Here is a 110610-nt window from a genome sequence, read left to right on the forward strand (position 1 = left end):
TTTCCCCCCTCCCCCTTCCTCTTCAGCTCTCAGTTCATTTTGAGCATTCAGTAGTCTCTCAAGTTTTGTGTCCCTCTCTCTCCCCAACTCTCTTTCCCTCTTCCCCTCCCCCTGGTCCTCCATTAGGTTTCTCCTGTTTTCCTGTTAGACCTATGAGTGCAAACATACTGAAAACGAACTGAGAGTTGAAGGGGAAGGGGGAGGGAGGAAAAGAGGTGGTGGTGATGGAGGAGGGCACTTATGGGGAAGAGCACAGGGTTTATATGGAAACCAATTTGACAATAAACTATTAAAAAAATAATAAAATGAAATTTATTTTTCTGTTGTTGCTGATATATGAAAATGCAATAGATTTTTGTGTATTGACCTTGTAATCTGTAATCTTGCTAGTTAATTCTAATAATTTTTCTGCATTCTTTTGGATTTTTTATGTATACTCTCTTATCATCTGTAAATGAGGTTTCTTCCTTTCTAATCCTTATACCTTTTATGTCTTTCCTTTATTACAATGTTGAATAAAAGTAGTAGAGGTAGGGTTTTTTCCCCTTATATTTGCTTTACTTTTTTGCTTATTCTAATTCTTCTAAATCCAGATATATAAAGGAAAACTCTTATTTACTATTTCACCATTGAGAATGAGATTTGCTGGGGACGCTGGACTGGCTCACTCTGTAGAGCATGCAACTCTTAATCTCAGTGTTGTGAGTTCAAGTACCATGCTGGGCATGGAGTTTACTTTTTAAAAAATGATATTTGATATAGTTTTATGTAGTTATTTATTGCCATATTAAGAAAATTCCCTTCTGTTCCTTTGTTGCTAAGAGGTTTTTTCCCCCCTTAATCATGAATGGATGTTGAATTTTATTTTTTTTAGCATCTATTAAAGTGGTAATATAATTTTTCTCCCTTATTTTTTTTTTAATGTTTATTTATTTTGAGAGAAAGAGAAGGGCGCAGGCAAGCAGGGAAGGACAGAGGGAGGAAGAGAGAGCATCCCACGCAGACTCTGTGCTGCCAGTGCAGAGCCCAACATGGGGCTTCATCTGTGAGAGCATGACCTGAGCCCAAATCAAGGATCAGACGCTCAACCAACTGAGCCACCCAGATGCCCCTCCCTTATTCTTTTAATGGAAGTGAATTGCTTGGATTGATTTTCAAATATTAAACCAATCTTGCATTCCCTTCGATAATAATCATTATCTATTAACCTTTTTATGTACTGCGAGATTTAGTTGATTAATCTGCTGTTTAGGATTTTTACGCTTATATTCATAAATGAGATTGGCAGGTAATTTTCCTTCTCATAATATCCTCATTGGGTTTTCATATCTCTGAAAGAGTTTTCCTTTTCATTTCACTCTTATATAAGTCTGTTCAAAGAAAAATATTTTGGTTTTGGTTCTATTGTACTTTATTTCCATTTCATTAATTTCTGATAAAATTTTTAAAATTTCCTTCTAGGGGCACCTGGGTGGCTCAGTCGGTTGAGCAACCGGCTTCGGCTCAGGTCATGATCTCACAGTTTGTGGGTTCGAGCCCCTCGTCGGGCTCTGTGCTGACAGCTGGCTCGGAGCCTGGAGCCTGCTTCACATTCTGTGTCTCCCTCTCTCTCTGACCCTCCCCTGCTCACGCTGTCTCTCTCTGTCTCTCAAAAATAAATAAAAGACATAAAAAAATATTTAAAATTTCCTTCTACTTTATTTGGGTATAATTTGCTTCTCTTCTCATGCTTTGAGATTAAAGCTTAGCTTTTGATATATACTTAAATATATTCATTTAAAGTTATAAATTTCCCTCTATTAACTGTATTTTACAATTTTATGTGTCATGTTTCTTACTATCTAGTTTCTACTTTCAAATTTTTTTCTAGGGGTGCCTAGGTGGCTCAGTTGGTTGACCTGACCTTCGGATCAGGTCATGATCTCATGGTTCATGGGTTCGAGCCCCACATCGGGCTCTGTGCTGACAGGTAGCTCAGAGCCTGGAGCCTGCTTCAGATTCTGTGTCTCCCTCTCTCTCTCTGACCTTCCCCTGCTTGTGCTGTCTCTCTCTGTCTCTCAAAAATAAATAAAAACATTAAAAAAATAAAATAAAATAAATTTAAATTTTTTTTTCTAATTCCAATAGACTTTTTTTCTCTCATCTAATGGTGACAGAGAAATATACTTTTTAGGGGTACCAATCTGGCTCAATCGGTTGAGTGTCCAACTCTTGAATTCATCTCAGGTCATGATCCCAGGATTGTGGGATTGAGCCCTGTGTCAAGTTTCATGCTGAGCATGGAGCCTACTTGAGATTCCCTCTTTCTCCCTCTGTCCCGCTCATGCCGTCTCTCTAAAAAAAAAAAGGAAAGAAAGAAAGAAGAAGAAACAAAACAAAAAAAACTAAAAAAGAAAAAAAGACCCAACAAAATAAAACCCCACACCAAAAACAACTAAGCCCTAAAAAAAAAAAGAGAAAAGAAAAGAAATGTACTTTTTAAATGTCCTATCATATGTAGAAATATGGTCATGTGACTGCCAGCTGACCCACAAGTTGGACCTCTAGAGCAATCAGAGGCTCCTCACCCTCCCCGTATCCTTGGAATATACACTTTGGCCTACTGTTGCAACAGTGAGAGCTGTTGCCAGGACACAGCCTTCAGAGATTAAGGTGTTGCTCAGATAATCTGGACAGTATATATGATTGAAACTAGATAACGTCTCTACATAAACTTTTTTTTTAATGTTTTAGTTATTTTTGAGAGACAGAGACAGACCACGAGTGCAGGAAGGACAGAGAGAGAGGGAGACAGAATCAGAAGCAGGTTCCAGGCTCTGAACTGTCAGCACAGAGCCTGATGCAGGGCCCGAACCCATGATCAGCTCTCTACATAAACTTTAAAGATTTGGCAGATGGGTGCAGAAATCTACTCATTTTGCCCTGGCCTAAGACAAGTCTCATAAATAAATCTCCTTGCTTATTAAAACTGCCACTTACCAATCTGGAGTGGTCTGCCTTTTTCTTCTGTCTCTCCCGGCTCTCTGTGTAGACACACCCAGGAAACTCCTAATTTTTTAAATCAATACATGGGTTTTCAAATTATTGTGACAGTTTGTTTGTTATGGCTTTCTAGCTCAATTTCATTGTAAACAGAAAGCATCCTCAGTATGATCTTGACCCTTTGAAATTTATTGAGACTTGCTTTGTGGCCCAGAATATGGTCAACTTTTGCAAATGTTTTTCTGTGCATAAAAAGACAATGTAGTCAGAATTTTGGAGAACAACATTCTGTGTATGCCCATTAGGTCAAATTTGCTAACTACATAGTTCAGATATTACATAGCCTTAATGAATGTTAGGTATCGGATATTCTGTACCCTTTACTTGTTAAAAAGATTCCACTATGATTGTGCATTTTTCTGGTTACTCTTGTAGTTGTATTGATTCTTACCTTTCATGTTTTGAGGCTATATTATTAGAGGCTTCCAAATTTAGAATTATTATATCTTCTTGGTTTACAGATTATGCCTTGAAGTCAACTTTATCTAGGCATTAGATAGTGGTGATAGTTGTGTGTCTTGTGAATATGCTAAAAATAAATCATTAAGTTGTACACTTTAAAAGGTCTAAGCAAATCTCCTTTCACTGATACTGATATAGCCACATCAGATTTCTTTTGGTTAGAATCTTCTTATTCTATAGATTTCCATCCTTTAGATTTTTCTGTATCTTTATGTCTTACTTGTGTCCCTTATAAATAGCATATAGTCGTTTTTTAAATCCAGTCTAACAATCTTTGTATCTTAACTGGAGAATTTCTTCCATTTATATTTAAAGTAATTATTGATATATTTGAGTCTAAATCTATCACTCCTTTTCTCTTGTTTTTGAGAGAGAGAGACAGAGAGAGGGAGAGAGCATAAGCGTGAGCTAGGGAGAGGCAGAGGGAGAGGGGAGAGAAAATCTGAAGCAGGCACCATACCCAGGGCAGAGCTGGATGCAGTGCTTGATCTTATGATCACAAGATCATGACTTGAGCTGAAATCATGAGTGGGTTGTTCGTCCACTTGAGCCACCCAGGTGCCCCTAAATATATCACTTTATGAAGTGTTTTCTGTTTGTGTCACATGACTATATTCCTTTTTTTCTCCTTCCTTGACCTATTTTTTAATTGATTATATATTTTTAACTTTTCTGTGTTTCCCCTCTGTTGGTTTAGAAATTATGCATTCTCTTACTATTTTTTTAGTAGTTAGGGAGATTACCAAATCAATCCTTGATTCATTAAGGTCTAATAGGACTTTAAGAACTTTACCTTTTTCCAGAACAACGCAAGAACCTTGGAACACTTTAACTCCTTTTATGCCTTTTTGACTTCTTTGCTGTTGTTGTCATGCATTTTAATTTCACTATAATTTAAAAACCTCACAAGAGGGGTATCTGGGTGGCTCAGTAGGTTAAGTGTCCGACTTTGGCTTAGGTCATGTTCTCACTGTTTGTGAGTTAGAGCCCCATCTTGGGCTCTGTGTTGAAAGTTCAGAGCCTGGAGGCTGCTTCAGAGTCTATGTCTCCCTCTCTCTCTGCCCCTCTTCCACTCATGCTTTGTCTCTCTCAAAAATAAACATTAAAAAAATTTTTTAAACCTCACAACAGATTACTATTGTTATTGTTTGACAGTCACTATCAATCTGAGTTTATCCACATATTTACCATTTTCATTGTCTTACATTCTTTTCTGCATTTTCAAGCTTCCATCTGGAATCATTTTCCTTTTGCTTGAACAACATATTCAGTGTGGTTCAACTGGTAACAGATTTTCTCATTTTTTATTCCTCTGAAAATGTCTTTATTTCACCTTCATTCTTTCTAGATAAAATTTTTAGAATGCAAAGTTCCAAACAAGTGCAAAAATAGGGAGGTCAATATAATGAACTGCTGTACCCATAATTAAACTTCAACAATTACCCGCAGGCACTCCATTTGTCTCACTCCACCCATCCCCACCAGTCTCATATTATTTCAAAGCAAATATCTGACATCCTGATGTTTCATCTGTAAATATTTCATCTGTAAATATTTACTATCACTTAAAGGTAATACTCTTTTTTAAATGTTTTTTATGCATTTTTGAGAGACAGAGAGAGAGTCAGTGTGAGCAGGAGAGGGTCAGAGAGAGAGGGACACACAGAATCCAAAGCAGGCTCCAGGCTCTGAGCTAGCTGTCAGCACAGAGCCTGATGCGGGGCTTGAACCCATGAACCATGAAATCATGACCTGAGCCAAAGCCTGATGCTCAGCTGACTGAGCCCCCCAGGCGCCCCGATAATACTCTTTTTAAATACCCAAATAATTAGAAATAACAATTCCTTAGTATCAAGTATTAAGTCAGTGTTCAAATTCTTCCAATTGTTTCATATATTTTTATTTATAATTTTTCTGAATCAGAATCTCACTTTTATTCTTGAAGGATATTTTCACTGGATATAGAATTGAATTTGTCAATTATATTTCTTCAGTGCCTTTAAAATATAATTCCACTGTCTACTGGTTTCATTGTTTCTTATGAGAAGATTTTTTTTTCTTTTTTAAAGTTATGTATCTTTTTATCCTCTGGATACTTTCAAGATTTTCTCTTTGTCTCTGGTTTTGATTAGCTTTTCTATGATGTGGCTAGGCATGGGTTTTCTTTTTATTTAACCTATTTTGGTTTCCAGGACTTCTTGTATTCCTGGCTTGATGCCTCCTTCCTTTTTGGAAAATGTTCAGCCATTAACCTTTCAAGTTTTGCTGTCTGTTTCTTCTTTCTTCTTCTTAAAAAAAAAAATTTTTTTTTTTGGTAATATTTACTTAGTTTTGAGAGAGACTGAGCACCAGCCAGGGAGGGGCAGAGAAAGAGGGAGACATAGACTCTGAAGCAGGTTCCAGGCTCTGAGTGGTCAGCCCTATGCAGAGAGATCACAAATGGAGAGATCACAACCTGAGCCTAAGTCGGACACTTAACCAACTGAGCCACTCAGACACCCCTGTCTCTTTTTTCTTGAATTTGAATTATTCATTGTTAGGTCTTTTCATTACTCTCTTAATGAATTATTCTCTCTTTTTTGTATTTTCAAAATTTTTATTTTTCTGTACTTATTTCTGACTAATTTTTAAGGACTTATTTTCCACTTCGCGAATTTTCTCTTTAGCTTGTCAAATGAATTGATAAATCTATCCATGATTTCTTATTATTATTAGATCTTTAGTTCTGAAATTCCCATTTATTTCCTTTTTGCTGTTCTCAGCCCTCCACTGAAACTCTCAATTTTGCCTTTGAACATGGTAAACATGGTAAATATAGTTACTTTAAAGTTTGTCATAATTCCAATATTTGGAGACCCTGTGGAGTTGTTTCCATTGCCTCTTGCTTTTGTTGATTTTCACTTATGCTCTAGTGCCTGTATATGGGCCATTTAATTTGCAAAACACAATGCAAAAAATAGTTTATAGCAATAATTTGAGGACTAAGTTGTCTTCTTCCAGAAAGGATTACCATAACTTGCTTCTGCCAGGCTCTTGGATACTAACATTCTAGAATTATTTTTTTTCCAAATTTAAGGGTTGAGATTATTTGAAACTGAGCCCTGTGAGGAGGGCCTTTCTACTTCTAATTCAGCCTTATTTTTAAGGTTCAGCCTTTCAGTGTATTAATCCAAGGGAGGTTCATCAGGGCTTTCCACTTTGGCCACTCCTGACCTCTAATCCCTGTCTTTTATTTAAAAAAGCCATCTGTGTCTTGGTCATCCACTTTGGCATAGACAAATAACCCTCAAGGGAAAAGTGGACCCAAATTCTATTTTATTATCTCTTCTATGCCTTCTGGCAGATTTGTTTTATATTTTCCAGTTGTCCTTAGTAGGTGGTATGGGCCGAATTCAAGAAGTGAAACTCTACTTAACCTTCTGAACCTTAATTCTCAAGATTAGGACCTAAATGTGCTTGTTGGATTTAGCAACATGGAAGTCACCAGTGACCTTGACATGAGCACATTTTGTGAAATGGTAGAAGTGAAAGTCAGATTGGAATAAGTTAGGAGTGAATGGAGTGAGGAAGTAGAAACAGTGTTTGGGGACAATCTTTCTAGAAACGTGGCTATGAAGGCAAGAAGGAAAATGAGGAAGAGATGAAGAAGAACGATGTTGGTCAAAAAAGAATTTTAAGAGTGAGAGATACTAGAGCATGTTTGTAAGCTGCTGGGAATGCCTATGATGACACATATATATTTGCTAGCCTCATGATAGGTATATTTCATAGCCGTCTGACAGTGAAATTAACAAGTTGGCTTTCTATGTCTGCCTCATAGTGGTGTTTTAATTAGCATGAGTCAAAGCCCATGAGCCCTGCCAGGCCCATTGTAGCAGGATTCTCACACAGAGAGTCGTGACACTGAGGCTTTTCTTTCCAGGAAGCAACATTATTCCTGCCAGCACCGCTCAGTTGGGTTTGTACCCAAAGAACTGAGCCCTGAACACCACATGGCATAGCTTTTTAGTTATATATATATTTTAAACTTCTTTGTCTCCCATTTATGGTAAAACACCAATATGTGGTCTGATTAAGTGATCTCATGTTACAAGGTCATGAGGGATGTCATCACATATGTGTATAGCCAGGTTGCCTTGAGGGGTTTTTTTTTCTTTCCTTAGGGAGGGGACCCACCACACCACGTTCCAGCTCTAGCTAGCCTTTCTTTTAAAAAAATTTTTTAAATGTTTCTTATTTTATTTTTGAGAGACAGAGAGAGAGACAGCAGGAGAGGGTCAGAGAGAGAGACACACAGAATCCAAAATAGTCTCTAGGCTCTGAGCTATCTGTCAGCACAGAGCCCAATGCACGACTCAAACCCACAAACTATGAGATCATGACCTGAACCAAAGCCAGACGCTCAACGGACTGAGCCACCTAGGGGCCCCTCTAGCTAGCCTTTCTTATCACATCCCTAGTCACTTGGATTTTTTTTCTTTTACTCACTCCAGTACCATGCTTGGCCTTAGATTAAGCCTTCTTTCAATTTTACCTGATCTGATTCTATTGATTGAGGTCCCTACCATTAAGGTCCCCAGTTCCCAACCCTCCTACAGGAAGTCACCAGGGCCATTCATATATATTATGTGCCAATTAATGTAAGTGTTGGGAGCTCTAAGTTACAAATGTAAACATGCCAGTCTCTCACTTAGTAATAATATTCCTTGGCTCCCCATTTTTCTCTGGCTGAAGCCTTAATTCCTACCTGTCTCTTCAGCCTCACCCCTCTTCACCCTTGATGCTTTTTCTCAGCAGGCCACTGTGAGGGATCAAGCTGGCCTGGTTGAGAAAGAGATGCTTGGGTCGGGGAAGGCAGGGGCTCTGGGTGTCAGAGCTTGTCTGCCCAGCCTGAGCCAATTGTCCCAGGGCCACTCTGTGCCTGAGGAGGCTCTGTTGCCCTTGGCTGGGAGTCTCTGGGGCAGGATTTGAGCCAGAACTCCAGTTCCAGGGAGACAAAGGTAGGGGCAGACATCCTGGTTAGAGAGCCAGGGCCGAGCTGTGTCAAGGCCTTTGTTTCTAACTTGGGTGAGGCTTCAGGTTTCTGTCTTTTTTCTAAGAACGGGGGCTATGCCACGTGGGTGCCACAGTGGCCAAATTCAACAGGAAAAACAATTCCCGGGGGAAAAACCTACTCCCTTAGGTCATAGTGCCATGGTGTGTGTATGTGTCAAAGTTTCTGTGTTTGTCACATGATTATATCTGACTCTGTATGTGCATTTCGTGTGTGTGTGTGTGTGTGTGTGCGTGTGTGTGTCCCTGAGTTCCTGGGTGTATGCATGTCTGTGTGGTGTGCTGAGAGGGGGAGAGGGGAGGGTCTGTATTGTGTCCTCTATCTGTGAATTAGTGTGTGCCTGCCTGCGCTGTGTGCCCGTGTATGTCTGCATGTATATTTATATCATGCTTCTGGGTGTATCTGATATACATTTGTATGTGTTCTAAGCCTATATGTTTATATATATTTAGCCCCCAAATTCCATGACTTCTTCCCTTTGAATTTTTCTCCTCGGCTCTACTTTAGCCATTCCCTCTTGTGGTCTTGTCCTGAATCTGTCATCAGTGAGAAGGGCTCCACCTAAGAATTCTGTCTCAAGATCCAATATTTCAGGTTCTGACATGCCCTCTGTCCAGTTCTCCCATGCTCTGACCCTCAGCCCATGTGTCTTCTACATTCTTGGGACCTCCAGCCTTTCATGGCTCTCAGTCCCCTTCAGCCTCGGCCTCCAGGCCTATCACTTCCATTACTCCTCCCTCAGTACCTCAGGGTAGTGGCCTAACCTCCCACTTTTACCCCACCCAGCTAATCCTCAGCAATGTACTTGAGTCTTACTAGAGAAAAATCATAGACAGTTGGGTGGATGAGTCTACCTAAATGAAGTTTGTCACCTGTAACCACAGCTGGGGATTCCTCCACCTGATACAAATGGCCTCTCTTCTACTTACAGCGATCCTTTCTCCAGTTGAAATCTTTGCCCCACTGCAAGTGCTTCAGTTGATCTTCTCATAGGAAAAAAAACACCCCACAAAAACCCCTGAGATTAAGCTTCCCCCTTTTCCTGCTTCCCCTGCACCCAAACTTGTCTGCAGCTCCAACCATTCTCATCTCCATTTTCTTTTTTTTTAATTTATTTTTTTTATATATATAGAGAGAGACAGAGCATGAGAGGGGGAGGGGCAGAGAGAGAAGGAGACACAGAACCGGAAGCAGGCTCCAGGCTCTGAGCTGTCAGCACAGAGCCTGATGTGGGGCTTGAACCTACGAACATGAGATCTGACCTGAGCCGAAGTCGGAGGCTTAACCAACTGAGCCACCCAGGCACCCCTCATCTCCATTTTCTGTACCTTGGGTATCTTTCCTCACATCCAAGGCTAGATCCACCCAAAAGAATCTCTCAGTTAAAGATATTTCAGAGAATCAAGAATCCACCTCTATTCTCTTTTGTCAGTACTCTTTTTCGTCAAGTGGGACAGAATCCCAACTCAATCAGCCTGAGGAGGCAAAAAGGGATCCTTTTCCAGCTCACACAACTAGGATGCCCCACTTTGTATTCTTTTTAGGAACACCTAGATCCAGGAGCTCATGTCCTAACACCTGGATAATGTGATGATTCTGTGCCTCGATTCCCTCATCTGTAAAATGGGATATTAATAGTCCTCACCACAGAGAGTTTTGTGAGGAAAAAAAGCCGTTAGAAACCCAGAGAGCACTCTTGGTGGCTCTCATCTTTTTGTCTATGCAGCTGGTTTCAGTTTTTCTCTGCAGCCTGACTTTCTTTGCTTCCCACTCATGTAGGAGAAAGGGGCCACCCACAACTCCTCAGCATATCAGTCAGTTGGAACCAGAATATTTTGGTCAACTCTTAATACTTGGGAGAGGAAATCCTATCAGCTTAGCTTGGGCCAGTGTCCACACTGGGCCACTTAGGCATGGTAGGAAGAGAGATACCTTGTAAAATGTGACTGCAGCAGGTCCACTGCTGAGGGTCCCTGGAGCGCCTCAGAAAGAAAGAAGTGTGAGTTGGCCAGATGTCCCCAAAGGTGTCCATTGCATTTGGAGAATAGTGGGGAATCCTGCTTTATTAGCAGGAATAAATAATATGGGGAATGGAGCTAGAACCTTCCCCTTGATGTAAAGAAAGGCCAAGCATTCCAGGTATACAGTGCCCAGGAGTCCCTGGAGGTTGAAGGAAAGTAGTCTGGGCAAGATCAGAAATGCTACTTACAAAAAAGGACAACAGTGGGAAGTCCCCATGGGGAAGTACATGAAGCTGCTGGGGCTCATCCTGGCCTGGCCCTGTTGATTCTGTTTGCACAGATACTAGATCAAAGACACGATAAGGGAAGCCCCTGGAAACCACGAGTGCTAACAAGTCTTTGGTGCAGAGAACTGGGCTCTCCAACCCTGGCCTCCCATCCAAACCCCCAGGCTTGTAGGAAGAACCCTTTCTTTGTAAAGAAAGGAGGTGCTGGCCACACACCCTCTTGTGGCATTGTTTCACAGAAGCTGACTTGGCCAGCAGTGATACAGACAGGGATTCCAAACATCAAGACAAAGTGGAAAGGTCCCCTGGGTGGCCAAACTCTTGGTTTTGGCTCAGGTCATGATCTCACAGTTCATGGGTTCAGGGCCTGTGTTGGTCCTTCGTGGGACCCCATTTTGGGCTCTGCGCTGGCAGGGCTGAGTATGCCTCGGATTCTGTCTCTCTCTCTCTCTCTCTCTCTCTCTCTCTCTCTCTCTCTCCCTTTTTCCTCTGCATGTACGCACACTCTCTCTCTAAATAAATAGATTTTAGGGGTGCCAGGGTGGCTGAGTCGGTTGGGCATCCAACTTTAGCTCAGGTCATGATCTCAGGGTTCAGGAGTTAAGGAATTCCAGCCCCACATCAGATTCTGTGCTGACAGCTCAGAGCCTGGAGCCTGCTTTGGATTCTGTGTCTCCCTTGCTCTCTGCCCCTACCCACCCCCCAACTGGTATGCTCTCTCTCTCTCCCCAAAATAAATAAACATTTAAAAAATGAATAAACTTTTAAAAAATTTATTTAAAAGACAGGGTGGAAGATTATGGGGAACCAGCCATCCATCACCTGGTGGCACATGAGCAGGTACAAACCCATCTGTGAGGGCAGCATCTCATCAAAGAGGGAAGGAGCCCCTCCCTCTAAAATAACCTGTTTAAAAAATTATTTTATTAATTTATTAATTTTTAAGGATGTATTTTTAAATTTTTATTATTATTTTTTTTTACTTTAGAGAGAGGGGGAGGGGAAGTGGGCTGCAGGCTCTTCATCCAATGTGGAGCCTGATCGGGGGCTCTAGGTGGGGCTCCATCCCATGACCCACGGATCATGATCGGAGCTGGAATCAAGAGCTGGAAGTTCAACTGACTGAGCCATTCAGGCACCGCAACTAGTTTTAGACCTCATTTTGACTTTCAGTATTACTTTTCTTATTGCATTAAGAAACACAAAGAAAGACTTTTACTTTATAATATATAATAATAATAATAGCAAACTCTTATTCAGTGTTTAGTATATGCCAGGCAATGCTCTAAGTGTTTCATAAATATCAACTTATTTCAATCTCATAACCTCTTTTTAAAATGTTATTTATTTTCGAGAGACAGAGCATGAGTGGGGGAGGGGCAGAGAGAGAGGGAGACACAGAAGCAGGTTTTAGGCTCTGAGCTGTCAGCACAGAGCCCAATGTGGGGCTTGAACTCATGAACCACGAGATCATGACCTGAGCCGAAGTCAGACACTTAACCGACTGAGCCACACAGGCACCCCTAATTCTCACAACCTTTGAGGTAGGTACTATCTTTATCCATATTTTACAGATGAAGAGACAAGGCACAGAGAAGCTAAGTAACTTGCCTAAAGTCACAGAGCTGGTAAATGGCAGAGCTGGGATTCCAGCCCAGGCAGCCCGGGCTCTTAACCACTCTCAACACTGCTGCTGTCACTCTAATGGTGGGTGTTGCTTAAGCTCTTTGCAAGCAAGAAGCTCTGACAAGCTACCTCAAAGAAAGGAGGGGTTATTCAAGGATAGAAGTAGGCTAAAAGAAAGGGATGGAAGCTTGGAAATCTAAATATAGGCACTATGGGGCAGGCCTTTAGGAATCTGGAAATGGAGGTTCCCTAGGGCTCAGAAGTCACTCCAGCATCCTCAGCAGCGAGGTGGGGTTCAAGGCTCACTGCTCCAGAGCGCCTTCATTAACACCGCTCCACATATTTCAAGTGTCTGCTCCATGCTCGCCTTATAGACTCCTTCCCTCAGCTAACTATCTTTTTTCTCTCTCAGCTAAAGCTGCCTCAGACTTCTTTCTTTCTCACTCATCTCATGGCTCCTCCTCCCTTAGAACCTTTCAGCTGATCTCTTGACATTTTCAAGGTCGAGACCTTGTTTTCTGAGACAGAGAGAAAAACTGACTGGCTCAACTCATCTTTTTGAGCCAGTTGAAGTCATAAGATGCTAGTCAGGCTATGAATAATCTGCTCTTGGGTATGGTATCTACCTCTAGTCCAATGATTTCAGACGGAGGTGGAGATTGGAATCACCTGCTAAAATATCTGGTTGCCTATAGTTGGCCTTTTAGGTGGTGGGGAGGGGCAGAGAGAGAGAGGGAGACATAGAAACAGGCTCCAGGCTCTGAGCTGTCAGCACAGAGCCTGATGTGGAACTTGAACTCACAAACCATAAGATCATGACCTGAGCCGAAGTCAAATACTTAACTGACTGAGCCACACAGGCACCCCTAATTCTCACAATCTTATCCTTATTTTACAGATGAAGAGACAAGGCACAGAGAAGTTAAGTATTTCCTTAGAATGTGCCTCCATGATAGGCATGTGTAGGTCCTGTCCAAGCATCATGTCATCAAGCTAGAACTATTCTATTCGCCCCAAGTCAGTCCTATTTCCTTGCCCTCCTCGAAGGGCATTTTTCCCTTATGCTTCTCTCTAGTCCTGGAAGCCTGGACTTGGCTGGTCCACTGAGGACAGCATCTGCAGCCACTGATTTGGACATTGATTCGAGAAGGGAGGGAAGGGGCAGAAATCAGCATACATGAGTTTTTACAAGCTGGGACTAACTCACTGTGAGATCTGGACAGATCCCTTCTGTTCCTCCTCTCCACTTCCTTGTCTGTATGATGGGACTCTTCAGTGGCCCTTAGCAGCCTCAGACCCTGCAGCCCAGACCACCCTGCAGACATGGTTGGCTGTCCACCCAACAGTCATTCTACTAGCTCCATCTCTTCTTTTTTGCTGGATGATCTGTGATTGTATTTGGATGCTCAGGGAATGCTCAGTTTGACAATGGACATATATTGCCACCTTGGCCAGTGTGTCAGCTGAAGGGGGAAGGGTTGTTGTTTCTTCTTCTTCTTCTTCTTTTTCTTCAGGAGAAGGGCTTCTGGAAAAGATTTTTGTCCCTGATAAAAATTAATCCATGCAGACAAACTGCCCTTTTATTTTTTATTTGAGAGAGAGAGAGAGAATGTAGAGCAGGGGAGAGGGACAGAGAGAAAAAGAGAGAAAGAGAGAGAGAGAGAGTGAGAGAGAAAGAGAGAGAGAGAGAGAGAGAGAGAGAGAGAATCTTAAGCAGGATCCATGCTCAATGCAGAGCACAATGCAGAGCTTGATCCTATTACCCTGGGATCATGACCTGAGCTAAAATCAAGAGCCAGAGGCTCAACCAACTGAACCACCCAGGCGCCCGTGAGAAACTGCCCTTTTGAATCTAGGGCCAGGGCCACATTGCAGTCTCTGAAGGGAACGGTCTTGCTCTATGGGAGTTACAAGAAAGCACATTTTGTTCCAAGTTGGAACAGGTGGCTTTCAGTCAAGTAGGTATACAAAAAAAAAAAAAAAAAAAAAAAAAAAAAAAAAAAAAAAAAAAAAAAAAAAAAAAAAAAAAAAAAAAAGAAGGTCCTTCATTAAGGATGATGCAGCGATTCCTGCTCTGGAAGAGGTGAGAATTAAAAAGGAGAAGGTTGTGTTAGAAGACTTGTAAGTCATGTCCTGCCTCAAACAGTTAGAATTGTATGATAATTTTTCTCTAGACTTTCCCTTATTACCATGTCAGATCAAATTGATCTAGTTTAATAGGAAGAACAAATCCTTTGCCCCATTTTGGCACTCAAATATTGACCCGGCCTTCTACTTCATTTGCCCATTGGAATGAAGATCTCTCTTCCCTATACCTCTCCTCCCTAACAAGTTAAACACCTCGGGATTAGTTACAATGGCAGCTTTTCTGTGGTCAGCCTGCCCTCTGCTGGATTAAGGGGACTGACTCCGGAGACATGCACTTTTGGGAAGAGCTAGCTTCCTGGAAAGGGGACATGATCCATAGACTGGATTTCCCTTGAGGGTCACTGTAGGTCATATGCTCACCAGAAGTCATATGTTCACCAGAAATCAGGTCTAGGAGGCTGTAACCTAGTCCCTGAGTGGAAGAGGGGAAGCTCTCTGATGAATACAACTGCCTGGTTTAGAGGTTGGAAGTTGTCTGTGTTGTGTGTGCCTGTTTGAGTTTCTTTATCCGTATACAGATAAAGAGATATGAGAGACCTCCTTTGTTTAGTGTTAAAAACAAAATTTCCGGGGCGCCTGGGTGACTCAGTCGGTTAAGCGTCTGGCTTTGGCTCAGGTCATGATCTCACGGTTCGTGGGGCTTTGTGCTGACAGCTAGCTCAGAGTCTGAAGCCTGCTTCACATTCTGTGTCTCCTTCTCTCTCTGACCCTCCCCTATTCCCACTGTCTCTCTCTGTCTCTCAAAAAAAAAAAAATAAAGAAAGAACATTAAAAAAATTTAAAAAATATAAAAACAAAATTTCCTCGACAGATTGATCTTTAGTAACTGTTAAAGTTTATCATTTTGCTAATAAGGGATCAGCAAGATGACAAAATCTTATGCTTTGGGTATGAAAGGAATATGGAAATTGATGGGTTATATAGTTGGGTTACAGAAGACTTATGTAAGCAGCTAGTGTGGGAGGAAAAGCCTTCCTAGCTGGTACAGATTACAGTTTTATGACACACTAATGAAAATGTCTTATTCAAATCCATTATTACAGAGGAAACACGGATGAAAAGAATGCGTGATGTGAAGGATATTGGCTGTTAATCAGAAATTAAAAATCCAACACCTCTTAGAAGTAAAGGATGAGGCTGTTAACTGTAATAAAATTTCATTTCTCAAGAAATGTGTCGGATGATCTGATTGTTGCGGATGCATAAACCACACACACCCACAAAAAGGTTCTGACTTGAAACCGGCTGCTTGACATCAGGGATTTAAGCAGTAAGTGGTACAGAAAGAATACAGTTTACATGCCCCCTCTCATCCTTCACTGCCTCACACACCTCTTTTTACTTTAGTTTAGAAGCAATTTTTTAAAAAAAATTTAATGTTTTTATTTATTTTTGAGAGACAGAGAGAGACAGCAGGAGCAGGGGAGGGGCAGAGAGAGAGGGAGACACAGAATCTGAAGCAGGCTCCAGGCTCTGAGCTGTCAGCACAGAGCCGGACACGGGGCTCGAACCCATGAACCATGAGATCATGACCTGAGCCGAAGCCGGACGCTCAACAGGCTGAGCCACCCAGGCGCCCCTAGAAGCAATTTTTATTTCTCTGAAATTAGAATTATCAGAGGTTGAATTTTTCCATATAAGTTAATTTTTCAGACAACTGATATTTGCATTTTTAAGTACTGTAACTTTTCTTCTTGAAATTCAAAAAAATATTTTACATGTTTATGAAAAATTTTAACGGTGCAGAAAAATGAAGAGAATAAAATATTAGTCCAAATCCCATTACCCAGATGATGGATGATGTTATCTGATTATCACTTCAAAGAGCCGTTACATATATATACACTAGGAGATTAGATAGATACATAGAACAGGTTCAAAACACTTTTTCTGAAAATAGTGAGGCTAGACATGTTTTGGAATTTAGAATTTTTTATATTTTGTAAAGATAATATGGTTTATATGCTGTATATCTTATAATATCTCCCAGCAGGATCTAGGCAGGACTCCATAATTAAATATGTTAACATTTCTGCATATGAATATTCACACTAAGAGAAGTTTAAAGAAATGCAAACAGCCTTATTTAAATTCAGGACGGATTGTGCTGCCAAGTGACTTATAAAACACCTTTAATTTCATAACTTTTTGATTTCAGAATTTTAGGAAAGAGTTGTGGACCTATGTTGTCATAAAAATGGGATCATAAAATACATGCTATTTTTCTAAAGAAAAAAGAACTAACTTAATTGTACCTGTAATTGACTGAATAAAAAGAAACAGAAGTGAAACCAAAGGAATTGCCTCACTTTACATAAATGTTTCTTTTTCACAATAAGTATTATTTCCCAAAGTATGTTTCTAAGATTAAAAAAAGTGAGTAAGAAAAACAGTAAGAGATCAGAGTCATGTTGGAATTATTTGTGATATAGATTTTCCCTGTATCTTCTTAAGTACTGTTAGGCTCAAGGCCCTCCAAATATTTGATAGCATTCCCTTTGATACCCTGAAATTCATAGATAATATAATCTACTCATACAGATAATTAAAAAATATACTGCCTAATACACAGGAAAATTTTGTTATAAAATATAGTGGTACATATTTCAATCTTTAAATTGTTGGCCATTACTAACTACTGAAGACATAATGAAGCAGTGAGATGCTTGCATGTGTATTTAATGAACAAGTTTGGATTTAATAGGAGTCACAAGAAGAGAAGCCATACGATTTAAAATGAAAGCAGATGTGTGGTGGACACTTGAATAAAACATGTGGTTAAATAATTATAGAAACGATTTACTTGTATAAGTGATAGAGGGAAGTAACCTTAGTTGAATTAAAAATGACATGACAAGTATTACGTGGAGAAAATGAGTATTTTATTGTTGAAAATGAGCTGGCTCTTTCCAAAGAAGATTTTGTAATCGTCTTCTATGTTGTGTCATGGGATGGGATAGTGAAAGAACCTCAGAAATCACACACACCTCTCTAGCTATCTCACCCCATGCTCGGGCAAATATTTAGATTCTAAGAACTTTGGTGTCTTGGAGATCAGGTCATGGAAGAGTTGATGGGAAACAGAGAAAGATCTGAAAAAAACCCGTATTTTAGAGGCTAAACTGTGTGCAGACCTTTGGGGAAGGTTTAAGACTGAAAGCCAACAGGAAATCTCCGAATAAATCATTTTAATATGTAATTTTCACAACATAGACTTATCATTTTGCTGCAAATTTTTAAAATTTATATAAATGGCAACAAATTATTTTAAAAACCAGCCTTTATGAAATTCACTGATATCCTTACATCTCATTTGCTTCTATGAATTTAATAATGTATACCGTCTTGAGAAGAGTCTCAAATCTCCGTGAACAATTTGCATTTGGTTTGTTTTTCCAGTAACCTCCCACTGCAGTGAAACTCTCTTCAAGTAAATACTTAGTTGGAAATACTGTAAATAATTTAGCTCTTCCCAAGAAGTGGGTATACAAATCCCAACAGTGTCCCAAACTTTTCCTAATTAGACTGATTAAACTGTTTTAGCTGCAAAGTCTTATTATTATTCTTTTAAATCTATCTTTGTTTATTTCTTCTCTATTAACTCTTGCTGCAAATGTGGGCTAGGGTTCCACTGGTTTCGAACGTATTCCAAACATCTCCCAGTCAGATACTGCAAATTCTATCTTTAAACCTAGTCAACTAATTGACTCAAAAGAAAGAAAATTTCCAAACCAGCGCTTTTAGGTAGCTTGCCCCCAGGGAGGAGAGGGGAATATCCTTTCTCCTAGTAGGCGCGCAGACACGCCCCTCTAACCTCCGCTTGGAGCTCCGCCCCTCACGCCCTCCACGCCTCCCTGTCGCGCATGCCATCCCCGGAGCGGACGTCAGACGCCGAGCGGAAGTGGTGTAAGGCGGCCGCCGGACGTGTCGTTGGTGTGTTGCGCGACTGGGCCTAAGAGTGGACTGGCCTGTGTGCCCGTGAAGATAACGCAATGTCGATCGAAATTGAGTCCTCGGAGTGAGTCCTGTGGTGGCGGAAGTTCTCGAAGTGGCGGGGGCGGGGAGGTGAAGGGTGTGGGGTGTAAGATGCTCAGGGAGAGGCATCTGAGAGCCTAGGGAGTGGAGGGACGTTTCCTGGCCCACAAAGAAGCTACTTGGATCTGGCTACCTCGGAGGCGGGCCCACAAGAAAGTGGAGGACGAGAAGCCTAAAGCCCCATGGGAGACTGCATGGGGCTAGGGGGAAGGATAGGCCTTGAAGATCTGAGTTCTAGCCTTCGCCGACTCCTGGCGCGCGCTGTGACTGATCAGATTGCCCATCCGTTCTGGACTGCAGTCTAATTACTTGCACAAGAGAGCTTGGATTCTAAGCCTTCCTTCTCTCCCCGCAGCCCTTTAAGCAGTGTGATTCGTTTCCTCGGTGCTTACATGTCCCCTGAGCTTTGCTCTGCCCAGCACTTACCCAGTATTGTCACTGTTACTCTTTCCACCCTGCTAACCTGTGTAGCGCCTAGGAGTTCCTTTTCCTTTTAGTCCCACAGCGTAACACACCTTACAGGCTCAGTTACTGCCTTTGGAATAAATGAACTATTAGCTGTTTTATCAGGCGCTGAATTTTGGTTAGTCGGCGAGTTCTCTGTAGCTGCAAAGAGACAGAAACTGAAGGCTGGGCCAGATGAATGATCGACTTGGAGGCGAGGGAGGCTAATGAGTGACTGAAAAAGGTCTTCAGTGAACTTCTTCAGGACTCCACGCTCCACCTTGCCCTTGCCAGCACTTACTAATTAAACCAGCAGACCTAACATTTGCGTCCTTAGTGTAAGAAAGGGAGAGGGCTTGTCCAGAAGATCTGCCACGGAGGAGGGGAGGTTTATTTATTCAACAAATACTGAAGTCTACTATGTACTATTCTAGACCCTGGGGTACAGTACTGAACAAAACACAAATATCCTTGCCTTTAAAGAATGTACATAGTCTGAGACTTAACAGATGGTAATAAGTGTTGTGGAGAAAAATATAGCAAAGAAGAGCGATAGTGCTGGCAACTAAGACGACTAAGTCAGGGCAGGAGTTGGAAAGGATTCCCTGCTTTGGGGTCTAAATAAATAGTGTACACCGACCATTCTCCTATCCTTGGGTTGCTGCATGGTTATTTTTGTTGTTATTTTTTTAAAGTAAAAAAAATTGTTTATTTTTAATTGAGAGGGAGTGGGAGGGGCAGAGAGAGAGGGAGACAGAATCTGAATCAGGCTCTAGGCTCTGAGCTTTCAGCACAGAGCTGGATGTGGGGCTCGAACCCATGAACCAAAAGATCATGACCTGAGCCGAAGTTAATGCTTAACCAATTGAGCCACTCAGGTGCCCCCCCCCTTTTTTTTAAGATTTTTTTTTTTAGGTACTCTCTATACCCAGTGTGAGGCTGGAACCCACAACCCCCGGATCAAGAGTCACACACTCTACTGACTGAGGCAGCCAGATGCCCCTACATGCTTTTATTATCAGTAATAGTTACTATTTAGTGAGTATTTTCTATGCTAGTCATGCTGTAAACAGTAGAGTCAACCCTTTCATTACCCTACAGGGTACGTATTTTTATTAACAGCTGAGGAAACAGGCACAGAGATGTTAACTGACTTGCTCAAGGTCACAGTAAGTGACACACAACTCTGACTCAAATCCCAGTCTGTCTCCAAAGCTTTTAGGTCTTTATGTATTACAGTTGACCCTTAAATAACATGGGTTTGAACTGTGCAGGTCTACTTATGTGAGGATTTTATATAGTACAGTACTGTAAGTGTATTTTCTCTACCTTATGATTTTCTTGGTAACATTTTCTATCAATAAGGCTGGTCAACAGCAGGCTATTAACAGTTAAGTTTTGGGGGAATTGAAAGTTAAACATGGATTTTTGACCATACAGAGAGTCAGTGCCCCTAACCCCATGTTGTCCAAGACTCCATTGTATGTTGTGTTTGAAGAAAGTAAATTTGATTTGAGATATGTCACACAGGAGATCTTTACAGGGAGGGTGTCTTATTTGGGAGTACAAATGGGAGTGTGCCAAGGAGGATGGTACTAGAATAGCTGGGATCAAAATTTGAATGTCTCTTAAAGGGGCCATGAGAGAAAAGGCTACTGCAAGTAGCAGTAATCAGTTTCCTTCTGCAGGAATTCTTAAGAGGGTGTTTGCTTTCTGGTCAGGGATGTGTGCTCAGGAGCTGCACTGTCAGTTTGAACCTTCATTTTTCCACTTATCTCTACTTGGTCAATTCCTCCTCTGTAAAATGGGTATAATGGTAATTAATACCTTTGTCATAGGCTTGTTTTGAGGAGTAAATGAATCCGTGTCTAAAATGCTTAGAATGGTGCCTGCTATATAATAAATACATAGTAAACATTGGTCATTGTTTTATGCTTACTGTTTCTACCTGAGAGGGGGAATTGACTCAATTCCAATCTGAAATCCCTTCCACCCGGGACAGTCTGACCTTCCGTACTCTCGCTGTCTAGTAGCAATACAGTGTGAGCCATGTACGCACTTTTTTAAAGAAAGAAGGAAAACAGTGTATTACAACATTGTACAGTGAAGTTTTATGGTCTATGTGAACAGATCTTTCTCCAGATTCCTTATCATTAAACCAACGAGCAAGAAGTTTTAACTATAAATAACTATATTTAACTATAAATGACTTCTGAGTTTTCAGTCACATATTGAAAGTGGTTGCTTATTCTCTCGATATTTGGAAATTGCCTGGCTCCTCTTTTCCTTGGGAAAGTGAATCCACAATGTTTTTATTATACATCTCTTGAGAATTTGGTAATAAAGGCGGTGGGAAGGTGTTACATTGTTTTGCTTTTACATACAGTATAGTTCTACTCATTTGTGTCCAACAAATCCATAGTAAGAAAATCTCCAATTTATATTTTTTGGTTGTCATTTAAAAAAAATAGACCAAATCATCCTACAGGCATTTAGAGTATGTTGTGTCAATGACTGGACTGGGTTTAAATATTTCATAAAAGTGTACAACAGTATAATCATACTTATTAACAAGACACTTGGCATAATAAAAAGGTCTTGGGTCTTGGATGTAAGCATCACCTTGGTACCAGCTCTGTTTCTAGCTGACTCTGAGACCCTGGGCAAATTATTTCCCCTTTCCGGACCCTAGTTCTTGGATTTCTGAGGTGAAGGTGGGACTGGATGATCCGCAAGGTCTCTTGTGACTTAGATTCTGTGGTTTTGGGGAAATTTTACTTGCGTGATAAAGAAATGGGAAGTAACTAGCGAAGGAGGATGGTCGAATAGAAGAGATAAGCTGGGGTGGGTTTTACTGTGTGGCCTCTTTGGCGACTGAGGATTCCTGAGCTAGGTGGCTTGCTCTCTTTTTTCAGTGTGATCCGTCTTATCATGCAGTACCTGAAGGAGAACAGTTTACATCGGGCGTTAGCCACATTGCAGGAAGAGACTACCGTGTCTCTGAATACCGTGGACAGCATTGAGAGTTTTGTGGCTGACATTAATAGTGGCCATTGGGATACTGTTTTACAGGCTATACAGTCTCTGAAATTGCCAGACAAAACTCTCATTGACCTCTATGAACAGGTAAGAGTGGAGGTGATGCCAGTCTCCTTGAATTGGTTTATTGTGGGCCCCCTCACTGGGAAGCATCATAAAGCACTGTGGGACTGTAACAGCCCTTAAAATGTACACTGTCAATGCTTGAGTGCTACTTTGTATTTTTTTGCCTCTTTTTTTTTGAAAAGCCAAGATTATATTAAATTAAAAAAAATTTTTTTTTATGTTTACTAATTTATTTTGAGAGAGAGATAGACCAGGCATGTATGTGTGTACCTGTGTGAGCGGGGGAAGAGCAGAGGGAGAGAGAATCCCAAGGAAGCTCCATACTGTCAGTGCAAAGCTGGATGCAGGGCTTAATCTCAGGAACCACGAGATGATGACCTGAGCTGAGATCAAGAGTCAGACACTTAACTTACTGAGGTGTCCCTAAATTTATTTTTTAAGTGATCATTAAATGAACTTTTGACACCAACTAGTGTACAATTACAATTCAGTCTGGCACTAACCACCCAGAGTTAGCACAAACCCTGCAAGTTAAAGGCTTAGTCCTCTGCAAGACTGCCCTTGTTTGGGATCTCAGGCCACCCACACTTCTAATCAGCTGGCTGCATATCTGGGGGTCCTCATGACCCCTTCAGAATTAGTAATTCACTAGAATGAATCCCACAACTCAGGAAAGTGCTATATTTATGATTATAGTTTTATTATCAAGGATACAGAACAGGACCAGCCAAATGAAGACACAATAAAAGTGAGGTCAGGAAGGGTCTTGAATGCAGAACTTCTAATGCTTTCTCCCTGTGGAATCAGAGCATCTCTCTCACCTGGCTTATTAATGTATTCACCAACCAGGAAGCTCCACTGGGGTTTTATTGGGGTTTCTTTCAACCTCTAGCTCCCCAGCATTCCTTGGAGTGTGGGCTGGCTCAAAGCCTCAACCTTATGATTACCTGGTTGGTCTTTTTGGCAACCTGCCCTTTCCATGTGCTGTTTTCTTAGCACAGACTCAGGAGTGATGCAAGGAGCTCATTCATAATGAAGATATTCCTATCACTGAGGGAAATTCCAAGGTTTATAGAAACTCTGTGCCAGAAAATCAGGACAAAGATCACACAAATTAGTTACTATACATTTGTATGATTACAGAATGGGCTTTCTGGAAATAGACTATAGTGTTGTTTGAAATAAAAATAGGATAGTTGGTTTGTTAATTTACAGTCCTCAGGAGTTCAGTAATTACTCAAAGAACATTTAGCACTGGAGAAAGGTTTCTCTGAAGCCTATGGAGATATTCTTATCTTTAGCTTTCTTCAGCTTCTGCATTCTGAACAAGAAGCCTGAGAGTACAGGAAATGGGTGGATAAAAATGATGGATGGAAGTTGAAAGATTGAAGTCACTATGTATGTATGTATGTTTGTTTGTTTGTTAAATTTTTTGTCAAGTAGAGAGAGAGAGGGAGACACAGAATCTGAAGCAGGCTCCAGGCTCTGAGGTGTCAGCACACAGCCCAACACGGGGCTTGAACTGATGAACCGTAAGTCGGAGGCTTAACTTTGCAACCCAGGTGCCCTGAAGTGACTATTTATAATTGCTTCACTTGTCCATCTGAAAATGCTAGTGAAAAGAGGAAGGGACATTTCTTAATACTGGAAATCATGTTAGGAGGCCATCTCTGAATCAGAAATTGTGCTGAAAAAGAAACAGTACCAAGAGAATCCATTGAAACAGTCATTTTCTTTCAATTTTGTTCAGGTTGTTTTGGAATTGATAGAGCTGCGTGAATTGGGGGCTGCCAGGTCACTCCTGAGACAGACCGATCCCATGATCATGTTAAAACAAACACAGCCAGAGCGGTATATTCATTTGGAGAACCTCTTGGCCAGGTCTTATTTTGATCCTCGTGAGGTATGACAAGAAACTTGATAACTCTAGAAGCAATGCAGTCTGTTTTTTACCATTTTATTGGATACTATTTGTGATTTTGATTCAGTTTTTGAAGATGATACTTTTCTGTTTATATATGTTGGTTAAAAAGAATAATCTTGTTCTTTTTTCTGAGTATTTGAAAGTCTTCTCTCTCCTACATGCCCCATTTTAGAGGGTTGTATGTCAGTAAGTAAAGAGACAGAAAATGTATTCTGATATAATTTCCACATTAGCCGGAGTACTTATTTGACCCTGAAGTGCTGCCTGACTGCTAGTATATTCACTGTGCATTTGTGTCCTTTGGCCCAACAAGTGCAATTTTCTCTCAACTCTTTTAGTTCTTAGAAAGCTCGTGCTTTTGTCTTAGCCAGTTATGCATATTTGTAAAGCATGGTGACTCATATTCTTATCTTCTTCCCAAGCTTTATTGTATGTAGAGTTTCATTATTTCTCACCCAGCCTTAAACTAGCCTCAGTAGGAGGAAGGAAAATTTAATAGGTACTGGATAATGGGGAGTTAGGGTAAATGCACAGAAACCATGAGGATAAAGGAAAGAAGTTTAGATTACCATCACAGGATTCCGTTTAGAGGTAGTGAAGGATTTCTGGGCTGGGAGTCATAAAATTACGACTGCGTAAAATTACGTAGAATTACTAAAAGAATCCTCAGCTCTGCAGATTTTTCAAAAAAGTGGAAAAGCAGCCCTGGCTTTGATATGGTTTACTTGGATTCTTCTCAGAAATAATAGTGTGGATTGGCTGACCTCAATTCTCTCCCAGCTCATACTTTTGAAGTACAAATGGGGAGAACTGGGAAGTCGTCTTAACTAATTAATATAATTAATCCCTCTTTAAACCAGTTTGTTCTTTTTAGCTTCTTTTTTTTTTTTATGTTTCTGCTTGATTATTACTGTTGTCTTTAAGTAGGCACACTCATATCCTGTGGTCGCTTCTTAGAAATAATACTACCCCTTCTCCCTTTTCAGGCATACCCGGATGGAAGTAGCAAGGAGAAGAGAAGAGCAGCCATTGCCCAGGCCTTAGCTGGGGAAGTCAGTGTGGTGCCTCCCTCTCGTCTCATGGCATTGCTGGGACAGGTAATTCACAGTCTGTGGAGCTGAAATCACCCTGAACCCCAGTGCTGTTTCCTTCATATAAAGCATACGTACGAGCTAAAGAAGTGAGACGTCCTCAGAATTGGGGACTAGCTGTAGAGCTGCCTGTACCAACAGTTGTGCCATTGCGCCAGCCTCCTCTTTTCTGGGAGAAGAAGTAGAGATTAGTTTGGAGCATAAGCTCTAGAGTCAGTTAGAATGAGGGTGACCGTGGAATTTATCATTCCATTTGGGGCAGCTTGAGAGGACCATTGATCATTGTGCTAGGATCCTGTCAAAGGCAAATTGGAACAAGTGCTTACTCTGGTGAGAATCCAGCTAATGTGGTTTTTGGCACATTACCTAACTTTTCTGGGCTTTGTCTTTTTTTCTTTCTTTCTTATCTTTTTTTTTAAAGTAATCTCTACCTTCAACGTGGGGCTCAGACACACAATCTTGAGATCAAGAATTGCATATTCCACTGACTGAGCCAGCCACACGCCTTCCTAACTTTTCTGATTCCATTTTGGTGTTGTAGAAAGGATTAAATGAGATGCTGCATTTAAAGCATTTGTTGTATTGCCCAGCACCTTGTCAACTTTCTTTTTTTAAGTTTATCAATTTTGAGAGAGAAAGAGGGAGAGAGAGCATGCATGCAGAAGGGGCAGAGACAGAGGGAGAGAGAATCCCAAGCAGGCTCTACACCATCAGTGCAGAGCCTGATGCGGGGCCTGAACTCACAAACTGTGAGATCATGACTGACCTGAGCTGAAGTTGGACACTTAACTGAACTCAGCCACAAAGGTGCTTCTGCCTAGCACCTTGTAAACACTTAATAAATGGGAGCTGCTGCTGGTGATTTCTTTTTTTAGTAGTAGTATTACTATCATTGTTGTTATTGAAAGCTACCTAGAGTAAGAGATTTTTATAAATAGCACAAGATACAAGTGATTAATAGTGATATAAATAGCCTCTTTGCAGTAAAACTGGGGCACTTTTGACTGAGGGGAAAAGGTCAGATCAGATTCTTCTCCTATTTTATATAGGATAATTTCAGACAGATTGAAAGTTATATCAGAAAATAGAAAAATCAGAAAATAATGTATCAAACTTTTTAATAGGAAAAGACTTCCTATAATTAGGAAGTAGGCACCAAGGGGAAGATCAACAAATTTAATCACTTAAGAGTTTAACTTAAGATAAAAAGAAACCTATAAAGCTATAATCAAAACTAGATTGGGAGAACATTCTTTGTGGCAGTCATAAATACCTGGATCACACCAAAAGCTCACACATTGATAGGAAAAATAGTATAAATATAATAGGTAAGTAGATAGAGAACATGAACAAACAGTACATACAGGAGGAAATAAATTGGGAGTCAGAGTAAGAGTTGGCAAATGGTATAGCCTAGGACTGGTAGTCTCCAAAATCCATGATTTTCCCATTTCCAGTGTTTATTCAGTCATAAACACTGTTGAAGTTGCAACTTTTTGGGAAAACACTTTGTCGATGTATATCAAGAGACTTAACAGTTCATATTCTTTTTTTGATTCAGTAATTCCTCTTTGGAGAATCTATTCTGAGTGAGTATTATCCCCCAAATAGTAAAGTCCTTATTGTTTGAATGTGTTGTAGCATTATTATTATTCTTTTTTTAAGTTTACTTATTTTGAGAGAGAGAGAGAGAATATCCCAAGCAGGTTTCTCACGGTTAGCACAGAGCCCAATGTGGGGCTCAGACTTATGAACTGTGAGATCATGACCTCAGCTAAAGTCAGACACCTGACTGACTGACCCACCCAGATGCCCCTGTTGCAGCATTATTTTTAGCTGTGTGAAAAATTGGTAGCAGTGTGACTGTCCATTAATATATTAATTAAACTGTTAAACCTTCACCAGAAAAAGGGTATATTTGACAGCTGTAAATGATAGATGTGTCACTGCATGATCTGTTAGGTGAAAACAGGAGAAAATAATATTTTAAACACATATAAAGTGGAAAACACTAGAAAGTATACATAAAATGCTAACTAATGGTGGTAGTATTTGGATGTTGGAGCTGTGGGAGATTTTTATTTTCTAAAATTTTTTTTTTAATTTTAGTTTTTAATTTTTTTCCCTAGAAACTTTTAGTTAATTAATTTTTTTATTTACATCCAAGTTAGCATTTAGTGCAGCAGTGACTTCAGGAGTAGATTCCTTAATGCCCCTTACCTATTTAGCCCATCCTCCCTCCCCCAACCCCTCCAGTAAGCCTCTGTTCTCCATATTTAAGAGTCTCTTTGTTTTGTCCCCCTCCCTTTTATTATATTATTTTTGCTTTCCTTCCCTTATGTTCATCTATTTTGTATCTTAAAGTCCTCATGTGAGTGAAGTCATGTATTTGTCTTTCTCTGACTAATTTCGCTTAACATAATGCCCTCTAGTTCCATCCACGTAGTTGCAAACGGCAAGATTTCGTTCTTTTTGATTGCTGAGTAATACTCCATTGTGTGTATATGTGTGTGTGTGTGTGTGTGTGTGTGTGTGTGTGTATACATACACACATACATACATGTACACACATACACACACACCACATCTTCTTTATCCATTCATGGATATTTGGGCTCTTTCCATACTTTGGCTATTGTTGATAGTGCTGCTATAAACATTGGGATGCATGTGTCCCTTTGAAACAACATACCTGTATCCCTTGGATAAATACCTACTAGTGCAATTGCTGGGTTATAAGGTAGTTCTATTTTTAATTTTTGGAGGAACCTCCAAACTGTTTTCCATAGTGGCTGCAAAAGAGATCCTCTTTCTCCGCATCCTCACCAACATCTGTTGTTGCCTGAGTTGTTAGTTAGCCATTCTGACAAGTGTGAGGTGGTATCTGTCTGTGCTTTTCATTTGTATTTCCCTGATGATAAGTGATGTTGAGAATTTTTTCATGTGTCTCTTGGCCATATGGATGTGTTCTTTGGAGAAGTGTCTTCATGTCTTTTGCCCATTTCTTCACTAGATTATTTGTGTGTTGAATGTTGAGTTTGATAAGTTCTTTATAGATTTTGAATACTAACCCTTTATGTGATATATCATTTGCACAGATGTTCTCCCATTCCGTCGGTTGCCTTTCAGTTTTGCTGATTGTTTCCTTTGCTGTGCAGAAGCTTCTTATTTTGATGAGGTCCCAGTAGTTAATTTTTGTTTTGGTTTCCCTTGCCTCTGAGGACATGTTGAGTAAGAAGTTGCTGTGGCCAAGGTCAAAGAGGTTTTTGCCTTCTTTCTCCTCTAGGATTTTGATGGCTTCCTGTTTTAATTTCCAGTTTTCCCAGCACCACTTACTGAAGAGACAGTCTTTATTCCACTGGATATTCTTTCCTGCTTTGTCAAAAATTAGTTGGCCACATGTTTGTGGTTCTATTTCTGGGTTCTCTATTCTGTTCCATTGGTCTGAGTGTCTGTTTTTGTTCTACCAAATTTTGTTTATATTAAGATGCCCGGGGGGAAGCATCTAACCAGCTCAGGTCATGATCTCATGATTTTTGAGTTCAAGCTCCATGTCGGGCTCTGGGCTGACAGTTCAGAGCCCAGAACCTGCTTCAGATTCTGTGGTTTCTGTCTCTCTTTGTCCTTCTCCTGTTCATGCTCTGTTTCTCTCTCTCTCTCTCAAAATAAATAAAACATAAAAAAAAAAAAGTTCAGGTGCCTGGTGGCTCAGTTGGTTAAGCCATCCAACTCTTGGTTCTGGCTCAGGTCATGATCTCGTGGTTTGTGGTTCAAGCCCCACATTGAGCTCCTAGCTGATGGCCTGCTTGGGATTCTCCCTCTCCCTCTCTGCCCTCCTCCTGCGCTTGCTTGCTCTCTCTCTTTTTCTCTCTCTCTCAAAATAAATAAGCTTAAAAGTTTATAATAAAAGAACAAAACCTATGAGAAAATAGCTATGGAAATATGGACCTGTTGGCTCTCAGAGTTCCCTTCCCCACTGAGATTAGCCTATCTTCCTGGGACACACAGAATCACATAGCTTATGTAATGTTTGAATGGCCAAAGGTGTTTGGGTCTGGAAGTTAACCTGATCCTTTCAGGCTTGGCTTTGAGCAATCAGGACCAGATCTTAAAATACCTGTATGTTATATTACTGTACTTTTTTTTTTTTCTGATAGGCACTGAAATGGCAGCAGCACCAGGGGTTACTTCCTCCTGGCATGACAATAGATTTGTTCCGAGGCAAAGCAGCTGTCAAAGATGTGGAAGAAGAAAAGTTTCCTACACAACTGAGCAGGCATATTAAGGTAGGATCCTTAGATACTCGGCCATTTGGTAATCATTTGTTGGGGACTCTGTATGTGTTTGCTCATCCAGGCCCTATGCCAGGAGCATGGGTTTGGGAACAGAACTCATTCTCCAGCTCTGACTACATTCAGGATTGCTGCTGGTGACAGCTGGGGTCCCCGTGGGGTCTGGCAGTGACATACCTCAGATGTATATCCAAAGGGACATGAATGTGGCAGCTGGCCCATCATCCGCCCTTGCACTTCCTCCCAGGAAGCCTTCACTTGGAAGAATGATTAGCTCTTTGGTTAAGCCTGGAACTAATTATGATCTTTTTGTGCATTTGTCCTGATCAACATTGGTGTTTTTGCCTGATATGCGTCAGGCAAAGTACCAGGCATGGATTGTAAAGTAGGCTTGTGTGGGGTTTGAGGAAAATAATTTTACCATCTCATGGCTGGTTCTTGTTTTTTTGTTTTGTTTTTTTTAATTTTTTAAATCTGAGACTTTTCTAGGAAAACGCACAATCAAGTAATTGCTGCAGTTCCCAGAATTACAAGTGTATTTGCTATTTTAGCATCTCCTTTATATTACAGTTTCTCTCGGTTTGTGCTCTTACTGAATTCCTGGATTTGAAAATATTTTGTATTCCTCAAATCTAGGACTTTGGCTTAGTGCTTTGAATTTATCTTTCCTGGATTATATGTTCTGATTCACATGTAAAGATGTTTTTGAGCAGCACCATTATTTACCTGACTAAAGCCTTGAGACATGTAGAAATCCATTGTAATTATGGTGCTGGGCTAAGATTTTCTTTGATATACATTTTCCTTTTCTACCATTTAAAATGAAATTCGTAATAGAGCTTTTCTCTATTGTCATCTTATGTTCTGTAGTTTTCATCTGTTGGGAGCATCATTGCTGTAAATGCTCAGGATACATCTCCTAGGCAAATATTGTTTACCTTACGCCTTAATTCTAGAGTTAGCCACACATTATCACTTAATTAAATGAAGTTCATAAAAAGAACTAGGATGGAAAATTTATTTACAAAAGAGTATAGGAAAACACATTTATTTTGAAAAAATTGTTTTTTCCCCCCATAAATGTTCATTATCTGATATTAAGTTGAGTGTGAAAGTCATGCTAATAGTAGCTGCTTCAGGTAAAAGCTTACTAAGTTAACAGGATTATTTGTTCTAAGTCTGTGCTAAAATATAGTTATTTTACACTGATTTGGAAATACCAACTTCACATTAAAAAAACTAGTTTCAACTGAGAACTCAGACCTAAAACTGGTCAGAAAAAATACATCCATTCTTTCTCTGTGTCCAGATACAGAAATGCGCCTTTGATAACTCTAACATAGTCCAGCCATGACTTTGTGCTAGGGCAGGATTTCGCAAAAGGTTAAAATGGAAATTGTTTTAAGGTCACTAGATAAAAATGCATCTGTTTCATTGTTTCATTTGAAACAGTTTGGTCAGAAATCACATGTGGAGTGTGCTCGATTTTCTCCAGATGGTCAGTATTTGGTCACTGGGTCTGTTGATGGATTCATTGAAGTCTGGAACTTTACGACTGGAAAAATCAGAAAGGTAAAGTATTTAAAATATATTAACTTTTCTAGTGGGAGAATTATCTAGTTTTGTTTTTTAATTCTGTTATTTTTACAGTATAAATTTATTTTTAAATGATAATATGTACATCAGATCCAACATTTTATAAAATAGTAAAGTTATTCAGTAAAGAGTTTTGCTCCAACGCTTGTGTCTCAGCTGATCAATTCCCTTCCTCGGACCAGCCAGGGTTATCAGTTTCTTATGTAACCTTCCTGGAATTTCTAGGTAGATGTAAGCAATTACTCATTATTCCCGGTCTAATTAATTGTGGTACTAATTGGGTGTTCTGTTACTATGAATGAAGTTGAACATCTTTTTATATGTGAAAAGCCACCAATATTTCCTCTTCTGTGAAGTCTTCACATCCTTTGCCCATTTTTCTTTTAGGAACTTTTTATAGTTTGAGGAAATCAGTCTCTGTAATGTGTATTGCAGTTTTTTTTCAATTTTGACTTTCTGTCTTTTGACTTTGCCCATCATTTCATTTTATAAACTTGAAATTTTTTTTGGTATCATCATGTTTACCATCTTTTTCTTCAACTTATAGTGCTTTTCATGTTTCATACTTTATATTTAATTTTTTGATCTATCTGGAATTTGTTTAGGGGGATGAAGTTGGTGTAGATCCAACTTAATTTTTTCCTAAATAGGTATTTATTGACTATTTGCTGGTTTAAAATGTAATCTTTACCATAGAGTACTAATTTCTACTCCATGGGTAGTGAATTTATGAGTGATTTTCACTTTCTACTTTATATGTTTCCTTATAGTGCTTTTTTTTTTTTTAACCATGTCACAGCCTTACTTTTTAATTAAGAAAAAATAAAGATACTTTATTTTGAACAATAATGAATGATAAGGGAAACATCACAAATAAGTAGATTAATCAGTATATGGTTTTAGGAAAAGTAGCTGACAATTTGGGAAAGACATTGGTTTTTTTACATCATACCTCAAATAAATTCAGATATATTAAAAATGTACACTCTGGGGGCACCTGGATGGCTTTTAAGCATCCAACTTTAGCTTGGGTCATGATCTCACAGTTCATGAGTTCAAGCCCCACATCAACCTGTGTGGACAGTACGGAGCCTGCTTGGGATTCTCTCTCTCTCCCTCTCTCCCCTCCCCAAATAGATAAATAAACTGAAAAAAATGTATACTATGAAATTGTAGGGGGATTTTGCACAGAAAAAGATCAGTAAGCACAAGATGTAGGGTATTATGTTGGAATTTTTTTACAATACTACTTTGGGTTGTGTAAAATTATTCCCAGCACTATCAGTTCATTAGAAACATGTGTGCGTGGCACTAGTATTTGCTTTGGGAATTTAGAGTAGGCACAATCCATTACTCTGCTTTTAGAAAGTTTGTAGAGCTCTGGAGTGACTGGGGGTTTTGTGTTGCTATGGTAACTGCTTATCTTTGTTTCCTTTAGGATCTTAAGTACCAGGCCCAGGATAACTTTATGATGATGGATGATGCTGTCCTCTGCATGTGTTTCAGCAGAGATACAGAAATGTTAGCAACTGGGGCCCAAGATGGAAAAATCAAGGTATTTATTAGTGGCCCAAACTCTCATATATGGACATTTTGAGACCTCTGCAATGAGGTAGTGTTCTACAGGTGATAGCTTAACAACAGCTGTTGTTTGTTGAACATGAAATTTATGCTAATTACTTTTTCCCTTGTTTAATCCTAATAAAAACTTTGCCTGGGGAGGTCCACTAATCAGTTTCAGGTCACACATTTGGTAAGTGGTAGATTGGGACTTCAGTCCAGATCTACTTGTGATATCACACCTTTTCTGCTGTATCACTCTCACTCACCTTATATGATGTATTGTCCTTTCGGTTTTTTTAGGGAATGGGATGCTCTGTATTTGATTAGTTGTAGTTTGTATTTAATTGCTGGTGAAACACCCAGGGCTAGATAAAATACAGAAATGGTCTCTGCTTAAGTGAACTTTGAGTCTAAATTTTTGTTTTAATAATTTACGAGGAAAGAGGTTTACATTTCAGAGGATTTGCTTATTGCACATTGTGAAGCAGACATATTCAGTTATTAGCATGCATTTTTAATGCTTTTCTAGTACATTATTGAGCATTGCATCTTGCTTGACTCTGCAAGCTAGAGTAGGACACTCTATTTACAAGTTTTTACTATTTTTTTTATGAAGGTATGGAAGATTCAAAGTGGACAGTGTTTAAGGAGATTCGAAAGGGCACACAGTAAAGGTGTCACCTGTCTAAGCTTTTCTAAGGATAGCAGTCAGATCCTTAGTGCCTCTTTTGACCAAACAATTAGGTAAGTAAAAGTCCCCAAACTGCCCTTACTTGAGTTTGCAATGATGGAGTGCTGGAGGGAGGTACTGGCGATTCCTTACTCTTTCACCAACATGGTGTTACATGGAGAGTGAGGGTATGGGAGACCTCATTATTATTTTCTCCATTTGAGGCTACCCAGAAGAGAGATTAGAAAGGGATGATAGCAGTGTTTCATGTTTCTCAGAGGGTGATTTTTGGGCTTACCTGCATCAGAATCACCACAGAGGGCATATTACATATAGCCTAATCTGTCCCTGAACAGAAGCCTATGGTATTATTGGCGTGTTTTCTTGCAGTCTCTGTGCCAAGCTTTTGTTTTGGTTTTGTTTGACATAATGAAAATTATTGCATACCTGACTGCGTAGGTCTCTTTCTCCTCCAATATTATAACTTGAACTTCTATAATGCAACATTCAGTCCCAGTTGTAATCTATAAAATATTAATTGTTCTTTTCATTTCCTTTTGTTTGTGATAGAATTCATGGTTTAAAATCTGGGAAAACCCTGAAGGAATTTCGTGGCCATTCCTCCTTTGTTAATGAAGCAACTTTTACACAAGATGGGCATTATATTATTAGTGCATCCTCTGATGGCACTGTAAAGGTTAAGTATTTGCTGCTGGTTTATTTTGGGGTTTCTACTTTTGTCCTTTGAAGAGTTTTTCACTGGTGATATTGGTGAGGATTGTGATGGAGTAAACTTCTTTACTAGCAGTTTTAACCATAAATGAGGTGAGTCTGAGACAGTGCTAATATTCTCTGGGGAATCCCTATTGAAGGACCCTGAGTTTCAAACCTACATAATCAAAACATTTATCATACATAGGAAAAGAAGAAGGGTGTGGAGGCCTAGGTGTAGGTCATCCCCCACTTTTGGTGGTTAACTTCTATCTTGTTATAGGTACAGTTCATCCACAACAGTCAAGTTTACAAATCTATTTTTGGTGCACAGCCTCACCACCCCTACCTGCCCCCCCGCATTTAGGGGCCTCCCTGAGAGCACTTATAGAGGGGCAGGAGAGGCGTAGAGTGGAACTAAGCCCTCCCTCAAATACTTACTGTCCTCAGCGCTCAGCTGAAAGGGATGGATCTTGAGTACCTTAAGAGATTTAGTTATTTTAAAACTTTTTTTTTTTAATGTTTTTATTTATTTTTTTGATACAGAGAGAGACAGAGCATGAGAGGGGGAGGGGCAGAGAGAGAAGGAGACACAGAACCGGAAGCAGGCTCCAGGCTCTGAGCTGGCTGTCAGCACAGAGACTGACGCGGGGCTCGAACCCATGAATGTGGGATCTGACCTGAGCCGAAGCTGGAGGCTTAACCAACTGAGCCACCCAGGCGCCCCGAGATTTAGTTATTTTAATAGCAGGCCTCATTTCTTAGATGAGAAATCCAAATAGAAAATTGCTGGAGATCTTTGAGACACTCCATTTACATTCTGGACCTGGTTTTAAATTGCCTTATGTAAGTGTGTAGTTTGTGGCAGAAGACTGAAACATTTTAACACAAATACCTAAAAGAACACCCTCTGAAATTGCTAGTTCTGGCTTGGGAATTGAACCAGAAACCTGAGGGTTGGAGAAGTCTTCCTCAGGATGGCTGGGGAGATACGCAGAACTCTTAATACTTTAGTCATGGGATTTGTCCTCTTTGTGCCTTGAAAATGGGCCTTACAATTTGTAAAATGCCAGTGGGAGGTGGCCTATCCAGCTTTGTTTTGTGGTCTTTTCCTTTAGTTCTTCGGTGAGTTGGGTAAAGCATCTCAGTGACTTTTTAGACTGAAAACACTGGAAGCCTTAGAACTCTTATCACTGAAATGTTCATTTCTCTGCTAGGCAACTTGGCTTTGGAGAGGAGATTGGGGCAGATGATAACAGTGTTTCTTACAAAAGTAAACACTGTGGCAATTAGTGGGGCAGTAGTTTCCTCCTGTTGATAGGTATTCAACATCCATTTTATGCTAAACTGTGTTGAAAGCACCAAGGAAACAACATGGTCTGTGCCTTTGAGACTTCATATATATGCACATACATACACACACACACCCCATTAAGTGAGTGGTATCCAGGCAGTGCAATATTTGGTCCATTCCTTCTCTGAGCACATTTCAGATTTCAGTAACTGTGATGTCTGATGTAACAGCCCAGAAGAAGGGCAAGGTGAAAGGCATTAGGGTGGGGAACTATTATTACCAGAAGAGATGCTGGGCTGAGAGAGGTAACACACATGGCCGAGAGTGGCTTCCACTTCCTGGATGCTTGTGTGTATGTTTCAGCATTGTGGCTTTGATCAGCAGTTCCAGCTGTACATTGGAATCATTTGTGAAGCTTTTTAAAAATGGACATGGCTGTGCCTCACCCTAGAGCTATCAAATCAGAGTCTCAGGTTAGGGTCCCAAGCATCTAATTCTAAAAGCCCACATCTGATTTTGATGTCCAGAGGAGGCTAGCTTTCTGGTTGTCAGTAGCAGTGTTGACACATAGCCAATTTTAAAGATACTTAGTTCATTAGGAGAATTTCGTAAGAAAAGATAGGTTTTAAAAGGTTTTATTATATAGCTTTGTGACTTTTGTTGATACCCATTAATCAGCAAACAGATGGTAAGAGCTTACTATATATAGGGCAAAGCTAGGTATTTGATAGGATTAAAAATCAAGAAGCTTTTTTTGAGTCAGTTTTGTTTTTAGTAATCAAATTTTTATTTTCTTTTAAACTCGAAAACTTTAGAGATTCTTATACCCCAAAAATGTTTATGCCTTAAATTTTTGCGTCATAGATCTGGAATATGAAGACCACAGAATGTTCAAATACCTTTAAATCTCTGGGCAGCACCGCAGGGACAGATATCACTGTCAACAGTGTGATCCTGCTTCCTAAAAATCCAGAGCACTTCGTGGTATGCAACAGATCAAATACAGTGGTCATCATGAACATGCAGGGGCAGGTGAGTCTCCGAAAGCGCCTTTGCACAGATCTTGTGGGCCATTTCCAGGTTTGTTGTGTCTTGTTCGTGGCCGTTCCAGTACCAAAATAGGGGCTCATCACTCCAAAAACTTTATACAGTTGATCTTTGAACAACACAGGGGTTAGAGCACCAACCCCCTGTGCAGTAATCCACATATTACTTTTGACTCCCCAAAAAACTTTACTACTAATAGCCTACTGTTGACTGGAAGCTGTACCGATAACATCTGACTACCACGTATTTTGCATGTTTTAATATTATATACTGTATTCTTAAAATTCTTACAATAAAGTAAGGGTAGGGAAAAGATGTTATTGAGAAAATCATAAGACAAAATACATTTATAGTACGATACTGTATTTAATTATTTTTAAATCCATGGGGTACCTGTTGGCTCAGTCAAAAGAGCATGTGACTCTTGATTTTGGGTTGAGTTTGAGCTTCACATTGGGTGTAGAGATTACTAAAAAAAATACTAAATCAGGAAAATCTGGGGTGCCTGGGTGGCTCAGTGCGCTGACAGCTCAGAGCCTGGAACCTGCTTCGGATTCTGTGTCTCCCTCTCTCTCTGTGCCCCTTCTCCGCTTGTGCATGTCTTCTCTGTCTCTCTCAAATAAACATTAAAAAAAGTTTTTTTTTTAATTTAAAAAATCTGTGTATAAGTGGACCCGCCCAGTTCAAACCTTTTTTGTGGATAACAATCCCTGTCTGAGTGAGAGAGATACAGTATATGGGTTACTAACTTGGTATATCTCCGAGTTACTACATGATCTAAGGTGGAACTCCCATAGGACAAGGGCAAAAGTGTCTTTATGATAAGTATTTGTAATCAGGGCACCTGCAGGTTTCCCGAGGAACCTCACTTTTGCAGTGCCAGGGACATTAGGAGTGTCAAGATTGAGGTTTCAGGCCCTAGGAATTTGTTGTGGTGCTACTGAAATGTTGTCTTGGGCCCTTGAGGATCCTACTGAGCATGAAGAAGAACCAGGGGCTGGTGTCTAGAATTCTTTCTTCATTCCATTAGTCCGTGTCACTGATAGATTTGTAGTTTAGACACCATGGTTGAGGGGCACCTGGCTGGCTCAGTCAGAAGAGCCTATAACCCTTGATCTTGGGGTCATGAATTCAAGCCCCATGTTGGGTGAAGAGATTAAATAATAGATTGAGTTAACTAACTAACTAACTAACTAACTAACTAACAAAAAGAGCTCATGCTTGAGATGGCTGGTCTGCCGTATCTACTGGGCCTCCACATCACCACAGTCGGGATACAGAACTGTTTCTCCACTCCCAAAGGAACTTCTGCATGCTATACCTTTACAGTGAACCCTCCCCCCGCAACCCTAGCCCAGGCAACCATTGATCTGCTTTCCATTATTATGATGTTGTCATTTTGAGAATGGTATAAAAATGGAATCATATGGTATGTAACCTTCTAACTTTTTTTTAATGTTTATATCTGGGAGAGAATGTGACAGTGTGAGCGGGAGAGGGGCAGAGAGGGAGGGAAACACACAGTCTCAAACAAGCTCTAGCTGTCATCACAGAGCCTGACTTGGGGCTCAAACTCCTGAACTGTGAGATCATAACCTGAGCCGAAGTCAGACCCTTAACTGACTCAGCCACCCAGGTGCTCAACCTTCTAAGCTTTTGAGATTGGTTTTTTTCAGCTTGATTTATGGTGATGTGTGTAAAATAGAGCAAGCAAGGTCTTGGAGAGAGTCGCATCTTGCATGAGGAGAGCACCTCATTCTTTTCGATAGAAGAGAGTATAAGTCCATAGAGCATTGAGAATCTGTGGTATAGATTTAGAAATTGGGTGGCAATGAATTTGCTTCAGGGAAAAATGACTCCATACACTAAAGAGCAGGGATTGGTAACTTGGGACATTAATTTGAGATTAACTTGAGATAGTTTATCCATGGAATGTTTCTCAGGCCAGAGGATTTAGCACACAATGTGTGGTATTGGTGATCTAATTATCAATGACAGTAAAACCAGAATGCAAAATAACAATGTAAGGGTGTCAGTTAAAACTGCTGCTTTGGAACTGCTAATCCAGATGTTTTGTTTTTGTCTTGGGGTATGTATGGTATGATCTAGATCGTCAGAAGCTTCAGCTCTGGTAAGAGAGAAGGTGGTGATTTTGTTTGCTGTGCCCTGTCTCCCCGTGGTGAATGGATCTACTGCGTAGGGGAGGACTTTGTGCTCTACTGTTTCAGCACAGTTACTGGCAAGCTGGAGAGAACTTTGACAGTGAGTATTACTGACTTAAGGCTATCTAAAATTTCATTAATACTTGTGTCTTTTGGAACTCTGAAGTAAACCTTTTCCAGACTGCTCTAAGTGTGAACTTTGGTGTAAAAAGTGTAAAAAAATTCTATCACTAAATAAAGTAAAGGGCCCATAAGTAATGGTATGGAATTATCTCCTCTCAGAAGTCATTCTTTTACTGAGCCCTCAGCAAGTGGATAGGGTGGGTATACATAAAGCAGAGAATAAGGAAGGGCTAGTTAATAGTAGTCCTGTCTTCCCCAGGGGAACCAGAGAGCGACAGGTATAGCTACTTCTCTCCATGTCCTTTCAAAGGCAAATTACTTTTACTTACACTATCCTATCAAATTGATTTATGTTGTATTTAGCAGCTCTGTGTTGTACAAGTCACAATGCCAGTTGCTGTAACAAACAATCCCATTTTAGTAGCTTAACACAATGTGAGTTTATTTCTTGTTATGTTACAATGTGATAGTTGGATAGTTTTCCTCCCTTGTTTAGCAGTGTCATTGGAATATGTGGACTCTACGGTCTTAGGAGGAGAAAAACTAGCTGGAGGGCTAAGCCAGATATTTTTACGACTCCTATCTGGAAGTGGCTTATATTACTTTGTTCCTCATTCTTTTTTTGGTTAGATTCACTCACATGGCCACAACCCAAATGCAAGGGGGACAGGGAAAATGTACTTTTCTGTGGTCCTGGAAGTGTGATAATGTGAACATACTAAAAAGTATATACATACCCATATTAGAATTTAGTCTCTTGTGTCACATGATTCTTGACACACTGCCCCGTGAGGCCTCCAGTACAGATCTCAGACGTGAACAAAATAATAGGAGGTGGAGAGTGTTCTCCAGCTGAGGGGTCTGGAAAGTACAAGTTCACAGAGTTGAAGGAATCATTTGCTCTTAGTTACTGTCTTTGCTTAGAATAGGGATCGGTAGTAGATCAGCTGTCGTGCAAAAGTGATTTGGGACAAAGCATTATTCACACGTTATGAAAAACAGTACAAAAAGTTGTGAGCCAGCAGCGCGGTAGCCTCATTTGAGTTCTTGGTGTGTGTGTTTTAGCCCTCCTCGAGGCCCTTAGGTTGGATTGCTTTGGTAAGAAGTGGAAGCTTCACTCTTTGTCCTTCCCATTCAGCTCTGGAAGCCTCTTCAGAGTGACTTTTTTATAGACCTATATCCCCTAAATCCGTGCTTTACTTTCCCCAGGTTCACGAGAAGGATGTGATCGGTATCGCACATCACCCTCATCAGAACCTGATTGCCACCTACAGTGAAGATGGGCTTCTAAAGCTCTGGAAACCCTAATCCCACTTTGCTTTTACAACTCGCTTGAGAGCATGTACTTAAGTGAAGACATATTCATGTATTGCTTTTTTTCTTTCTAGGCGACCTTTTCTAAGCAATTGTCTTAATTAGGCACAAGAATAACTTTGTGAAAATTCATGTCCAAGTAGCAGTTACCCTTTTTATATTTTTTTAAAGATATTTGTTCATCTGTTTCTAATTGGGGCAGACATTAATATTTTCAGTAGTCTACATGGAGAGTGAAGTACCGCTGTTTCTAGAAGAGAATTCTCCTCCTTTGATTATTTGAAATGGTGATTAAAAGTATTTCCTGCAGTAAAATTGTAAATAAGTAACTATGCCATATCCAGTAGCTCTTTGCTGATCCATTCTTTTTAGATGTTAATAAACTTTACACCTTTTTGGAGGCTTTGTTTTTAAATGTAAGTAAGTGCTCATCTAGTTAACATATTTACTTAGAATCCAGTACAGAGGGTGGGACATACCATTATTATTCTAGTCCAGCAGGAAGTCAGTTCCTGTTTAGAAGGATGGACTGAATGTAAAAGGCCAGGTATTGATAGGATCTCATTTCTTTGCCCTCATTTTGTACTCACTCTTCTTAGCTGCGCCTTCTCATGCGTTCTGGCCGACTCCAGAGAACATCATCTTCGTCTTCTGGATAGAACTTAGTTGTAGGATCCACGATGAGAACTCTGCTTTGGCATCTCTGAGGATTTGGCATTGAAAATTTGCTATGTTCTGAAGAAAATTAGAAAAGGACCTGAGATTTATAGAAGTCTTTTTTGAGCTATGTGCATCCTTGCCAGTCAAGGAGAAAGTTAAAGGCCAGCAAAACTCTTGAAAATACTTTGCAAATGGGGTGTTTTTTAATGTTTGAACCAAAGATGTATCGAGTGTGCTAATGTTGATGTTGGAGGGGCTATGCCAACATCAACATCATTTCTCATTTCAAGAAAGTAAGACCTTATTTGTATAGACTTTTTATGTCTCCTTTTTTAAGTTTAGCACTCAATAGGTACAAATGAGTGGGGGAAGTTTTCTGAATGATTTATAGTGTTGGGGTGCCTGGTGACTCGGTTGGTTAAGTGTCTGACTCTTGGTTTCAGCTCAGATCATGATCTTGTTGGTTCGTAAGTGAGAGCCCCACGTTTGGGCTCTGTGCTAGCAGCACGGAGCCAATTTGGGATCCTCTCTTTCCCTATCTTCCCTTCCCCTGCTTGGTCTCTCAAAATAAATGAAAAAAAAAGCTCTACAGTGTTATAATTTACCTTTGAGTGAAATATAGCCTGATCCTATGCCTTGCACAATAATGCTCATTATTGGCTGAATTAATCCTTGGCAGCACTAAGAAATACCTCTTCCTCAATCATATTCCCAAAACTTTTTTTTTCCTTTTGCCATTAAACCACTGCAGCTTTTTGACAGTGATGTCATTTGCTGCCATTTTGAGTTAAACATAGCCATGAATCAATGAATTCAAGTGAATGTAGTTTCACAGCCCAGTGAGAAGTTTTCATGTAATAAGTTTAAGGTGGAAAGAGGAAACAGCTTATGCTAAAAATCCTTTAGAAAAATCTTTAAGAAATTGGAATCTTGTATTTAGCCCATGACCTCGTGAACGGTTGAGCAGTACTGTTAAGAAACAACAGGCCTAAAGTGGAGTTACTTGTGCTACGCTCCACACCAGCCAACATTTAATACCTCTCCAAACTGCAGTTGTGGCCTGTCCTAGGACTGTAATCATTAACTAGTGAATCTGGAATTACCTGGTTCAGTATTTATAAGTAATCTACCTGATAGATCCCCTCTGGTCCCCATAGGAAGGTGACCTTGCCTGAAACAATCTACTCTTTTGTTAGAGATCTCCTTTTCCCACCCCTTTCTATCAAAACCTTTGGTTTTGTGCAGCTCTTCAGAGCTCCTGTTAGATAGAATGCTGCTGGATTCATTGACTGCTGAGTTAAGACAATTGGATCTTAAAATTTACTGGTTTTTTTTTTTTTTTAATCAGTGTTTGTGTTCATGAAGAACAGGAATCTAGTCAGCACATGTTCACTTACTCCTTGGAATTTTATCAAACATCTGTTCTTGTACCTAGTGCTGCAGATGGTTTAGTAAGACAGTTCCTGTCACAGAATAGGGAAGAAGTGGCAGTTAAAAGGTGTCATTGAAATGGGGGAATAGGAAAAGGGCACCTAATAAGCCCAGCTGAGTTGGGAAAGGCTTCTTGAAGTTGACCATAAAAGGACCAGCAGGAGCTGTGGGTAAAAGGGTTTGGTGGTCAAAGTTAGGTGAAGGAGCCTTCCAGGCACTGCAGTGTGGGGTGGTTGCAAGGCATGCAGTGTCTTGGGAGACCAGGTGAAGAGAAGCCTGGACTGGGAGTCATTCATTTCTTAAATGAATTGGTTTAACAAAGGTAAAAAACATTAAGTCTTCTGCCTTTCCCAGAAAACCCTTGTGCATCTGTCTATAATTTCCTTTTGTATAAACCCAAAAAGTGTGTGTACTTACTCTGCACATAGTTTTTCTTGCAGGAGGAGCCCCCAGGACTGAGGCCAAGGTGAGAGAAGGGGTACCCTGGCTCCTGGACTCCCACACCAGCCCATACTCCTGTCCAGCTCTCCGTGAGCTGCTTGAGGGCCTTAGACCTTCCAAGCACACACAGTGGGGTCCCTGTGCCCTTGCTCCAGGTCTGGGTGAAGCAGAGCAGTGCTGGAACCTGGCCTGCATCCTGGGCTAGGGAGTCTGATGAGCTGTGGGTGCTGTGCACTAGCTGGAGCCAACTGTCAGAGGCTGAAGGTGTCTGATGGTACCACCATGGTACCACTCTTTACCAAGGGATGGCAGAGATCATGTTATTGGCCTCTTAACCAGTATCAGTGGGAGAGGATAAGCAAATGGGAGCTTGATGGCAGTAACCAATGGCATATAGCAGTCCCTCATCTGTGGTTTCAGTTACATGCAGGCAATTGCGGCCCAGAAGCAGATGATCCTCCTCCTGACGTAGCATCCGAAAATCAAACCGAGCCTAACACCATGTCATAATGCTTTAATCATTCACCTCACTTCATCTCCTTTGGGCATTTTTATTTCACATCATCACAACGGCGAATACAGAAAGCTATTTTGAGACCACATTCACATTTTATTACAGTATGTTCTTGCAATTCTGTTTTGTTTTTACTGTTAATCTTACTGTGCCAAATTTGTAAACATTATAGGTAGGTAGGTATGTATAGGAAGAAACATAGTACATAGTGCTCAGGACTATTCTAGGTTGTGGGCCTCCACTGGAGGTCTTAGAACATATCCGAACTGTGGTGGGGTGGGGGCAGAGATGGACACCTGCACTCTTCTGAAACAGCATGTTGTCAGGTAGCTAGGGAAGTAGGTATCGGCTGCATTCTACTAAGGTACAACTGGTCTCTCTCTCTGGCACTTACAACTTAAAATATAGGGCAGTAGAGTTTACTCCATGAAGGTAAGGATATTTGTCCTATTTCCCATTCAATTGTTAAATTTGTGACTCTGGGGGCACCTGGGTGACTCAGTTGGTCAAACATCCCACCCTTGATTTCTGCTCAGGTCATGAGGTGAATTTTGTGAGTTTGAGCCCCATTTCAGGCTCTGTGCTGGTAGCACGGAGCCTGTTTAGGATTCTCTCCCTCCCTCTCTGCCCTTCCCCCACTTATTTGTGACTCTGGAAACATTGAACTGAGGATGGGATTTCAAGGCAACCTTTCTTTAAATCTCAGGTAAAATTACCTTCTTCACCAGTTACTTTTCAATTTGTAGTAGTATGACTAAGAGCCCTTGCTATGTAAGCAGCCTTTTTTCTATGAAGCACAGCGTTATCATGGCTCCCATAATACATATGAAGAAAGGGACTTCCAGAGGTTCCCATACCTTTGCTCACGGAGCACACACCAAAAGCCAGGAGCAATTCCAAAGCTCAATCTTTTCATCCTTTGAATCTGGCTATCAGCAGCCTCTCTTTAGGTGTGGGAACAGGCAAAGAATGCATGAATGGTTTCTCCACAATCCGTTACCATATACTTACCTAAACTGGCCACAGGAATTGAACTGAGTAAAAGAGCACTGAATGACAACTGGAACTGCACTTGGGCCAGAGCAGTGGTGCTGTCACTCAGTAGATCAAAGGTAGATTCTCAGGTCCTGTCCCTGACCTCTGGAATCAGTAATTGTGGCACTGGGGCTCATCAGCCTTCCTGTTTTGAGATCCACAACACTAGAGGGCAGTTTCTCCACCCCTAAGGTGGATGTTTTGATTCTTCTTCTGCCTCATAAGGTTGCAGAGATAACCAAATTAAGTGATAAAGGTTGAGGACTTGAGAAACCCTTGAAAGAGCATCTTTATTTTGCTGTAGCTTGTTAGCAGTTTCATTCACTGCATTTTTAGACCATATGCATTTTCTCACATTTCAAGAGAAATTGTAATGAAGTGTACTTCTAAGCTGTGAAGCTCCCTTGGTCTGAGCCTCAAACTTAAAAAAAAAATTAATATTTATGTACTTTTGAGAGAGCAAGAGAGGGAAGGGGCAGAGAGAGGGAGACAGAATCTGAAAGAAGGCTCCAGGCTCTGAGCCATCAGCACAGAACCCGACATGGGTCTCAAGCCCACAAACCATGAGATCATGACCTGAGCCAAAGCGGGACAATCATCCAAGCCACCCAGGCACCCCTGAACCTCAAGCTTCTAACTGCAGTATCAAGGGCTGCCATCATTGGACTTTCTCTTAGTAATGCATTATCCTAGATGGTTATTAGGACTATGTCCCTATGTTGGTACTGCTGAACCTTGGCTGTTCATAAACCTCCTGGGGCTTAAAGCTACACCCAGCTCATCTATATTAAAATCCCAGGGGTGGAGGGGAAGGGCTCAAATGTCTTAGTTTCCAGAGTAACTAGTGTGGCCAAGGTTGAGAAAAGTACCGTTTGCATGCAGAAAAGACCGGATGCTAATTTCACGTACAGGAAGATCTGCCACTATTAGCACCCTCCTGGCACATTCTTGTTCCCTACAAGTATGAATGCGTGGGGAAGGCATCAGAGCATTAGTGCTGGGCCGGGAACTCCATTTGTGTGCCTGCACATTCATTCCTATGGCAGACGTGGTCAGAGCTCTGAGAAGACTTTAGTCCAAATTCTCAGGGGCAGTTTTTAGACTATAATCGGTTTCTGCCTCTTTATTGTGGTAGAACATGTGAAATATGTTTAGCCATTTTTAACTGTGTAAGTCAGTAGCATTAATATTCACAGCCTTTGTGCAACTATGAGTATTTTTTAAAACTGTCACAACCAAGTAAGCACCAACCATTCCTCTTCCCCTTAGCCCTTGGTAACTGGTCTCAATTTGCCTAGATAGGTCATTTTTACATACACGTACATTTGTATGCACACATACCATCACATTCTGTCCATTAGTTGGGTATGGGTTTGCTCCCCCTTTGGCTACTGTGAATTTTATAAACACTGGAAGCATATCTCTGACTTAGCCAAGGAGTATATTACTAGTCATAGGCTTCTTGAGAAACTGTTCAACTTTTCTTCAACAGATGCACCATTTTACATTCCTACCAATGAGGTACAGGGCTCTAATTTCTCCATGTTCTCACATGTAGGTGTGAAGTAGCACCTCACTGTGGTTTTAATTTATAGTTGCCCTCATGACTGATGTTGATTTTTAAGATGTTACAACATAGGGCTCTTTGTAGATTTATCATACGGTTATGCTTTCCTGAGTACCTGGCATCATATCCAAACAGAAGGGTAGCTGTGTGGTACAAACTAAAACCAACAATCTAAGAATATTAATTACAAAAGTCACTTATGACAGACACTGAAAAGTGTGGAAACTACTCTTAAGTTTTAGTTTCTCCTTCAATGTTCTCTAGGAGGGGAACTTAGATGTGGGCCACTGCTGGGGAAATGTTTAACCTTCCTGATTACAGGAGATGCAGCAGAACCAGGATAAATGGGTAAAAACTTTCACATTCTAATACCAGTGTTTGTAAAGTTTTTAAAACCTCTTCTGGCTCATTACTTACCCTCACCCACTTTCACTCCCCACCCTTAACATTGAACTGTAGTTAAGTACCATTTTCAATTGCCCATAACTAAGTTAAATGACAAATTACCTATCTTACTTAGTGAAAAGCCAATGCTTTTAATCTAGGGGAAAAAAAAGCCTGTAGTGACACACTGGAAATGCTTTGTAATCAGTATATTAAGGAGACATTCATACATTTCAAGAATTGCTTAATTCTGATATCCAGATTTAAGCTTGTGAACATGACTTTTTAAACATACAATTAAAGCTATTCATAATTTGCTATTCTACCAACATTAAATTACAGTTACTTCGGAGCATAAGTTAAATGGTTTAAGTAAACCTGTAACATACCTAACAAAACACCTTCCTAGCTCATACATGCAAATTCACTTCTCCATGTAAATGTCTTTTCACTCTAAGTTACCCTGCTCCTGAAGCCACTACTCTGAAGCTTATCATGGTCCAAAGAGAAGGAAAAAAAAAAGGGTCATCAGGACTGATAATATATATATTAAAAAAAAAGATGGCACAGCAGAAGGGAAGGCAATTCCACAAGTGCAAGCCCTCAAACAGCAGATAAACCCCTTTAGAAAGGTGCCCTTTCCATCACTGAAACCATATCATTGAAACCATAGGCCAAATTACACAGCATGCCATCTTCAAATAACAGTCGAGGCAAAAGAATAATTGCAGAAGCATCACAATGAATCCCACCTAATAGAACTACAGACCAATACTTCTCTACAAATTAAGTTTTTGATTGCCAATTAAACACAAGTTTTTAACTTCATAGCTTAACAATTAAGGGTTATACACTGGAGTCAATACATATACCTAGCATTTCACTGGAAACTACTTCATGTACATAGAGCTGAAATCAGTTACAAGGTAGGGCCTAACAAATGCTAGGGGAGATTTTTTTTAAAAGTAGTTTTTACAAGAATTAAACTTATCTTGCACACTGAAGTCATCATACATACAGGGCAAAGTCAGAGCTTTTATATTTTTTATTCTTCATTTAACTTTTAAAACACTACTATAGTTGAATATTAAAACAAAAACAATAGCCAAGTAGTGAGCTATGATTATAGTCCTTCACTCATTCACTACCACATGTAAAATGCCAGCAGTGTTCTTCACTGGCCCCATTAAGAGGTCTGACACTGAACACCTCCCCGAGGGTGATGTTCATCATCCTCATATGCTTCTCCGTTGTAATGGCGCCGTCTTTCCTGATTTGGATCAAAGTCCACCAGTTCTACCTGGTCCATTTCATCAGTCTCTTCTACTTCCTTCCTCTCAGGTAGGAGTTTTTCCAGCAAAGAGAGTTTATCAGGAGAGAGAAAGCCATTCTCTGGAAAGTTTACCTATAAAAAGAAATCTCCACTGTAAGTTGTTTGATTTACTTAACCATTGGCTCCTTAGACATAATACCATTGACCCTTTTCTCCCAGAAAAAACACTTTGGTGAATCTGCCAATCTCACTGTTAGAACCCATGTTCTAAAAGGCACAACAGCATCTAGCTAGAAGCCTTACCTAGAATTTAAGGCATTAAACAACCAACCTCATCTGAGTAAAGGTGCACTGTGATTATGATTCTATTCAACTTATGAGAACCCATCTTAAAACATACTAATTCCTTCTAACAGAATTTAAATAAAGCTATTCTTTCTACAAAAGCAGTCCTCTGCCCCAAAATGCATTTTAAATTAAAAAAAAAAGTTTACTTTTGAGAGTGACACGGTATGAGTGGGGGACGGGCAGAGAGGAAGACAGAATCTGAAGCAGGCTCCAGGTTGAGTTAGCTGTCAGCACAGAGCCTGACATGGGGCTTGAATCCATGAACCGTGAGATCGTGAGCTGAAGCCGGACGCTTAACCGACTGAGCCACCCAGGCGCCCCCAATTCTGTTGTATTTTAATAAGCTAATCGTTGTTACGTATTCTTAGACTACTTTATAGCTTACCTTAAATTCAATGATTAGGCGACCCTTTTCATATGGTCTACGATAAATTGGCATGCCTTCATTCAGCACACACTTGATATCTCCATGTTTGACAATCTGACCTAAAAACATAGAAGCCATGTTTTCTTCAATATAATCACATTTTTATGAGGCAAGGAAAATTATAGAGGAATGTCCTAGCTCACAGACAGGAGTAAATTTATGTAAAGGCAGCAATCCAATTACCTTTCAGTTCTTAAGGGGTTCCAAAAGAAACCCACTACCATAGAATTTCCGCTCAGCTCACAGGAAAGACTTAATTAAATAAAACACCAGTTTTCTCCATGCCTATACTAGTTAGCAGCAGACCCCGAAAATACTGTAGTACACCAACAAGCTCATCTATGTTATCATACCTGGATGAGAGGTGATGACAATGGTTCTGTTGTCAAGAGTAGATATTGGCTTTTGAAAGCCGCACAGTGCTTCAACCAGCTGTATGTCCATACACATGAAAAGATCCTCCCCTCGCCTGGATCAACAGAAATGACATACACTCAATTCTTTCAAATCACCAGCAATTAAAAGTACCACAGCAGGCAATTCTAACAGCAAAGGTATCTTTCTTTCCCCATTCTGAAAACAGCTGTGATCTAGAAACAGCAAATACATGAACCCTGCCAGCCATTTCCTGGATAAGACTTTAGGATCCTTCCACACATTCTAGGCAGCCTCTACTACTTACCATCCCTGAACTCTTTCAATACCTAACTTTATTTATTTAAAAAAAAAAATTTTTTTTTTGTTTTATTTTATTTTTTTTTTTTTGTTTTATTTATTTTTGATACTGAGAGAGACAGAGCATGAGAGGGGGAGGGGCAGAGAGAGAAGGAGACACAGAACTGGAAGCAGGCTCCAGGCTCTGAGCTAGCGGTCAGCACAGAGCCCGATGCGGGGCTCGAACCCACAACCGTGAGATCTGACCTGAGCCGAAGCCGGAGGCTTAACCAACTGAGCCACCCAGGCGCCCCTCAATACCTAACTTTAAATCTGGTTTCTCACATGTGGAAAAAAAATTTCCCACAATAGGGTGGCTAAAAAAAAAAAAAAAAAAAAAAAAAAAGGCAAATATTAAGGAGGAAAGGACATTATAGTGTGAGGCAAGACTCCCAACTGGGTCCCAGATTTAGGTTCTGTAAAATTAAGTAATGGGGATGACTAAATCCAAACAATAATTTTTTACTAACATACATAAATTACTATCGTGCTTTGCATATTATGAACATACTTTTCGTATTTTGTATAGCCCACTTCCTCCTTGTGCTTAGACTTTCTTTTCCAATTCGTATTAGTAAAATACCTTTTCCATGCAGAGTATTCTCCAAATAACACCTGTAAACTCAGGAGTGCCTGGGTTGCTTAAGCATCTAACTCTTGATTTCAGCTCAGGTCAGCAAGTTCCTGAGTTTGAGCCCCACATCAAGCTCTGTGGTGAAAGTGCAGAGCCTGCTTAGGATTCTGTCTCCTCTCTCTCAAAAATAAGCATTAAAAAAACTGGAAATAAAAACAGATTCACCTCAAATGAACCCATCAAAATCCTGACTTTGACAGCATTTCCCATTATTTAAGACACTTGTAGGAATGTTCTTTTTCACTAACTCAAAACCAGTTCCTTCAGATGCTACTTCCCACAGCTTTCCAGGAACCCTACTCTCGTCCAATGCTTTAAATTAGCAATGGCTATATATTTAATCCATGAGTTAACAAAATACTTGTTCTTCACTGTAAGATCATAAACATGGTATTTCACAGCTACAGATCTCAATATGTATACTAATTTAGTTTTCTACAGAGGTTCTACACATTTGTTTACAATTAAACACAACTCCACTTTTAACAAACTCTGGACTCAAAGGAGTAAAAGGTTTAGGTTATTTCAAATTAAATGCTTACACAAAGACAGTTTAGGAATGGGTTTCCCTCATCTATCCATTTATATTCATACAAAACAATTAAAATTTTTTTAAATTTATTTTTGAGAGACAGAGCGAGCAGGGGAGGGTCAGAGAGAGGGAGACACAGAATCCGAAGCAGGCCCCAGGCTCTGAGCTAGCTGTCAGCACAGAGTCGGACGCTTACCTGACTGAGCCACCCAGGCACCCCCATACAAAACAATTCTTAAAGCATATCCTTTAGGTGATGATTTACCTAAACTTACCCCCAAATCAAAATCTCATCTTTTGCTTGTAGCCTATTGAAACAATGGTTAACAGCCTTTTAGAAGAAATGTCACATATAACCTAACTCTCCTGCTACACTTTTCTGCAGTATTTCCAAGAAATATTGTTAGAGTAATGAAAAGCTCGTGTAAAAAACACAATTTGTTACTTTGAGTAATTGATAAAAGTTTTTACCGAGTAAAAACAGCATGGTCCTTCTGATCTAAAACAATGATAATATCTCCTGGTTCCAGTCCAGGTTCTTGGTCTCCTTCACCATGGAATGTTATCTTCTGGCCATCTTTCATGCCTAAAGACAAAAGATTAGTTTTATACTCTATTTTTAACATCCAGCTATGGTCAGAATCTTTAAAGAAATTGATGCATGTTTGAGTATACATGAAAAAAAATGCCCAAGTCTTTGTAGATGCTAAGTTTACTGAAATGCCTAAGAATGCCCACATGATTCAATCAGTCCACTTTCTTACCAAAGAAAGCAATCACAGTGGAGAACACAAACCCTAGACACAAACTCATGTGAGGCTCCAAATCTCAGAGCTGCTCTTTACTACTAGCCTGGATTACCCTGGGGAAGCAGTTGCATAACATTCCAATCTTTCCCAGAGATCTCCTCATCAGGTCTGTTTCTTCGAGGATTAAATAAAAAGGCCCATGCTGCCAACCAAATCAGTTGACTGGCAAACATTACCATAAATATTAACCATACATATTACTTTATCTCCATCTTGTCTCCTGAACCAATCACTGAGGGGACCCAAACAAGAGCCACTTTTTTTAGTTATGCAAGACAGGAAATCCCTATTACATAGCCAAAACTGTACGAATCCCTATATATCCATCAAACTAGATCCAACAACTATCATCTCATGACTGATGCTTCACGCATTATAGTACCTTCATCCACATTCCCTCCCATTTTGAAACAAAATCTAGACATAATTCTTGAGAATATATCTCTAAAAAACTAAGAACGTAAACCACAATACCAGTATTACATAAAGAAAACAGTTTATCTTATTCATGAGGGCTAGTTGCTGTCTTGTTGGAGCAACTCAGTTAGGTTTTGCTGGATGTTCCACTACTGTAAAAGGCGTGGATAAGAGCAAATATGCCTTCACTTACAACTAATGCCTTCCTAAAAACATACTGTTGGTGGGGAGCCTGGGTGGCTCAGTCGGTTGAGTGTCTGACTTCGGCTCAGGTTATGATCTCAGTTTGTGGGTTCAAGCTCTGCGTCAGGCTCTGTGCTGACAGCTAGCTCAGAGCCTGGAACCCATTTTCCTATTCTCTGTCTCCCTCTCTCTCTGACCCTCCCCTGCTCACGATGTCTCTCTCAAAAATAAAACATAAAAAAACCCATACTGTTGGTAGCAAAAGAGATGTCCTATCAGAGCAAAAAAAATCCAAACTTAACTACACATGGACCAATTGAGAGAGGAAAAACAATAAAAGGAGAGCAGTACCATGATTCACACAAAAGAATACTATTTTACAGAGGCTTAAGTTCATGCAGATTTATGTAGATTTAATATGGAATGAGGTTCATATGATCAGCAGTTCCATATCGGTATGCACATTACAGTTTCACTTTAAATTAGCCATGTCTAAAGACATGGCCACATATTCCTAAGTTCTTATGTATCAGTTAATAAAACATGTTCATTGGCTTAGAAAAATTTCAAGAAAATAGGAGACCCCCAGATTTCTTCACTTAAACCTCCCATACTTAAAAGGCACCTCCTGTAATGCCTGGCTGGCTCACTCAGTGGAGCACATGACTCAATCTCCAGGTTGTCAAGTCCAGATCTTTAAAAAAAATAAAATAAATAAATAAATAAAAAGGCATACTGCTTAATCTAGCAGTTCCCAAGTAATATTTCAGTTGCAATAGAAGTGGGAGATCTAATGATTTAATAGGAATACAAAAAAATTAAGCTTAGAACACTATTCAGTCATTTGCTGATGTACTTAGTGTTCTATTAAACATCCTTGAAGCATTCCCTACAAATATACAAAAACTTGGATGAGAAAGCATTTACTATGTAGCTAAATGTTATATTTGGGAGTTAAGATCATATATAACCTATTAAAGATAATTTTTAACAATTATAAAATGTAGTATTAAACCTGCCACAGCATTTAAGAATTCAAAGTAAGTGATTCAGAACTCACCTTTGTCAATATGAACTTCTAGAATCTTCTTTTCGCGAACTATCTTCCTTCCATTGCAGCTTTTACATCTATCTTTAGGACTGATCCGTTCCCCATGACCCTGGCACTCCATGCACACAGATTGAATTTGCTGAACCATTCCAGGTCCTATCTGATGAATTCTGATTTGCATTCCTGTACCTCGGCAATTGGGACAACATTCTACTGCTCCTTTCTTTCCGCCTCGGCCTAGACAGTTCAAAAAGAAATTTCTGAGGTTGGTACTGAATATAATGAATATTTTAATATTAATAAAAAGTCTTAAAACACTACATTTAATTTCCGAGGTCTGATGGAATGCTGTTCTAAAAATCTACAACTCTTCAGCCTTTTTATATTTGAAAAAATATAGCCACCACCAGCTTCAGTTAATAGATAACATTTAGACTGTCTTTCCAAAGAACCATTTCAGATTTTTGTTTTAAGCATCGGCTCCCAAAGGAATTTTAAGAATACTTTATCTGGAAGATGAAATTATTTTAAAGCATATGTTCTCTTTAGAAAATTCCATCATTTCCAATAACTTAAGATTACAAGCTCTCGGGGCGCCTGGGTGGCTCAGTTGGTTAAGCCTCCGACTTCGGCTCAGGTCAGATCTCACATTCGTGGGTTCGAGTCCCGCATCAGGCTCTGTGCTGACAGCTAGCTCAGAGCCTGGAGCCTGCTTCTGGTTCTGGGTCTCCTTCTCTCTCTGCCCCTCCCCCTCTCATGCTCTGTTTCTCTCTGTATCAAAAATAAAAATAAAAACATTAAAAAAAAAAAAAGATTACGGGCTCTCACCCATAAATTGGTCTCAACAGTTAACTGTCCAAAAAAAGACAACACTGTTTAAACAGTATTACAGTTTGGGGAAGCCATTAGAAGGACTCTCTAAGTTTTAGAGAGAACATGAAGGGTTCAACTCTGAACAATGTTGAGGGAAAAAAAGACACCACAAATTACACTGATCCCAGCTTTATGTAATACACATGAGGCCCCTGAAAGACTCAGGTGATTAAGCAGCTGACTTTGGTGGCTCAGGTCATGATCCTATGGTTCGTGAGTTCGAGCCCCGCATCAGGCTCTCTACTGTCAGAGCAGAGCCTGCTTTGGATCCTGTCTCCTTTTCTCTTTCCAACAACCGCCCCCCCGCCCCAAGACTTAAAAAAATGAAATAAAAACACACATGAAAAAAGGTGGTAGGTTCAGGAGGTTTTCTTCATGCTCGCACTCTCCAAGATTTAGGTAGCCTATTGTCAGTTTTATCTACCTAAAAGAGCTTCGGTCTCATTTTCACTTATGGTAAAGGTGTGAAAAGACCATACCTTCACATTTGTCGCAAATCACATTCTTTTGCAGAGCTAGTTTTCTTGTTGCACCATTATATAAATCTTCTAAGGTTACGGAGAGCTGATGCACAACATTTTTACCTAGAATAAAGGATAGCTAATCAAAAATCTAAGAGGTTACTTATATTTCTGTTCAGTACACTTCAAAAATAGTAAAGGGTCATGTAATTAAAGACTAACCTCAGACACATCAGTTGAGCACCTATTGCATACACAGAACTTGGCCACATTATCACACATGACCCACAACTGTGATGTAATTTTAGGTGAGGAAAATAGGGTGACATTAAATAATCTGCCCAAGGACATATTTCTGGCGATCTTATAAACCAAACCAATCAAAAACCTCAACTGCGAAATCACTTGGGAAACTGAAGATGTTAAATAGGTTTTACAAAAAGTTAATCCCAACTGTAGCTCTGTCCTAATATACTCTTAAATCTTTCACTTGGTATGGTATTGAACGTGGCCAATTTCTTCATCCAAAAATCCTTCAGCCCACAGAATTCCAACTTAGCAAAATTTGCCAGGAAAGCAGACATATTTATTCAGTCTCTATAGAACGCTATCAAATTTCCACTTCTTTCTGAAAAGCAGGCTATTTACTTTCGGGACAATGGTAGTTAAAGACTGTTTCTTACATACAGTTGTTCAAGAGACCTTACATACAGTTGTTCAAGAGACCTTCCTGCAATGATAGAAATGTTTTATATCCATGAAACCTAATACAGTAGCCATTAATCACATGTGGCTACTTAGCACCCAAACATGGCTACCATCAAGAAATTTTTACTTAAATGTGGCCAGTGGCTATAGAGCAGTGCCGTATCTCACTGTAACAGGTGACGTGGAAAGTAGAAATTGCATAAGGATACAAAGGCTAAAGTCACCTGCCAATGGTTAATAAGTTTCTAGTTAACGAGTCTTCCACAATGACTTTTATCCACCACAAAGGAGTACTGCCTTACACCTCAGTGCAAAAAGCTCCCTTGCTCCTATCTGCAAAACATGCCTAATGAGTATTTTTCATTTCCAAAGCAGCACCATTAACTCTATCCTTTTCCTCTTAGCTCCACCTTTGGTTCAGTATCAATAGAATTCCATGCAGTTGATTCTGGCATGATAAAAACTGCCCTTCCTACTTTACCTTTATACATTTGAGACTACAGAGAATGGGGGGAAACCCCACCAAACTCCTGAAATGGTACTGAAGGATAAATAATCACATGACCCAAAAAAACAAAACTTATTAATCAAAAGCCAGACTTTGCTACTAGTCAATTCCTTAAAAGTAAAAAAACAAAAACAAAAAAAAAACCCCACGGTTTTTCTGTGGGAGAAATCACCCCAACTTAACTTCGGCTCAGGTCAGATCTCACATTCGTAGGTTCGAGCCCCGCATCAGGCTCTGTGCTGACAACTAGGTCAGAGCCTGGAGCCTGCTTCAGATTCTGTGTCTCCCTCTCTCTCTGCCCCTCCCCCTCTCAAGCTCTGTCTCTTTCTGTATCAAGAATAAATAAAACATTTAAAAAAAAATACTTCAAAGTAGCAGTTTATCAGTTTGCAACTTCATATTAACATGTAAACAACCATTTCAAATAGGTATTTCAAGAATTTACTTTCACAAAGGGCTACTTTAATTTGCTGCATGTGGACTAGATTTTTACCTCTCCTTTCTCTTTGCATCCTTCCTCCTCCTCCAAAAAACATATCAAAGATGTCCATGGGGGAGCCAAAACCACCACCTGCGCCACCTTCTTTAATTGCTTGCTCTCCTCCTTTGTCATATAATTCCCTTTTCTTTGCATCAGAGAGCACTTCATAAGCTTGAGAAATCTGTTTAAACTGTTCAAGAAAAAATCTGCCGTAAGAAAAAACGTGTTGCAAAACAGTGCCTGTATTACACACTCATTGTCAGGTTGCAAAGAAATACTGTAAACACCTGGCAAAGAATTACACAGCTACATTTAAAACCGAACACATATTTAAAAAAAAAAAAAAAAGAAAAAGGAGGAGGAGTACTTCACTTGCCTTCTCTCCTTCATTTGGATTCTTGTCAGGGTGGTACTTCAAAGCCAATTTCCGGTAAGCCTTTTTCAGTTCTTCCTGGGTGGCATTGGGTTTGACCCCCAAAACATCATAGTAAGTAGTTTCTTTCACCATTTTCTACAGCCTGAAATAAAATCCAATTTTAACTTTCAACCACTAATTTTAATCAGTAAAAATCAAAGTTAAGGCAGAGAAATCTTTTTCCCAAATTTGATAGAACACTAACATCTCTAAACTTCAGATGGTAACAAAGGTAACAAACCCTTTGGTAATTCAGCTGTGAATTCTTACTAACTAAACAGCAAGTAATTTTTAGGAAATAATTCACAGGCCTAGTAGCTGGTCCCCACTCTCCCACAGGAAAGCTGCTCCATACTTAACGCCACAATCATCTGGATTCTTCCTGTTTCTCTTCCCCAGTACTGACAGCAATAATCAAAAAAGCACCAATAGGCTCAGTTCTTACGTTATCATTATCTTCCGGTAAATCGGATAAGCCATAGACTCCCTAGATAAAATAACATTGGGACACAGGGGAGGAGGAAAAGGAGTGGTTCATGAAACTGATTAAAAGCAGAGAAGGCAAGCTCTCCCCCCGCAATCCTAAGGGCATTTCTCAATCACAGAACTTGTAGCATCCCTACTTTGACCACCGAACACCTCTCTCCCCCACAAGCCAGCGTAGTCTCCATATCTTTAGTTTGCCCTCTACATTACAGAGGGTTACGGTTTTCTTCTTCCCACCAGGGACCAAAGGTGTGGGAGAACCCCAGCCAGCCCTCAACAAAGAGCAGCAGAGGAGTCCGGAGAAGCGACCGCAGCCTCCGCCCCGCTCCCTCCGCAGCCCCTCGCCCCCTGGCTCCTCCCGCGCGTGCGCGAATGGTCGACCCCCCCCCCTCCCCCCGCCCCAGCAAGCTGGGGCGGAGGGGCAGCGGGGCCGCGCTCGGGGAGGGAGGGGTCTGGGTGGAAAGCTGAAGGCTCCAAGTCCTTGGGGACCCAGGCTAAATACCGAGTGGAGAATGCTTCAGTAAACATCTCGGGCCCACTCACCGCGTGCGCTGAAGATTGCGGCAGCACCACACCAGTCCTCCCAAGAGAGAACCGTGGATACAGGAACCGACAACCCTCCCGCCCACGCGGAGCCAACCGCCTCTGACCGAAGCCCCATCCGGCTTCCCCGTGCCAACAATGGCGCCGGCCTTGGGACGAGGGGAAGCGCGAGGGCTGAAACTCACCGGTGAGCGGGCCGAGGCCGGTGCGGGGGAGCGGGAAGCAGCGCGTTGCTGGGCGCAGCTCGGGCAGCGCCGCTCCTCCGCTTTCCGCCGAGCGTTCTGGAAAGTTCCTCCCGGCGAACCGCAGCCGCCGTCTTTTGTAGCCGAGTCCAGGCGCGTCACTCGACGGAAGTCCCGCCCCTCTCACCGCTGCCACCGCCCCTCGGTTACCTGGGCAACGGCGCGGGGGCGCTCGGACTGGGAGGAGCTGTGCCGAAGGGCCTTGTGGGGGTGGGCTAGAGCTTGGGTTCTTGGCGCTCGTGGAACTTTCTCGAGTTCCTTCCTCCACCCAGTGGCGCCAGGAGCGCGGAAGTCTTGGGCGGGAGCGGGTATTGCTCAGGAGCGCTGCTATTCCGGGCCAACTCTGGATTCCCAAGTCCGTAGGGCGGTCGCCGCCGCCTGTGATGGCGGGGAGGGCTTGGGGACAGAGCCCCCCGCGGGAGCTGAGTTCGGAAGGGGAATCTTTCAGAACAAAGCCCTGCCTTATCTCCTCCCCGCCGGCTCCTCTTTTGCCTTTTTGGGCGTTTCTAACTGGCTTTGTTCCTCAGCCTTGAGATTCTGGAAGCCCGCTGGGGAAGAAATGCCGAGCAAAGGGGCTTGGGTTTGTTCTGGGCAATCTCACAGGCCTTGGATCTTGCTCCTTTTCACGCGTAGTCCGTGACCTCGTAATCCACTAAATTGCAAGTGGGAGGAGTTCTTTGTGAAAATCCAGGCCCCTGTACACATGTTATTTGCCTTGGCCCTGGCCTTACACGTTGGACACAGGGAAATGGTTGAAATGCCTTGGTGCAAAGTTAGGGCCTTGGACTCCGGGCCTGGCATTCACCCCGTTTGGTTAGAGAGGGGCAGCAAGAGTGGCTATCAAATCGTTTTAAGTGTTTGACCTAAATTTTAAGCCCCATCAGTCTGTGAACTTGGATTTACAGTCTGTAGAGTGAGTACATGAGCTTTCAAATGATGGGACCGGTGTGGGGATGGGGGCATAATGGAAAACGGAGTCTGTTATATTAGTAATCCCAAACATCGGAGTATCGACTGCCAAAGAAGGGGGAGATAGAAAGATGAAAAAGCCTGGTTCGCATTGCTTAGCCTTTAGTGGGGAACCAGACATGCCAATGGACTTAAGGGAACCACAAAATAGAGGTCAGCAGGGGAGAGACTCCTATATCAAATCTGATGGAACTGAGGTTTAAAGAAGGAAGAACTTTCCCAGCAAAGGGCAAAGCACAAAGGAAGGCCGAGAGGTAAAAGACTGTGATGCTTCTAGGAAATTGCAAGTAATTGGATACTGCTAGACCTAAGGTTGTTGGTGCCAGGAGACTAGGTTTAAGAGCTATTTGACTACCCTTTTGATACATCTTGCTAAGCTAAGAATTTTGAACTTTACTCTGGAGGCTTCTTGATGGGTACCTTTTCATACTTAGTATCTCTTTTGTTTAAACTGGGCACCCAGGGGCGCCTGGGTGGCTCAAGTCAGTTAAGCGTCCGGCTTTGGCTCAGGTCATGATCTCACGGTTCGGTTCGTGGGTTCGAGCCCCGCATCCGGCTCTGTGCTGATGGCTAGCTCAGACCCTGGAGCCTGCTTCAATTTCTATATCTCCCTCCCTCTCTGACCCTCCCCTGCTCGCACTCTCTCTCTGTCTCTCAAAAATAAGTAAAAAAAATAAGAACATTAAAAAAAATTTAAACTGGGCACCCAGTCACACCAACCTATCTGCAGTTTTCCCCCAAAGGCTTCACTTCTCTCTGCTTTTGCTCAGGCTAACAAGACCTATTTTTTTTTTTAAGTGTTTCTTTTTGAGAGAAAGAGAGACAATGTGAGTGGGGGCGTGGCAGTGAGAGAGAGGGAAACAGAATTTGAAGCAGGCTCCCGGCTGTCAGCACAGAGCCGGACCTGGGGCCCAAACCCACAAACCGTTAGATCATGACCTGAGCCGAAGTCTGATGGGTAACCGACTGAGCCGCCCAGACACCCCGAAGAGACCTAATCCTTACAGTCTTAGACATTACCTTCTCGACTTACCACCTCTGGTATAAACTTTTTCACTTTAACTGACCCTTATTAAAAGCCTAATACTGCCAGGCAGAGCACTAGGGTCTGGTAATAATAAAAAATCACTTAAATCATGTTCCCTGCCTTCAAGGATCTCATCACACAAAAAAGGACAAGTATTATAAATGCCAGTAAAGGAAGAGTATTGAGGTGCTGAGTAGCGGAACCTTGCATCACCCAGATGGGTATCCCAAATCAAGAGACAGCAAGTATAAAAACATAAACAAATTAACAGAACAGTAACGATAAATTTTGTTCATGTGTTTTGAGGTGTTATAGTTCTGAAATTCCAACTTTACCATAGTGTGAAATGCGTGTTTGTGAATCTAACATTGGCTATGCATATGAAATAAGTGGAGTATATATATCAAATCACTTTAACTGAGTTTCTCAAATAAATAGTACTATGTCTAGTGCTTCTTAAATATTAATGTATTTAGTGTTTCCTTTAACCTCAGGAATCCAGTTGAAATTCCCACAACTTTGAGAAAGATGGAAGTCCACATAAGGCTATAATATGTGATACTGAAAATCCTTTTAAAACCTTCAAGCGAAGTGAGCTAAATTCTTCAGTAAGAATAAAATAAGGAGCATGAAAGTTGGTTTTAAGAAAAGGAAAATTGGGTGCTTGTTTGCTTGTATGTGTATAGAATATTTCTTAAGGATACCCCAAAACTTGTAATATGGTTGCCTTTGGGGAGAGGTAGGTGCTGGGGAGAGACAATAGGAGGGAATTACTTCACAATCTACCATTTTGTAACTTTGGAATGTTTAACCTATTTGTAGTATTTATTTAAGAAATTAAACTTGGGGTGCCTCGGTGGCTCAGTTGGTTAAGCATCCAACTTCACCTAAGGTCATGATCTCATAGTTTGTGAGTTCAAGCCTTGCATTGGGCTCTGTGCTGACAGGTCAGAGCCTGGAGCCTGCTTCAGATTCTGTGTTTCCCATTCTCTCTGCCCCTCCATCACTCACACTCTTTCTCTCTCTCTTTCTCTCTCTCTCACTCTCAATAATGAATAAATGTTAAAAAAAAAAAAGAAAGAAATGAAACTTAAGGGGTATCTGGGTGGCTCAGTTGGTTAAATGTCTGATTCTTGATTTTGGTACTCAGATCATGATCTCACAGTTTTGTGTTTGAGCCCCACGACCGTGCAGAGCCTGCTTGGGATTTTCTTTCTCTCTGCCCTTCCACTACTTGAGCTCTTTCTCTCAAAATAAATAAATAAACTTAAAACAAATATAAACTTAAAAAAGTGCCAAACCCTCTCCTCCCAATTCAAGCTTTGAACTAGTAATTTGTCACTCAAGTAACAAAGTTGGATAATTCTTGATGGCCTTAAAAAACATTATCACATATGTTCTAATATTTTTCCTCCCTAGAAACTGAATGATGCTAAAAATATATCCTGGGGCGCCTGGGTGGCTCAGTCTGTTAAGTGTTTGACTCTTGGTTTCTGCTCAGATAATGATCTTGAGGTTTGTGAGTTTGAGCCCCACATTGGGCTCTGAGCTGATAGTGTGGGGTCTGCTTGGGATTCTCTCTCACCTCTCTCTCTGCTCCTCCCCTGCTCATGTGCTGTCTCTCTCTCTCTCAAAATAAATAAGCTTTAAAAAAATAATAAAGGGGTGCCTGGGTGGCTCAGTCAGTTAAGCCTCCAACTTCGGCTCAGGTCAGATCTCCCGTTAGTGGTTCGAGCCCCGCGTCGGGCTCTGTGCTGACAGCTAGCTCAGAGCCTGGAGCCTGCTTCCGGTTCTGTGTCTCCTTCTCTCTCTGCCCCTCCCCCTCTATTGCTCTGTCTCTCTGTATCAAAAATAAATAAAACATTAAAAAATTTTAAAAAAAGTAATAAAAAAATAAAAATATGTCAATAAGAATTCTAGCTTTTCAGAAAGAGAACTTAGCACTTTTAAGCATTCTTATTTACATAAAATAATACAAAAAGACTAGCAATAATTTAGGATGTAAATTCTTTTTGGTAAAGACATGGTATACATGCTGTTTGCAAGTTGTACCTTTCTCTTAATTTACTGTCATCATGTCAGAATAAATAAATCTACCTTGTTTTTTTAATTTTTAAAAATGAATATATTTTTTGAGAGAACATGGGTGCACATGTACAAGCAGGGGGGAGGGGCAGAGGGAGAAGGAGGAAGAGAATCTTAAGCAGACTCCATGCTTAGTGAGGGGCCCAATGTAGAGCTGTATCTCACAACCATGAGATCATGACCTGAGCCAAAATCAAGAGTTGGATGCTTAACTGACTGATCCACCCAAGTGCCATTGCTGTACTTGTCTCTTTAAATTAAAAAGAGAAAAATTTTATTGGAAAGCATAAAATAGAAAGTAAATCTCAGTGAAATTGCTGTTTCTTATGCTTGTTTAAATTTTTGTTTTTTGAGAGGGAGAGAGAGTGAGTGTGTGCCAGCAGGAGAGGGGAAGAGTGAGAGGGAGAGAGAGAATCTGCGTGAAGCCCAATGCAAGGCTAGATCTTACAAAGAATCATGAGATCATGACCTGAGCCAAAATCTAGAGTTGACCACTTAATCAACTGAGCCACCCAGGCACTCCTAAATTAAATTTCTTGATGGGGTGCTTGGGTGGCTTGGTCAGTTAAGCATCTGATGCTTGATATCTGTTCAGGCCATGAATCTCGCGGTTTATAGTTCAAGCCCCAAACTGAGCTGATGGTGTGGAACCTGCTTGGGATTCTCTCTCTGCTCTTCCCCTCATCCCTGCCCCTGTGCGCATATGTGCTTGTGTGCATGTGCTGTCTCTCTCAAAAATAAACATAAAAATAACTGTCTTTTAAAAAATTTCTTGAAACATTTAGTTTTTGTTTGTTTGGTTTTTGTTTATTTTGGGGGAGAGGCAAGTGGAGGAGGGGTAAAGAAGGGGGGACATAGGATCTGAAGCAGGCTCTGTGCTGACAGGTTGACAGCAGTTAGCCTGTTATAGGGGTCAAACTTACTAATTGCCAGATCATGACCTGAGTCAAAATCAGATGCTCAACTGACAGCCACCCAGGTGCCCAGAAACATTTAGTTTTTAATTGACTGTGGGACTTAGTGGGGCTGAAAATATGTTTTTGGGGGATCACCAATTTGTTCTTGTTCTTCTCTTACCTCTATGCCTATACATGGTTTAGTTTTCTTTATGAACTCTTCTTTCTAACCTCCTTACCTCCCCCCCCAGGTGTTATTGAAATTCTTTTATTTTGTTTTTTTCATGTTTTTTTAAAAATTTATTTTTGAGAGACAGAGCGCAAGCAGGGGAGGGTCAGAGAGAGAGGGAGATACAGAATCTGAAGCAGGTTCCAGGCTCTGAGCTAGCTGTCAGCACAGAGCCCAACGCAGGGCTTGAACCCATGAATCGTGAGATCATGACCTGAACTGAAGCTGGATGCTTAACCGACTGAGCCACCCAGGTGCCCCTTAAAATTCTTTAAAAATATTTATTTACTTTTGAGAGAGTGACAGAGAGCAGGGGAGGGGCAGAGAGAGAGAGGAAGAGACAGAATCTGAAGCAGGCTCCAGACCCTGAGATGTCAGCACTGAGCCTGATGTGGGGCTCAAACTCCTGCATGAACCAACTGAGACACCCAGGTCTCCTCACCCCCACCCCCAGGCATTATTTTTTAAATATACTTTTTATTTTAGAAGTTTAAGGTATCCAGAAAAGTTGCAAGGATAGGACAGAGAATTCCTTTACACCTGACATGCAGTTTTCCCCATCGTCAATATGTTAAAATGGTAAAGTAGTCACAACTAATAACCAGTACTGGTATGTTATTAGTTACTAAAGCTCATTGTTTTTTTGAATTTCCTTAGTTTTTACTTAATGTCCCTTTTCTGCCTCAGGACTCCATCCAGGATACCACATTGCTTTTAGTCGTCTTGTCTCCTTAGATCCCTCTTTTTTTTTTTTTTAATTTTTTGAGAGAGAGAGAGAGCACACAAGTTGGGGAGAGGCAGAGAGACAGGGAGACAGAGAATCAAAGCAGGCTCTAGGTCCAAGCTGTCAGCACAGAGTCTGGTGTAGGGCTTGAACTCACAAACTGAGATCATGACCTGGGCTGAAGTCAGACCCTTAACTGGCTGAGCCACCTAGGTGCCTCTCCTTAGACTCCCTCTTAACTGTTAGTTTCTCAGATTTTTAAAGTTTAGTTTTCTTATTTTTGATAACCTTGACACTTTTAAGTACTTGTCAGGTATTTTGTGGACTGTTTCAATTTGGGTTTGTCTAGTGTTTTTCTCATGGTGAGACTGGATTTATAGTGTCAAAACTCAAACTTTGCACACTGAATAAAATAAAGCAGAAAGATGAGCTATTGTAAGGCTTTCTACCTACAAGCTGGGGAACTCAGGGCAACTGGAGAAATGAGTTTCAAGTTGCCACAATCTAAGCAATTTTTCATGGGGTAAATGTGGACGTTGGTTGATTTTTGTTTTTCAGATGATTGGTTTCCAAGGGGTCTTCTTTCTTTTTTGAATCAGGGTAGCTGAGTCAGGGGAACAAGGAAGTCCAGAGATGGCATGAACAAACTTGGCATTTGGAGATTGGCTGATGTGCTTTCTGAATTCCGAGAAGAACTGGAAATTCCTGTAAGATTGGGTTAAGTTTCCTTTGTATGCCTGCGTTTCCCATCTCCATTTTGCCCCTGACATAAGTGACTCCATTTTAGTTTGGTTCTCCAGTGACTTTGGGAGAATAAGACCACAGAGTTAAAGTGCTTAGTTTCATCATATCATATCTAAGGCCTATACTATGAACATGATCTATCACTATCACCGTTTACCTGATCACACCTGGTGAGGTAGCATTTGTTAGGTTTTTCCATTATAAAGTTACTCCTTCCTCAGTCCTCTCCCCATTTCCATACGTACCCTTTAGAAGGAAGTCTTACTTATCTTGATGCCATTGGCGTAAAAGCATTGTCTGATATAGAGTAGGCATTCAGTAAGTGTTTGTTGAACTGAACTGGGTCTCTCTTATTTTGTGTCAAAAAAAGTCCTGCCAGATGTTCTCTATTTTATCAATAGGAAAATAAGAATTTGAAAATTTGAGTAACCTGTCCAAAGTCACGCAGTAAGTTTGGAATTTGAACGCAGTCTCTCTGAATGCAAAGCCCGTGTTCTTTCCCCATTACTGCTCTGGCTTCATAGAGGGTTGTGTTTACTTTGTCCATTTTCCCTAAGTACTTGTAATGCAAAAGTGTCCATAGATAATGTGGTTAGTTCTTTGGTTACATGGAAATTTAATTCTTCAATAATTCATCTTTTCAATTTAAAGTTATACTTCAAACCTCTCAGCCTCAAATTTGGCAGACCTCTGTGCCATGTATTGCTTGATCTAATTCCAATGGAGTATCTTCTTTTTAATTCCCTACAGAGTTGTGGAGAATGGGTTGCATCAGGACCTTAATGGGAAAATGGGTACCAGTTAGTATGCTATTACAATAGTATAAAACTGGCTACATAATTTGTGAGGCTCAGTGCAAAATGAAAATATAGGGTCCCTTATTTTAAAAAATTATTAATAATTTTAAGACAGTGAAAAAAATAATTTTAAGACAGTGACAGCAGAGCATTATACCAAGCATGGGGCCCTTCTAAGCATGAGACCCTGTGTGACTCCATAGGGCACACACCCCTGCAGTAGTGGAACTAGTAGGTAAGAGAGTCAATATGAAAGGCGTGGAAATGAGAATAGAGAAGAGAGGCTGGTAACACAAAATATTGCAGAGGTAAACACACAGGATTAGGTTGATGATCAGATGAGATAGATGAGTGGGTAGAAAAAATATGGAATGTAAGGTTTCTGATGGGTTATGCCCTTTACTGACACTGGAAATCTGAGGACCTGATTAGCTCTGAGGGGAAAGGGGTAAGTTCAGTGTTTTTTTTTTTTAATGTTTATTTATTTATTTATTTTGAGAGAGAGACAGACAGAGAGAGAGGCAGAAAGAGGGAGAGAGAATCCCAAGCAAGCTCTGTACTGTCAATGTAGAGCCCGACTTGGGGCTCAATCCCACAAACCATGAGATCATGACCTGAGCTGAAATCAAGAGTCGCATACTTAACCGACTGAGCCACCCAGGTGTCCCGTAAACACAGTAGTATCCACAAGTAGTCAGGAAACACTTGGATCTACAAACATACGTAGAAAAAGAGCTGGAGGATTGGAGTGTTCGATCTGGTAGTACTGAAGACTTTAACCTTTTAAAGAAAGTATTCATGTATTCTCTGTATAATTGAGAAACAGTATTTTTATTAATGAAAAACAAGTTACAAAGTGTTATTGTGTTTGTAAGAGAAATAGATTCAATTTGAAAGTAGAAGTTTGCAAAAGTTTCTAGTAAAAAGAAAGGCATTTATGGTAGAAATAGATTTGTAGCCACATATTTTCTGTTGCTAATACTATAGTACATGATTTAAAATAGGCTCTTAGTTTTCTATATTTTGATTTCTTATTGAGCTCCCACAGTCTGTTGCTCTGTGGAATGTATAATTTTAAAAGTGTACATTAAAATTTTTTTTTAATTTAAAGCTTACATTAAATTTTGTTATGATATCTCTGTGTTTTTTGATAATTGGCATGTAATCATTTTTATATTTTAGTCATATATATTATAACTCTCTTTTCTTTCTACAACCTGTGTACATTCCTTGGGGGAGGTAACAGGGCAGTAGGGCCAGTCTGAAGTTGGAAGTCAGGTTTAAGTTCTGGCTCTGCATCTTATTGGCTATGTGATCTCAGGAAAATCACTAAACTTATCTAAGCATAGTTTCCTTATTAGCAAAATGGAGATGAAGTTAACTTTGCTGGAGATACAAGTATAAGTAAGAGTTCTTCATAAATTCTAAATTTTGTAAATCCATACCCTTTAGCTTTGCACCCAGGACCCTTCTTAAAGTGAGCTTCCACCTCCTTCCCAGATTCATCGTGGATAGCCTGCCTTCTCAAAGTTGCTTTCTCATCATCCCCTGAACATGCCTTAAAACTTTTCTGCTTAATTTTTCTCTAATTCATTTATTTCATCAAAAAATGTTTACTGGCACCTTCTCAGTGAGACCTACAATGTCCTAGTCAAAGTTGCGGTCTGCTATGCCTCCTCAGCACTCCAAATCCTTCTTAACGTGCTCTACTTTTTTTTTTTTTCCATTGCACTCATGGCATAACACATTATTTACCTGTTTTCTCTTCTCTCTATACCCCCTTTCCCAGTAGAACTAAAATTTCACTTGGGCGGGGATCTTTGTTTTGTTTTATGCTGCATCTGAGGCATCTGGAATGTTGCCTGGTAGAGAGTAGGTACTCGATAAATGTTCACTGAATGAATAAATGACTTGTATTGTGCCCGACTTTGAGCCAGGTACTGAGTATCCATAGTTGTGCAGAAGCAGAGAGGTTCCTGCCCTCGTGAAGTGTCTAGCTTAGCACACCAGTGGCTCTCCTGTGGGCCTGGGCTGCCCTCCTCCAGGAAACACTGGCATGACGAATTGCAGGGTTCAGAGTAGCTTTTCCTCTTAGCAGCGAGCAGTTTTCTGATAGTTTTACTTATTTTATTTTATTCTAATAGAAAGGAAGAGGGGCAAAAAGAATAATGCATTCTTTTTAGTCCCTCTAGGTTACAAGTAAACAATTTTTCCCAATGCAAAGACAGAACAGTATCCCCTTTAAGTGTAGCTAGTTTACTTTTTCTTTTTCTAACGTGAAGGAAGATGGTTGCAATTTTTCACACTTTTGGAGAATGAAAGGATGTAAACATGTTTTTTTTTGCTTTTTTGTGGAAATTGTCGTTGAGATCCTGACATTTCTTTTTTGAGGTCCTTTCTGTGCAGATGGTCGATACAAGTTTTTATATTGCCAGACCTCTTTTTTAAGAAAAGAAAAACAAAAGGAGCTCAAACTGAGTGTATTTAAAAATAATCTGCTGATTTGGCATGCTTAAAGCAATGTGTCAGCAACTATTCTTTTTCTCACTGTTATCACACAGGCAGCCACACAATCCAGGGAAAGTCCAAGGCTGGGGGTCTACCTGCAAGATGGAATGAAGAATTAAGGAAGAATACTGCTATACAGGTATGCAACTGAATTAAGTGATTAAAAAAATTTTTTTAATGTTTTATTTATTTTTGAGACAGAGACAGGTCATGAGCAGGGAGGGTCAGAGAGAGAGGGAGACACAGAATCAGAAGCAGGCTCCAGGCTCTGAGCTGTCAGCACAGAGCCCAACACAGGGCTCAAACCCACGAACGTGAGATCATGACCTGGGCCAAAGTCAGACACTTGACTGACTAAGCCAGCCAGGTGCCCCTAAGTGATTCTTAATATCCCTTCCAAACTGAGACTCTTGATCTAGATAATTCAGATTCCTAAATCTTGTTTGTCCTCCTTTATTTGAATAATTCAGTTGATAACATTTTGTATATATATATCTTGTAGGTAAATATTTTAAGTCTTCATCTCATTTTGCTATCAAGCCTTTTCCAACTTAATTTTGATGTTCCATCTGAATTTCCTTGTCTGCACATAAATTCTGATGTAGATATGAATTGTTTGTCCTCATGATCTTTTTGTCAGAAAAAAATTTGGTGAAAGGAACTTGTTGACGTAGCCTCAATTTGTTATAAACAGTTTCTGTGGTGTCCCATGAACCTCTGAAATGACATAAAAATCTCTGCAAGCTTTATTTTTCAGTAGTTTGCACTTGGCAGCAACTTAATTTTGTTTAGCACTTGTCTCATTGTGAATAAGCTCTATAACATCCTTGACAAAACCGAGAACAAACAAAAGACAACTCAAGCAATGATCCTTATGCAAAGTCTTCTCTAGTGTTCTTGATAGATTTATAAGCCTTCTTGTTTTCCCACATCATCCTGTGGACATACCTCTAACATAGCAGATATGTAAATGTATATAGTATATTATAAACATTGATGGTGATATCTTCTTCCAGAAGGGTTCATAGCCATTTCTAGGGATACAAGAACCCCCCAAAACAAACAAAAAAATCACACTCACACACACATGCTCCCACACACCCAGATGTCATAAAGTAAAAATGCAAAGAATGAAGAAATAAAAACATGGGTAGAGACAAAAGAGAGTCAGGGACAAAGCTAAAAATGCAAGTAGGAATGACCTTCACATTTGCTACAGCTGGGACATGAATTTAACTCTTAAGTGGATAGCCTCATTGGTCCCACAGTTCATGGTGTCCTTTGATAATGAACAAACCCATTACTCTGGAGAAGTAATACTTTTCTTTGAACTCAGATCAGGTTGGACTGTCTCTCAGGGATGCTCATAAAGAACATTGTGTTATATCAGGAGCGGTGGCCTTGACAGCATCCCTGACAGGGTGGCCAATTCGCAAGGATGCCTCTTACAGCCAGATGGCAGCACACCGAAAAAAGATTCAGTGGATTAAATTGAGGTGGAGGGCCATCGCAATGATCATGGCTCCACAACATTTTATCTCCACCTACCACAGTTCCTGGCATATAGCAGGTGTCAAAAAGTATTTGTTGGGGCGCCTGGGTGGCTCAGTCCGTTGAGCGTCTGCTTTGGCTCAGGTCATGATCTCACCATTCGTGGATTCGAGTCCCATGTCGGGCTCTGTGCTGACAGCTAGCTCAGAGCCTGGAGCCTGCTTCAGATTCTGTGTCTCCCTCTCTCCCTGCTCGTTCTATGTTGCTTTCTGTCTCTTGAAAATAAATAAATAAACATTAAAAAATTAAAAAAAAAAGTATTTGTTGAGTAAATGTCAAGTGGAGAAGGCCCAGTGTGAAGACTCTCTCCAGAAAGGCCCCTCTAATTTCTAAGACCTAACATCCTGTTTCCCAACTCTGCACCCATTTTGTAGTGATCTAGCAATACAGTTATGAAAGAATCCTTCTACTCTTGGGTTAAATTGCTATTTCAGTATTTTCATATTAAATTTCTTATGTTTTTTTTCCAAATATGGAAGTGAGGCCAGAGGCACATTTGTGTATGTATACCTGCTGGTGGTGTTAGTGGTGGTGTTGGGTTCAGAAAGTACTGTATGCATCAAGCTGCGAGGTCAGTTTGCAGGTGACCTTGAGAGTGCTACTGGCTTAAATCCAGACTCCAAAGTCCACGCTTTCCTTTAGAGTAAGAAGTAAGGTTTGCGATGATGCCGGGGTGCATCTTTGCCATCGGTTTCTGTGCTGAGCACCAGTCACAGGTTCAATAGCACAGGCATTAAAAGAGACCCAGTGCTGGGGCACCTGGGTGGCTCAGTCGTAGAGTGTCTGACTCTTGATCTCATCAAGAGTTCAAGCCCTATTCTGGGTATGGAGCCTGCTTAAAAAAAAAAAAGACTCTGTGCTGAGCAAGCAGTCATTGTTTCAGGCCTCTTTACAACTCTGTAGGGGGAATGGGGTTGAGCTGAGTTCACAGGTCATTTAATTTCATTATTATTTTTTAAATGTTTATTTTTGAGAGCTAGAGAGAGGCAGAACAGGGGAGAAGCATAGAGGGAGGGAGACAGGATTTGAAGCAGGCCCTGTGCTGACAGCAGAGAGCCCAATTGGGGCTTGAACTCACAAACTGTGAGATCATGACTTGAGCTTAAGTAGGATGCTTAACTGACTGAGCCATCCAAGCACTCCAGGTCATTTTATTTTATTAAAAAAATTTTTTTAAACATTTATTTTTGAGAGAGAGAGAGACAGAGTGTGAGCAGGGGAGGGGCAGGGGGAGAAGGGGACACAGAATCTGAAGCATGCTCTATCCAGGCTCTAAGCTGTCAGCACAGAGCCTGACATGGGGCTTGGGCCCACAACTGTGAGATCATGACCTGAGCTGAAGGTGGATACTTAACCGACTGAGTCACACAGGCGCCCCCACTCCAGGTCATTTTAGTTGGCAGAGTTGGAGGCTTGGGGTAGGGCCTGGCATAAGGGTTTTCCTGGAGGATGTCACCAACTCTCATTCCTAATGTCATTGACATTGTGAAGTGTTCAGAACAGAACTGAGTCTCTATGTGTAGCTTTCTGTCTACAGACTCACTACAGTGATCTCTTCATCACAATGATGCTCTTATCATCTAGTGTGTAACCTTACCTTACTCTTGCTTCAACAGCAATGGGACTTCCAGACTTAGGACAAGAAACTGGGAGAGGTAATATGGTAGCTAAGAATATGGATTCTGGAAACTGACTCCCTGGGTTTGAATCCTGGCCCTGCAAAAAGCAAGTTATTTATCCTTTCTTTGCCTCAGTTTCGTCATCTGTAAAAGGGAATGATAAAAGTACCTACCTCATAAGGTTATTGTAAAAACTAAATAGTTAATGAGTAAATGTAAAAGTGCTTAGAACAGTGTCTACAGATAGTAAATACATGTTTGCTAATAATTATAATGGTCAAAGATTTACTATTTTGTTCAAACATAGGAACTAATGTAGGTAAGTGAATCAACATTGTATTGGTTTACTGAAATATTGATTAAGTGCCTACTATGTCAAGGAGCATCTTTTCTAGGTTAAGGAAACAGTGTTCACCATGACACACAAATCCCTTCCCTTATGGAGGTTACAGATGAATGGGGGCACAGACATTAAGCTAACAGTTACACAAGTATATAAAGCAGTTCTCTTAGTCTTTCTTTTAAACTTTTTAAAAAAATGTTTATTTATTTTTGAGACCGAGAGAGACAGAGCTTCAGGTAGGAAGGGGCAGAGAGAGAGAGGGAGACACACAATCCGAAGCAGGCTCCAGGGTCCAAGCTGTCAGCACAGAGCCTGACACAGGTCTCGAACCCATGAACCGTGAGATCGTGACCTGAGCTGAATTCGAATGCTTAACCGACTGAGCCACCCAGGTGCCCCCATAGGTTTTAGTCTTAAGAATTCTAGCATATAGTAGAAACAGTACCTCTTTTATTTTTTAAAGAAAAGGTGTTCTGGTTATCTGATACCATGGGACAAACTGCCCCCAATATGCAACAGTCATTTATTTGCTCAAAATTCTATCATCAGAGCAAGGCTTAGCAGATAGCTCATCTTTGTTCTGTGTGGTGACTGCTGGGAAGGCTTAACTTGGGCTGGGGGGGGTCCTTCCAAGCTAGATCATTCACATGCTGTCTGTTAGCCAGGAGCTCAGCTGGGGTTGTTGGCTAGGACCCAGGTTTTCCTTCACATAACCTCTTAACATGGCTAAGTTGAGCTTCTCACAGCATGGCAGCTGTGTTCTGAAGAGGAGCACCCCAAGGGGACAGGCCATAATGTGCAAGCACGTATCAAGGCTTGTACTTGTTTATGTCCTACCGGCCAAAGCCAGTCCTTTGGCCAAGTCCAGAATCAGTGTGGGGAGGGACTCTAGAAGGGCAAAAATTCTACATTTTCCAAAAAATGTTTTTGTTCTTTTTTCTCTTCAATCATGTGTGCCATATCCACTATCTCTAAGACATCAGGAAGAAGTCACACAGATGGGAGGTGAGGTCTCTTATGTATCAAAGCCCTCTGGAGAGTGGTTAAACACTTTTGTTACAAATGAGATAATTTAGAGTTATGTTATTCTATGTGTATAGAAAGAGAGAATACATTTCATTCAACTATGTTGTTTTGACATGCAGGGATGGAGCTTTGCTGGCGAAAAGAGTGGCAAGGCTGGAGTATCCTGGGGTTGTCTGAGTAGTGTAAAAGTGTAGACATACAAGGCTGGTGCCCAGAGGAGCCAAACCATGGTCAGGAAAATGCCACTGGGCATCCAGTCTGAAGTGTAAGAGCAGCGAGATCAGTGTCTGAAGTGATTGGAAGGAAGGATACTGCAGGCTCAGGAGAGTAGAATAGCTCAGAGGTTCATGAACGATGAGTATATGCTGGCCCTGTGCTCACCAGACTGAAAGTCCCTCAAGGGAGGGGCTGTGTCTCCCTTGACTTTTCCATCTTCAACACTTAGCTCCCTGCCTAATAACAGAGGAGGCACTCTAAGTGGCGAATGCATGCAGACATTAGGGTTTGAAGAAACTGCAGAGTTGTAAACCATTCTCTCTTTTTAAGATCCTTGGTGCCATGAAAAAATTAGAATAATTCTTTAAAAATATGTCATGTGGGGTGGTTGGTGGTCGCAGAGCTCAAGAAAAAAAAGGCCAGTCCTCTGATTACAATCTTTTGATGACTGTCATCCACCTAGATATCTACATGACTTCTTTTAGGTCTGTACTCAAAAAAGGCCTTTCATAATACACAAAATATCCTCATCTCTTTCTGTCCTGCTTTTTATTTATAGCATTTATCCTCACATGACCTGTATATTTCCTTGTTTATGGTCTGCCCCTCCCCAGTAGATTGTAAGCCCTTGAAAGCAGGAACTTTTTGTTCACAGTGGTAGCCGCAGTACCTAAAACAATGCCTGACAAGTAGAAGGTTCTCAGAAATACTTGTTGAATGAGTAAATAAGTGTACCAGCCAATGCAGAGCTAGAACTTGTCTGATTTCATCTGGCTAGAGGCCAGAGACTGGAGAAAGTGGGATGCAGGTGTCCGTGTGGGTCCCTATAGCCCTTTACTAGTGGGAAGAGCTGATCTTGACAACGCCAGGATCTTAGGCCTTTCTGTTCTTGAAGTTATTGCTAACCATCTGTAATTATGAGGTTGAGGATTTGGATAGTAGAGGACCTGTATGGTTTGGAATTGTACTAATGGCAGCCCCTTCATCTTTAAGTTAGCTAGAGTGGTTTTCAAGAACCTTGTCTGAATGGGTTCAAGAAATTGAGAGAAAGGCCCTGTGTTTGGGTATGAGGATAGGCAAGAGGATAGTGGTAGATGGGATTTGACCTTCCGTAAAAGTAAACAGTGAGTTTAGTCTTAATTGGATGAGCAGCAGAGGACCACAGAGAGGATTTAAGTAGGGGAGTGACAAGGTCAGATTTGTTTTGAAATCTTTTCTACAGCTGCAGTGTGAATGGATTAGAGGGGACAAGGTTGAATTAGGGCGATAAGAACATTCCAGAAAATAGCATGAACTTTTGTCAAGGAATACATTTGAGTATTGCAACTGGGCCAGATCTTAGCTCATCTCATAAAACCACCATTACATCCTATGATTGGTATTTTACTCTTGCTTGCTCTATTTCATTTCTCTTCATCTCTCTTTATCATCTACTTTTTTATTTTAGAGTTTATTTCTTATTTTTGAGAGAGAGAAAGAGGGAGAGAGAGAATGGGAGAGGGGTAGAGAGATACAGGGAGACCGAATCTGAAGCAGCCTCCAGGCTCTGAGGTGTCAGCAGAGCCAAAGCAGGGCTCGAACTCCAGAATGGCACAATCATGACTTAGGCTGAAGTCAGATGCTTGACCAACCGAGCCACCCAGGCACCCCTACTTTTTAAATACAATTCAATAAATTGTGGATATCAGTACATTTTGCTTTTCAACACTTCAGCTTGCATATCATTAACTAGAATTACATATTTGTTTAAAGTTTTTTAAGGTAAAGTTTACATAGAAAGAAATGCACAAGTCTTAATTATACCATTTTGATGAGTTCCAAGAAGTGCATATATCAGTTAAGTGAAACCCTTATCAAGATACAGAATATCACTATTATCAAGAAAGTTCTCTCAAGTGCGTTTTTCAGTCAATCCCTGTCCCTTCTTTTAGAGAGGCAATCACTGTTGTGATTTTTTTCCACTATAATTTTAGATTAGTTTTCCCTGTTCTAGAACTTAAACGGCATGAATATTCTTGAGTAGGGCTCTCTCTCTTTTTTTTCTTTTTTAATTTTTTTAATGTTTTATTTATTTTTAATACAGAGAGAGACAGAGCATGAGAGGGGGAGGGGCAGAGAGAGAAGGAGACACAGAACCAGAAGCAGGCTCCAGGCTCTGAGCTAGCTGTCAGCACAGAGCCTGACGCGGGGCTCGAACCCACGAATGTGAGATATGACCTGAGCCGAAGCCGCAGGCTTAACCGACTGAGCCACCCAGGCGCCCCCTCTCTCTTTTTAAAAGAAATGTTTCTTTATTTATTTTTGAGAGAGAAAGCTCAAGCAGGGGAGGGTTAGAAAGAGAGGGGGACACAGAATCTGAAGCAGGCTCCAGGCCCTCAGCTGTCAGCGCAAAGCCCGATGTAGGGCTCGAACCCATAAGCCCTGAGATATAACCTGAGCAGAAGTTGGACACTTAACTGACTTGACACCAAGTGTTCCTTGAGGAGGATTCATTTAATCAGCATTGTGTAATTTGTATTATTTTCCTTTATAACACTTAAATTACCATGTGACATACATCTGTGTGTTACTGTCAGCTTTCTCTCCACTAGACTGAAGAGGGGATGTCCATTTCTGTATTCCTCACGCCTGAAACTGTGCATGCCATATAGCAGATACACAAAAAACATTTTTTTATTTAAGTGGGGAAAAAAAGGAGGGACAGCATATCTGTCTCAGGGTATTGGGGTGGGAGGGGTTGAACAGTAAGTTCAGTATTGCTGGTACAAGGCTGGCAGTGAAGAAATGGTAAGAAGTAAGGCAGGATAAGTTAGAACTTCTTATGACTTTCTTCTTAATATATTTGCAAGAAATTTAGGGAGAGACCAGCATGACATCTGTGATTTACACAAATAAGAATTGCTGAATTGAAATAAAAGTTCTAACATGAACCATCAATGGTATATATGTCACTACTTGGAATTATGGTGACTATTTCCTGAACTCTTGGAAATTTAGAAACTTGAGGGAGTTAAGCAATGAAATCAATCCATAGTAGGAAGTTAACCTAGTCCTAAAAGCAGGAGCTGAAAACAATAAAGTTCAAATCATAGATGGAAGATCTTAAAATAAATTGTAGGGTATAGTTTGTGGCTATATTAGCATGTTTACACTGTGATGTATAGGACAGAACCTCTCTCCTGGTGTGCCATTTATAGGTGTGACTACAAAGAATTTGAAAAGATTATCTGTCATTAAAAATTTTAATCAGAAAATATGTATTTTATTTCATCATGAAACCCAGTGTCAAAAAGATGATATTCACAGAAACATGCTCAAGTTTCTTATGAAAAATTTAAAAATATTTTATTTGAGGGGTGCCTGGGTGGCTACATTTGGTTAAGTGTCTGACTTCAGCTCAGGTCATGATCTTGCAGTTCATGAGTTTGAGCCCTGCATTGGGCTCCATGCTGACAGCTCAGAGCCTGGAGCCTGTTTCAGATTCTGTCTGTCTCTCTCTCTCTCTCTCTTTCTCTGCCCCTCCCCCACTCGCACTCTGTCTCTCTCCTCTCTCAAAAATAAACAATAAAAATATTTTATTTGAATATTTAACCAAAATTAATACTATTTTTCCAAGTACTCTGTTTTCAATTTTTCTTGTTATAGTTAATTGTAAATGAAAAATTTTTCACAAATTTCTTATAAGTTTACCCCAGTGTATTCTGTGAATATGATTTAATCTTTGTGCTGTGATATTAAAAAGTTGGGAAATAGTAGGAATTACTAGCTTATCCAAAAAGAGAAATAAGGGGCACCTGGGTGGCTCTGTTGGGTAAGCATCTGACCTTGGCTCAGGTCACGAACTCATGGTTTGTGGATTCTATGCTGATGGCTTGGAGCCTGGAGCCTGCTTCGGATTCTGTGATTCCCTCTCTTCCTAGCTCTACCCCACTCACGCTCTTGTCTCTCTCTCTCTCTCAAATATATATAAATAATAATAAACATTAAAATAAATAATAAACATTAAAACATTAAAAAATAAAAAGGAAAATAAAATGGTATCAGTAGAAAATAGGAGGAGTTTGTTAGGTTGGATTCCCACAGAAACACACTAAGACAAGGATTTGAGTAAGACTTTTAGGAGATGATCCCAAGAAGTGCCAGTAGGGGAATAGAGAAGCAAGGCTGGGATGGGAAGTAAGCCAGTGTCCAGGCTGCCACTCAGAGCAATGGGTTTTAGTCTTTCTGCAGAGCCTCTGGGAGACAGTGTGTACATACTTCAAAGTTGTATCGCCCTGAGGTGAGGAAATAAGTTTACCCATCCACTTCTCTACATTATTCACAAGTGCTCCTAGGGGCATAGATTCCCTCATTTCTGGCCTGTACGCAGTTAGGAAAGGCTCTTTGGGGCCAGAGGAAGCCTGCAGGCAGAGTTGTGGGTGCTTACAGTAAGAAGTTTTTGGATATATGAAACATGTAACTAAGTTTCTGTAGCTCACTTGGCTTTTTTCCTATTCTAAGTGTCTTCTTATTTGGCATCTGACCTATGTCTTCTCCCAGAGAATATGTCTTTTCCAGTTGATGCTGCTTCCTTGTCCAGGCTGTGAACATCCTTTGCACTATATCACTATATTCTTAACCGCTGTCAGCCTTTCTGTTCTTGCCCCTCCTTCCACTCTTCCTCACAGCAGTCACAACATCCAATAAAACAAAAATCAAATATTATTATTCCCCAGGCCAACTCTTCAGGGGTTTTTCACTGAATATAGGATGAATCCACATACAGTTCCTAAATGGTTTACTATCTGACCCTGGCTCAGATCTCTCCATTTCCTTCACTGTCTACACTTCAGCTCCACTGGACTTCTATCATGCCTGAGAGAATGTGCTTGAGGACTGCTGTAGGGCTTTTGTGTATTGCTCTTTTTTCAGGCTAGATCACAGACCTGGAATATTCTTCTACCAAGTCTTCACTTGTCTGTTTCCTTTTCATCTTTCTGGGCTTGGTTTATTTTCCTTTCCTTAGATAGGTCTTTTCTGACAGCCCTCCCAATCTCCTCCTACCCTAGACCCCTAAAACAAAATGAAGTTTCCTATCTATATCCTCTTTCAGGATTCTGTACTTTTCCTTCTGAGGAAATGTCTGGAGCAGACTGCTGCAGTCTCCCCCGGTTGGTCCTCTGGCTCCAACTGCCTTTCCCTGAGACTAGGATTCTCAAAGAAAGAAGGGCCCTCAGGGACCTGACAGGTTATATAAATGTGTGGGTGGAGACAGTGGCAAACTGAGGAGCACATGGCAATCACCAAGAATTCTGGCTACTTGTTGCCTGAATTTGCTGGATTAAAAAAAATTTTTTTCCCAAAAGACCAAGAATCCTGATTTTTATGCGAGATCTTCCAATTTCTAACTGGTGGAGTTAAAAAATAATTAACTCCCCCTGAGCAGAATAGCCAAAACGATCTTGAAGAACAAAGTTGGAAGTCTCACACATCCTGATTTCAGAAGTTATTATGAAGCCACAGAAATCAAAACAGGTGGTACTGGTAAAAGGACAGACATATAGAGTACTGTAATAACATAGAGAAGCCAGAAATGAACCCTTACATGTATGGTCAAATGATTTTCAACAAAGGTTTCAAGACCATGCAAAGGGGAAAAAACAATTTTTCCAACAGATGGTGTTAGGAAAACTGTTATCCACATGCAAAAGGATGAAGTAGGACCCTTACTTTATACCATGTAAAAAGTGACCTCAAAATGGATCAAAGATCCAAATATAAGACATAAAATGATAAAACAGGGGAAGATCTTTGAATGATTTCTGGATATGATACCAAAAGCACAGGCAGCAAAAGTAAAAATAGGTAACTTGGACAACATCAGAGTATTTCTGTGCATCAAAGGACACAATCAATGGAGTGAAAAGGCCATCTATGAAATGGGGGAAAATATGTGCAAATCATATATCTGACAATGGGTTAATATCTAAAATATAAAAATAACTTACAGTGCAACAACAACAAAATAACTTGATTTAAAAATGGGGGGTCCAAAAAGAAGGGAAAAAATGGGCAAATTGACTTGAATAGACATTTCTCCAAAGAAGATATACAAATGACCAACAAACCAAAAAGGTGCTCAACATTATTAATCATTAGAGAAATACAAATCAAAGCCACAATGGGATATCACCCCCCACCCATTAGGATGACTGCTATAAAAAACCAAAACAAACCAGAAAATCACAAATGTTGTAATGTAGAGAGATTGGAACCCTTGTATCCAATGTCAAATGATGCTGCTGTTATGGAAAACAGTATTTGGTTCCTAAAATATCAAAAATAGAATTATCTTATGATACAGCAATCCCACTTTTGGGTATATATTCAAAAGAATTGAAGGCAGGATCTTGAAGAGATATTTATACATAGGTGTTCATAGTGGCATTATTCATAATAGCCATAAGATAGGAGCAATCCAAACATCCATTGACAGAGATTGTGAACAAAGTGTGGTGTATACATGGAACAGAGTGTTATTTAGCCTTAAAATGGAAATTTTTACACAAGTATTGAAACTGGAGGACATTATGCTGAGTGAAATATGCCTGTCACAGAAAGACAAATACTGTATGATTTCACTTATGTGCACTATCTAGAATGGTCACACTCATGGAAACTGAAAGTAAATTGGTGGTTGGCAAGGGCTGGAAGAAGGGGAAATAGTTGTTTAATATGTAGTTTTGGTTTTGCAAGATTAAAAGTTCTGGAGATAGATTCAGTACAATGTGACTATAGTTAACACTACTGAGCTGTATACTAAAAATGGCTTAGATGGTAAGTTTTATGTTATGTGTATTTTGCCACAATTAAAAAAATATTTTTTAATTTGAAAAAGGGAAAAACAAAAAGCCCTGAGCAGGCTCACATACACATTAATCATAATGTGCAGTTTGAAGTGTTTGCCTTAGGACAGTGAATCTCTAACTTGGTAATGCATCAGGATACCCTGGGGGGCTTGTTAAAACAGATTGCTGGGCCACACCCCTAAAGTTTCTGAATCACTAAGCCTGGGGTGAGGCCTGAGAATTTGCATTTCTAACAAGTTCCCAAGTGCTGTGAGGCTACCGCTACTGATCCAAAGATTACACTTAGAGAGCCACCACATTCAATAATACTACAGACTTTCTGTTCATTTCTATGGATCAGGTTGTGACACGTCCTTGGTTCTGGGGTCTGTGGAAGTCTTAAGTGTTTGCCATGCCCTTGTGCCATGTGATCCTGCTTCTCTGGCCAGTAATATGCTGTAGATGAAGGGCTAGACCTAACAGACTAGGCATGGAAACTGCCCAATTTTGCACAATATATGATATGTAATCCAATTAGAATAATCCGATCCAATTTTGAATGCGAGACACACTAAGGCAGGTCAGGTAGAAGCTGAGGGTAAGAGAAGCTTAATTCTGAGGGAACTGGTCAGGTGACCAGAGCCACCTCGTTTTACCTTGAGCAGTGTGAATCATAATCCACCACCATAAGGGCTGTGTGGCCAAGATGCTTCTTGTGGTCGTCCACTTCCTGGTGTGACCTTAATATAAACTTGCATCTTCTCTGCAAAAGAGCAAGTCTCTTTTCTGTGTTTCCTGGAAGAATCTCCCATCCCATTTTGATAGTTTTGTTATCTCTATCATACTGTTGACTCTGCTTTTCTGTGGAAGGAAACGATCTTAATCAGGAAATGCGATTCCTTAAGACTCAGTTTTATTGAGTTTGAGAACAATTATAAACTATGCCCTCACTCATAGGAATTTTTCCATTTGCCAAAATTCCTTCGAATAATTGCAATACATGACTCTTAGGTAACACCCTGGAATTACTATAAAAATCAGTACACCCATCTCATCCCAGCATCCTGCTGCTTGTCTCCTTCCTAATCGTCAGCTAGTTCATTTAGTGAAGACAGCCTTTAAACAATCTTATCAGGTTTCCACACCGCTAGCTCCTCCAGCCCTTTCTCCCCTGAAATGGGAGAAAGCCGGTTGCAATTTTGAAAGGTGGCAGAAAAACAATGTCACAGCAAATACTGTCTACAGCGGGAAAGATGGCCTCAAGGATAGTGAGCTTCTGCTAAAGAAGGGAGTGTCAATATACTGCACCAGCTGCCTAGAAACGGCCACAGAGGGAATAGTTGCTTAAAGTCTCTCCGGACTCAGAGACTGAGACGTGGTGACAGGGAAGAGGCTCTCGGATGGCGAGACGCTGAGAGTGCTCGTGCCCAGCGGGATTATGGTTAAGAGCCGCACTACGACCTCGGTCGCGGGAGGAGCCAATCGGGGCGGACGCTTCCGGATCTGGGCTTTGGGCAAAACCCTTCCAGCCAATCTTTGGACAGGCACTGGTGACATCACTCCTTGCTCTCCGGGCTGTCTCTTGACGTCATCCCACAGCGCCGGAAGTGGTGCGTCCCCGAAGAGTAACGTGAGGTTGTGTGTGTCCGCCGTTTGGAGGTAAGGCGGTTGTCGACCTACCTCCTCTGCTGACCGGGTTGAAAGCCGTGGGTGTGGGCCCTGGGCCGGGGGCCATTACTGCCCTTGAATGATGTTCTCTGAATAACGCTTTTATGGCATCTTTCCTGGCAGACTTTACTCCATCCTCGGGCTCTAGGCTTCTTTGCACAAACTCCCTTGGGCCGTTTTTTTGTGGCCCCCTCGTTGGTCGTCGCCCCACCGCAGGTTCTTTGACCTGTACCTCTGACACCTGTACTTAGCTTGGCTGCTACACAGGCAGAGAAAATATTGGACAGTGGACACTGTCCAGCCCAAGGAGGCGGCTCAGCGTATTAGGAAGGACATTGTGACCTCCAGAAACGCTCCCTGAAAGGAACTTGCGGGGCCTTCACAGCGTCCTCAACAGGTCTAATAGGGCCAGAGGAAGCAAGGTTTTTCTCAGGCAGCCAGTGATAGTGGTTCAACAAAGCAGGGGTATAATTTCTGCTGGAATTAATGTGGTCCAGGTTTAGAGCCTTTAGGGAACCTAACTTAGGTTGGGAATCAGAATACTTGAGACAAGTCTGTATATGCAGAGAGACAATAAAGATTTGTGCCCTTTCACTTTAGTTGCACAGTCACTGCTGTTGGATGATGTTTTTTATGTCCTTAGCTCCTGCTTTTATCCTGTCTTCACTGTTCACCAGTGATAATGGATATGGAGAAATAGCTAGAATGAATCCTAGCTTTTGGCCAGACCCTGAGCTTTGCATACTTCCTCATTCAGTCCTCATGACTTCTCTGTGTTGTACACCAGTTCTTAATGTTTTACAGCTGAAGAAATAAAGGCTTAGGTTAAATAACTGGCGTAAAGTCACACAGTGACTAGATGCTGCAACTCAGGCAGTTGCACTTTAAAAGGCCTGGATGTTACCCACTATGTTATATTGATTTTTTTCCCCAACTGTTCATTAAGCTCCCAGACACCTCACTCTGTTATCTGCTATTGTATGGAGAAAGTTGAGGTCATTGGGTATGCTTTCCCTCAAATGTCTGTCCCTGCTTTCCCTTCTTAAAAAATCATCTCATCTTACGCCCATTTTTACCTTTCTTTTACTCTCAAAGGTAAGGTGTCTCCTTTGGTCAAAGAGACTCCCCGTATCTTTGCTTCTCACCTTTCTTTTATGTTTTCATCAATGAGACCTTGTTTTCATTTGTCTTTTGCCCCACTATGTCCTAGTCATATGTAAACATAGGTTTCTCAGATCCCTGGTCACCTGGCTCCTACCCCCCAAAGCTAGAAAGAAAGGGAAAGTTCTTAGTGATCCATCTTCCTTTAGGTGTCATCCAGTAAGTCTTTTACTCTTCTTTTTTAGAGTATTCTAAATTCTGTCTCCATTTTCTCACCTTTCATTGCTTTCTGAAGTCTAGCTTAAGGTCACGGTGATTGATTATCAAATCAGATAGACATTTTTCAGTCACTACTGGATCCCTTGGTTTCTTTTTTTCTTTCTTTCTTTTTTTCTTTTTTTAATGTTTTTTAGTTTTGAGAGAGAGAGCATGAACAGAAGAGGGGCAGAGAGAGAGACAGAGAGAGAGGGAGACACAATATGAAGCAGGCTCCAGGCACTGAGCTGTCAACACAGAACCTCATGCAGGGCTCAAACTCATGAACTGTGAGATCATGACCTGAGCTGAATGCTTAACTGACTGAGCCACCCAGGCTTCCCTCCCTTTGTTGCTTTTGAAACTCATTTCCTACTGCTTTGCTTTCTAGGACAATACATTGAGCTGACTTATTCAACAAATATTATGATACAGAGATGACAAAGACAAAGTGCCTTCCCATTAGGAGCTTTCATTCAAATTTCTCCATATGCTTCCCTCACCAGCCATTTCTCCTGTGGCTAGTCTTTTTACTTCCTCCCTTGAAATTTTAGGTGCTTCCAAGGCTTGTGACTTTCGCTCACTTCTCTGTTCATTCTGTACACACTGCCTGAGTGAGCACATCAACTAGCTGAGTTTTAACTGCCTTCTACATGCTTCCAAATCAAAGTTGTCAGCCTAGACCTCTTTTCTAACTTTCCTTCACACTTCTTACCACACCGCTGGACAGCTCTGCGTACAAGTCCCACAGACAGTTCAGATTCACAGGCCTGAAACTGAACTCAGAGTCTTCCCTGAACTTGCTCTTAACATATGCATGACTAAGTCCTGAGGATTTTATCCCATAAGTATTTCTCAAACCTGTGCTCTATTCTACATCCCTATTATTGTACTACTTTAGGCACCATCATCTTTCACCTGAACGATGATGGCCTTCTGACGGATTTCCCCACCTCCAGTCCCATTCCCCGCGTATCTCTCCTCATACTTTTCTCCCCCAAATGATCTTTGAAAACAAACCTGTGACAGAGCCCTGCTTCATAATCTTTAAAGATCTGTCTGTTCATTCATCCATTCTTTTTTTTCTCATTCATTTAGCAAATATTTATTGTTTACTGAATTGCAAAATCCAGTGGAACTTCTAAAGGTTGAACTTCTCACCAGCCACCCAGGGCTCTGCTTACTCTGGACCTGGCTGTGTCTCCAGGCTCTTTTCTGCCTCATGCTTTAGATTGCAACAGCACTGAACTGCTTTTTCATGTGCACTGTGCTGTTTCTTTGTGCATTATCCTTGCTGTTCCCTTTGACTTGAATCTTCTCCATTTTTTTTATCCACTTCCTTCTCCCCTAATTAGAATGAGCCTTTCACCTAATTAACTTAGTTTATATATAGGATTCATTTTAGGTCTACATCCTGTAGGAAATCTTCCTTGACCTCTCCTTTTTCCAAGTCTGGGTTGGGTATTCCAGCATTGTGCTCCCATAATACTCCACACAGACCAATCCTTATACTGACTACCTTTGTTTTACGTGTTTTTGTGTTTCTCTCCTTCACAAGACTCTGAGCCTTTTGAAGACAAGAATGATACATCTGCATCATATGAGTGAGATATATTTCTTTATTCCCAGTACTAGAATAGCACAAGGCACATAGTAGGCATGCAGTAATTTTTGATTGATCAAAAGAATGAAGACAAAAAGTATGTGGTGTAGTGATTAAAAAACCATCCTTTAAAAAATATTTTTATTTAATGCTTATTTATTTTTGAGAGAGGGGAGGGACAGAGAGAGAGGGAGACAGAATCTGAAGCTGGCTCCAGGCTCTGAGCTGTAGGCACAGAAGTGGGGCTTGAACCAATGAACCATGAGATCATGACCTGAGCTGAAGTCAGACGCTTAGCTGAGTCACCCAGGCTCCCCCTCCCCTTCTTAAGTTTATTTGTTTTGAGAGAGAGCAGGCACAAGAGTGGGAGAAGGGGAAGGGTAGGGGCAGAGAGACAGAGAATCACAAGCAAGCTCCAGCACAGAGCCCAAATTCAAGTTTAGCCCAGAGTTCTCAAACTCAAGAACTGTGAGATTATGTCCTGAGCTTAAGAGTCAGATGCTTAACTGACTGAGCCACGCAGGCACCCCAAGAATCTATTCTTTAGAATTGATTCAAGTCCTATCCCTGGCACACATTAGCTATGTGGCTTGTACATGTTGCCTATTGTTTCTTAAGCCTTAAATTTTTCTTTCTTAGGATGAGAGCTGTGAAAATTAAATGAGATCATAAAGTAATACATTTAACAAGTGCCTGGCACATAGTATGCACTTGATAAAGGCATGCTGAACTCCAGAGGATCCAGAAGTATGAGGCCAGGCCTAGCCCAAGGCAGTGATCTTTGAGAGACCCTTCCTCCTCTGATTTTTTGTATGGATGGGCAGTGATGCAGTCTGTTTACAAGGAGATTATAATTTCATTTGGAGATTAGAATTACATCCACATTTAATTTTCAGAGAACTGTGAAGTAAATCAACCACACCCAATAGCAATACATAGGGGTAGGGAAGAGAAGATAGTTCAAAAAAGGTCTCTGGGGGGCGGGTGGGATTTGGAAGTTGAGAAGGATTTGGGATTCTGGGAGGGGGGAAAGAGTACAGTCCAATCCTAGAGATCATATTGGGAATCACTTGGAACACATGATTCAGTACATCATACCTGAGGGATGTATTTGTGTGTAAGAATGAATGTGAGTCTAGGGGAAGGGAGAGATGAGGCTAGTTCCGTGAAAGGAAGTAGGAGGTGACATAAGTAACCTTTGTGGGGTTAGAGTGTGAGGGTCTTAACCTCAAGCTTCAGGAATTTGGGACTGATCAGGGGTGGGCAAGTTGGGTTGGATATCATGGTAGCCCTCAGCCACATGTAGCTATTTAAATGTAAGTTAAAAAAAAAATCTAAGAAATTTAGTTCCTCTGTCACACTAGCTACATTTTGGATCCTCCTTGATTGTCACATAGTGGCTACATTATTGGACAACTTAGGTTTTACATTTCCATCATCACAAAAAATTCTACTGGACAGGACTGTTCCATATTCTCAGATTGCTGGGCTTGTATGGCTTATCAGATCACTTGGTTCCTTAAAATATAGCCAGAATTTTTCTCTGACCAATCCCTACAACTCTGGATTGAAAAGTAGGGAGTTGGAAAATAGTGAATTAGGATTTATCCACATAGATATGAAGATGGGATTGCCCAAGGAGAGGAACAAAGGAGGCATAAGAGGAGCCAGAGCAGGAGAGAGAGGGAAGGCCAGAGAACCTGGATAGGATTATTGTCTGATCCTTCACTTGCAAATATGTACTGTATTCTTGTATATCATGTATTAAGCTCTGGGCCTATGTTGGTAAGCAAGAAATGGACTTTCTGCTATTTCAGAGCTTGCGGTTTATGGAGTTTTACGATGGACTATATTGAGATTCAGGAGCACCCATCATTTTGCATTCCCCATATTCTAAAATGCTTCATTCCTAGAAAATGGAACTGAAGACTAAAATGGGTCAAAATGTTGCTTAATGTTGGTTGCATAAGTATTGTGGAGTCACTGCTTTAGCTTCTCAAGAAGTAGTAAATAGGAACATCATAACTTGAGAACTTTGAGAAGAATGAGTGTGTGTGGAGAGCAGGAGGGGCAGTTCCTGTTATCCTGCAACAGCCAGCATGCTCTCAGCTGCTCGTCACATTCCTTCCTGTCCCTGCTCTCAAGCTGTGCTCTCTCCACATTTCCTTTGTTATCACTGTGAGCAGTCAGTCACCACGTGACTTATTTCTCAAGGCCTGATGAAGACATACTTCGTTTTTCAGTCTGCTTCCAGCTCATTCATCAGTTTCCAGCAAGTGCAAACAGATGCCCCTCTGAACACATAGCATTTAAAAGTGGGACATGCCTTTAGCACCATCATCACTTGAGGCTCCAGGTTTAGGATTTTAGATTCACAGCTGACTCTTCATGCCTTTCATCCACTCCTTCACAAAGACCCGTTGATCTTTTGACCCTTACCCTGGTCCACGTTATGTTCACTGCTTCCTGACTAATCTTGGACTCTAGACTTCTCCGCTCCAGCCTGCCCGCGCCCAGCTGTCATTTCACTTTGCCATGCAGCTCAGTAACCTGGCATTTGTCTCTTGTTGATTGTCAGGTCTAAACTTTTCAGCCTAGTGCTCAGCACCTCTGCCATTTTTGATGATTCTGGGGCAGCTTCTCTGAGTCAGCCAACAAGGTCTGCTTTCCACCCCTCACTCAGGCTTATTGCTGAAATCTGCTTTGTGCTTGTGCCTTTAAAAACGGAATGTACCCTCCCAGTTATTTTCCTTATCAGTCTTCTTGGCCTTCTCAATTGGGGGGTTTCCAAAACCTTTCCTGACTGATTCAATTTCTGTGACTGCACATCCTCAGCAATCACTTGTTCACTCTGCATTATCCTTTGCAGATGGTAATGAAACTCTGACTTCCAAAAATCTTGTTTCTTTTCTCTTCCCTTTGGACACAGAGCTTGTGCAGAAGGCCTGATAAGTGCTGTCTTGCCTGCAGGGCACATTTCTCAAAGAGAGGGTATTAGAGGCTTGAGCAATGAGCTTTGCCAGTGAAGTGGGGGGATGGGGGGTGGGGAAGCATCCCAAAGATCCTAGTCCTGTCCCTGCCCGTAATTCCTTGCTCTACCTCTCCGGGTGATCTTGTGCTCTCTCTTTGTCTTACCTTCTCTGATGTGTCAGTGCCTCTCAAATACATACAGTCAGTATATTACTGTCCCTTTGCTTTCTACCCATATATCCTACCTTGACCTGTGGCTCTTCCACAGGCAATGCGATCTAATTGTGTTTCAGTCTGAAAGCATCCCTTCTTCGTCTGCCATTTAATTTCAATTTATGTCTCCTTGTGTATTGCTCATTTTGGTCAATGGCTATTTCCAAATTCGAAGTCTCTGTTTGTGTCTCCCTTTACTCCTTTGTCATTCCCCAGATATAGTCAGTATAAATCTACCTTCACAGTTTCTTCTGGATCTTCTCCCTCTCCAGTCCCCTTTGCTCTGCCTTTATTCAGGCCTCATCTCTCTTCCAGATTTCTTGGCTCCTCTCCTGATACTCCATAAAGGTTATTTTCAAAAGAGAACCAGCACCTTCTCTATTGTGCAGGTTCTGTATGGCACAAAGGTGCCACATGCACTCTTTAGACATTGTAGGGTTGTATATTTATTATGACAGTCTTCTGGTGGATGACAGTAAAATATATTCTAATATGGGTATATTATGACAATTAAGGAAAGGAAAACTTTTTTTTTAATGTTTTATTTATTTTTGAGAGAGAGAGAGGGTGGGAGAGCACCAGAGAGAGGGAAGGAGACCAGTTCCATTTTTTTTAATATTTATTTTTGAGACAGAGAGCATGAGCAGGCAGGGGCAGACAGAGAGGGAGACACAGAATTGGAAACAGGCTCCAGGCTCTGAGCTGTCAGCACAGAGCCCAACGCGGGCCTCGAATCCACGAACCTGAGATCATGAGCTGGGCCGAGGTTGGAGGCTTAACCAACTGAGCCACCCAGGCGCCCCTGGAGACAGGTTCCAAAGTGTGCTCTCAGGGGGTCTGTGCTGATGGTGGAGATCCAGATGCAGGACTCAAACTTACAAACCGCAAGGTTATGACCTGACCCGAAGTCAGATGCTTAACCGACTGAGCCACCTAGGCGCCCCAAGGAAAGGAAACCTTGTAATACACATAAAGACGCCTATGGACTGAAGAATGTCCTCTGTTCTTATGTCCTTAATTCTCTGCCAGGCAAACTCCCTCTCATGCTTGAAAACACAGCATAAATCTCCCTCCCTCATTAAGCCATTTTTGATACTCCCCACAAGAGTCAGTTATTCCTTTCCCTGGTCAAATGCCATATTTGGTTAGTCCTTTATAGTGCTTATCACATTATATTGTAATAATGGGCGAAAGAGTCTATCTGCCCCACTATATTCCAGGCCTCTCAAGGATAGGGACAGTGTTTAATTATTTTATCCTCAGCATGTAGCCTAATGGCCAGCACATAGAGTATATCAATAAACATAAATGTTTGCGTAGCATGATTTAGGCACAGATGTAAGTACATACATTATCTTATTTAATTCTCACAACAGCCTCATGAGTCCTGTCATTATCACGTTTTACAAGTGAGAAAATTGAGACCTGGGTGAAGTCACTGGCCTCAAAACGAATGGCTGGTAGCTGGCATGCGTGGTGGTGTGGGGTGTGGCCCTGAAAGACTTGTGCTAATTTTTTCCTATGATTCTCTTCTATTTTGTTTTTCACAGTAATGATGCGGGTGTGCTGGTTGGTGAGACAGGATAACCGGCACCAGCGAATCAGACTTCCACATTTGGAGGCAGTTGTGGTTGGGCGTGGCCCAGAGACCAAGATCATGGACAAGAAATGTTCTCGACAGCAAGGTAATTGGTCATGACAATGTGCAGTACTATGTTTTGTTCCTTAGGATAATGATAACCAAGGATGCACATTTCCTGGATGCTATTGCTAGAAACCTGTCTACCATAAACAAAACTCAGGAACTGAGCACTTTTAGCCAACACCAGGGCCCCATTCACCCCTGAGTCCACCCTCTGGAAGTGGTTAATATTCAGTGTTGGGAGCAGGCTGGTCCCATCCTGTTAGTATGGGGTGGTAGAACTGAATCCTGCACCCTGCTTTGCCCACGGAGAATCCTCACTGGGCAGTGAGACACTTGCATTATGGGATCTCCAGCCTGAAACCAGCCTGAGAATGATGGGATACTTCCATTTTTCATGTCTCACATGGAGGATATTGTCTATATGGCGATGGCATCCAGCTCTTGAAATGTCTTTCCTGGGATTTAATGAAATGAAGGTCCTTAGGAAAAGGCCGTACCGGGTACCTCATTTTTTCCCACATAAAATCGGACCTGCTCACTGCGACCAGGCCTCGCCTGTGGTGTATTCCTCAGAACAGGGTTTCTCAGTGCTTGGAGTCTGCAGTAGTGATTTTGGTGTTTCCCACGGGAGTTAATTTAAATTCGGGAAAGTGGGGGAAGCCATGCTTAAGCTGGCTGATTCCAAGATACAGAATGAGACCCTGCTTCTTACTCTCTGTTCCCTTCTCACAACAAGTGTAGGGACATGTATGTCAACCCGTCTTCTGCCTGTCCTCCCTGGAGAGCAGCTGTGGTGTCTCTGCACCTTGTCTCACTCACAAGTGTTTGATGTTACATCTTCCCACATGTGCTTAGACTGTTTTGTCCCTGCAGTCCTCTTTCTAGAATATTCTCTGCAATCTGCCTACCCAAGGCCAGCTAAATTTCTGTTTTCCAAGAATGTCTCTTTTTGCCTTTCTTTATTGAAGGCATCTGATGATTTTATTAAATAATGGAAGCCTGATTTAATAATGAGCCAAGAGCTTATGAGAGACTGGGTCCCTTCCCTGGCCGCAGAGTCTGTGATCCTGAGTGGGCCAAGGACTCTGGAATAGGGAGACTTGTGGGGATTCGGTGAACCTGCCTCATAGGAATGTTAGCAGTAGCTAAGGGAGTATGTATGCTGTTGGAAATTTTATGGAAGGATTTGGAGCTCAGCCACCTCCATAATAGGCGATTTTGCTCATAGGCTTTGAGGAAACCCCTCCTGGAATGAGGCTTCATTGTCTTGTGGGGAGAATAGGAGCATGTGCTTGGTTCTTTGTGGCATTTAGATTTAACTTTTTTCAATCTCTTTCAGTACAGTTGAAAGCAGAGTGTAACAAAGGATATGTCAAAGTAAAGCAGGTATGTGTGTTTGTAATTTGGATTTTCTTACGCTGTCTGTGCCAGCTAGTGAAAGCTTCTCTGTCATGTGTGGAAGTGATGGGGTGATATCTGGGAAACAGTAAGCGGTTAACATAGCTATGTTGCTAATGGTATTATTGCTATCACTGTAATCATTTTCTGATTTTTCTACAGGTAGGGGTCAATCCCACCAGCATTGACTCAGTCATAATTGGGAAGGACCAAGAGGTGAAGCTGCAGCCTGGCCAGGTTCTCCACATGGTGAATGAATGTTATCCATATATTGTAGAGTTTGAGGAAGAGGCAGAGAGCTCTGGCCTGGAAACACACAGGAAGAGAAAGAGGTCAGGCAACAATGATTCTATTGAAAGGGGTGCTGCCCAGGAAGCTGAGTCCTGTATAGGACTGGAACCTGGAAGTGACCCTGGCCAATGCTCTGTGCCCTCAAAGAAGGAAAAAGATGCATCTACCAAAAAGGTGAGGGTGGTATGCTTGATCGATGACATGGAGATTAATGAGATAAAATGACTGCCTGATTGTTTTGTCACTGTAAAGCTCAGATACACGTAAGGGGTTATTAACCCTGACAAGGGTTATTAACCATGATGAAGGAGTCACTTGTTTGTCACCTGTCACTTGGATGAATGTACCTTTATGAACATTTTTCTTGAATTCCTGAGGTAAGCCAGCTGAAGGTAGGGAGGTAATGAGTCAAAGTGGAAATGTAGTTAGGCTGTAGATGGAGTGGGAGAGGGCAGAGAAGGTACAGTTCACACTCTGCCATGTCCAGCCTTCATCTAGACTGCAGTACAGGAAGAAAATGGAGATAGTGTATGGTTATAAAGGTAAAAGATTGAGTAGAGGGGATATAGTTTAATTTTGAGAGGGAGAGAGAGAGCAATATCGAAAAGGCACAGGCAGGGGAGGGGCAGAGGGAGAGGGGGACAGAAGATCCAAAGTGGGCTCTGTGCTGGCAGCAGAGAGCCCTTTGTGGGGCTCAAACTCATAAACCATGAGATCATGACCTGAGCTGAAGTACAGGCACCCCAGATATAGTTTAAACCTTAAAAATGAATCTTCTTACTAAGTTTGCTTGCACTTGCTGACACATACAATATTGACTAATGCCGGATACAACTACTGACATTTCCAATTTACATTGCCCCTTTTTGTTTCAGGAATCACTGGGCCACTGGAGTCAAGGCTTGAAAATTTCTATGCAGGATCCCCAAATGCAGGTCAGAATTAAATTTTGTCATTGAAACATATTTCAGGTTTTAAGTGACTACTCCATGGAGGTCATAATGACAAATGAAAGCAAAGGAGATCAGTCTTTCTGAATGAGTTTGTTTTATTGGGCTACTTCATGAGAACAAGTGGCTTTTTCCATTGTTAGTAAGTTAGCATCTGGAATTCTTTGGAGAGAAGTTAAGTTCTTTAAATGAAGATCTCCTTTTGTTCGTCTTAAACTTCTAGGTGTTATTAAGGGAAGTTGAGTTAACCTTAGTGGGGTTTTTTTTCAAGGGACTGTCTGGTAATATATTGTGACTGCAGTTACTGTGCTGCCCAGGGATTAATAGTCAGGTGTCATCCTGGGAGGAGTCTGTGAGTTCCTAAATTATGTTCTGTAGTGACAAGGGGCCAGAAATGATAGGGCTTCTTGGAACACATGATTGTGTCACATGGTCTGCTGTGTTAGAGTGGAGAAGGGTGTGTTTGAATTTATGCCTACAGGGATTTTACATCCAATCCTTAGGAACTCTTTTGTACTGTGCATTTCTTGCATATTCTCTGTAGTGTGGTGCTTGAAAACACAGGCTCTGGAGTCAACTAGATCTGGTTTGGAATCTTCGATTTCCCACTTAGTAATGATGTGACTTTGTGCAAGACACTTATCTGAGTCTCTGATGTCATCGGACAAAATTGGGATCCTGACACCTTTGGCGTAAGATTGTGTTGGGAATGAAGTGAGTCAGTGAATATGACAGTACCTGACATACAGAACATGTGTGGTAGATATGTTTCCTTCTCTTGTGCCCCTCTGCTAGGTTTACAAAGATGAGCAGGTGGTGGTGATTAAGGATAAATACCCCAAGGCTCGTCACCACTGGCTGGTCTTACCATGGGCTTCCATTTCCAGTCTGAAGGCTGTGACCAGGGAACACTTTGAGCTCCTCAAACACATGCACACTGTGGGGGAAAAGATGATTGCAGATTTTGCTGGGTCCGGCAAACTCCGCTTCCGATTGGGTTACCACGCCATTCCCAGCATGAGGTAAGTGTTGTGGGTAGTGCTCGGGTTTTCTGGCTCTAAGTGGACAGGTGGAGTCAGCTTGGGTGTGCTGATAGTCTCAAGGCCCAGGGGAGTAGTGTGGGCTGTTTCCAAGGAAGGTGGGCTGAAACTTCCACCCTTCTCCCTGACTTGCCTGTGACTTTTATTAGATTTTTCAGAAGCATCTATAACCCCTAAATGATTAAGGACCATTGCTCTGAAAGAGACAAACATCACTGACTTTTGTCATAATAGATCTAAGATTTGAAATAAAATGAAAGAAAAATGTAGAGCCTGTTTGGCTTTGGCTCATACCCAGAAAGATTCAGAAAGGAATAATTGAGTCTTTTCAAAGAACTCAGCAAGGTAGAGCTCCACAATTCTTCTCTCCCTCCCCCCCTTCCCTCCACCCCTCCCTATCCCCTTCCCCTCCACCCCTCTTCTCCCCCTTCTCTCCCTCCTCCTCCATCTTCTTATTATGTTTATTTTTGAGAGAGACAGAGTATGAGCAGGGGAAGGGCAGAGAGAGAGGGAGACACAGAATCTGAAGCAGGTTCTAGGCTCTAAGCTGTCAGCACAGAGCCCAACACGGACTTCCAACTCATGAACTCAAAGATCATGGCCTGAGCTGAAGTGGGACACTTAACTGACTGAGCCACCCAGGCGCCCCTCCACAGTTCTTCTGAGCTAAGCAACAAGATAAGCAGATTAATTGGATTCTAGAGTTTTTATCTTGTATTTGTTCATTTGTTTTTTGGTCATAAAATACACACACACGACAAAGTTTTAACATTTTAACCATTTTTAAAAAACCTTTATTTAAATCCAAGTAAGTTAACATAGTGTAATAATGATTACAGCTCATCGGCATTAAGGACATTTACAGCATTGTGCAATCATTACCATCATTTGTCTTTAGGAACTTTTTCATCTTCCCAAACTACCTGCCATTCTTCTCTACAGTCCCTGGCAATTACCATTCTACTTTTTGTTTCTATGAATTTGACTACTCTAGGTGATTCATGGAAGTGGAATCATATAGAAAATCTTTTTGTGACTAGCTTATTTCACTTAGAATAATGTCTTCAAGGTTTATGTATGTTGTAGCATGTGTCAGAATTTCTTTTGGTTATTTTTTTAGACTACACAACATTCTTCACATTTTATTAGGTTAGTAATGTCGTAAATTATGGGTGACTTTAACCACATGAAAAGGTTCCCCCATCAGTACTCTTCCTTTTTTTTTTCTAAGTTTATTCATTTATTTTGAGAATGGGAGAGAGAGTGACAGAGGGGCAGAGAGAGAATCCTAAGCAGCTGAAGCAGGCTCTGCACCACCAGCTCAGAGCCCAAGGTGGGGCTCAAACCCATGAACCACGAGATCACTGCCTGAGCCCAAACCAAGAGTCAGACACTCAACCAGCTGAGCCACCCAGGCGCCCGAGTACTCTTTCTTTAAAATTTAGGCATAGCCTACATATAACACACCACATCAGATTTATAGTTTGGTCAGTTTTAGCAAACATATATGCCATGTAACTGTCACTCTGATTAAGATACAGACATTCCTGTCATATCCCAGAAAGTTCCCTGTGCTCCTTTCTAGTTAATCCTTCCCTTAACCCTCAAGCATTGTTCTGATTTCTTTCTGCATAGGTTAGTTTTGCCTGTTCTAGAACTTCATATAAATGGAATCATACAATATGTAGTCTTCTCTGTCTGACATTTTTAATCAGCATTGTGATTTTGAGATTCATGTATATTGTTTTATATATAATGGACATACTTAATTTTTTCACTCTTGGGTAAATACCTACAAGTGAAGTTGCTAGGTCCAGGGTAGATATATGTGGTACCTCATTTAAAAAAATGCAGTTGAGGGGGCACCTGGGTGGCTTAGTCAGTTGAGTATCCAACTTTAGCTTAGGTCCGGATCTCATGGTTTGTAGGTTCGAGCCGCATGTCAGGCTCTGTGCTGATAGCTCAGAGCCTGGAAACTGCTTTGGATTCTGTATCTCCCTCTCTCTCTGCTCCTTCCCCGCTCACACTCTGTCTTTGAAGAATGAAAAAAATAAAAAATTTTTTTAAGTGACAAAAATAATTTAAAAAATGCAGTTGATCCTTGAACAACATAGATTTGAATTGTGCAGGTCTACCTATATGCAATTTTTTTTAATATAGTAAAGTACTGCAAAAGTATTTTCTTTGTGATTTTCTTGATAGAAGTTTCTTTTCTCTGGCTTGCTTTATTGTAAGATTTCAGTGTATAATACAACATACAAAATAGGTTTATGTTATTGGTGAGGTTTCTCTGGTCAACAGTAGGATCTTAGTAGTTAAGTTTTTGGGAAGCCAAAGTTATACTTTTGGATTTTTGATAGTGTGGGGGGTTAGTTCAAGGATCAACTATATGTATTTAATAAGGTTTATTGTTAGAACCTTCTTAAAATTTAGGCAAAAGTCACCTTTAATCATAATTCTGTTTCTCCAGTGCTGTACAGCCCATGGTTAAAAGAGGCCTTGACTGTAGAGTGTTTTTCACATAGTAATCATGGTGTCCATGCCTTTGTCATATAACAAATGCTGTTGTGCTAAGAATGCTAAAAAAAGCTATGGCAGGTGTGGGTGGGAAGCAAAATGAGCAGTAAGTAAAGTTGCTGCTTACATATCCTTTTATGATCACTATTTATAATTTTGAAAAAACACTGGAAAGGAAAAGGTAACAAATTTTTTTTATTGTAAAAATTTTAGAAAATATAAAAAAGGAAGTATGAAGGAGAACAAAGGTCTTCCATAATATCACCACTAATTAAGCTCTAGGCCATATTTGAATTTCACTTTTTTTTAAATAATGTTTTTCTGCTTCAGGATATAGTCCAGGATCCTGCGTTGCGTTTATTTATTTATTGTCTTTCCTTAGCTCCTCTAAACTGTGACACTTCCTCTCCTTTCCTGGTTTTCATGACCTTGACACTTTCGATGAATACTGGTTGGTTTATAGGATGTGTCTCTCATTTTGGGTTTGTCTGATAATTTTTCATGTTTAAGTTGAGGTTATGCTTTTTTTCCCCTCCTCTCAAAATGGAGATGATCTTGCGTCCCTCTCAGTATATCATATCAAGGAGAGTCTAATGTTAAGATGGCTTTTTGCTCATGATATTAACTGTGATCACTTTGTTACAGTGATGTCTGCCAGGTTTCTATCCTGAGTTACTATTTTTCCCTTTGTAATTGATGAATATCTTGAATAGTTTGGGACTGTGCTACTATCCTGTTTCTCCTCAAACTTATGCCCCGTGATTTTAGCATTTACTGGTAGGTTCTGTCTGCAACAATTATTCCTGTGGTGTTTACCTTGCGGGTTTGCTTATCACTTTGGGTTCACCACTTACGGGTTCGGTTTTTGACTTTGTCCAACAAAGCTGAGGATAGCAGAAAGGATTACCTAAGACTCCACAAGTCAAGAGAGGTGAGAGGGAGGCTAAGGGAAGTCACCTCAAGCTGCTCTCAAGCTCCCATATTTATTAGGCATACATTATAGGGAAATCACTGCAGTATGTCAATGGCTATGTGCCAGTAAGAATGTATGGAAAAGTGTGCAAAAAACCAAGGTGTTCCCAAGACTACAAAGAAACAGATGCTGGAAAGCAGGGTAGTGAACAAGATAAGATATTCCATAGGTAACATGGTCAAGGAATTCATGAGCACAGGCAGGATCCAACCTCTAAATACGCATTAATGAGATACTGATCAGCTGTTTTCAGCAGGGCCAGAAAGCAGTGTAATGCGTTCCCTATGATCTCCTTAACCAGGATTTCCCACATTGCCTAATGGTGCTTTTTATGTTTCCCCCATTCTTTTTAATTTATTAATTATAATTCTTCTGTATGAAAGAGCTGTCTTTTCTCTCCCGTTATGTACTTATTCAGTTATTTATCAGTAAGGACTCATGGATATTTATTTTATTCTATAGGTTTTAATTAGTCTGTCATTATTCATTTTGTTTCTCAAATTGTTCTAGCTTTGGTCCTTGGAAGCTCCTTTACGTTGGGTCCTGTATCATTCTGACATGGCCCTAACATTTTTTGAGCACTCCTTTATTTTCTGGAGCAAGATGTTCTAGGCACTTCCTATATTTTTCTCTGTTCTAGGCCTGGAAGGAGCCTTTTATTTTATTTAGTTCTTTTATTGGAGAATGATGTTTATAAGCCAAGACTTGCATACTAGGTTTTTATATTGAGAGAAGTGGTTGATTCCAGGGTGTCCCGCAGATAGACCCTGGAAATACATGCATGAATCCTAACCCACACAGACAGACACTCTTCCCCATTTCTTTCTTTACCTACTTGTGTATGTATATGGAAAAGCACAATTTTTTTTATTAATTAAATAGTTTGTTACCAAGTTGGTTTCCATATAACACCCAGTGCTCTTCCCCACAAGTACCCCTCTCCATGACCATCCCCCTCCTTCTTCAGCCCTCAGTTTGTTTTCAGTATTCCAGAGTCTCTCATGATTTGCCTCACTCCCTCTCCCTAACTCTTCCCCCCTTCTTTCCCCTCCCCATGGTCCCCTGTTAGGTTTCTCCTGTTAGACCTATGAGTGACAACATATGGTATCTGTTCTTCTCTGCCTGACATATTTCACTTAGCATGACACCCTCTAGGTCCATCCACTTTGCTACAAATGGCCAGATTTCATTTTTTCTCATTACCATGTAGTATTTCATTGTATATATATACACACCACATTTTCTTTATCCACTCATCAGTTGGTGGACATTTGGGCTCTTTCCATGATTTGGCTATTGTTGAAAGTGCTATGAACATTGGGGTACATGTGCTCCTATGCATCAGCACTTCTGTCTCTCTTGGGTAAATCCCCAGTAGTGCTATTGCTGGATCATATGGGAGTTCTATGGATAGTTTTTTGAGGAACCTCCACACTGATTTCCAGAGCGGCTGCACCAGTTTACATTTCCACCAACAGTGTAGAAGGGTGCCCGTCTCTCCACATCCTTGCCAGCATCTGTAGTCTCTTGATTTGTTCTGTGTGGGGTGGTATCTCAGTGTGATTTTGATTTGTATTTCCCTGATGATGAGTGACGTGAAAAGCACAAATTTGTACTAATATTTCTTGCTCTACTTCAGCTCTGCAAGATTCATTCTTGCCTCCCCCTTTATTGTAATTTTTCCGTCCAACAGTGACAAATCTGGCTCTCATTAGATATAATAAATTCACTTACCTGTTCAATCTTAGTTACAGAATTGCTAACCCATACCCTGTGAGAAAGACATTTACTCACTAGAGCATGGTATTTGTATACAGCTTTTTAAAAAATCTTTACAGTATCTAAACTACTGTTTTTCAAAGTTCACTTGGCTGTTTTTTCCCCTCATCCACTTCAGTATGGTTTCCTTATTTGTTTGTAATACAGTTAGGTTTATTTGTTACTTCCTATATTCCATCTTGGATTCCTGCATGTATTGGTAGGTTTTGATTATTTATTGGGGGACTAGGAATATTATTGATTCTAAGAGTCAAAGTTATACAAAAAGGCATTCAGATTGGTTTAATAAGTCCGAAAGAGAACTCTTGATTTTTCTTCCCCAAACCTGCCTTTCTTTTAAGCTTCCCCATGTCTGTAAGTGGCACTTTCCCCAAACCATATCCAATCCTTCCACGTTAGAAAGTCCTGCTGGTTCGAGTGCAAAATATATTCCACATAACTACAGCTCTCACCTAAGGTGTTTTTACTTATGGTTTGGACTGCTGCAGTAGCTTCCTAACTCATCTCTGTATTTATCATTACCCTTTTTATAGTTCCTTTGTGCTCAGAGCCTGGAGCCTGCTTCAGTTTCTGTATCTCCCCCTCTCTCTGACCCTCCCCTGCTCACGCTGTCTCTCTCTGTCTCTCAAAAATAAATTAAAAAAAAAACAAACCACATTATAGTTCCTTCTCTGCAGGGCAGAGTGATCTTTTGAAAGTGCGAATCAGAGACAATGTAAGCAGAATACAATGCAGACCCCTTGTCAACCTGTAAGACACTTTATGTTCTGGCTCCTACCTGGTCCCTGCTCCTCAGCTCCAACCATTCCAGCTGTATTCATCACCTTTCTGTTCCTCAGTTGTACCAAGTTCTTTCTTATCTCAGGGCCTCTGCACTTGGCTTCCCTACTCCCTGAAACACTCTTTCCCCAGAACACCTCTTGCCTGACTGCTTTCTCAGCTCAAATCACTGCGGGGGAGGGGCCTTCCCTGAACACTCTGGCTAGATGAAGAGGTAACCTCTACTCCCTGAGCACTCCGTGTCCCATTTCCCTGGTTTATTTTTTTCTTAGCGGTGTTAATGACTTGAATTTTCCTCATTTATTTGTTTACTTATTTTTTATTTGTCTTCTTTTTTTTCGTTTATAGTTTATAGTGAAGTTTGTTTCCATATAACACCCAGTGCTCATCCCAACAAGTGCCCTCCTCTATGCCCATAACCCAACTCCCCGACCCCCAACAGCCCTCAGTTTGTTCTCAGTATTCAAGAGTCTCTCATGGTTTGCCTCACTTTTTCTTCCCAACTATTTATTCCCCTCCCCCATGGTCCTCTGTTAAGTTTCCCCTCTTCCACTTATGAGTGAAAAGATACGGTATCTGTCCTTCTCTGCCTGACTTATTTCACTTAGCATGACACCCTCAAGGTCCATCCACTTTGCTACGAATGGCCAGATTTCATTCTCATTGCCATGTAGTATTCCATTGTATATATAAACCACATCTTCTTGATCCATTCATCAGTTGATGGACAGTTAGGTTCTTTCCATGATTTGGCTATTGGTGACAGTGCTGCTGTGAACATTGGGGTACATGTGCCCCTATACATCAGCACTCCTGTATCCCTTGCGTAGATTCCTAGCAGTGCTGTTGCTGGGTCATAGGGGAGTTGTATTGTTAATTTTTTGAGGAACCTCTACAAACCTTCCAGAGTGGCTGCACCAGTTTATATTCCCACCAACAGTGTAGGAGGGTATGTCTTCTTTATTAGAACATAATTTCTGTAAGGGCAGAGACCTTTCTCATTTTGTTCTCTACTAAATACCCAGTGCTAAAATAATCCTTGGCCCTCTAATGAGCATTTAATATTCTTCAGTGAATGATTGAATGAATTGGATTAAATGGAAACACTAGCAATATTTTATATACCTATATTTTTACTGATTGTCATTTTGATTAAGCCATAGTTTTTAATGGATTTAATGGTCAATTTTTTTTCTCTCAACTAGTCATGTACACCTTCATGTGATCAGCCAGGATTTTGATTCTCCTTGCCTTAAAAACAAAAAACATTGGAATTCTTTTAATACAGAATACTTCCTAGAATCACAAGGTAAGCAGTGTTGTTTAGTTCTTATTTGTTTCATTTTCTCAGCTGTTCTTATACTTTGCTTTAGTTGTTTCCTTAGATAATAACCTGACCTCAAAAGCCCATATACAACTTTGTGTTCCTTATAAAGGTTCATCATTAAAATAAACTGGATTATTTGATTTGAGTAGGATTGCCACTTTGCTGTGAGCAGCTTTCTTGGTAGTTGTGGTGGGGGTACCTAGAAGGCTGTTATGTCAGAGTCAGAAAGGTGTTTTATTCTAACAACAGGAGACTTAAAGGTCGTCCTGAGAATTATTGGAGTTCATGAGGGTTAAAGCTCTGAACAGTTGTCTGTTTTGCCATCAGCTGGGTAGGGGCTTAGGGGATGCCTCATGTGAGGAGTGGCTGATTAACAGGGGAAGGCTGTGTATATGTAGAAGGAAGCATTTCCCAGGGTACGCACTTGGAACCTCAGTATGCTGGGAAGTTAACGGTGGGGGCTACCACTGAGCGGAGGCTAACCAGGGCTAAAGCACTCTGATATAAGCCTTTGATGTAAAAACATGGATTGCTTACAGTGTGTCCCAAAGGAATGTAATTACCTCAAAAACAGATTGTTCAAATTTAGAATCTGATTCCCAGCTGTGAGTTTAACCTCAAGTTTACTAGCTTTAGGATACCTGGCATATTTTTATTTGGAGTCAAATTTTCTTTTCTGGGGCGTAACTACAATATAAATGAACTCTGGGCTTCAAAGGCCTTTGTAGAGTAGCTAGCTCTGAACTTTTTTCCTTTGCCTGCAGCTGTGATAGAGATGGTACAGACCACTGGCAGAGTGAGTGTCCGAGATGGGATGGCTGAGCTCTTGAAGCTGCCCCTCCGTTGTCATGAGTGCCAGCAGCTGCTGCCTTCCATTCCTCAGCTGAAAGAACATCTCAGGAGGCACTGGCCAAAGTGATTCTGTGGAGCCTGAACTTTTGCAGCAGGTGTGGCTGATTGTTTAGAGCAAATTTCTGGCACCTGTTCTGGATTGCTTGTGAACTTTTATTCCTTGAATTAAAATACGCACGCTCTGCACCCCCCCCCCCCAACAAAGCTTCTTCTCTTCCTGAGTGGCTACAGTATGGGGTGACTTGAAATAGTTCAGGAATTAGGAATTTGGGTTTGTTATGGATGTGTTCTCTGGTGATGGTGGCTGGGACAGGCCTGACCCCCAATCTCCAGGACCCATGTCAGGCCTGACTAATGGGGAGCAAAGCCATGTTCACACTGACCTAATGCAACATGCGGAAGCAGAGAACAGGCTATATATTTCTGCTTCATGCATTTAATCCTTCCTGCCTAGAGGCACGTGGTACCCTTCATTAGAGCAGCTAGAGAGGTCTGGTATTTATCCTGAAGGTACTAATTGGTCTTGTTCTCTGATCTTAATCTGTTCCATAATATTATTTCTCTTTCCTTTCTTCATGAAGAAACTTAGTTTCTTCTGTCCCTTTCATTCTTTTCTATCCAAAACCACTCATGCTTCCTCACCAGTTCTTATTCACTCTGAGCAAACAGACTTGGTGAGGGGGTGGAGAGATGGCTTTTTCCCCCTGATATCAGGGGTTTCTGGCTGATGAGGAAATACTCAGCCAAATGTTCAGCTGTCAAGCCTTCTTGTTGGTCTGCCCAGACTTTTTGTCTGAAAATAAAGTTATTTGTTTGGGGCAGGTCTCTTAGGTAGTTGAAAATTGTTGGAAGTTCAGGTAATAGTCATGAATTCAGTTCTGTTGCATGTAGAGATCATCATTGACTGAAAAGTTGCACAGAACCCCATAGCTTCATTTTTTACTCAGAACAAATTTGGATGTCACTGTTGGAGCAATCAGTTTTTGGATAATAACAACTAAATGTAAAAGGAAATCTAAAATGTTGTTTTTGATTACATTGGTGATTTATTTGAGGATGTGACTCTTTTTTGCTCTTCAGTTTGTTAAAAAAATATAAGAATACCTTAATAATAACTTCTCTCTGGAGAAAACTTCAATTTGTAGAGACCATATCTGACCTCAGTTTTTCATAAACAAGGAAGATGCTACAGTAGCTTCTTGGTTGAGCATGGCGCACACACACACACATACACACATATATATATATAGTCATAAATAGTAATTGATCATAGCAGCTAACACTTGTTCAACTCATGTGTATCTAGACATTATGCTAAATACTTTATTCACATTATCGCATTTCTCACTATATGTGATTCTGTGGGGCAGGTACTCTAGATTTTAATAATCTGTAAAGGATCCTGGGCTTCAAAGTTGGTCTTGGTTCAGGGTCATTTTCCCTGTTAGTTGAGGAATATAAATGTATTACTAACCAGTAGGGGCCATAGACTCCCAGGGGTCTTGGGCCTGTGCTGACCAAAAGCTCTCCCTGGCATTTATCATTGATTTCTCTGAGGAGAGTCAGTTCCTTTAGAGCCCCTTTTCCACATCTGATGCCTTAAAGCCCCTAGAAACTGTTTCTAGAGGTATATTCCATGGATACCTGAGATCAGAATTGCTAGTTTCCTTCTACAACATGTAAACTTCTGGGCTTTATCTCAAAACTACTGAATCACAATCCTTTGGGCCTAGGAATCTGTATTACAAAACATTCAGGATGACTTATTCATACTAAAGTCTGAGAACCACAATATAAATGAACTCTGGACTTCAAAGGCCTTTGCATTTCTGAAAGTTCCAGATTAGACTATGCCCTGCCAGGATACACATACAATTTTCTGGTTGGTTTTCTAGACTACTTGCAGGCCTTCCTTCCCTCTGCAGCGTCAGTTTTATTTCAGGATCTAGGGAAACCTTGGGCATTAGAATGACTACTTATAGGGACTAGCCCTTTGTTTCTGCAGTACTGAGGAGAGGCCCTCTGGACCTATGATTTTTTTTTAAATTTTAAAAATTTATTTAGAGAGAGAGAGTGCAAGGCAGATAGATGTAGAGAAAAAGGGAGAGAGAAAGAATCCCAAGCAGGTTCTGCACTGACAGTGTGGAGCCTGATGTGAGCCTCAAACTCATGAGCCCTGGGATCATGACCTGAGCTGAAATCAAGAGTTAGATGCTTAACTGACTGAGCCACCTAGATGCCCCTGGCCCCAAGATTTTCAGGACCAGCCTGGTGCTGATGACTGTTCTTTTTCTTTCTTTCTTTTTTTTTTTTTCCTTCTGCTGCTGCTTTTTTTTTTTTTTTAATATTTACTTATTTTGAGAGTAATCTACTCTTTCTATCTTAATTTCTTAACTTTTTCTTTTTTCCTCCATTCTTTTTAATTTTTTTAAGAAATAAACTCTACCATAAAGAATGGGTTTTGAGTTTTAGAGTCTACTAATCACTAGTGTTCTGATGGGTTACTGGCATTATTCAGCCCTTGTTGAATGACTCATCAAATCAGGGACACACTCAAGTGCCTGAGTGTTCCTTTGTCAGCAGCTGCTCTCTACCCGAACTTTAGGGAAGGGAAGGGCCAGGATGGGGGCCAGTGGGAAATTAGTTTAGACCTCTAGGATTCTGGGCCACTTACTATTCAACTCTTTTTGCCTGTTCCATTTTGCAAATTTATTTTGAGACCATCTGTTTCAACTTCCTCAGTTTTTAGAAGGCAGCTGGGACTTAGAGATTTAAGGGGCTCATTTAGCAATTTAAACCAGATCTTGGCCTTTATTACAATCCTTTCTTTGTTCCCAGATCCTCTCAGACACTGACATCTTTTTTTTTTTTTTTTTTAAGTAAACTTTGTCCCCAGTGTGGAGCTTGAACTCTCGACCGGAAGATCAAAAGTTGCATGCTCTGCTGACTGAGCCAGCCAGGCACTGCAGACACTGACATCTTATTCGAGAATAAAGATTGGCTACTTTCCTAAGTCCCACTCACTTCTGTCCTGCCTCATAGTATTTTTTTCATGTAAATGCAGAGTAGAAAAAAAATCACCTTAGACTTGTATTTGAGGCTCAGCTGTACTCCATGTTGGCTGTGTGGCACTGGGGTAGTCATTTAACCTCTCTGGCCTCAATTTCATCATCTGTGAAATGGAACTAAAGTATGTACCTCCCATGTTAAACAAGCATGAACATGAAAAGGACCAGGCAGTGGGGTAGGCCCACATTCAATCCTAGTCTCCTTGCCCAAACTAACCCCGTCTGATCTGTGACGCCTCAGTGAATGTCCTCTCAAGCAAGCTCTTTTGCACTTCCAACCTTGGTTTCTTGTCTGTCTGTCTGTATGTCTGTCTGTCTGTATGTATAGGTATGTATGTATTTAAGTAGGCTTCTTGCCCATCATGGAACTCAATGTGGGGCTTCAGCTCACAACCCTGAGATCAGGATCTAAGTTGAGATTGCAAGTCATGCTTAATCAACTGAGCCACCCAGGTGCCCCGTGGTTTTTCATATTTAAAACAAGGGCCTTGGATTAGATTATAGTAAGATCCAAGTCCTCAGCCTTCAGCTGGTTAGCTCCCATTGCTCTGTCTTCTAGGTCTTTTTCTTTTTTTCCCCCTAAAACTGAATTTAGCCAATGAACTTTCTAGAGCACAAGAAATTCTTTGCATTCATGCCTTAATCCATAAAGTAAATTTTTAAAGAAGTCTTCATTTGTTCCAATTCTGGACCTGTAGGGGAGGCAAAGGGCATAGCTGCATCCCTAGGGGTTTGAATGACATCATTAGGCTCCCTTTTCATTTCTGAGTTCTGCTTTTCCATGTTGACTTTCTCCAGAGGGCAGCAAGAACAGTTGTGAGCCTCAGAGTGAGAGAGCTCAGTCCTCTCCGTCCCTTACCCCCCCACGTTTCTGCAAAGCACAGAAAAGACACTGACTTCTTTGCTTGGGTCACATACTCCTCTCTAGACTAATTACTGTGTCTTGTAGATAGATGGCATACTCTAGCGATCTCAAGTAACAGACCGTCTTGAGGTGAGGGGTGGAGGGCCACAAGAGTGATGGCCCCACCAGAATTTCATGGACGAGCGAAGAGCAGTTTGCAAAAACAATAGTTGATTACTACTCCTGTGGACTGCACACATCATTCCCATGCGCTGGTAGCTCCTTTGAGGCACTGTGGCCTTGGGATCTAAGACTGAAAAGGAGGCAAATGGTCCTGGACTTCTTGCAGCTCCAAATTGGAAAGTTGACACAATCCACTGCCCCCACTACTGTCCTGTATTGTTTGCTTTGATTGGAAGAGAAACTATATCATATTTTCAAATTTAATGACTAGCTACTACTGGCCAAGAACTTTTGCAGAAATTTCTCCAGAAACTATGGGGTGTACTCTTAAAATGCTGTTTGGAGTTACCAGGGTTCTTGGGCACCTCCGGGTCCTGGTTCAGCAGTAGACCATCAGCCTTTGCTGCGCTTTCCTTGGCTGCATTCTGGAGATAGGAGGCCAGGGCCAGGGCAGAGAAGTGGGTTTTCAGGGGTCCTTGAAAAGCCAGTTCAGCAGCTGGGTTCTCATCCACTATGGACAGCACTTCCACTATCATAAATATTCTCTAAGTTACTAAATACCTAGAGAATTGCCCAGTGAATAGGGAACAGAAACTTACTTTTGCTTTCAAGAACTCAGAAAAGGGAAAATATTCATGACAGAGCAAGGGTAGGAAGTAGGTCCCTCTGGCTGGTCAGGCTTTAGGGAAGATACCCAAGGTTTTGGAGTGGCCCCACTAGACACACCTATCTGAATTACCCAAGAAACTGATAGACTATATGTCCCTTTCATGTGAATGACAGGAAGGTGGCCCCTGCAGGCAGGAGCTTTTAGCCCACACTCACACCCAGAGGTTGTTACTGGTGTTCTATCAAGTACCCAATAAAATTCAGTGAGACTAGAACATAATAGGATCCCAATAAAATTTTGTTGAGTGAATAAAACCTCGTGTCACACTTTGAAAGCAGGAAGAAAACAACTCTTTCTCTTGCAGCTGATTTAACTGTCAAGTAAGTGTGTTGTGAGGCTGCATTTTTTAAAATAATAGTTTATTGTCAAATTGGTTTCCATATAACACCCAGTGCTTCTCCCCACAAGTGCCCCCCTCCATGACCAGAAACATTTTGATGAACATCCTGTTGCCATTGTTTATGGACGGCATATCTCATGGATCAGAATTAGTGGAACATAGACATGGTAAGATTTTCTCATATAATGTTCCAGATAATATTCTCCTATGTAATGTTCCAGATTTCAATCTTTGCTAACAACAGGTGATCAGGGCTATTGGGGTTTTCTGTGTGTTTTCTAGGGGGGATCTGTTTTTTGGGATTACTATCTTCAGCCACCAGATGGCAGTATTTGAATAGTAAATTCTTAACCTGTTTCATAATCCATAGTTTTACATAATTCTTTTATGTTTCAGAATCAATACTTCAAGATAAAATATGTAAATTTTTTAAAAAGTAAGGCTGATGTGTTTTTAACTGATCTTCTAATTAAGGTAGACGTTTAAGAGAAAACCAGGGTATATAAGTAAGAATACAAAACATGCCCGGTTGATGATAAGAGGAGAATGGTTGGCCTGAAGGTTAGACTCTTAACATTAGCTAGAGCCATGGCTGAGGCCTGATTCTGGAATTTATCAGATGAAAGTTTTAAGGCATGTCAAATGCATGGTAGGCATTGAAAATATGCTAGCTTGTTTCCTCCCATTTCTTCATTTGACCCCAAGATTAGTAACTCTTGTTCTCATCAAAAGTATAACTGGGAGTAGCACTGGGAGCAGACACGCCTGGGCATATCCTTGAAAAGTGAGGTTATTTTTACATTGACTTAACTTTTGTTAAGCCTCTGGTGGTTTGATATTAGAGGAAGCACTGTCACAGCGAGACAAATGATATACAGAGAAGATGAAGGGGTTATGTGTGCATTTTCCATGGGTTAGCTTCCCTCAAAACCTCCTTCTGATACAAGAACTCAGTTTCATTTCTATCCTTCAGCTTTTCTAAGAATTTTATCTACTAAGCAGGTAGAAGAAATGTTCCAGCTTGAAACAGTATCAGAATATTAGAGCTGGAAAGAATTCTACAAACCAGGACTCCTGACATTTTGGAGGAGTCACAGATTCAGGGAATTTGGTGAAGGCTATGGACCCTCTCTCCATACATTTTCAAATAAATCAGTTTTCCATGAATTTCCTAGGGCAAACTCAGCTGGCATGTGTGTATAGGTGTATATATCACATAGACCCTGATTGTTTTGAACCACCTAGTAGAGTTTTTTCCAAACCACACACAGAAAGTCACTCTACTACCATGGAAGGTCATCTAATGCCCTTGGTGCTCTGGGTACACAAATGTGTTTTTGTTTTTGTTTTTTTTAATTTTTTAAATCTTTATTTAGTTTTGAGAGAGAGAGAGACAGAGACAGAGACAGAGACAGAGCACAAGCATGGGAGGAACAGAGAGAGAGGGAGACACAGAACCTGAAGCAGGCTTCAGTCTCCAAACTGTCAGCACAGAGCCTGATGCGGGGCTTGAACTCACAAACTGTGAGACCATGAGCTGAGCTGAAGTCAGACACTTAACCAGCTGAACCACCCAGGAGGCCCTTGGGTAGACAAATGTTTAATCTCTTGCCTTGAGACTCTGTTAAAACTCTTCAATCTATTAGTCTCTGATGTCCCATTGAGTGGTTTGAGACACAGATATGACTGTTATAACTCCAGTGACAAACTTATATCCTTATTAAACACCAAGAGTGCTTATATTCCCAAAGTTCATGCTGGGAGAAAATATACTAAAATGTTAATTAGTAGTCATCTTTGGATGGTGAGAACGTAGGTAATTTAAATTTTGTTATATTATGCAGATTTCTTTCCTTCCTTTCTTCCTTCCTTTCTTCCTTCCTTCCTTCCTTCCTTCCTTTTCTCTTTTATTAGAGAGAGACCGACAGAGAGAGAAAGAGGCTCTATCTCACGACTATGAGACCATGACTATGAGGCTGTGACCTGAGCTGAAATCAGTAGTCAGACACTTAACTGACTGAGCCACCCAGGCACCCCTGTTATGCAGATTTCTAATTAGCTACAATTATTATGTATTTAGGAATGTGAGAAAACCTAGATTTAATTTTTAAGAAGCAGATCACAAGAGAACATAATCAACATTCAGTTACTTATATTAATAGCTCATAAAACAAAAAAATGGCTAATAATTTTAATAAGATCCATTCTCCAGACCTCTAGAGGCAGAAAGACATCCTGTAAGGCCAAATTCCAAGCTGTAACAGATTCAGGTGGGCCTGAGGACACAAATGAAGGTAAATTCAAGTTTTGGATCTGATTTCCCTTTTCCTAGATCTAGAAAAGTAGATTTTTCTGTTTGCCCCCAACCTTAACCTCTGTTTCACAGAGATATCAACTACATTTTGTTCAGAATTCTTGTCCTAGAAACTTCCTATTTATATTCACAAATGTCTTTCAGCAGCCGTTGAGGTTCCATGCTTCTTTACCTTGAGTATTACAAGTTGATGTGCCATGTTATTATGAAGTTCCATCCTTTAGTTCTGGGGCTGAACCCTCTTGGTTCCTGAGGGCTACACTTTCAATGTTGCTTGGACTTGAGGAACTATTTTTGTTGGATGGGGATGGGGTGGGGGGTGAGTTCTATAGATTAGTTCATGTGTGAGAGCTTTGTGGCCTGGAACCCAGACTTCTGCTATAAAGCACGAGGAGACAAAGGGGAGCAAATGGGACCTGAATGAAAATTAGGAAGAGAATGGTTAGGAGTTTGGCTTGCTAGGTCAGTTCTAGGGTATCTTTTGTGGTGGAGAAGTCAATTAATGGGAGAGATGGATAAAGAGGGAGGGGTGAACATTTGGGGAAGACTTTGAGGCATTTGGGAAGTGGGAGCTTTGGGGTGGTCCGGAAACCACGGAAGATCCGAGGGGAATTTGGAGAAGGGTTTTTCTCCCTGGATATAAACTGGATCTCTTAATGTTCTTGATAGATGTTAGCAAAGATTGTATACTTCATTTTCTTTTTTTGGAATTTTGATATCTTGTTCTTATTCCTCAAATCTTGCATTGTGTGTTTCTTGATTGCACTTGCTAGGTGTTTTCTTATATTTATTATAAAGTGTCATTTTTCAGAAAAGTAATTCTCAGATTTGTTACTTTCATGACTGTCTTTTGTTTTTGCCCTATTTCTTTAGTCTTTATTATTTTTTCTATATTTTTTGAGTCAAATACTGAGTTCATATACATTAATATTAAAACATCTCTTTTCTTTTTATCAATTGAATTTTTAAAATTGTGAAAATATTTACGACTGTGAATTGAATGCCGGGTTGGACTGAGACTTACGGAGATGGCCTTGGCTGTAGATAGCCAGGAAATGTTTCGTCTAATTCCAACATCTGAGCCGTCAGGTTTCCTTGGGTCTGTCAGATAAGGCCTGTGTCCAAGATGGTAAAGTGAAAATGGCATGTTATCCCTCCTGAGGATAAGGTTTTGTTCCTTGTATGCCTCACAGATATTTTTCCTTCCTGTTTTCTTATAAATGAGTCGTTACATTAGGGTGTTCTCATCTCTTTTCTCCTTACCTGCACTGCAACAATGAAACAGTGTGGCCGGACAAGGCTCTGCTGTTAGTCTTTTATAGTTAAACGATTTTAAGGCTCACCATTATCTTTTCAAGATTGGAATTTGCATTTCAGCTTTATTTGTACAACAAATTTTATCTCCAGTTAAAGGATTTTTAACTTTAGTGAAGTATAACTTGTTTATTTTTTTATGGATTATGCTTTTGGTATATAAAGTCATCAACAAACCCAGGGTCACCTGGATTTTATCTCATGTTGTCTTCTAGGAGTTTTATAGTTTTGTATCTTACATATCAGTTTGTGATCTTTTTGAGTTGTTTTTTTGTGAAAGGTATAAAGTCTGTGTCTAGATTCATTAATTTTTTTGCCTGTGAATGTCTAGTTAAAGAATCTTTAAGCATTGCCTAGTGGGGAAATTTTTTTATATGAAGTGTCTTTTCCTTTCTTCCCTCCCAGTGTTTTCTTCTTTGTAATGAGAGTCTGTGATTAAAGAGAACACTTTGAAGGGAGAAACGTAAAACTGCCAGTAGAAGGCTATGCCACTTAGACTAGAGTGTGAGGCCTCCACTTCCGATCCTGCTGGTTATTCTTTCTCTGACAGCAGTGCGGGTGGGGATGGTGGATGCCTTCCCTGGGCTGCATGTGGCCAGCAGTAGGGTTCCCTCACCTCCCACCTGTGCCCATTTGCCAGTTGATAGGCACCATAGAATGGGAGCAGTGTTTAGAAAACCATGCATTTACCTCAGTATCATAATCCCAAAGTCACTTCACGATTTGGAGGAAAATGAGCAAGGGCAGCTACCACCAATGGATGGTAAGTGCAAAAAGCCAGTTCTTCATAGAAGGTGTGATTGAATTGTCACAGTTTGGAAGGAACTTGTGTGATCTGCCCAGAGGCACTCTCCAAAACACCATAAAATCCTTCAGGAATCTTTTCATCCTTTTGAAACTCCAGTTTGCATTTCCAGTAGCCTGGCTGACCTGCTGAGCACAGTGTTCTATAAAGGCAGAGTTTGTTTTTTAGTTACTGCTGGTGGCAGGGACACCAGAGTGGCATTTACTTTTTGGGAAAGTGATGGGAACTCATTGATAGCATGATGGGCACAGAGAGGGTTAGGCTGCCCAGGCATAGGGGTGGGCAGTGAGGACAGGGAGATCTTTGGGGACAAAAGGAATTCCCATGCTATGTTTGCCATGAGAAAGAGAAATTGGTCCCTTCAGGATGAGGTTTCTTCCCTCTCCTGCTGGGGACTAGGTAATATGGTCTGCTGGGAATAGAGGCTCTAAATAGACAGTATGGAGGCTCCGTTTGTGCCAGTCACCAGCCTTGGCAGGAATGCCATGAGGAAGATGGCTTTAGTTTTATTTTGTTTGAGGAGTTTACAGTTCAGGGTGGTTATGACCCAGTCTAAGGTAGGGAGCGGGGGGTTGGATAATCAGAAGACAGGACTCTTTCCTTACGTCCAGGTGCCCCTTCTGCATCCACACATAACATGTCTTTTAAACTGGCTACTGAGCCTTGAGTTTCAGTCACCGCGTGTTAGCAGACAAGTTGAGAATGACCAAGCCTGGCTGAGGTGAAGGCAGTAACTTGGATGGCTGGGGCATGTTATGTTATTTTTTCCTTAGCCCCTTTCATATCAGTACCTGTAATACCATCTACCCTGAAGGATTACTGAGAGTGTTTTTATTTATTTATTTATTTATTTATTTATTTTTTGACAGGGAAAAAAACGTTTTTTAATTATGTACTCAATCCATTTGGTGTATTTCAAAAGGTGCAATACTTTTCTTCATTTATCATGAAAGAAGTTAGAAATTAACTTCAAAAAAAATCAGCAAATGGCAAACAGATTTCCTTGAAAGTCACAGTCACATCTAGAGTGCGTCCCAGAAAAGAGGAGGGGCGAGACAGGTC

General features: G+C 40.9%; 3 protein-coding genes across 10 annotated transcripts; 2 read left to right on the forward strand and 1 right to left on the reverse strand.

Moving 5' to 3' along the window:
- Positions 1 to 18480: 18480 nt before the first annotated feature.
- SMU1 (SMU1 DNA replication regulator and spliceosomal factor) lies at positions 18481 to 40365 on the forward strand. The gene is made up of 12 exons (XM_029920092.1): positions 18481 to 18597; positions 21974 to 22184; positions 23914 to 24066; positions 25074 to 25184; positions 29336 to 29464; positions 30923 to 31042; positions 32505 to 32621; positions 33246 to 33373; positions 33870 to 33996; positions 36169 to 36336; positions 38461 to 38613; positions 39846 to 40365. The coding sequence occupies exons 1-12, from the start codon at positions 18572 to 18574 to the stop codon at positions 39942 to 39944; spliced, it is 1542 nt and encodes a 513-aa protein (XP_029775952.1). The 5' UTR covers positions 18481 to 18571; the 3' UTR covers positions 39945 to 40365.
- Positions 40366 to 46176: 5811 nt separating this feature from the next.
- On the reverse strand, positions 46177 to 57147 carry DNAJA1 (DnaJ heat shock protein family (Hsp40) member A1). 2 transcript variants are annotated; one of them, XM_029921163.1, is made up of 9 exons: positions 57031 to 57147; positions 55778 to 55919; positions 55414 to 55591; positions 53723 to 53827; positions 52380 to 52607; positions 50382 to 50496; positions 48384 to 48499; positions 47989 to 48089; positions 46177 to 47387 (listed from the first exon to the last, which is right to left on the reverse strand). In XM_029921163.1, the coding sequence occupies exons 2-9, from the start codon at positions 55907 to 55909 to the stop codon at positions 47169 to 47171; spliced, it is 1194 nt and encodes a 397-aa protein (XP_029777023.1). In that variant the 5' UTR covers positions 55910 to 55919; positions 57031 to 57147; the 3' UTR covers positions 46177 to 47168. The 2 variants fall into 2 exon arrangements, with proteins under 2 accessions (XP_029777023.1, XP_029777024.1); XM_029921164.1 differs by lacking the exon at positions 57031 to 57147 and adding an exon at positions 56846 to 56860.
- On the forward strand, positions 56766 to 103033 carry APTX (aprataxin). 7 transcript variants are annotated; one of them, XM_029921166.1, is made up of 11 exons: positions 56766 to 57032; positions 63617 to 63724; positions 67120 to 67205; positions 70234 to 70342; positions 88009 to 88143; positions 89443 to 89489; positions 89664 to 89966; positions 90668 to 90727; positions 91538 to 91764; positions 99037 to 99140; positions 99923 to 100208. In XM_029921166.1, exons 5-11 carry the CDS (start codon positions 88011 to 88013, stop codon positions 100075 to 100077), a joined length of 1029 nt encoding a protein of 342 aa, XP_029777026.1. In that variant the 5' UTR covers positions 56766 to 57032; positions 63617 to 63724; positions 67120 to 67205; positions 70234 to 70342; positions 88009 to 88010; the 3' UTR covers positions 100078 to 100208. The 7 variants fall into 7 exon arrangements, with proteins under 7 accessions (XP_029777026.1, XP_029777029.1, XP_029777030.1 ...); XM_029921169.1 differs by lacking the exon at positions 70234 to 70342; XM_029921170.1 differs by lacking the exon at positions 63617 to 63724.
- The last annotated feature ends 7577 nt before the right edge of the window (positions 103034 to 110610 follow it).

Source organism: Suricata suricatta, chromosome 13 (genome assembly GCF_006229205.1).
Source record: "Suricata suricatta isolate VVHF042 chromosome 13, meerkat_22Aug2017_6uvM2_HiC, whole genome shotgun sequence".
NCBI lineage: Eukaryota > Metazoa > Chordata > Mammalia > Carnivora > Herpestidae > Suricata > Suricata suricatta.

Bases quoted from the DNA above. Each gene is read 5' to 3' on its own strand.
- APTX (XM_029921166.1), top strand. From the start codon at position 88,011: ATGATGCGGGTGTGCTGGTTGGTGAGACAGGATAACCGGCACCAGCGA. The intron at 88,144-89,442 runs GTAATTGGTCAT...AATCTCTTTCAG, and splicing joins GAAATGTTCTCGACAGCAAG to TACAGTTGAAAGCAGAGTGT. The intron at 99,141-99,922 runs GTAAGCAGTGTT...CTTTGCCTGCAG, and splicing joins ATACTTCCTAGAATCACAAG to CTGTGATAGAGATGGTACAG.
- DNAJA1 (XM_029921163.1), bottom strand. From the start codon at position 55,909: ATGGTGAAAGAAACTACTTACTATGATGTTTTGGGGGTCAAACCCAAT. The intron at 52,608-53,722 runs GTATGGTCTTTT...TGAACTGTCTAG, and splicing joins GATTTGCGACAAATGTGAAG to GCCGAGGCGGAAAGAAAGGA. The intron at 50,497-52,379 runs GTGAGTTCTGAA...TTTTGTCTTTAG, and splicing joins AGAAGTTCATATTGACAAAG to GCATGAAAGATGGCCAGAAG.
- SMU1 (XM_029920092.1), top strand. From the start codon at position 18,572: ATGTCGATCGAAATTGAGTCCTCGGA. The intron at 18,598-21,973 runs GTGAGTCCTGTG...CTCTTTTTTCAG, and splicing joins ATCGAAATTGAGTCCTCGGA to TGTGATCCGTCTTATCATGC. The intron at 38,614-39,845 runs GTGAGTATTACT...TACTTTCCCCAG, and splicing joins AGCTGGAGAGAACTTTGACA to GTTCACGAGAAGGATGTGAT.